Genomic DNA, 144179 nt, shown 5'->3' with positions numbered 1-144179 from the left:
TATGTGCATGTGTGTGTGCATGTGTGTGCATGTGTGTGTGTATGTATTTAATTCTATTGGAATGGTTGTTTTGCCTGCGTGCATGTCTGTGCACCTTGTAAATGTCTGATGCTCATGGAGGCTAGTCTTCTAGGGTGTTCGATTCTTTGTGATTAGAGTCACAGGTGGTTGTGAGCCACAATGTGGTTGCTAGAAATTGATCCCAACTCTCTGCAATAGCAACAAGTGTTCCTAACCACTGAGCAATCTCTCCAGCCTCTGGCACATATTTTTTACATTTGAAATTGTGGGAGAAAGTTCATAGAAGAAAAACAAGTAACATTGAACCACAAAAGATAAGAATATCTTATTAAAATACATAGATACAAGTTTAACAAGGTAAGATGGTATTTCCTCTCCACATGGCAAGCCCTTGACGTGGCTGCTAGGAAGTTGGAAATGGAAGTGAGTATCCTCTTGTTGCAAGAGCGTAGCTATGCAGATTCCTGAGAGTGTGAGTCAGAAGGACAAAGCTGACCACACCTGTCCTCTCAGTGCCACGCCCACCTGTAGGAATCCATCCTGCCAGTTTGTTCACTGGTGATTTGAAAATGTTACAAGTCAACCAACCAGAACCCCCAGAGCTCCCAGAGACTAAACCAGCAACCAGAGAATACTCATGAGGAACCCATGGCTCCAGCTGCGTACATGGCAAAGGGTGGCCTTATCAATGACAGGCGAGGTCCTTGTCCCTGTGTAGGTTCAGTGCTCCAGTGTAGGGGAATGTAGGGGCGGGGAGGTGGGAGGGAGTGGCTGGGTGAGCGGGGCATGGGAGAGGGGCATTTTAGAGGGAAACTTAAATGTACGTAAAGAAAATATCCAAGAAAAAGTGTTACAAGTATCAAGGCTCCTGAAATATTAGTTATGCAGGGCATATTTTAAATGACCACTAAGACAGGTGAGAGTGATGTGCCCTGTGTCTATTAGGAGGAATGGAGAGTTTAGTTGCTGATATGGAAATCACTGCAGATATTCTTAACTGTTGATATTGGCAACATGTAACAGTTCCTAGCAGTGCACAAGGTAATTCTTCTCTGTATGTTTCCATGGACACCTGGGAGGAGCACTAACCCCACCTGTCCTCTCCTCCGTCTTCCTCCTAACTTCTTAGCTTGGCTATTTCCAGGCAGAAATTCCACAGATTACTTTCACTGGGAAATGTAATGTGTTTCAGATACAGAAAGAGTTCTTACCATATATAACCTTGGTTTTAAATTCACCATGTAAATATCTTGAGTTTTTATTAAGAAAAACAAATTGATTTATATAATTATTAATAACTAAATTTTTAAACTATGACAGAAAAACAGTCAAAAAACAAATAAAACAATATTATTTACATGTGCAAAAAGAATAGGTTATAAGGGACTTAACGCAGCATAAAGGAAAGAATTCCAATGAAGGGTAATGAGAATATTGAACAAACCAGTTAAAACAGCATATTCCAGGTCCTCCATGTCCACTTCATCAGCATAGGGCTGTGAGATGCTCAGCAGGTAATCAGACATGTTGCCAAGTCCAACGCCCTGAGTTCAAGCCCCAAACACACATGATGGGAAGAAAGTGCTCTGGTTACTAAAGTGTACCTAAGAATGTGTATGCACACACACACAGAGACACACACAGAGACATACACAGACACACACACAGACACACACACGAGGCAGACACACAGACACAAAGAGACACACAGAGAGACAGACACAGAGACAGACACAGAGACACACAGAGATGCACACAAGACAGACACAGACACACATACACACAAGTACATAAAAGATATCAGTCCAGACAGTTATCTCCTTTCTGGTTTCTGAAATGGGGGACTTGAAACCTGGGGATGTTAAGGAAACTCTCCAGCTACAGGATGAGGGGTTGGAACCTTGGAGATAAATGACAGGCACAGCCTGAAATGAATACCAGGTATCGTGAGACCATGGGAATGGCACAGCCCAGGGGCATTAGAGCCAGGACCTAGAACTCCTTGATGCCACATTTCTACCCATAAAACCCAATATTGCCTTAGAGTGAATCTTTCTTAACTTAAAATACAAAATATTCTAAGGAATGCATATGACAGCAGATATTTTCTCAAACAGTTTTCCTTTTCTCCTCTAAAAAATATTTTAAAGACTGCTTTAGAGTCATCTGCAGACAGCTCAAGATTATGGAAATCCGTAGTTATAAAACAGGAAGAAACTCCTCTATTTATAAATAATTCATGTTGGGACTCCGCTGCGTTATAATCTGCCCTGGTATATTTTGAGTGGAATCTGAGTTATAAGTGATATCTAGTCTCTTGATGTAAAACAATAATGGCCGTTGACTCTGAGGATCCCACAGTGAGTAAAGCTTTTTTATATACATTGTCTCCCTCCGTGGAGGAAAAGCAAAAACAGCTGGTGTGGGCCAGGAGGATGCTTTTAGAAGGAGCTGACGTCCGTCCTCAGCCAGATGACACTGACGCTGTGGCATTCGTCCAGGGTCCCACTCATTTGTCACCCCGTCTCCTACACTGCGAACCCCACACACTGTCTGGCGACCACAGGTTCTGCAGCCTCGCTGCCAAGCGAGTTTTGGACTTCTCGGGAGACAGATTGAGCTTAAAAGTGCCCACACTTACTGAAGCTACAACATTTGGGAGGGAATTTAAACACGTCGAGTCTTTGGGTTAATGAGAAAGTGGGAATAATAAACTCCCACATTGTCTAAGTGGAGGAGGAGATGATTCTCTGCATTCCTTGACTATTCCTTTGCCCTGTCTGAGCCGCATCATTCCTTCTCTTCCCTCAGCTGGATCATCTATTTCCCAAATGGAAAATCTCTCAAGGACTCCTTAAAGCATACAGACTCATCATCATCAGAGCAAGGTTCGTAAGACTGTTCATGTCCTGCTCTAGCCCCGCACTCACGTCTGCTCTCTTGGCTACCTTGAAATGTCAGATACGCCCATGGCTACAAGGCACAGATCCCACTTTAAACAGCCCGTACTTTCGAAGGAGAACTGAACTTCAGTACCCAGGCCGTTTTCAGGATCTATACTTGGGCTGCTTCCTCTGCCCCCACTGATACAAATCTTCTCAAAGCACCTGTTCGATTTTACAGTTCAGGACTGTCACTCTCGGGAAACACGGAGTCACCCTTTGAAATGTGGGCATCTGGAAAGCAGCCCCCCACCTATCAATGCATCCTTAACATGTCCTTATATGTTACCACAGATCACTAGAGTAGATGTAAAAAGAAAAATACAGAATGATTCAGTATAACAGTTGTTGCAGAAACATGAAGAAGGGTAAAACAATAAAGATGGAGAAGTTATGATTATTGGGAGCTGTATTAGTTACTTCTGTGTCTCTGTGATCACAATACCAAACCCAAACGAGAAGCTTTATAAAAAAGTGATTTCCACAGTGCTTCTCAAGTAGCCATGGCAGCTTGGACCTGTGCGACTGAGCAAAACATAATGGTGGCAGGTGTGGAAAGCGAGAGAGGTCGTCCACCTCACAGAGGACAGGAGGCAGAAAGATATAGGACATGTGTGAGCGCTAAAATTATCTCTACCAGTCACCTACTTCCTCCAGGTAGGAGCTCATATTAACAAGGATTTTCTAGAGAAACAGAATGTATAGAGTACATGGATAGATGGATAGAAAGATACATACATACATACATACATACATATACACATAAATACACAGTTAGATACAAAGATGCATACATAGATAGATTCATAGATGATAGGTAGGTAGATAGATAGATAGATAGATAGATAGATACATACATACATACATACATACATACATACATACATAGATGATTTGTAGATACAAAGATATATAGAGGATGTAGATTAGATAGAGATTTATTAGAATGGCTTACAGGTGAGGGTCTTAAAGCCCATGACCACAGTGACACACTATGCCAACAAGGTCACACCTCCTAATAATGCCACTCCTGGGCTGAGCATATATAAACGTTCACATGCACTTACTTCTGCTTCTCCAATAGATGCTCCACCTACTTCCTGCACTGATCCTGGAGTTGGCCATTTTCCCTGAAGCTCCTCTTGTTGGCAACAAGACCAGGAGCTGGCTATGCTCAACGGTGCTCAGACACTAATTCTCCTATGCCTGCTGACAGAGCACAGAAGTCTGTAGTTCCCGTCCGGGTAAGATAGTTCTCTCTTTGGCTTGTGGGTTGAGAAGAGTTCATTGTTTTTGACTCTTTAAGAATGCTGTTTTCTGCCTCGCACACTCCTTAGGGTCCTGAGCTTTCAAATATCCCTGCTGAGAGTCCAGGATGTCTCACAAACCCCTCCTTCCTCCATGACAACTCATTTCTCTAGTGCCCTGAACCTTAGAAAAGTCCTACCTACTCCTCAAACTGAGTCTTTTTGGACAGTAAAGGCTGAGGAAGGACAAGTGACTCAGATTGCCTAGGTCCTCTCTCCAAGCCCTAGCTGGAATGATTAACAGTAGAAATTAAAAGTTAGATCCGGGCTGCTCTGAGACGGCCTGAAGCAGTGCCCAGCTGTTCCTTTCTGACGGGGAATTTCAGCCCTTTGTCCAGCTTCCTTTCAAAGCCTCTAAATGCTTCAGGGGAGCTAGCCGCCTGGGATCGCACAATGCTGTTGTTTGCTCCCAGGCATTGTTGACCTTCAAGTTCAGTGGCCTGGGTGGATTTCCATTGCCTCTGCTCAGGGTTACTGTTATGGCCTTTATTTTAGCGAGGTTATTTTATAGGAAGCTTAGAGAAAGCTTGGAAACACTGTGTTTTACATCTAGGATGAGAGACATTTGTTCTGCTAGAATCCCATCCATCATGGCTAAAACCAGAAATCCCAACAAGATGATCTTGAGGTCTACTCTCAGCACCTTATCAATCTGACTTCAGTTGCTTCAGCGTCTATTTCATTCTTAATGTGATTTGTTAGAACAAAACAATAACTGCTTCTTAATGGTCTACGCTGGTCTTTCCAACTGCCTGCACTCAGTACTTCAAGAGGGCCTTTGGTCAGAGTCAGATACAGAGGAATTTCAAGATGGGCTTGATGTTTCTTTTCATCTATTACAGTGCCCTCCCCTAAAATTAGAAATGAAAGTGGTTCATTTTTCACACAACAACCCTCTTGGCACAGTAACCCTAAGGGTTCAATGGTGACTTGAATACTTTGGCGATAACCAACACCTCTCTAATTAGAATTAAGACATAATTACCAAGAGGAAAATTATTCCCAGTACTGAAAAACCTAGCCAAGTACTAGTGAAGTCAGGAAGTTTGTTTGTTGGTTTTTTTTTTTTTTTTTTTTTTTTTGTTTTTTTGTTTTTTTGTAGATGGATCCATTGGAACTGTGATCTTCAAATCTGTATTTTCATTTGTTATGGTTTTCCGTATATTCATCTATTGCAAAGAGAAGTGAGGGCTACAGTTACCAGTGGGTACAAGGAAAAATATTTACAGTGTAGGTAAGGATGATGCTGGTTTGGGAAAGGGGTGGTTTGTTGCTGCTGTTGCTGTTCTGGCGGCAAGTACATCTGTGTCCAGCACACAATACTGTAAAGAGGAACAAAGGCATTGTAAGATTTTTCCTGTGTGACTCACTTCCTTTGTCTGGTGTGGCAGGGGCACTTTTCAGATGATACTGAAGCTTCAGGCCCCTCCTTTTTTTCCGGGGTATTCAGCTAAGTTCCTAATCAACGATCTTCGAAGGACACACAAACTGATCTCATCACAGTCCCTTGCTATCAGTGCTATAGCTTAGCTGGCACAAGCCTTTCAAACGACAACATAACTAGCCAAGTCGGCGTCTCCCAAGGCACTAAGGTACTAAGGTTGGTGGAATGTTTGCTCACTGGTGGGAGACTTTCTCATTGCAGTACGTGGGCACTGTGGACCTTGCACTGACTGCATTGGCAGACACCTACCAAGAATATCTAAGCTTCACCAGTGTTTAAGCTCCCGTGCCATTCAAATGCAGGGGGCAGGGTGTCTTGGCAGTTAACGGCCTGCTGTGCTGGTGTGACCACCTGGGCTCTGATTCCCAAGACACACACAAAAGCCTGGCACAGCTGCTTGTGCCTATAGGTCCAGCACTGAGTGACAGGGGATGTGGGTAGACAGGAGGTAGGACAATCTTGGGAGCTAACTGGTCAGCCTAGCAAAAAAAAAAAAAAAAAAAAGCCACCTTGCTATGGAATAATGTGTTAAATGTGTTAAGTGATAGAACAGGGACACCAGTGACCTTTCTCTGGCCACAATTATACTCAGGGATGTGAGCACATACATGCATACAACGCACATACACACATACCCAGCACACAGAGAGACACATACACACATAAACACAAATACAGTTGAGCATGGCACGTGACTGAACAGGGCTCTGTCCTAACTGAAAGTATAAACAGATGGGTACCAGAGAGGAGGCAGGCACTGGTCTTCTTTAAACTCCTCAGCGTCCGTAACGGAATATGCAAGAACGTTTACTATTAGTGCTGAGCACTGCTTCACCACGATGAGGATCGGACCTAAGCTCCCTGCACCCTGATCCTTGCTCCTTCTCTTTGTCTGAAGCTCTGTGATCATGGGTACTGGATGCTAGCCTCTCTCCATCGCTGTTCCCCCTCCCTCTGAAACGAGACACAAGGACTGCTGCCTGATTTCAGCTCATCCCACCTCCCATTGGCCATAGCTGCAGAATAGTCAGGCTGGGTTCAACAACATAAACCAAGGGTTACTTGGTCTGTGCTCTTCCTGCCCGCTTAAAAAGTCACACTCAGCCTCCCCTTTTAAGAGATTGTGCCATGGATCCAGGAAGAAGGAATGAGGGATACAGAGTGCCGCTGTGAAGGAGAAGTCTCTAAATTCGTTGGTTTATCTGGCCGGTCTCCTATTTATTTCTACCTCACATTCTTCAGCTGTTCAAGCCGCCTTTCTTTTGGCCAATATTGACATTAGTCAATAACCATTACGGAAAGAGCCTGGGAGAGCGTGGCTGTCTCCGGGTTCAGATAAAAACACACAGGAGAGGGGTGAGGGAAAATAAGGTTTCAGAGGGTGAAGACATCCAGAAATGATTACCTTTACAAATGAACATTGTTATTCAAGGTTTGGGAGAGTTGGAGGTGGGGACAGAGGCAGGAAGTTTTGTTACAAAGTATCGAATTGTTTTCTGTTGCGGTAGTGAATAAACTGCAGAACATTTCACATTAAGAAAGCCAGAAGGAAGGTTTGAAAGATAAGCACGGAGGAGCCGGAGATTCAGCTTGACCTGAGCCTTACACCGGGCAGGGATGGGGTCGTATTTTCAACATGAGCTTTTTATGAGCTTTAACATGAGTCTTAATGTAGCTATAGGAGTGTGGAACGAGGTAGATTTTGAAAACTGTGAAAGTAAAAGGCCCTTCCTAAGTTCGCCTGCTCTTCCTGACACAGGAGAAACTTACGGGGACCGGTACTTCCTCCCTTCATCCACAGCTGAGTTTGAACTTGGGTAAAATTACATTGAAGAACTCCCTCTCGGGGTTAGAGGGAGCCAGTGAAGCTCAAGAACCCAATAAGCATGGACTGTACCAACAGACCCCGAGAGACCCTCCCTGCCTGCAGGGTGCTGAGTCTGCCCAGTTCTTCCTGTTCAGCCCTCAGCTCCCCAATTTCTTCAGGTGATCTCCCTATGACTACTAATCTCACCAGCAGCTTCCAGTTGTCTCTATCACACAGCAACAGTTTCTGGAACACCCCCCCCCCGTCCCTTCGAATTTCATGAGTTACTGACGTTTTCAACATGGAAGCCCCTCAGTTCAAAGTCTGGACACAGGAGCCGGGCTGCCTTGTTTGGAAGCCCTCTGCGTTCGCCTCCTCGCTGCAAAACAAATGTCTGTTAAACAGATGTCAGACCCTTGACACTAACCTCAGCGCGATGACCTGTCTCTCCGGGAGAAAGCTATTTCACACCTTTACACACTCACCTGCTATTCCCTCAGTAAATACAGAAAGAGAGCAGCTTGGTCTCATCGAAGAAGAACCAGGCAGTCTGGGCTGCTGGTGCAGAATCAGAGATTCTTGCCTGTGGGGCATTGTATGCTGCCACCTGGTGGACAGACCAAGAGTTGCATCTGTTGCCTGAGGCCGTGAGGTGTCACCAAGGTTGACACAATCTTACCTTCTCGGGACTTAAAGCCCAGTGTGTCGGTCAGCGCTTTAGAATCACTGACAACTCCGTGGAGAGCTGGATCCCTAATCAGGAGACTGCACGGGTGGGGTGAGGAGCCCCGTAGTGTTCACACGGATGTCTACAACCCACTGCCCGCTCTGCGTTCTTCCCACAGTCTTTACTCAGTGAAAATCCCCAGAAGTAGATTATTCACAACCTTTACACTGAAATCCATTCTGAGGACCATGGTGAAATACTGTGGGCTCTCGACCCGTCCCACTCTGGCGCAAAGAACCACACACGTTTGTGAGCACCATGCCCAGGCTGTATGTGACTTGTCCCCTCAGATGCACAGGGAAACACACACGTGCACACTGTGCCACACTTGTGCCCTATACCTACACTTGTGCCCTGTACCCACACTTGTGCCCTACCCATACTTGTGCCCTACCCACACTTGTGCCCTGTACCCACGTGACACTACTGTCTTCCTGTCATTCTCCCAGCAGCCATTTTGAGAATCAGAGCAGCTGCCACAAATATCTCTCTGTTTGTGTTCCAATAATCCTGGTTTTACTCAATAACAGTCTCAAAGTGCAGAATCAGTCGGGTGCTTGTGATTTTCCCGGGCATCACTATAACTGCTCCATTTTTGTTATTGTATGTGCATTTCACCAGTCTTAATATAAGACTACACCTTCCCACAGATTTATCCACAAGGAAGGAACCTACAAGACCCAGTCCTGCCCAGAAAGAGCACACCTACATGTGCCTGCAGGGGTAAATGCTGGGCTGGTTATAATCCATTACTGTGCTTATGATCCACATTTTAAAGAGCAGTAAAATAAAACAGAAAATACAGGTGTGCATGACTTTTTAAAACTGAGTTTCCTTTACATTAGAAGAAATTAAATTATTGGTATCGTGAAATACTTTAAAATTTTAAGCAGATGAAAGGCACAACAAAGCTGGGGAACCAGCAATCTCCTCCCATTGCATCATGGGAAAATACTAAACTTATTTTTACATTTTTCCACTGGTCCCCCTAGTTATCAGCTTTTTGTCAGAATGTTAAGTTCTAAAATGAGGACCATATTTTTGATATATTCTATTTCAGAGCTTGGCTCTCAAACTGAAGATAAATTTATATGAAATCCCAGAATATGATATGGCATAATTTCATAAATAACACTTAGAAAAGATAACACTTCATGGTTCCAAAGTACTCACCCTCAAATAGACTCTCACCACACATGGGATCCATGAAGCTAGTTGCACTGGGGACAGGAGGTGCCCGTTATCAAAGGTGACAGAGCCTACGCTGTGAGACCCGGGACTCACTTCTGAGAGTTCTGCATAGCAGTGACTAGCATGTGTGTCATAATTACCCTGCCATCTCTGACGACACTAAGAGAAGCTTAGGAGAGGGCCAAGATGCCCAGATGATAAACAGAACTCTTCTAGTTTGCTGTGGAAGCGCATACTTCTGAGTCTCTCGGGACTCTGGGCTGTGACCCTCATTCTCTGTGCTATTCATGTGGTGGGTGTCAATGAAAAGGTGATAATGCAAACATGTCTTTATGTATATCTTCCCAAATTCCAGTTAACACACACACACATACACACACACACACACATACATAAACACACACATACACACACATACATTAACACACACATACACACACATACACACACACACATACACACACACACATACATAAACACACACATACACACACATAAACACACACATACACACATACACACACAAACACACACATACACACATAAACATGCACATACACACACATACACATACACATACACACACATAAACACACACATACACACACATACACACACATACACACACACACACACCCTGTAAATGCTTTCTTGAGACTCTAGGGATAATTTATCTGTGCCCTAATTACAACCAACAAACTCTCCAATACTAAACTCCAGGCAGTAAATATATTCTTAGGTGAAATGAATTATTGAAAACCTTGAGTCTGTTCGAAGAGAACCATGTTACCACTGGCTTGCACTGCCTCGTACGCTCCAAAGTCTTGAGGTGTAGCAAAGGCTTAAGTAACAGAATCTATTGAGGGGGAGTATTTTAGGATGAAATCTTCAAGAACAACTTTAATACCTATGCTTTAAATATTGTTAGACAGTCTATCCTGCCTAGTCTAGTCTGGAAGTGGCTATGCATGAGTTTCTTTGTATAATTTAGCCATTGCAGAATGCTACTTTAAAAACACTTAGTTTGTAAACTAACCTGTCAGATAGATAGATAATACATACATAGATGATAGATAGATGATTGATAGATAGATGATTGATAGATAATACATACATAGATGATAGATAGATGATTGATAGATAATAGATAAATAGATGGTTGATAGATAATACAGACATTGATGATAGATGGTTGATAGATAATACAGACATTGATGATAGATAGATAGATAGATAGATAGATAGATAGATAGATAGATGATAGATAGATAGACAGATAGATAGACAGATATCATTTCTGGATATAAGCAAAAGTTTAGTCAAATTTAACGTGATGATCTATCAAGTCTTCCAAATAAACGTGATGATCTATCAAGTCTTCCAAATAAACGTGTCAGTTGTGCCTTGGGATGTGAGGCAGGTTTGTGAACGAAGGGAAGATGCAGTAAATTGTTCTGGAAGTATTTTTGCAGAATTGATAAGGGTCTATGAAATCTACCTATGAGTTTGTGGCATGCCACTGTGGTGGGGGGGGGTGAGGTGCATGAGGGAGAGATGGGGCGGGGGAGGGTGAGGTGCGTGAGGGAGAGATGGGGCACATTCCCCATGTAATAGTGGGGGATAGGGAATATAATAGTGCAATTTAAAAAATATTTTTAAAAATTCCCAGTGTGGGTGGTGGTTTTCTACCTGCCTTAAGCCATTTATGTTCCTAAATGAAAGAGGGTATGAGGGTACATGGCGGGACTATGACAGGCTCAAACTTCCTCCTCGTTATCAATGCGTTAAAAATAGTCACTTGGAAAGCTCAGAGTGTACTGAGTAGAGTTGTAACGTGTGTTTGTGAGTATCATCGTGTTGACAGAACCTAGTCGCCCCTGGAGACAAAGCTCTACGCATGTCTGAGAAGTGTATCCACCAGGTTGACTGACAAAGGGAGAGCCATTCCATGTACTTGTGGCACTGTTCTCTGGACTCAAGTGGTCTGAACCCTGATATTCATCCCTCTCCACCTCCAGACGGCAGTACAGTCGGTCCTGGTGGAATGCCTTCTCTGCCATGAGACATAGTCGCCCAACTGTGACCCGACATAGACTTCCCTTGTCTACACCGTTCTTCCCAGGACCATTCTTGTGGCAATGAGAAAAGCAACCGAGGCACATGTGTGCAGAAAATAATAGTGATCCCGATGTGACCCCCTGAGGAAGTCACTGCCCTCCATCCCTGTTTCTGCTGCGCCACTCACAATAGCCAAGATGCAGAACCAGCCTAGATGTCCCTTCATCCATGGTTGGAAAGGCAAACTGTGGTGCACAAATACTCTGGAATGCTAGTCAACATCAAGGGGAAAAAATGAAATTAAGTCATGTGCAAGAAAATGGATGGAAAGGAGATAACACCCAACAAAATATGCCGCCAAGTTCAGGAGTTTTCTTCTGTAAGTGAAATCTAAATTTGAGTATATTTCCGTGTTCATATGAATATGTATCTAGGACATGAAAGTAGAAAATGGGTATGAGACAGGGGAGAGCTTTGGAGGGAGAGGAGGAACAGGAAAAGGAATGGAATACATATATTCATATATACCATATATATACATATGTATGTATGTGTATGTATGTATGTATGTATGTATGTATGTATACCATGAAAGCAGAAACAGGATTCTTAGAGGGGAGGGTTGGTGGCCATCAAGTGGTGGGGAAAGAACAGAGCTGAGGAGAAGACATAAATATGAAAACAAATCTAATGACATAAAGTAGAAAATTTTACAACAAAATCCACTTTTTGTGTGCTATAAACAAAGAACAGTGGGGAGACCACCTTGCTCCCCAGCAGCCCAGCCTTCCAGACAGCGTCTCACTCTCCCAGACACAGAACACTGCTGCCCTTGTAGCCCGAGTTTCTGCGGAGTCTTCTCACCCTTTCTGTTCCTGGTGTTTCTGTTTCGGGTCAATAACATGGGCACAGCTCAGCCACTCAGCCTCCTGCATCCTGCCTGAGTGTGGCTGGTAAGATTCAAGGCTCAAATGCCAAGGCAGCTTGAGACCCTTAGCTAGATCCCGTGAGCCTCGGTCTCCTCAGCCGTGACCGTTGTGAGGAGGCATGCAAGCATGAAGAATCCAGACTTGTAACTTTATCTGGATCCCCATCCATACCTTCAGGTTTCCTGCTCCTGAGGTCACTTCCTAGCTGAAGAGGAAGCAGAGGTGAAAGCCAAGGAGTACGGTCCTTGAGCTTCTGAACTCCTGGGAAGAACTGTACAACACCAAAGAAACAGCCAGGACTGAACAGAAGTGAAGGAACCTGCTGAGGAAGAGATGGCAGAGGACAAGTGACCCCCAATGCCCCTGCTTGGATCCCATTCACCTCTAGCGAACCGAAACTCCAACAGTCACAGAAACAAATATTTCATTACATATTTTTTCCCAGTTAGAAAGGGGGATAGATAAAAGATTTGACAACCCATTCTTCCTAAAACAGGAAAGAAAGAGTCTACTTTTCCTGAGTCAAAAGGAAAGAGATACAGGCAATCAACACTGCCTTCCATTGTGTGGAAGCTTTTCTTTAGGAGATCGGGACAAATGTTTACTGACTCCAGATAACGCAGCAAAATATTCCAAAGAAATAACTCCATCCAAATTCATCTTGGTCAGCCAATGACCTTATTAGGGTTACTCACAGGGTCAAGTGTGACTGTGTCCACAAAGCCCACCCCTGTCTGAGGAACAACTCAGGATCCAGGGTCTTGTCCAGCATGTGGACAGCTCTATACTCTCTTCTTCCTTGGGGTAGAGATTGTGCATGAGTCTTGCAATCTTCTTGTGAGTTATGTGAGCTTTGCCTCTTTCCCTCTGGGAAATGCTTCAATCTAGAGAAAAAGGATGCACAACACCCTTGCCCTTTTCCACAGAGGGTGGTTTATAATGGCTGGTTCTCACACGGAGACTTTTTTCTTATACCCCAGGAAGCCCCAGAATCTCACCTGGAATTTCTGTTTAAATGGTGGCACGGATTGGCCAAAAAGAGGTCTCCTAGCTCTCGGGTTTGGTTTCACATAAGTCAGTAAGTTGTGGTTTGTGTAGCTCACCTCAGAGTGACAGCCTGAGGTGGCCCTAACTTCCTTCTAGTAATCTGCGAGCACAGGAAGCCACAGACAATTCACCATCCTCTACAGGTGTATTACGAGCCAGCAAAAGTGACGCCCTAGGTCACAGGTTCTACTGTCTAAGAGCCCATTTAGCTGGCTGGCCCCACCCACAGCCAGAGCCGTGCTTCGCTCAGGTACTACTTACTGTCTGTCACTCATTCTAAAGACAAGGCTAAAAGGAACAGTGGGCAAGTGTAGCCTGAAGCTCTCTGCAGAAGCCACTATTGCTAACAGATACACAGAGATTCAAAGAATGGCTGAACTTGGTGTTTTCCCATAGTTAACTCACCTTGAACACATCAGATGCCCAAGATGTACAAAGACCCCAGCATCTGGCACTCTTTATTGCTGAAACACTGAAGGCACACTGAAATTCCTTGCCTAGCTATATGCACGAATATTTAATGCCACAGAACAACAGAATCTAATGCTGCAAGCCAAATGATCACGTTTATCAGAATCATAGATACCAAACAGAAGGACTTCTTACAGTAAACTTGATTCATTCTTGTCAGACGCCATGTCCCTAATTTTACGACATATTTTGGGAAAACATCTAAGAATACGCCAAATGTCTCTCCATTCCAGCTCCTGAATATTTGTAATCGAAGCTCTCAGAAGCTTAGCTCGGCGGCATCTCTGCTTTCAGGTCCAAAGTGCTGAGTCACTGTCTGTGGAGGCTCCTGATAGTTCAGGGTCTTCCTCCTTTCTGACCTGACTCTCAGTTCCCTGGGCCCCTCCTGTCACAGAAGCCAAGGCCCAAAGAGGGTCCAGTCACTCAGGCTTCAACCTTGTTGCACCACAGCTACAGATCCAAAGGGAGAAGTGGGTGCATCTGTCTTCCCAGCCCCACAGAGGAGAGCCAAATCCCCTCCTGGAAAGCATCTTTAAAACTCAAAGCAAGGGAGCACATGCTAGCACAGCCGGCACAAAGCTCCCTGTAATGAGGCCAAGCTCTCTTAATGTCTGGATCACAAATAACTGTTTTCTGATAGCAATGGTTTTGTTAACTCAATCTTGTTTGGACTTCTCAGAACACTGATGACATCACCACTCCAGGACAAAGGGCAGGTTGCTGGCCAGCATCCTCCCTTGTGTGGGGGTAGGGGTGCTGCTAACCTGTCTCTCGGAGCAGCGCCAGTGAGCTTGCCACCTTGTTTGCTGACACTTCTCCGTGGCAACTGTGGTGACATAATATCTTATTTTGCAGCTGACGGAGAACCCATCTTTTCACAGACAGCCAAACCAAAAAAAAAAAAAAAAAAAAGAATGCTTTTTGTGTGACTCGTGTTTGTGGGCCCATGAAAAAGTAGAGCGCAATTCTGGTAAAGAACAACACAGAACTAGTTCAATGTCTGGAATACATCCCACTATACAAATTCAGTTCAAGGGTGAGCTTCCCTGCCCTCTTAACTTCTGTATGAAAACCAGAGACATGAGTCAAAGCAAGAGGGTCAAGGTCTAGCCATGGTGCTCTGACATAACTGGAAAAAAGATAAATTTCTAGGCTTCAATCTCTACATAAAACCTTTGTTTTCTTTTCTATATTTCCATTCTCTTTCTAGCTCCTAAAATATCAAAATGTTAGGTTTCTTTCTTGCACTTTCTTCCTCTTTCTGACCCCTGAAACTCAAACTCTCTACAGGATCTCACCCAAGCCATCATTGCAAACACGGCCTCACACGGCCTCACACGGCCTCACACGGCCTCACAAGCTGCTCTCTCCGTGGTTCTCCCACAACCCCTAAGGTCACCTCATCTCCTCCTGGGGAATTCTCTTTTTAGGATTCCCAAAGCAGCCTCATCTTACTGCGTGGGAGGCAAAACGCCAGCTCCCGTGACTTAGCGACGTAGCTTTTCTGGATGTGAGTACCATTAAACAGTTATATTTCATCTCTCTAGTAACAATGACAGTGTTTGGGTAATTTGAAAGTGGATATTTGAACAATATAAAATAATAGAAATATAAACTCTGAAAGGTGGGTTTTGCAGAGCTAGGCCAGTGGTGCCGTCCCGGTGCAGGACGGGAGGTTGGACAGAGACCACAGTGAGCTGATGACTACAGCCTCTGGCTGACAGTGGCGCTCTCACGCATCGCCCTTGCTGACTCTCCTTTAGGGAAACTTCGAAAAGAAGCCTTCCACTTGTGTCCTGAAGACAGGCCACACTACCTACTCCGGTTGCACATCTCTGATGTGTCCACCACTTGCAGGCCATCTGGCTGGAGTGACCTAGGCGTATCTGAGTCAGTGCCAAGGCTGGATTGCCCGACCTTGGGGAGACACAAGGCATGGGTTAGGAATGTGACACAGCAATCCCACAGGATCACATAGGCTGATCGATTTTTGCCTTTTGTTTTTCATCTTGCTGTGGATCTGAGGTAAAAATGAGCACACAGTTTTATTTGAATAGGAAACTGATCAGATTTACATTCTACATAAAAACAAAAACAACACAAAACAAAAACACCAAACTCAGTCTAGCATGTGAGCAACAGGTAATAAGGAGCCAGTGGTGACCCACAGCTTTGTTCCTTTGCCATAATGGCCCCACTACTCAGCCATCGGCGATCCAGAGCCCGGTCCGTCCCTGAGAATGACAGCAGCTCAGTGGAGAGAGTGAGGAGGTTTCTTGGTACTGATGACATGGTTTTCGGTGAATAAACAAACAGAAGATGACATCATTAACTAATCTAATTAGGCCATTCTGCTTAGGATGTCACAGTAGTGACAACCCTCTAAAATACGCTGGTGTGGCACATGCTGCTGCAGCTGGGCTTTGGGTCCCATGCATCTCAGTGTGCCACAGAAAGAGCACAGTCTTGTGCCTGTGACCTTGGCGTTAACTTGGGCAGGTAGTGATTTTCCCTGCAGTGACCTGAAAATGCCGGTCTCCTGTGACTATGGCTGAACAGCCTGGTGGGAACCCAACAAAAATATACCTAGGCTCCTGGAAGGCATTGTCCCCTCTGCCAGCATCCTGCTATGGGAACCTGGCTCTCCTTGTGCCCATTGGTATTTTTATTTGTGTTTAGCAGTCTGCAGAGCGGTGGCAGTTTAAGTATCCTCTCAGAAGAATGTTTGAAGTCCTGGCTCTCTGTTGTCTGAGTCATCCTCGCTAGGTCAGGTTTGCTGGTTACTGCTGCTGGCCCTGCCTGGACTCTTGACCCAGGAGATGCCATTCAGCATGGCTGTCCCAGGACACCACCAGGATCAGCGTGGAGCTTGCTCAGGAAAGCAGGACCATTTCTCTATGTTAGCAAAATAATGGCTTCCAGCTAAAGTGCCATTGCCTTTGGGTGTGTTGGGAAGTGTGCCAAGTGGCTACCCATGGTGATTCCCACTCTCTGCCTATAGGAACGAGGGGAACCAAGCTCACAGAAGTTCCTCCCATACATCTGGTTCTTATTTCTGCACAGCAAATCCTTAAGATAAACCCAGCCTGGAGCAGGGAACACGCAAAACTCCCTTGTGTGCTGCTCTTCTCCCCTTGCTGGGAGCTCCCTGAGTTGGCTGAGACCATGGAGCACAGAGTTGGGGGGTCTGTACGTGCATCTCAGAATCCCCAAACTTTTCTGATCTCTCTCTCTCTCTGAAACATAGTGAATACAGTGGTGACACTGATCACAAAGTGCTGTTGGTGACCTCACAGGGGAGTGTGGTGTCTACACACAGTAGTGCTACGGGTGTTACATTCGAGTGTTTCCACTGAAGGCCCAAGAAGGGTTACCTCAATATCAACTATGAATAAGTCTGTGAGGGAGCACTATGTCCGGAGAAAGGTGACTTTGATGAAAGGCAGCTTAGGTGGTGAGCCTGGGCTTCAGTCACATAAGGCATTGCTACAGAAATCCCCAAACTGAGACACGGGGAGACAGCAGGCCTGTTGTCTAGAACCTAAAGGTAGCAGGGAGGGCATTGTTCTCATAAAGGGTAGAGAGGCATGTACCCCACTGAAGCCCACGTCTGTTCCTGGTACTCTGGAGAGGCTCTTCACTCTTCTAGAGCTTTCTGTGTCTTGATGCTGGGTCACTGCTCAGAGTTCTTTCAGAGGTCTGCTTGCCTACAGCTAACTTCTCTCCCAGAAGCTATGAGACGTGGGTCTACTTCATCCCTATCTCCAAATGTCTGTCTGTCTTTCTGCATGTATGTGTATGTATGCATACATGTGTGTACATTAAATCAGCAGTCACAAAGACAAAGTCAATCCTTCACCACAGAGAGAAGAGGCAGGATACTGCCAATGGAAAACAATGTGAAGAGGACCACCCAAAAGTCAGTACTCCGGAGTATGGTTTACTGGTTTGCTGGAGCTCTTTCTTTGTTAGGGTGCTCTGGGGTTCAGTTTACTTGTTTCTACCAATGACACAGACACACAGTGGTTGTCTTAGTTACTTTTCTACTACTGTGAACAAACACCATGACCTAGGTCTCTTGGCCATTTATGAAAGGAAGAGTTTAATCTGGTTTACAGTTCCAGCAGGCTAGAACCTATGAAAACGGAGTGGATGTAAAGCCATAGCAGCAAAAGCAGCTGAGAGAACTCACATTCTGAACCACAAGCAGGAGGCAGAGAACACACTGGGAAACACCACCAGACTCTTCAAACCTCGGAGCCGCACCCAGCCACACTGGTAATCCTTCCCAGGCAACCCCACTAACTGGACCGGGTTTTCACATGTGAGCCAACGGGGGCAGGGGGGATTCTCATCCAAAGCTCCACATAGATAAGAAGACTGTCACCATCACAATTGACAAGCTGATATTTACTTGGACCACACCCAGAGTATCTTTCCTTTGCGGTGTGTCGTATGTTTTCCTCAGTTAAACCTAGACTTTGCTTTGAGGAAGAAGATGAGTCTTCTGGCACTCCAGTCCTGGCCCATCACACTGAAGCTCCACCCACTCAATTGGCTTTCCATTGCTTATCTTATGTTGGTCATCTATACCTACCGAGTTTCTCCACCATTCATTTCCTCTGACTTCTGTACAGCTGGGTTAACCTCTCCAACCCCAAGACCTCAGCTTCTAAATGTAAGGGTAAGGGATCAGGTTCGTGAAAGAGCAACTTCCTACCTAACATAGGGTTTACTCCCCAGGACACAGATAAACAGAAATGTAGAATGTAACTCCTTTAATTTTTTGTGGAAGGTGGTGGTTGTCAGGGAGCTTTCTTGAACGAAAATTCTCGTTCCTGAGGCCAGAGGGTTACTCACTCACGAGATCCTCATCAGAATTCCAGGAAGAGAGTTGATATTGTCACAATGTGATGAAGACCTGGATACCAGCTCAGAGCTACTAATAGCCCAAGGTCACTCTGCTGGCTCCAGAATCCCACATGTAGCTGCCGTGTTACCTGCTTCTGCTCAGCACAGGCCGACTCTCGGATCTACTCTCTGCACAGACTTCTCAAAGGCATCTTGGGTCCCTTCTAGAGGCATTCTATATCCTTACTGCCTTTTCTTCCCTACCCCAGATATTTGTCCATTGGAGTTAGATTGCACAACACGAGCCTTACACATCACTACCTTAAACACACACGTAGGATGACAGGTGCTGGGACACGGTCTTCTCCAGTCCCCAAGGAGTATGTGGTCACTGACTCCTCATCCCTGCTTCTGCTTTCATGAAGACAGACGTACAAACGTAACATGAGGTTACAGTGCTGTCCAATCCACTCAACAAGAATTTATATAATGCCAGTATAAGTCATAACTGAGGAGGGGTCGTGGAAATGTAAGCAGGAAGCTAAAATTCCCTGAAAGAGCCATTGAGATTGCTGAGTTGCAACAGGGAAACATTAGGTCTCAAATCATACTTCAGGTCCAAAACACAGGAAGATCTCAGTGAAGGGAGTAATTAGAACGCAGTGTGTGGAGCAAGGGGGTCAGAAATGACCACTGCCTGTCCCAGGCATTCCTGATCCTATCTTTGTCAACACAGGCAGGGCCAAAAATATCCCAACACTCATGTGGGCTTTTCTTTTCTTCCAGAAATGAGAGCACTACACAGGTGGGAAGACTTGTGAATGGAGAAGAGATCTCACACTGAGAGAGTGGAACGCACCCTGAACTCTGAAGAGGAGGTGGTGCATCAGAGGGAATGGGGTAAGTATTTTGGATCATCCCTTGAGGTCTCAGGGGTGGGCATCCTGCATGGTAAGATGAGAGCTATTTTATGGCATTGGGGAGCTTTCTGGTTTTTCACTATCACAGAAATTACTGTGGTAAACATCACAGCATATGCTTCTTTCCAGTTATGGAGAGATTCATTTCAAAGGGTGGTTAACCAGGGAGATTATGAACACCGGAACTTCCCATCCTCACAACATCCGAGGAGACGAACTTGACTAAAATCTACACATCTACACGTCACCTCCACCTCTCCAGTCAGGCATTTGATGGCAACTGACACTAGCAATTGCCCCTGCCGTGATCTCATTTACACTAATTAACACAGTCAGGTAAAGCAGAGACAAGTTGTACTGTTCAGTGAGTCCCAGTCTGGCAGCTGTCAGGACGGAGGCTGGCTCTCTGTGCTTGGCAGGGGATGCATTGTCTGCAAAGGTGTTTCCCTGACTCCTTCTGATAAACAATGTAACACGACCATGGCATTAAATTTCTCTGTTGAAAAAGACTTAAACTGAGTCAACATTGGGGTTTTCCATACTGAAGAGATGGAATAATAAATTTAATTTATTAATAAATTTAATAAATCCACATAGAGGGAAATGAGGACACCTTGGGTAACAGGGTATTCCATGTATCACGTGCTCTCCTTTTGGCAGAAGGACAGTCAGAGAAAGCGGACACTGAGAACACAGCAGTGCTGTCTAACATGGCACCTCTCCATCCGTGTAGAACAGCACATGTTAGGTGTAGCAGGACTTCCCTCACTGTCTGCCCTCCAGCACCGGTTAGAGTTTACCTTTTAACTTATGTAGATAGCAGGAGGTCACTCGTGAGAGTTCCAGTGTGTTCAGTGTCCCTACAACAATGCAGGGGGGGGGGCGGGAAGAGGCAGCGGCTCTGTTGTTAGACAGTATTGATGAGGTTATTTATGACATGTTCTTAAAAACAACACATGCCAAATACAAATGTTAGTCCATGTGAGTCACTGGAAACATGAACACTAGTCCATGAGTCTTTATAGACATGTGCCTGGAATTTTGCTGGGGCTTCCTGATCTAGGCTGCTTCAGCTTGCAGGCCATCCTTCATCCCAGTAGAATTTCACTGTGAATAAATGAGTCCATTCCGTTAGTTTTACAGGTTTTATAATACTGGGTAACCCATATTTGATGTTGTTTCTCAATAGCAAAATCAATGTAAATGGCAAAATTTTTATACTAGACAGTCACCACAGTCACCTGTGCAGAAGCCATATGTTTCCTATGTGACACGTGACGTGTGTGCTATAAAGTTCCAAAAACTCTGGGGAAATATACAGAATGAGTTTCCAGGCACAGAAAACTATAAGCTTTGCCTTCTCTCTTGTTTGTGGGTCCCAGCTCTAAGTCTTCTAAGATGTGTGTGTGTGTGTGTGTTGGAGTTTCCAGAGAAGCAAGGAAAGTAGAAAGAGATTTTGAGGGAAGAGGATGATCTCTAGAGAGAAGAACAGAAGCTATTTCTGTAATGAAAGGGAAATGGGGAAATGGGGGGGAGGGCACATTAACTCTAGAGTTCAACCACAACTCCCCCAGGAGCCATAGACTGTCTAATACAAAACCCAGTGCCAGACACAGGAAATGGCCCACACAATGTGTTGGCGAGGGTTTTCCAGGAGACTCCCTAAACAACACTGACTATTGCTGTTGTCCTTAGTTGCCTCCTAGAATTGGAGGTAAGACTCCAGGCTGAGAACAACACACTTTGTATTGAGCGCCTGGAGACATGGAGCTGTAACTTACCTGCAAGCCTCCTTCTAGGGGACCAGCTTTTACACTGTCAGAAGATGCCACAGAAGTTTCCAAGAGATTGAGGCTATCAATAACCCTACCCAGATGTGACAGCTATGAACCACAGTGGCCAGCATGGGAGAATATCCCAGAATAGTGTCTTAGTGGCATTTATATCTTAGGAACAACCAACAACCATCTAGTTAGATTTACAGGCAGTTCAACAGGAGGTAATTTGTGTCTGGAACTATAAACCTGGTCAACTACCAGTTGCTGGAGGGTCCATAGGCTCTAACGGAGAAATTAGTATATCCATTTTCACACAGTTATACTTTCTAACTATATCAGAGATAGCTATTCCTGGTTGTCAATTTTACTACATCTGAAATGAACTACAGTCCAGAAATGGAGAGCACATCTGTGACCCAGATCTTGAGGCTGGAAGACATAGGCTTCTGATTCAGACCTTGAGATGTAGTGTCCATGTCCAGGCAGGGCAGTACATGCCTTTAATCCAAGGAGATTTAGGCAAGCAGATCTCTGAGTTCAAGGCCAGCCTGGGACAAAGCATGGTCCAAATCCAGGCATGGTGGACACACCTTTAATCTGGGTCACACCTTCTGCTGGAGACCTACATGAGGAACAGAAGAAGGAGGACTCGCTCTTCTTCACCAGCTTGCACTGACTTGCCAGCATATCTGTTGGGACCTACTTCTCCAGGATTCCAGCTTCTACCACAGACCAGCTGAAACAAGTAGTCCCGTGGGACTGAGCAACTACTAGATTCTTAGAGTTCCCATTCATAGCTACCCATTGCAGGGTAAATTCCCTTAATATAGAGAGATATTCCCTAAGTCCTGTGACTCTAGGAAACCCTGACTAATAAAATATCCTAAATATTTACCTTTCTACCCATAGATAAGTGTATGTAGTTTTCTTTTTGCAACAGATCTAGACTATTACTAAGACTGATAAATAGGACAGTAAAACAGTACTAATTAAAGAAGATGGTGTGAATTTGAGAGGGGGAGGGGATGGAAATGGTCAAATAATGTAAATACAGAACTTGTGTATGAAAAATAAAATAATTATATTTAATTAGTAATTTAAATGATTAATTCTAAATTTTAATAATATCAATTAGTAACATACTACATGTATTTTAAGCTTAAGTAATTACAATTAAATTAAAACATGAGTGCATCTATAATCCTAGCACTTCTAGGGTGCTGTGGCAGTCAGATACAGGAGGATTCCCCCTGACTTGGGCCAGCTCATTTGGAATTTGCAGAGCAACAGAGACAAGAGGGACCCAGTGTCAGTAACATAGAAGAAAACCAACACCCAAAGTGCTCTTTTCTGACTTCCACAAGGACACTGTGGCATTTGTATGCAACATGTAGAGAGATTTGTGCTCTCTCCCTCTCTCCTCCCTCCCTTCTTCTCTTTTCTTCTCTCTCTTTCTCCTCCCCTCTCTCTCCTTCCCTCCCTCCACTGCCTCTCCTCTCTCTCTCTCTCTCTCTCTCTCTCTCTCTCTCTCTCTCTCTCATACACACACACACACACACACACACACACACAAACAAACACACACACACAAACATATACTCTGAAGGAAGAAAGGGAGGGAGACGTTTTCTCTGGATGTGTTACCTTTTAAATTCTCCTTTGTCTGCCTCCCATAGGCTTTTTTTCCCCTTTGCTTTACTATATATATGGTAAATGGCCTTGAGTTGGTTACAGCTGTTCTCCATTTAATGACAAAAAGGGTCACATCTGATATTTTATTGTAGGCATTTTTTCTTATTGTCAGTTTTGTACAACACATAGACCAACCCTTTCTCATGATTTGATTACAGCATGAAAGAGCTGCCCAATAAACATAAATCACTTGCATGGCTTTGGGCACTTTTTATCCTTTAAATGCATTAGAATATTTATTTTGCTTTTTGCTACAAAAGAGTTTCAAAATCACTATTTTCAGGATAATGGCGTTTTTATCCCAGCAGTGCCCGTATAATGACCTGTCTGTCCTGCAGCTTGAGGCAAAGCCTATACTACATGCTGGAGTGGGTGTGTTCAGAGTCCTCTCCAGCCTGTGGAGGACCTTGGCTTTTCTGTCTGGTTGTATGAGAACCACTCAGACAGCTCTGGGGACTAACCTACTCTACACCGTGCTACAATGTTTCCACAGCCGACAGGCAGTTTTATAATCGACACATCTTTGTCTTCCTCATTCCTCTTCTTCTATAGCGTATGTTTAAACTCCATACAGTTGCCCAAGAAGTGTTTTGACTCCTACCTCCTATGCTTAAAAAGAAAAACAGATGACGCGTTTTTCGGCTTCTTAGTCTTGTCTGGCGTCATGCGGCTTGTTGTGGTTGGAGAGATAGAAAGATTTGATCCTAGCCATCTAGTAACTCAGCCGAGTGAGATGAACAGTGATCAGTTGATTCTGTGGGCTATGTTCTTATGGTGTCCCTGTGCCCTCTGGTTTCCCGGATCCTTCCTCCCCCTACTTGGCAGGACTCTCCAGCTCTGCCTAGTGTCTGGCTGTGGGATTCTGTATCGGCTCCCAGCAGTTGCCATGTGGAGTCTCTGTAGTAACGATTATGAAACGCTCCTGTCCCAGAGCACTGTGCAGGCAGGACGAACTGCAGGCTGAAGGTTCTGTGGATGGGTTGATGTTCCAATCCCTCCTCTTGAGAGAGGCCTTGCTTGGTTACAGAAGATGGACTCGTAGAGTAGGCTCATAGATCTCACGAAGGCTGGAGGGATCCGACCCAGGTCCTCTGCACACGTGTTATGTCTGAGTGGCATGGTGCTCTTGTGGGAATCCTAACAGCGGGAGCAGGGCTTTGTGGAACCCTGTTCCTCCTGCTAAACCGGGATGTTCCTAGTCCTGTTGCAGTTTGTTATGCTGTTTAGTTGATGTCCCTGGGAGGCCTGGTCGTTTCTGAGGGAAGACAGAGGTGCAGAAGAGGTGGATCTGGGGGAGAGGTGGGTCTGTGGAGTGGTGGATCTGGGGGAGAGGTGGGTCTGTGGAGAGGTGGATCTGGGGGAGAGGTGGGTCTGTGGAGAGGTGGATCTGGGGGAGAGGTGGGTCTGTGGAGAGGTGGATCTGTGGAGAGGTGGGTCTGTGGAGAGGTGGGTCTGTGGAGTGGTGGGTCTGTGGAGTGGTGGATCTGGGGGAGAGGTGGGTCTGTGGAGAGGTGGATCTGGGGGAGAGGTGGGTCTGTGGAGAGGTGGGTCTGTGGAGAGGTGGGTCTGGGGAGAGGTGGGTCTGTGGAGTGGTGGATCTGGGGGAGAGGTGGGTCTGTGGAGAGGTGGGTCTGTGGAGAGGTGGATCTGTGGAGAGGTGGGTCTGTGGAGAGGTGGATCTGGGGGAGAGGTGGGTCTGTGGAGAGGTGGATCTGTGGAGAGGTGGGTCTGTGGAGAGGTGGGTCTGTGGATAGGTGGGTCTGTGGAGAGGTGGGTCTGTGGAGAGGTGGGTGTGTGGAGAGGTGGATCTGGGGGAGAGGTGGGTCTGTGGAGAGGTGGGTCTGGGGGAGAGGTGGGTCTGTGGAGAGGTGGGTCTGTGGAGAGGTGGATCTGGGGGAGAGGTGGGTCTGTGGAGAGGTGAGTCTGTGGAGAGGTGGATCTGGGGGAGAGGTGGATCTGGGGGAGAGGTGGGTCTGGGGGAGAGGTGGGTCTGTGGAGAGGTGGGTCTGTGGAGAGGTGGGTCTGTGGAGAGGTGGGTCTGTGGAGAGGTGGGTCTGTGGAGAGGTGGATCTGGGGGAGAGGTGGGTCTGGGGAGTGGTGGGTCTTTGGAGAGGTGGGTCTGTGGAGTAGTGGGTCTGTGGAGAGGTGGGTCTGTGGAGAGGTGGGTGTGTGGAGAGGTGGGTGTGTGGAGAGGTGGATCTGTGGAGAGGTGGGTCTGGGGGAGAGGTGGGTCTGTGGAGAGGTGGGTCTGTGGAGAGGTGGGTCTGGGGAGAGGTGGGTCTGTGGAGAGGTGGGTCTGGGGGAGAGGTGGGTCTGTGGAGAGGTGGGTCTGGGGGAGAGGTGGGTCTGTAGAGAGGTGGGTCTGTGGAGAGGTGGATCTGGGGGAGAGGTGGATCTGGGGGAGAGGTGGGTCTGTGAAGAGGTGGGTCTGGGGGAGAGGTGGGTCTGTGGAGAGGTGAGTCTGTGGAGAGGTAGATCTGGGGGAGAGGTGGATCTGGGGGAGAGGTGGGTCTGGGGGAGAGGTGGGTCTGTGGAGAGGTGGATCTGTGGAGAGGTGGGTCTGGGGAGAGGTGGGTCTGTGGAGAGGTGGGTCTGTGGAGTGGTGGGTGTGGGGGAGAGGTGGGTCTGTGGAGAGGTGGGTCTGGGGGAGAGGTGGGTCTGGGGAGAGGTGGGTCTGTGGAGAGGTGGATCTGTGGAGAGGTGGGTCTGTGGAGAGGTGGGTCTGTGGAGAGGTGGATCTGGGGGAGAGGTGGGTCTGTGGAGAGGTGGGTCTGTGGAGAGGTGGGTCTGTGGAGAGGTGGGTCTGTGGAGAGGTGGGTCTGTGGAGAGGTGGATCTGGGGGAGAGGTGGGTCTGTGGAGAGGTGGATCTGTGGAGAGGTGGGTCTGTGGAGAGGTGGGTCTGTGGATAGGTGGGTCTGTGGAGAGGTGGGTCTGTGGAGAGGTGGGTGTGTGGAGAGGTGGATCTGGGGGAGAGGTGGGTCTGTGGAGAGGTGGGTCTGAGGGAGAGGTGGGTCTGTGGAGAGGTGAGTCTGTGGAGAGGTGGATCTGGGGGAGCGGTGGATCTGGGGGAGAGGTGGGTCTGGGGGAGAGGTGGGTCTGTGGAGAGGTGGATCTGTGGAGAGGTGGGTCTGTGGAAAGGTGGGTCTGTGGAGAGGTGGGTCTGGGGAGAGGTGGGTCTGTGGAGAGGTGGGTCTGTGGAGAGGTGGGTTTGTGTAGAGGTGGGTCTGTGGAGTGGTGGATCTGGGGAGAGGTGGGTCTGGGGGAGAGGTGGATCTGGGGAAGAGGTGGATCTGGAGGAGTGGTGGGTCTGTGGAGAGGTGGATCTGGGGGAGAGGTGGGTCTGGGGAGTGGTGGGTCTTTGGAGAGGTGGGTCTGGGGAGTGGTGGGTCTGGGGAGAGGTGGGTCTGTGGAGAGGTGGGTCTGGGGGAGAGGTGGGTCTGGGGAGAGGTGGGTCTGTGGAGAGGTGGGTCTGGGGGAGAGGTGGGTCTGTGGAGAGGTGGGTCTGTGGAGAGGTGGGTCTGTGGAGAGGTGGGTCTGTGGGGAGGTGGATCTGTGGAGAGGTGGGTATGGAGAGGTGGGTCTGGGGGAGAGGTGGATCTGGGGGAGAGGTGGATCTGGGGAGAGGTGGGTCTCGGGGAGAGGTGGATCTGGGGAAGAGGTGGATCTGGGGGAGTGGTGGGTCTGTGGAGAGGTGGATCTGGGGGAGAGGTGGGTCTGGGGAGTGGTGGGTCTTTGGAGAGGTGGGTCTGGGGAGTGGTGGGTCTGGGGAGAGTTGGGTCTGGGGAGTGGTGGGTCTGTGGAGTAGTGGGTCTGTGGAGAGGTGGGTCTGTGGAGAGGTGGGTGTGTGGAGAGGTGGGTCTGTGGAGAGGTGGGTGTGTGGAGAGGTGGGTCTGTGGAGAGGTGGGTCTGTGGAGTAGTGGGTCTGTGGAGAGGTGGGTCTGGGGGAGAGGTGGGTCTGTGGAGAGGTGGGTCTGTGGAGAGGTGGGTCTGTGGAGAGGTGGGTGTGTGGAGAGGTGGGTGTGTGGAGAGGTGGATCTGTGGAGAGGTGGGTCTGGGGGAGAGGTGGGTCTGTGGAGAGGTGGGTCTGTGGAGAGGTGGGTCTGGGGAGAGGTGGGTCTGTGGAGAGGTGGATCTGGGGGATGAAAGGGAAGAGACAGGAGGAGAGGAGAGAAGGGAATTCAGAAAGTAATATATGAGAACAACATAAACATAAAAAAACAGGTCAACATAAAACATATTCAGGAAGACTTGATGATAATTTTTATAGTCAATATATTGCATACACTAAACACACATCAGCTGGAATATTCAGGAGATTCAGTGATATTATAATCAGTAATTTGCATTTTCAGCAAGACCTTGGCCAAATGAGCGATTGGCTTTGTATCAGACACTTGCTACTGCAGCCGGTACACCGGCATGGCATTGTTGCATTGCTAGAAGAAACTTGCTCTAATACACAGACACCACAAGCAAACCCTCGGTTTTCCTGACCTCAGTGAGCCAATTCGCATGCATTTATACCCTAGGGTCTAACGTCATTTCAGGCCCTAAAGTTTGCCTCCCTCAGTGTAAGAATCCCAGCTGACAAGGACTAACTCAGCATGGCCCAGGTCTGTAAGGCTTCACTAGGAGAGAGAACACAGGAAGCCTTGCACTGGGATATAGCTGAGTTTTCCCCAAGGCTCCTTAATAGTTAGCGGGATGTGGATCACACTTCAGAAGCCCAGAGGATGCTTCACATGCCAATTAACACGTAGACTACGCCTTTTAGATGGAATAGGCAATATTTAGCATTTGTTTTAGGAATGGCTGTTGGACTGGAAATACCACTGAGATTGTGTATGGTCAAGGGTTAGTCATGGTAATGAAAGGTCTTTTCTCATTAAACTGTAGAAGCTTCTGGAATGTGTCTTCTTGACCCATGGGCCACTATCCTCTGAGTTCAGATCCTTACTCTGTTGTTCTTAGCTGCTCTGTTCCTCATGAGATACTTAGCAGAATTCTTTTTTAAAAGAAACTATTTTATTTACTTACATTCCAGTCGTTTTTCCCCCCTCTCAGAGTTACTCATCCCATTCCTCCTCCCCCTTGTGCCCATAAGAGGGTGCTCCCTTCCCATCATGCCTCCCCCTTCCCTGGGGCCTCAAGTCTCAAGGATTAAGAACATCTTCTCCCACTAAGGCCAGACCAGGCAGTCCTCTGCTGTATATGTGTGTATGTGTAGGGGGAGGGATTTGGACCAGCCTGTAGAAGCTCCCCCGGGTCTGGGTTAGTTGAAACTGCTGGTCTTCCTACAGTCTCTCTCCCCTTTAGCTTCTTCAATCCTTCCCTTAATTCTACCATGGGATCCCCAACTACAGTCCAGTGGCTGAGAGTCGGCATTTGCTTCTGTCTCAGTCAGCTGATGGCAGGGCCTCTCAGAGGGCAGCCATGCCAGGCTCCTGTCTGTAAGCAGATCATAGCATCAGTGACAGTGTCAGGCCTTGGCGTCCCCCATGAGATGGATCCCAAGGTGGGCCGGTCATTGGACCTTAGCATAAATTTTAACTCTGCTCACCAGATGTCATGAGCACCAACTCAGTGTGGAGGGGCAGGCAGACTCCTGCCCCAGGGCACCATGGGAGGTACTCCTTTTCACTGTTTGTGTGCTTCTGCACACCCTTCCTAGCTGTGGCAGTAGCTCTGCACACATCACGTGTGGAACTCAGTGCACCACGTCATTTGAAGCATCAATCAAATGTGTGTGCGTTCCTTCTATAAGACGGCTTAATAAGCTCAACTCTGTAATTATATTATTTTATAGGAGATAGAACTGAGGACTGGGGAGCTATGCAACAAGCCCACACAGAGACATCCGGTGTCAAAGCTGGGCTTGTCCCTTTCCAAGTCCAGGGTCTTAAGACACTGGGCAGCAATATACTCTTTCACAAAAAGTAAGTTTGCTTTTTTTTTCCTCCTGACAGAAAAATTTTCATAGATGGATATGGTTAGCTTTTACAAGTGCAAATAAAAAAAAACTTTAAAGTAGTACACTGTAATAGTAATCCAAAGATATTTGTGAAAGTTGAATAAGCAGAAATGGACTATTTATATACTCAAATGCCTTTAAAAAAAAGGTAATGTACGCCAAATAGATTATGAGGCAGAAAATTACAAGGAACACACAGTCTAACCACAGAGAGAAGTGATGGGTCATCCCACAAACATAAACAAACAAAACCAGCCATACATTCTTCAGGCTAAGAGATAAGATTTGGAAATGTGGGGGATATATTACAAATACTGAAAGAGTGAGTGTTTCACTTAGTTTTCTTTCTTTCACTAAAATACATTGAGAAAAACTAATTTATATACAGCAAACACTAGATTCTCAGTTAAATAATGAGGCTGACCCTTACATCAGCAAACACTGTTCAGCTGATTGATCCCATGATTCAGTAGCTGAGTCACAAGGCCACGCGTCAGACCTGACATTTGCAAGGACCTGCTCATTTCAACCTAGAGGCTCTCAAACTGCTCCATTTTTAAGGGAACATTAATTATCTGATTTATAATTGATGTAAAAAGCCAAAGATGTTAAGAACAATTACTAACTCTATATGGAAACATCTTTGTAAATCCTCGAGGTCCCCAAACTATTAGCTGGAAGAGAAATGATGCTCTTCCATAAAACCACTCAACCAATTGTCTATTTCCACTTGAAACTCAATCATGTGACTCACTGCATCCACTCTTAGCAACAGCACCTCTCCAGCAGGAAGGACACAGGCGACCGTAGCAAACACAGCCAGTGTTAGCAAAATGACCCTGTTTTTCTGAGTCTGATTTCAGAATCAGTAAGGACTGAACAAAACTTTACAGAAAAGATAGAGTCATAGTAGTGAAAGCCTACTTGTCTGATCATGCCAACTGTATGTTCAGACATGACACTATGCTACATATTTTAGCCCTTGAATAATATGACACAGTTTGTAAAAATTCAAAGACCTGAATTATTCCTTCAATTCAATTCCTTCAATTCAGCTTTCTTGAAAGACATGCCCTGTATTCATGGTGGCTCTTAGGTATCGTTTCCTTCACCAGCAAGTAGAACCATTAAAGAAACTAAGCCAGCTATTAAGACTATCAAGACCCGTGGCAGTTCATCTTGACGGCCAACTGATAGGCTGTAGAAACATCTGGATTTCACACTGCTGGGCGGGTTTGTGAGAGGTTAGTGACTGGAGGGAGACACTTTTCTTTCCCTCAGAGCAGAACCTTCCAAGCATAGAACGTCATTTCTTTAAGCTGTTATTTAAACATAATTCATGTATTCCTCAGCGTTCTCTAGAGTAACGGAACTTACAGAATGAATCTCTCAGTATTTATAGAAAAGAGGTTTATTTATTCGACTGACTTTGAGGCTAATCCAAAATTGGCTGCTTATGGATGGAAGGTTCAAGAATCTAGTAGTTATTCAGTTCACAAGGCTGGATTTTGTCAAGAGTCCGAACAGCACCATTTCTCTCTGGAAGGCAGTGATGGGGGTAAGCATCGGTGGTTTTCAAGATAAAAATTTAGTTTTGCAAGGGCTAAAATGTTGCTTACTTTCTGTAATATTTTCTTTCTGAACTCTATTCTGGGGCCAGAAATTGCTTGTGTGCATGTGTGTGCATGTGCGTGTATGTTAGACCCTTTGCTGATCAGCAGAGGCTTGTGAACTCCTTGTGACCCAGAGAAAGTCAGGCTTGCAGAAACATCACTCACTCTGAAAAGAGGCTCAAAACTTTATTGCTAAAAGAAAAAAGAGACCCTTTCTTATTGTTGCTCTTAGTTCTTCTTCTTTCTCTGGATCATAGATCACATGGTTGTACATGCACTTTTACATTCCAGAAGTTCATAGCAAGTCTCAAGCAGCGCTTCAAGTCAGAAATAGTTACAGCAGAAGTGTTTACAAGTGTTTCCGTTAGGACTGGCACCTAACTAAGTACGTGTAATCTACCTTTTGGTCCACAAGTTCATTATAAGTTCAAAGCAATACTTTTTATTAGTCAATACAGTTTTGTCAAAAGGCAAATCATCAGCTTTGTGTCATATTAGTTTTGAAGTTTTGTATAGGTATAGCAGCCAATATTTTATTTTCTGCCTTTGCACTTACAGTCAATTGTTCAGTCCCAGTTTATCTTCAGTTATCAGATAATGGTTTCAGTTAGCCTGATCATAAATCTGTTCCAAGCCTGCTTTCTTATCCTAGTGCAGTTAGCCTGTGACACATGAAGGTTGACAGAACACTAATTCTAGCTTATATACTACAGAGGTCTCAAAATTACTTGCATGAATTGAGGCATTATATAGAATCATTATAATTCCTAGTAATGATTCCATGTCTAGGGAGGATCTTCAGACTTCCGATTTAACTAATCAAGGAAATATCTCCCAAGCTTGCCCAGAGGCTAGCAATGTCTACCTAATCCCTCACAGGGTTCCCTAGAAGTGTGTCTTATAGATGATTCTAGATCCTAAGAAATTGACAATACTAACCATCACAAGAGGCCAATCCAACTTTACAGGGTGTTGCTGTAAAAGCAAAAACAAACAAAACCCCACAGTTGTGATATTTAAAACCAGAGACAGAACACCCTTAGTCAGGCAGGGAGCAACCAAACCAACCACCATGAAGACGAACCAACAGATGTATTTCACTTGGGTTCTTCAACACTCAGCAATTGACTAGGTAAAGTCACTCTGAGCCAGCCTTCCTAGACTTAGTGTACCAGGATTCTCCAAAGGAACAGAATGGACAAAAGGAATCCATGTATTGTAAAGGGATTTATTGGACCGAGGTACAGGAAGTGTTTCAGGTAGTCCAACAATGGCCAGCTCATACTGGAGACTGTACCTGCCATTTAGTCCATGAAGCTGGATGTCTCTGCCGTTCTAATCTGGCACCGGAGACCCTGAGGATTCCTGGACTGCTGGTTTTCAACCAAATGAGAATCCTGTGCAAGTGTGTTCTAACACAGGTGAAGGACAGATGAACCTAATAGCAAGAGCAAGAGAAAAGCCGTCTCTGTCTTCTGTGACCACAAGGTGCCATCTACATTTAAGGTGTCTCCTATCTTTAAAATCCGCTAAGAAGAGTGCCCAGCAACTTGTGTTTTAGTTGATTCCGATGCACTCAAACTGACAACCAAGATTAGCCATAACAAATGCACATAGACCAGGTGGAAAGGAATGGTGTGAATGGAATACAAGGAGCTGACTCAAATGCTGACAGAGGGTAATAAGGCACCTTAGGTGCATTTAGTGGAGTGCTGTGCCTCAGTGAAGAACCATGAGGTACTTCTGTGGCCTGCAAATATTTTCACAACCTAATTAAGAAAATAAAGGAAACATAGCAAGCTTGAGTATTGTTACCCCGAATAGTGGCTTTATGAGTCCCTTACCATGGGTACTCTGAGTAATATTACCTTTGAGTAGGAAAATTAGAAAACTTTTAATTCATATACATTTAAACTGTAATTTGCAAAACTTCAACTATACTTGTGCTTTGGGATATGTCTCTCTGAACACAAAGTTGTACAGACTTAAATCATTAAAGCTCTTTTGGTAATATGAAACCCAAAGGATCCAGGAGGAACTGGGACTAAGGTTTGCCTGCAGGTATACAGAGACAAGGACAATGGCTCACTCCTAGTCTTGGTACTTGGGAGGTTAGAGTAACAATACTGTAAATCCAGCCATCCTGGACACCGACTCACACAAAGACAGAAAGTGCAATGACATTATTAAATCTGATTAAAAGAATTATGATGGTTTTAAAATAAAAAGATCATGAATAATGTTGCTATTACATTAAATATTTATTAATTTTATTTAAGTTACAGTAATCACAAATATTTCTTCAATTGCTTCAAAAAGAAGTTTAATTACTTAAATAGTTTATACCCATCACTTCAGGTCCCACATCCCTCCACTCAGTGCTGCCATGGAAGTAGTTCTGCACAGATCTAATACACACATGACTGTGACTTCAACATAATCACAAAAGACACAGCACCTAGTCCCTAATGACAGTGACAGCATGTTTACTGAATGGACAGCTACTCAACAGATCATCAAAGGAGACAAGTTCTGTGAACACTGTTAAAGCTGGAGTACAAATTCATACAAAAAAAACTTCCCATGAAATTTCAAAATAAATTAAATCTTTGCTACCTTAAAATTGTAAGGATTTTTTTTAAAAATAAAATTAACATCTCAAGTGTTCGGTGTTCAGATGAGTCTCAACTTCCTCCACATTATCAAAACACATTTGACAAACCTTAAAAACTTTTTATTAAAACATTTCATGCTTATAGGGGGCATTTGAGCCCTTAAGTAAAAAGACTTATTTTTATAAGTCTAACTGTAACAATTCTGATTTTATTTTATTGTAATGATGCTTTTATTAGCTAAAAAATTTAGTTTTTAACTCTGCAAAATTCTCTTTAGAAAGTCAATAGTGGTGATGATTCTAAAAGGTTCCAAATACGCTTTCTTAATATCTGAGTCAAAAATTTTAGCTTCAATCTGGATACCACACAAGCACTTCTACAAGCTGTCACTGTATGTCAGTTATAAGTCGCATTAGGAAAAGGGTGGCTTTTGTGGCTTTGGCCCATTCAGCTTCTTACTTGAAAATCATTGCCTTCTGGTAAGTAATCCTTTTGATATATTAGGAGACAAAATGAAGGTAACTGGCTGTTTCATCATTACTGCCTGATGTTGTCTGACACAGATAATGCTCTCCCCAGCCAGCAAGCTCTAAAGCAAATACCGGCTTTCCTCCTGCAATTCACACTTGTCTACTGAATCGGTCACCCAACGTTCTTGCAGGATTTTAAACTTTTTCTTAAGCGTTCTTCTGAACATTTTAAAGTCACTAACTCGTCTCTGATCTTCCCCGATGATTACGTGAGACACCCCTTCAGATAAGCAGGAAACCACCTTGGCGCCATGAAACCGAAGCTCGAGTGCGGTAACACCTAATCTTGTGGCTTCAATTTTGGAACTCAAGTCATTGATAACAGCGTACAAGTCCAAATAAACGGTGTAATGCCGAAACATACTGAGAGGAGAGCGATCCCAGGAATAACGGCATTCTAAGTCAGCAATCACAGGGGACATTTCATCAGGAGACTGCGGCTCACTGGGTTTAATTCCTAAAAACACTTCTTTCAGTTGATCCAAATCTGTGTCAACAAAATAGCTGTCACCATAACAGTCATATTCACGGGCAAAATGCTGCTTTGTGGATGGGCACATGTGAATCATAAAGCGAGGTTGCCATGGCACACATGTTTTTGTTTTAAAACACTCTAAAAGCCACTCGGGCTTGACAACATCATGTCTATCTGAAGAAATAATGTTTCTCACTCTAATGTTCTGAGATCCTGCAATCACACAGTATGTATCCGGACCTGGATTCTGGACTATATAACCACCAAACTCTGCAATCCTGTTCTCAAGGTCAGACTTTGGATAACCTTCTAACCCACTCATAACACAAAACTCAACATCTTCAAATACATTAGAAACTCTGTTTATGTTAGAAAGGTTAGGCGCTTTTAGGTGTTCAATGATTCCGATGGCTTTCTGCTTCTTGGAGACAGGTTTTCGCCTTTTTTCTCTAGGCTCGTCATCGTCACCTACGTGAAGGTGTTTTGTGGCAAGCTTCCCAGATGCTTTCCCTCTCAGCTGCTCCAAGTCATCCAGCGTCATACATTCATGCCACTCCTTGTCGTCTCTGATCTTCTCGATGCGTGGGAAGCGCAAGGTAGAGCCGGTCTTGTACATGTCGCTGGGGACAATCTCTGCGGCCTTGACCTGAACGATGACCGAGTTCTGAGGCTCGATGTACACTTCCGGCTTCTCTGTGCCACACAAAATGCTACTTGGTGGAGATTTTTTGTGAAAAGGCTTCCAGTGTTTTGCCAGTTTCAAGCCCAGGTCATAGAGTTCTTTCATGGTGTAACCTGACCCAACGCGGCACAGAGTGTGGAATACAGATGGCCTGTCACCAGGAAGTGGCGTCTCTGCCACTGCACACAAAAAGTGAGACATCATGCCACCTCGTGAACCTTTACCCCAGTAGCCCCCCACAATTAAGAGGTCTAATTCATCCATTAGTCCATCAACATACTCTGGTTTAATCTTTAGCCACCCTTCCCCTCTTTTGTCTGGCTTGTAAATGGACTGAGGGTGTTTAATCATGATCCCCTCTTCTCTCTTGTCTATGGCGTCATTTAATGCATCCACCACTTCCTTCTTTGTGTGAGCCTGCGTCTTCTGCACTATTTCTATTCGACCTGGAATGGGCGTGAAAGTGCTACTGAGGATGTCGTACCTCTTCTTGAGAGTCTCGCGCCCCAGCTTCTTGTTATTAACCATCAACACGTCAAAGACACAGTAACATGTCTGTAGGTCAGAATCTTCGACCATCCTTTTGATATCAAACTTGACCCCCTTCTGCATGAAAGTCTGTGTCGCTGGGTTGTAGGCCATCATCTCGCCGTCAAGGATGCACACCTGCACATCTGTCCTGAAGGCACTGTGAACAAATGGGGTAAGGGAGCCTTCCTGTGGAGATTCACCGAACTGATCGGTGTAGTTGTAGCCATTTCTGGAGAAGTACCGGTACTGCGTGCCGTCTTTGTGCATCTGCATGCGCTCGCCGTCAAGCTTAGTTTCGATGTAGAAACTCTGCTGCTTCATGTCCCTCTCCACACGCTCCACGTTCGCAACAGCAGCGAGCATTGGCTTGAAGGCAGAAAACAAAGTGATAGAGATGTCGCTAAGCCCTACGGAGGGGTCATGGAGTTGCCTGCAGACCTTTTCCAGATCTGTGGTGACGTTGTGCAGCTCGACCGCATCGCTGTGGAAAATGGAAAATATAGTTTGCTGACTGACACCGAGCTTCAGGTCTTTAATAATCATGCGAATGAGCCACTTTTGCTCGAGTGCTGAACACTGGGTTATTAACTGAAGAAGGCTCTTTTTCACTAAGTCTTTTCTTTTGCTGGAGTTATTGCTGGCCACTAAGTCTAAGAGTTCATTGACCTGCTGTATGGTTAAGCTTCCTTTCTGCAAGCACCTTGGCTTCAAAACGAAGTATGCGATTACAGCAAAGTCCCCAGCATCCGTGCGAGCTCCGCTGGGGGTTCGGTAATTCAGGAGCTTCTGGGCATCCTTGCCTCCTCTTGGTAAATTGAGCAATTCGATGTAAAGCTTAGCGAGCATGGTTTCTTTGATCCCATAAGCCATCCTCTCTCGTTCTAACTGAGGGAGAATAAGTCTCATTGCTGGGTAGAAAGAGTCCTTAACATCCTTCTTGTTCTTGTGAAGGGCATTGTGAAAATTTCTCCAAGAGTCTAAGAACTCTTTGAAGCACCTGATTTTTTCTGCACGGTCTTTACCTTTCTGTATTCGTTCTAACGTGGAACATAGGTCTGCAAAGGGGACATGGGCCGCAACAGTTGGTGAAGTTTGTGAGGAAGCCATAGAAACGACAACAAGTCCTCCGGTTTTAACTGATAAAGCAAAAAGAGAGACTTTCAGTGGTGGTTGCAATTTATAAATATTTAAAACAATGAGCTTATAGAGGTGATTTAGATCACAGATTAAGTTTATGCAATAACAACAGGCCAATGCAATAAACAGACACGCACATAGCTGCTTTTCCTTTCATCCTGACCAACACTTCCTATCACGTCTCAGCTTCTTTTCCAATGACTGAATATCAATTCATCTTCAACGCTAACATTCACTAGTATTCTAGCAGTCACAGAATGTTTAGCACGGAATACAAAAGTATTATTCTTAGTAATGAAAGTCAAATCAGATGTGGCAAATTTTATTTCTAGGTTTCCAACTAAAGTCTGTTTATGTTTATTGGATAATTATACCACACCTAGGACAAACTAACTGCCATCAATGATTTTAATGGATCAGTTGCTCACTGTGCTGGAATCCAATTTCTTGGGCATTCTGAATCACAGCTGACAAAATCAACAGCAGCTATCCTCCTTCTCCAGCCCAACACAGTGTATGTGTACATTCGCCTTCATCTCTTCACTGACTACAACCAACCCTCCTCTGCCATTCAGAACTTGACTGGAAGTCTTCTCCCAGAACAGCCTCATTTTTTACCCATTTTATCAGTTACACAACTATCAGTTTATTATTTTTTGTTCATAGCTTTCTGCCTGCTATTTCCCAAATATTCAGAGACGACATAAGAGCCAGGCAGTATGCTATGCTTTAGGACAGCATATATATGATAAAGAGCAAAGGGCAAAAGGAGAGCAAACTATAGTGATTTACCAAAAATAAAACCAAAATCCCAACCCTACTAATCACCACCATTTTACCAAAGGCTTCAGGAAATCAAAGAAACGGATGGGATCTAGAATGTTCCCTAACATGGGTTACCACAAGCATGAAATTTGTTTCAAGTTTTAAATATCCCATATGTTCTGCAGAAATTTATGTCAGTAAAGTTACTTCAATGTGGCTTAAACTATATAACAGTCAAACAAGTGTTCTAAAAAGGATTTAAAGTAAAATGCATGTTCCAGGAAAAACAACCAAAGCTTCCTATGTGACTTCAGTGGGAATTATGAACTCCCTCGAGCTCCCCTCGAGCTCTACTTCCCTGCCGCACAAAGGAAAGTCTCACATCAAGTGGCAATTCGTGTTTTAAGTGGTGCATATAGTTCACATTTGTTAAAGTGTGAATATAAAACAAATGTCACTTCCCAGCCTTATTTTTGACAGAGGAAACACAACTCGCTCAGCAGGTCAGATCGAGAGACGCCCACCTGGGGCTGTATCTTCTGACTTTTGTAACTGCGATGTTGGTTAACTGCTTCCCTTGGACCTGGTTTGCATAACTGACTATGCCAGCCACCTGGTTCCTTCGAGAGGGAACACCGTGGTACATAATACTACAGTTGTAATTTCTGTACAATGCATGTAACATGAAGTATATTGAGGAATACTTTCTGAATGTTACAATATAGGTACACTTTCATAGGTATATCTGTAGAATACATATAGTCTCGAACTTCTCAACAAACTGGAGCAAATAATCCAAGTTGTGTTTATAATAGTGTATAATATAAACACTGAAAACGAAGAACTCAAATTGCTATAAAACACACAGATTTTGTTCAATGCAACTGCAGGAGTTAACTATTTGAATTTCTGCTGTTTTACCTGCTCTCTGGTTTTATTTTACTTCTGCACTCGGAAGTTTTGATATAATGCTTTCCATTCGCAATAAAACAATTATACTTGGCAGGCTTCAGGTACTTAAATTCAAACGCACTCTTAAACATCTTAACTCCTGGTAAAGTCGATTGTCACGGGCTTTTGAAGGTGCTCAACCGGGTAAGCCTGGATACCTGTTGCATTAGGGTTTTGCTTACCTAAGTAAATCCCAATACTGGCGAACGTAGCAGGAGGCTGGGGGAGTGTGCACGCCCCGGGTAGCTAGGCGGCAGGGGCTGGGGGAGTGTGCGGTTGAGGCTTCACTTTCAGAATGGATACAACTAATTATCAGAACAAGCTTTCCTCACCCGGTGGCTGTTACTTGAAACGAGTACGCAGATACCGGCTGCACCACGAGAAGCTCCCGGGTGGTGATGCCAGGACCAGCGGCGCGGGAAGGACGCCGCCTCAGGAGGACCAGGAACCTCCCTCCCTCCTCCAGCCCGGCCACACCGCTTGCCCCGCAACGTCCCCAGAGGTCGCCCAGCTTCACTCCGACCGGAAGACGCCCCAACTAGAAGCCGAAACCGCATTTCCGCCAGCTGCTTGCCGCGCAGGCGCAGTGGAGTCAGAAGAGGCTTTTAAAGGCGCAGGCGAGGCAGGGGCGGGGCAGGGGGCGGGCCGGCGCGGCGGCTCAGAGCGCCTGCGCAGCACCCCTCCAGTCTGCCTATAGCTAAGGACGTTCTGTCCCATGCCGCTAGATGTCACCTTTGAGCTGAACTTGAGAAACTTGGAGCCTGGGGAGCTGCCCGGACTTGATTGGTTTGTAGAGCCTTCCAGGACAGAAGACCCATCCTCCTAAAAAGTCTAGGGCTCCAGAAAAAAGACGTTTGCAAAATTATCTCAGGTCCTGTGTTCTTCGTAGCGTTTTCACTGTGCAGAGATAACACATAACTCATGGTAATACATAGTTTGTGGCACAGAAACACACTGACATGGACTTCAGGCTTCTCAGATGTGCTTGGTGATTTGGAATAAAGCTAGCCCATCTTACTGTCACTCAATAACTATACTAGATACTCAAAATACAAATATAAATATATGCCCCACATCCCAGAAGCTCTTACTTTCCACTGGAAATGGTGGCCATGACCTGCCCTAGTCCACCAATAAGAATTCAGAACCATGGGCGGAGTGTAGGGAAAAATTTCTTTGAGGTAAAACTTTGCAGTACTGGTGAGGCGCTAGCTAATGTTAAGTGCTTTCGGGGGTTGTCTAATGTGTTTACACCGCATTTCACAAGGCTAGTTTAAAGTGGAGCCAGATCCTACGGCTCCTTTGTGGCCAGTTATTTTCCTTGTAGTTTCCCTAAATCTCTCGATTGTTACCTGTGACGTTGCAAAGCCACACGTTACTGTACAGGAGCATCAACAACAAACGGCTCGTGCAGCTGCAGTACATCTGTGCCTTAGTCAGCTGCTTCAGAGCTCCAACGTTAGGCACAGGAGGGACTTTGCATTACTTATATGAGAACCTCGAATTATGAGCCGAGAAAAGCTGATGGAAAACCAAATATGTTTTGTTTTATCCTCCTTGAGCGGGGGGGAATAAAAAGGGAAGACATAACTACCAGAAAGTAAGGCATGGTCGAGGAGAAAGTTTGGTGCGGATACAAGAAAGAACATAGCCAAGAGCAGGCACATGTGGGAGAGTTCAGGTTGAACGCGACCGTGAGCTGGCCCTCCGGACTGTAAAGAGTCAGGTGTGCATGTATGTGCCTTAGCAAGTTTACTTCGCGGGAGGTGAGAGAGGAGGGGTGGGGGGGTGAGAGGCAGAGAGACACAGAGACAGAGAGAGAAGAAAAAGAGACAGGAGAAGGGGAAAAAGAAAGGACAGAGGAGAGAAGGGGGGAAGAGGGAAGGAGAGAAAAGATAGGAAAGAGAAAGAAAAGACAAGACAAGACTCCTTGCTCTCCGAAGTGTGCTCAGACAGCAGCTGACTGGAAACGCGGAGGCGTATCTTACTGCGACCGGCCACCGTAGCGCGAGGGCGGAGCCAACTTTCTGCGCATGCCCAGAGGGGTGGACAGGTTGGCTTCGCGCTCCGGGGAGGAAGCCGGAGAACAGGTTATGTGGGGGCTGACGGGGGCATTTGCCAGGGACACCGCGCGCGAGCCGGAAGTGCAGGCTGCGCCAGCCGCGACACAGGAGCTCCGGGCTAGGCTGCGGCGACGGCGACCCCTTTGCTGGAGGAGGACGATGAGGAGCGGCGGGGGCGTCGCGGGGCCTCGCTGCTGCGCGGAGCCGGGTTCCGAGCCCGCGGCCGACTGCGCAGCCCGCCCGCGAGCCTGAGTGAGTGCGGCGGGGACGGGGACGCGGGCGTCTGGAGGCGGGCGGCCTCTCCGACCTCCTCACCCAGCAGCTCGGATCCGGGAGCCCGTGTCTCCCTCAGTCTCTCCCCTGCCTGGAACAGTCAGTGGGTCAGCAAACCCCGGGGTTGGGTCGGAGGGACGGGCGCGTTTGTAACAGGTGCAGACCTGCTAACCGCGCAGCTGCGAGCGACGGGGCACACTTGGAAGTCACTGGACCCGGAGTAGACTTTTACCACGGGTGTGAAGCGAGAATGCATCAGGGAGTGTGCTTGACTGAGCTGTCAACCTCAAATAAATCTAAAGCTCTTTTGCACTTGTTTACTGGGCAGCAGGAACCAAGTGGCCCACTGGCTTTAAGTTTGATTACTTGGGTTTTGCTTGTTTTGCTTTTGTCGGTCTGCCCTGTCTTCTGGCATGAATTAGTTCTTATGGGTGTGTGTGCTTAGACATGTTCTTTTCTAAAGCACTGCTTCATCTCACTGAGATTTAATGATTGTCCGTAGCATTATGTCACAACTGTGCTACCTAAGCTCTCACCCAGTTGAGCTGTGATTGAGTTGGATTTGTTCAGTGTGTACCTTTGGCCTCGAGGTCCATTGAAAGTGTACAATGGAGTAACAGAAGGTCACTGCCATCGAGGAATTCCCAGCCTCTGAAAGCGGGCTCATCACCCCCTTAGAAAATACTACCACATAAGTCGTCCCAGACTACAGGATGGAACTGGTGACACTGGGGACAAAGTCCAGGGAAAGCTTGCTCAAGATCTGTAGCCAGAGCTGGGTCTCAACAGAAAAATGAAGCTTCACCCTTAGAAACTTTACTTCATGCAGTAATATGTGACAGTCACGGCTGTGGTTTAACCAGGAACTGCAGTGCTTACTGAGGCCTACTTTGCTGTGATAATAAAATGCTTGGATTTTGTCTCCTAAGTGGCAGCATTTTATCACCACGTCTTAGCCACCATTTCAACTAAGTGCTTCATCCTGCTTTTGTGTATTAGGACATAGATATTCAGGAAGAGTAGGCGAGCTGAAGTCAAGCAGACTTCTGTGTGTACAGCTACAGGTAGCACTTGGCCTGCTGCCTTTACAGGAACATTGGAGGCTCTCCCAGACCAACAGGACAGAAACTCAGGCACTGGGCTGTCAGTCTTTGCTTCTCTGGTTCATTCATCCTCCAGAGTTACAGTGTCTTTCTAATAATAATAAAAAGGTTTTCCTGAGGTCCCTAAACCATCCCACATTAGAGTAGATCTGTAGCAAGCCCCAGTTCTTGTAATTAAGATGTTTGCGGAGTGGCAGGCTTCCTAATACCTTATTACAGCGCATGTCACTTAGTCTCACAAGGTCCTCTAACCTTTGCTTGTCAGCAAGGGCAACCTCCATTCAGAGTGAGCCTGGGTCAAGGACTTGTGTGAGATCTAATGTAAGAAAATAAATACCAACTTATGGTAATATCTAAAAACCTGTCCTGTTTACAATAGCCTATTGTTCTACAGTCTACCATGAGCATTTACGTTTTTATGGTTGAGTTTCTTTTTGATGTTTACCATTTTCTTACTTACAGATCTTTATGATCTCAGAACAAATTGTCATTGACCTCCCTGGTGACAGTCAGCTGTCATCCAAGTTTTTGTCTACGATGACTGCATTTTCTAAGCCTTTGTGGTTTCAAGAGGGAAAGCAGAGATGATACTAACTTCCACCTGGTAGGTTGGAAGTATTCCCTTCACAGGCTCCCAAGCTGTCTGGACCCTCCAGCCCTGCAGCATCTTCACAGGCTGATCCTGTTCATCTGTCCCCTAGGACTATTAAGACAAGTATTGATGGCATGTGGGTAACCATCAGGGAGATGGATGTCTTGTTCTGTGGTGTCTCCAGCACACCAAGAGGGAGCAGCTATTGGAGCAGCTATTGGCGTTTGCATGGCAGCTGTGCAGCTGGTAAAGCAAAGGCACTCTGTGTTCTGTGAAATGTGGTTGGAGTCTGAATGCCCGTGGAATAATTAATGAGCATCTTGAGGTTGTCCCTATGATGTTATAAACAGTGACCTATGCTCTCTGTTTTTAGTCCTCAGGTAGCTAAGCTTCTAATTCACAGGGAGTTCTCAGAGCTCTCTTGCTGTTGGTAGAATCAGTTAAAAATAAACTGTATCTTTTCTGTAACTGTACCAAATGTAAACTGTACCTTTTCCACTTTAAAATGCATTAAGTAGAGTAAATTTATTTGTGGGGTAGTTTTGAACTTAGCTCAGTTGGTCAGAGTGTGGAACTAATAAAATATAAACGTGAGCATGATAAAGAAATAGATCTGTTGAGTTTCCTCTCCTTGATACCACACTGACAGTTAAAATACATACACACCTCTGTCTGAGCTCCGTTACTCATGAATTGTTACTCTTTAGGGTAAAATGTTACTGGATAAAGAACCCACAGAACTTAACTGTTCCAATCTCCTCTCTGCTGGCCTGGCCAAGTATGTATTTAGATTATTCTGCATCCTTTGTGTTTCTATGAATAATTGTGCTAAGTGGTTAAAAATAAGTGGTACAGACAGCTGCTTACTGGAGAGTAAAGAGCCCTAGCCCTGCAGCTGGCTTGGACCTGTTTTAAAGTATTTGCTAAAGTTTTCCTTGATTTATTTTGTGATGGACAGGCAGTGATAGTTTGTGTTTTGCTATATTATGTGTGATTGTGACCTTTGATTTCTTTACTCTGCTCTGTAATTGCATGAATTTTCCTTAGGCAGGTGCAGTCATAAGTGTGTGTCTGCTTCAGGTGTGCTCAGCAGATCATGAGCCATGAAACAGAAAATCTGGGGCACATTGATCATGTTCAGCTTGCAAGTGTTAAGCAGCAGGATTCAGAGTGGCGTCATATGGCATTGTTCTGGGTCTTTATAAGATGTGTTGGAATCTAATAATCACTGCTTAGCTACAAAGCTGGGACGCTACCTGTGGCAATAGTATTTTTATTGGGGGTGTTTTGGTTGTCTAGCTTCCAAGTAAGAGACAGAGAAACCTGGCACTTTATTTACAAGCTGTAAGGCTAGAGTGGATAGGTTCTGAGCTTTTTAAACTTAATTCCAGCCATAGGCCTCTTGTTACTTGCTGTTGAAGTCTCACCCAGCTTGCTGTATTCCACGTGTGTCCTCAGGATGAGCCTCTCTTGGCCACATGCTCAGGGTCCATCCTGCCTAATGGCAACCTCTTCTTCCCTCTGACTTCTCTCTCCTCCCTCATGATCTCTCTCTGAGACCTCTCACTGGATTCTAAGTCCTGCCTGTTTGTCCTCTCTGGACGGTCATAGAGTTCAGCCTTTTATTAGGCAGTCAGGGATTATTGGGGAGCATTCTTTACGGCACATTGGTTAACACTTGCCCCAAGAATGGGTTGCAGTGTAGCTTCTGAGTACACATCTAAAGAATAGGCGTAACTTAGATATTGAACTCTGTGTTTTGAAGCACCAGCTTATGAGATAGTTAAATGTTCTGCTTCTTATTTTACGTGTACATGTGTGTCTATGTGAGATTATGTTTACTTTATGTATACAGGAGCCTGTGGAGACCAGAAGAGGAGTTGGATCCCCTAGGACTAGAGTTTGGAGCAGTATAACTGCAGAGCCATCTCTCCAGCTCCCAAATATATTTTCTTAGAAATAAAACCATTTGTATCTTTGAAGAGCAAACATGAGAAAGGTGATTCGGGTGATGAGTCAGATGAGCATTGCCAGTGTGTTTAGTGTACTAAGTGAGCTTTCCTTGAACCTCACTGGAGCACCTTAAGTACAAGCAGAAGTGTCAGGGCAGGGGTAGCAGCCCTGATAGCAGGGGTAGAAGCTAATGTGTCATAGAAGTCATGCTGAACTATAGCTTTCAAAGCCCACCCCTAGTAGGCCTACATCCGCCAGCCAAGCCCCAGGTCCAGAAGGTTCCACAGTCTCCTAAAATAGTGCCACCATCTGGGGAGTAAGTGCTGAAGCCAGTGAGGCTGTGGGAACATTGCACAGACAGGAAGTATCCAGAGCACTGGAGATGCTGAAGAGAGGCAAGTGGATTAAAGGTACTCACCAAGTGAGTACTGTAATTATTATGTGCATCCTGATCACAATTCTGATGCAGTGTAAGACATAGTTGACACTCCATGTTCATTCTCAGGGACAGTTCTCTTACAAGAAAACAAGCCTGTCTGCCCTGGCTTTGCATCATATACTCGCACATTTTGTTTCCCGGGAAATGCTCACTAACAGCAGTGCTGTGCCCAGGGATGCTCTATCTATAAAGCAGGAGCTATCTGTAATTGCTATTTTCTCATCCACATACAAGTCAAGCTTATTGTAGCAAGAAGTGTACTTTTTGATTGTGTCCTTATGGTTGGTGGCATTGATACTGTAATGCATAAATTCTAGTACATCATACTTTTTTGATCACAGTTAATGATTCAAGCAAAACACTTAGTGAGGAGGAACATGTGTTTAGCTTGGGTAGTTTGAGCTGTCAGTGAGGCGTCAGGTACTGGAGACCAGAGAGATGGAAAGAGCAGACATGCTAATGAGGACTAATTCATTCTGGAGTGTGCTGCAGTCTTGAGAATGAAACCACGTAGGGAAAAAGTGCTTGCTTCTGTTCTTGTAAACAATACCGAGAAAATTAGTGTTAAAAGGCAGAGAACTCTTGTGGCTTGCAGTTATAGAAGTTTGTTTGTTTTGTGCCTGCACAGGGCAATATACTGTGGAAGGGCCTAACTAATAAAGAAGACTGCATCCTCATAATGTCTGAACTTCCTTGTAACAGGCCCACTTTGTGAAGCCCCATGCCATCCCTAAGGATATTGGGGACAGCCACATCCAGACTGTACTAGCAGTATGTGAGCAGGCATTGGACAGAGCCTGCACAGTGAGAGAAAAAGTCTGAGGATGGTGGACATTGGAGCTGTTGACAGTGGTTGCCACCTTAATCAACTGGATATGGCCAGTGATGCTTGTTCTCCTGTCTTAAGAGCTCACTCAGACTCCCAGGCGTTTCATGGAGTTAGTCTGCCCCTCTCTGATTCCCAGGGAAATAAGCCTGAAGGTTAAACAAGCCCTAGTGATGCTTTTCAGAGACACACGATGCTTTCAGGCCGTATCTGACAACATGGCAAGGACAGCATTGAGAAAGATGAAACCAGGTATTCCCTTAGACAGGCTGACATCGCACAGCAATGATATACAAGAATGGCATGGAAGAGGTTAATGCTCAGTGTTGTGTTCTTCACAGTCAGGTCTAATGCTTCCTATCACACAACCCCAATGATGGTAAAAATCTCAACCGTGAATAAACCTTCACTTCTGAATGTTGAGGTGTTAACATATAGTTCATTCCAGCATGCAAAATAACTTGACCAATGATGACTCTTTTCTGGTGACACCTCATACATGTTTTGCCATGTGGCATACATACTTTGAGAAACAGTTGCTAACCTCAGTCATCCTGCATGACCAAGTCTTGGGTTAGCTGGGTGTTTCAGACTCAGCAGACCTAAATACTACAAGGTATGAGCCAAGGTCTGCATTATTCAGTGGTATTGGCTAGAAAGCCATGTTGGCACCAAGTGTTTCTTTCCCATTGGGAGCTCAGGTATAGTGGAAAGATGACACCAGAAAGGGAGTAAGTCCCACACAGTGTGGATGTTCCCTGTCTTGTTAACGGACCCAGTGCCCAGCAGAGGACCAGCTATTCCATTGTGGCAATCAAGGCATCCTGCTCAGAGAAGCCCTCACTTCAATTTGGCTTATCTGTAAGCCTTCACTGTCCTCATAACCAGGAAAGACCTCGAAATAGGATGCTTTTCACATCCAGACACAGTGCTACAAAGAAGCTCAGCTAATAGCCTGTTCTTCTCTGGTTTCCTGGGAAATAAGCCTGAGGGTGAACACAAACAAGGATCTCTGGTTAACCCTGTGTCCGATTGACAAACTAGAAACAGAGCGCTGGTCTAATGCTGACCATAGCTCTATGCAGTGGACGCAGCCCTGGCAGCATTCACGTCCATCGCCAGAACGCCTGGGCTGTGTGTGTGGCTAGTGCATCTCAAAGGGAGCTCGGAGTAAGTGGTTAATGACAGTGTCACTGAATTTAGAAGACTATAAGCTCTTCCTGAAATTACTTACACGAGAGTACCTTTGAGTTGGAGTAAGGCAGAGATTACATCAGGCTGGGTCCTGTGCATGTTCATTCCATTAATCTGTCTAAAAAAATTGAAGTTTGATTGGTCTTCTTCAAAATGGGCACTGTGATGTATATGTAAATTGCATTATCCTCTAAGTGACTTCTGAGGAAGGTTTGTGGAAGGAAGTTTATTAATTACTATTTATCAGTTATGCAGTCAGGCAGATGGCCTGAGTACCCACTGCTCGGGGTAGGCCTCAGTTTTAGCAAGCTGATGATCTTAAAACATTACTGGATTATTGATAGGGATTTTAGTTTTAGGGCATAGGCATGAGGGACACAATGCTTAGACAAGAGAAGGGCACAGGGCTGTAGTAGCTGAGGATTGTAGCTGTAGAGTAGCTTAAATAGATGTAAATATGAGTTTAAATTACGTAATGTACTTGTTCTGTGTATGTTGGGCTTTCTATTTCCCCTTAGAAGTTTCTCTTTTCTTTAATAAGAACTTTGATTTGAAAAGTAAGTCATCTTAATTCAATTGCAAGTATACTTTTTATAGTCATGTGTTTTTAGATTTTTATTGTTTTATATGTACTGAGTAAATTTTAATATTGACAGTTAGCTTGAACCAAACCAGGAAACTGTAGAGCCAAAAATATTCATTATAGGGCAAATGGAATTATCACATCTATGACATTATAAGTGCTTTTATTCATTTTATTGCTGACCAGTCTTACTTAGGAATTATTTTAAATCTCATTTTATTGAAGTGAGTGTTCAGACAAGAGCTAGGTGACAATTCTGGAGGCACTTAGTAAAACTAAGTGGGACAGTAGGGTTTCAGTTTGCTTTTCCTACTAAGGTAGAGTGGAATTAGATGACAGATGGGGAGCTTATTCAACAGAGGCTTGAGGGTAGTGGGTGGCAGTGTGCTTTGCCTACTGGGTCACCTAAATGAGCTTCGAGTCTTTCATTGTTAGCCACTTATCAATGACACCTCTGTCAGATGAGTAGGTGGGCTATTTTATTTAATAAAATAACAAAGATTTTGACTTTTAAAACAAATCTTAATGCTATCTTATCAAATTTTGCAGTACTCTAATATGCATGTTTGTGTCATTCTAAACCTTTTAAATCAATTTTTGGGTCATAGTTAAATTTGTCACCATCATTTCCTGTTACTTTACAGAGCTGGAGATCAAACCCCAGGCTTACATGTCCTAGTAGGTGGCTTATCACTGACCTAGATTTGCTTTCTCCACATTTTTATATTTCATATAAAGCTAAAGCCTAAGCTCACATGACCATGTGTCTTCAGACTTGACTGCTGCATGTGAACTGTTGACAGGAGAGAGAACATAAAATAACCAAGGCATGCCGTGCACTGGTCTGTACCCTGTGGTTCTGCTTTGGCCAGCCAGATTTAGAAACCTGCTGTGCTTGGGGTTTTTTTGTTTGTTTGTTTTTTTTTAAGTTTTATTTTTATTTGACCTCCAATGCTTTTTTTCCTGTAATAAAGCTTGCAACAACTGGATGGCAGTGTTTATTTATGGGAATCAAATAAAAAAAGGATTATGCTGTTGTTTCATGTTCAAAATGATTCATTTGAATAAAGTTCACCCGTGAAGACTGAGGGCAAGAGGAATTCAGTTGCCTAGCATGCCTACCTGGGTTTAGTTTAAAACTGAACATAATGGTAGGAGCCTGTAATCCCACACCAGAGATGTAGAGTCAGGAGGATCAGAAGTTCAAGATCATTCTTGACAATATGAAGCAATGTAAAAGCTCATCTATGAAATAATAGACTCTTTCGACCAATCTATAAGATAATTTTTGGCACCCCTTCCCTTCCCCCTCTCTCCACGTGCTCATGGCCGGCCTCTACTCCTCTATTCCTCTCTTCTCTTTCTCTCTGCCTCCACTACCCTCTTAACTCCCCCATGACTTGAATAAACTCTGTTCTGCACTAAAAAAAAAAAAATATATATTTTTAGCAGTCATTAAATACTCTTGGTAGCTTATTAGTACATTTTAAAGCATTTAAAGAAACTTAGAAACTGCCTCAGTTTTTTTTTTTTTTTTCCATTTTTGATGATATCCTTAAACTTTATTTCTGAGATACAGTCTAAGTGGCTACTACTGGCCTCAAACTGAAGTTCCTCCTCATCTAGTTCCAGTTCGAGCTGGTAAACTTCGAAACAAAACTACCTCCTAGCAGAGTGCCTTCTGGTGGGATGTCGTTTTATGGGAGTTACTTGTTTCGGGGCTGTGTGTTACTGTTGTGTCTAGCATGTCCTCGTGTTACTGTTGTGTCTAGCATGTCCTCGTGTTACTGTTTTGTCTGGCATGTCCTCGTGTTACTGTTGTGTCTGGCATGTCCTCCTGTTACTGTTGTGTCTGGCATGTCCTCGTGTTACTGTTGTGTCTGGCATGTCCTCGTGTTACTGTTGTGTCTGGCATGTCCTCGTGTTACTGTTGTGTCTAGCATGTCCTCCTGTGTCTTTGATCCCTGGTTCTCAGGACCTGTGCATTCATAACAATTTGACCTTGTTGGTACCAGTTCTTTTGCTAACCATGACTGACCTCACTGAGGAGCATAGAAGCGTGTTATGTGCTGCATTGAATTTCTCACAGCATTTGTAATCAGATTTGTTTTCATTTTGATATCAAAGATTAAGTTTTTTTTTTCTGAAAATAATACAATATTAGAGTTTATTGCCTTGGATTGGTTTTGGTAAGTTAAAACCTTGCCAGTCTCCTACGTACAGTTTACCCAGGACAAGTATGTGTGGATTAACCATCCATATTCTTGTGATCCTGTTTCTTTGGCCCCTGGCTGTTACTTTTGAAGGTGTATCAGAGTGTATGTAGATTTTTTAAGAAAGGGGTTTGAAAGAACCGAGGGTCGGAGGGGCTCCAAGAAGAATGCTGCCTCCTGACTTGTTGTAGAGCTAGGATGGCAGGCAGAGAGCCAAGCCTCCATCTCCTCATGTGTAAAGCTGGGAATGACACTTAAGCCCTGTTTGTTGTTTTGTTTTGTCAAATCACTGAGAATGCATGAGTGATATCTGGACGCAGATAGGCACCATTTCACAGTGGATGGGTGTGATGACCGTGGTTCGTGACGGCAGTTGGGGAGATGTAGAATGGGACTAATGGAGTTGTGACAACCCAGAGCGATGAAGCCCCTGGGTACCGAGTGCATTTCAGGACGGATCTTACCTTTGGAGTAGAGGTGCTTGCTGAATCACTGGTTCTCTCTGTCTTCTAGGATACTTACGAGGAGCTACCATGGAAAAGTCCTGGGTGCTGTGGAGCTTCATTGAAAGATGGCTACTGGCCTTGGCGTCCTGGTCTTGGGCTCTCTGCCGCATCTCTCTCTTACCTTTGATAGTGACCTTTCATCTGTATGGAGGCATTATCTTACTTTTGTTAATATTCATATCAATTGCAGGTATCTTATATAAATTCCAGGATGTCTTGCTCTACTTCCCAGAACAGCCATCTTCTTCCCGCCTTTATGTTCCCATGCCCACGGGTATTCCCCATGAAAATATTTTCATCAGAACCAAAGATGGAGTGCGCCTGAATCTGATCTTGGTGAGATACACTGGAGACAATTCCCCCTATTGCCCCACCATAATTTATTTTCATGGAAATGCAGGCAACATAGGCCACAGGTTACCAAACGCACTGCTTATGCTGGTGAACCTCAAAGTGAATCTCGTGCTGGTTGACTACCGGGGGTATGGAAAAAGTGAAGGAGAAGCCAGTGAAGAAGGACTGTATTTGGATTCTGAAGCTGTGCTAGACTATGTGATGACTAGACCTGACCTCGATAAAACAAAGGTTTTCCTTTTTGGCCGCTCCCTGGGAGGAGCAGTGGCCATTCACTTGGCTTCTGAGAATTCTCACAGGATTTCAGCCATCATGGTGGAGAACACGTTCCTAAGCATACCACACATGGCCAGCACTCTATTTTCATTCTTCCCAATGCGTTACCTTCCTTTATGGTGCTATAAAAACAAGTTTCTGTCCTACAGAAAGATTTCCCAGTGCAGGATGCCTTCTCTCTTCATCTCTGGCCTGTCTGACCAGTTGATTCCGCCCGTGATGATGAAACAGCTCTACGAGCTCTCGCCATCCCGGACTAAGAGATTAGCCATTTTCCCAGATGGGACGCACAATGACACATGGCAGTGCCAAGGCTACTTCACTGCACTGGAACAGTTTATCAAGGAAGTGATCAAGAGTCATTCTCCCGAAGACATGACAAAAACGGCATCCAATGTCACCATCATCTGATGCCAGCGGCTTGATGGGAGTCTTGGGTTTCAGTGTGGAGAATGGTGATGGTTTTTCTGGGTGTGTGTTCATACCGGTCTGCCTGCGGTGACTCTGAGCTTTGGAAGGCCCCAGCACTCCATTCTGATGATCCTGTAGCTTTCCAAAATTTCAAACTGGGCTTCTTAAGAGTGCTTGACATTCCCATCAGAACTCCAGCCTGGTGAAATACCCTGACCTTTAGTTTAACATGATGGTTTGATAGATGTCATCCACAAGTTTCTTAGTGGTTAAGTGGTAAAATCTAAGTTGTACTCAGATGGAGATGGGAACAAGAAACCTTCAGGTGTCTGTCACACCTGTAGTGAATGTTGGGACAATCACGGTAAGCAAGCAAGTGCTGCTGTGTTTTCACCTTAAATATTAAGATGAAGTGCATGGTGGTGTTTTATTCTTGACTTATGCAATGCGACATTTTTAATGTAAATAACACTAGTCACATGCCAATGTATATGGTTTCCTGGGTTATATCTATTTTTATGTAAACTCTATTTTGTTTCGGTGAGGAATGAGTGTGAGGCCTGTGAGCAGATTCCATGTTCTGCTGCTACTGAGATCCGGCTTTTTCCTAATAATAAACAGGACCTTTTTCCAATATAGATGTACTGTGTTTTTGTTAGGAGCTGTCTGGATCGTGGCTAGTAGGATAGGAAGTTAGCATTTTACTGCAGCTTTCTTTGTATATTGAACGTTTTAATGTTTGTGATTTTAGTTGCAAACAAAATTTTAGCCTCTGTCAGTTTGTGAATCTTCAGCTAAACAATAACATCCACAGCAAGGGCTAGAAATAGCCGATGGTTGAGTGAGGATAACTCAACACGTGTGCATACAGCCTTATGCAATGCTTTCATCTGAGTGAAGTCCCAGTACCTAGGATGTGCCTGACCTGACAGGCAAGCATCATTTACTGAACTCTTTGCAAGTAAATTTCAAAATGAAAGAAAAACAAAAAAGCAAATAACCAAGTATGGCTTAATATTCCAGTTCTGGAAAATGGGCTATATAAAGGGGCAGTGTAAGGGAAATGTGTCCGTTGTTACTGGTGGGATTGAAGGATTTCAGAGCCTTCCCCCAGCCTGTTACACATGGAGCAACGAAGGAGCTGTAGGTGGGAAGTACTTACAAAGTGAGCCCTTTGAAGCCTGGAAACGTCTGGTAACACTCCAGTCAGGGTGGAGCCTGCCCGGTCCTTTCCCACAGTCTTCACCAGCTCCAGCCCATGACTGCAGATAGCTTAGCCGTATTTATTGACCTTCCACAAGCAGCTAGAGCACAGTAATAATGAGTCAGTAGTCTTGACCTTAATGTAAAACTGTCCATATCCGTAGGGCTAGAAATACTTTTGCCAGGTAGCTTTCTTAGCCTTCATTTTATGCCAATGCTTGGAAAACAATAATGTATAGCAAGTATAATTTCTACAGAATGATGCTTTTCTATAAATTATTAATTGTAAAGAGTCTTGTTTTTTAAAGAGTTGATAACTCGTCGTGGAGGGTGTATTTTGTATGTGTAAATTCACCACAATTAAAGGCTGCTTTTCATCTTGTCAATCTTTGCTGTAGAATGGCGATCCTGAATGCCAGTCTTCCGAAAGGGCCATATGTAGCTACAGCCAGAATGTGGACCTGAGCGGTCGGGGCATACCTGTTAGTTTTTACATTTACAGAGTGCTGTATTGAGTCTGTTTTTACTAGTTCACCAGTTTGCTGTTTGTTCATCCACTGAAATGGGACAGCTGTTCCTTCCTGGCTGTCTTCTCTCCTGCTTTCTATCTCGCGTTTGCTTCTGGGACTTAAGGGGTGGAAGAAGAGCACTCAAGTGTACCACCCTGCTCTCCTAGGGAGAACGCCTCACCTCAGCAGAGACAGAACTGTGTTTAGGGATGTAGAACAGCTCTCATTACCAGCTATGTGTTTGCTATGGTTGCTTTAGATGAGTAGGGATAGAAAACAAAGTCATACTTTCAGGGGCCATGACGTACCCTGGCATCATCTCTGAAGACTCTGATTTGGTCTCTGAAACATGGCAACTGCAGGAGTCACTCCTTTGCTTCTCACTCATCATTGGAGGGAGTGGTCACGGTCTGCCAATTTCTGGTTCACTGAGAAATGGATAAATAATCTTAAGTTATGCAGCTACTCTGAATTTAGAAACACTAAAATTATCCTAAACAGGACAAGATAAACTTACTTAGAAAAAACATCTTAAATCCCATACTTTAAAGAATAATAGTGAGATTTAGGAGAAACTTAATGAGAAAAAAAATCTTAAATTCTGTATTTTAAAGAATAATAGAGAGCAGGACTAAGGGTGGAAAGGATCCTGTGGAGAATATGGCATACTAAAAGAAGAAAGTGTTTGTTACAGAATAAAGGACACCAGCAGACTAGAAACCACTTGACAGCAGTTGGTGACTCCATTCTTAAATTACAGGTAGAAATGCTTAATTGATAAGGTGGATGAACAAAACAATTTTAGATCAAAGCCCTAAAACAAGGTTACCCTGTGCCTCATAACTGTCTTAAGGATGTGACTGTGGTGACACAACCATTAAATGTGGCTACAAAATGGGTCACTCAACAGCTTATGTTAGCTGGATACACTTACGGGTGAGCTGGAGACACTTAATGTTGAGGCAGATCATGGTTCTGGTGACATCACTGGAGCAATGCCATATGTGTCCCTGAGGTTCACACCTACTGATGCTTGCCCTTCTATTGGGTTTGGCTTGGGTTGGAGTAGACCTGGTAGAGGTGGTTAAAGCTATCTTGGATAATTTTCACATGAATTTCATATCAGATAACCTGCATATCAGATATTTACATTATGATTCATAACAAAAATTATATTTATGAAGTAGCAACAAATAATTTTATGGAGGGTTTTAACAGCATGAGGGAACTGTATTAAAGGGTCACAGCATTGGGAAGATTGAGAATCATTGATCTAGGCCATCATTGACATGCCTGAGCCCTCTGATCCCTCAAGCCTTTTTCCTATCGTGTTTGATAATTATATATTTTAAAGAGAACTGCAAAGAAAAATTAGTCATAAGTAACTCTTTTGGAATGTCTACTTAAACTTAGGTATTGTCATGTGACTCAGGTAAAGTTAGAATTGACACAGAACAGGGGTCTATTTTTAGCTTGCTAGAGTAGAAAATGCAAAACTGTATTCTCACTGCATATGCACCTTCCTTCCCCTCACTGGAAGTTCTGCTGCCCTTTGTGGCTGGCAGGTGATCATCCCATTCTAGTAAACATTTGCCAATGACACAGATATACCTCCATTTATATTTTGTATTTTTAAAAAGTAGATTAAAGATAGGACTGTATAACCCACACTTTTTGACAAAAAGTGCAATGTAAACATTTATCGGGTGTGTGTACAACATAATATCAACTTATATCCGTACAAGATGATCTAAAGTTCATCTTCAATATAGGAGCATTCACTATGAAGTCAATCCAGTTTCATAATCTGAGCCATAATTTTGTTATTGCCATATTTTCTTTGAAATAGTAATAAAATTTTATAGCTCAAATTCTAATTCCTCTTAACTATGCGCTAACTATGGCAAGAAAACATTTGTGGGATTTAGTGGTTGGTTTTTGGTTCTTTCTTTTTTTTTTTTTTTTTTTTTTTTTACATTTCTCTTAAGATATACTTTCTATTTTTCTGTACTGACATGCAATAAATTGATACATGAACAGCTTGATTAATGTCAGATAGTTTGTATTCAGTCTTTTTAGAAATTCTATTCATGTAAAGTCTATCTTAGGACGTTAAGTTATATAATAGTTCAATAAAACCATGAGTTTCACTGAAAGTAGTGAATCTTATTCTAATCGTGTGGATGAAAATGTTTGCATTCCCGTTTCCCATGAGTGTGGCAGTCCTTCACGCATTTGATTTAGGCTGATATCAAAAACATTTTCTACATATGAACTGTTGTTGAGTTCCTAAGCCCCAAACATCTCTTCCGTCACATTGATGTTGTTGGCTGTCTCCTTGTCTTCAGACTTCATAAAGTACTTTCTAAGAAATGTTTATGGCTGTTTTCCTCCCATTTGTGTTTTAGTTGGTGACTAGATGATTAAAACAGTCTCACACTTAGGCATTATGGGTCTGTAACTTGCTTTCCCTAAAAAGACGCTTGTATTTGAGTAGTGTCCACCCAAGATGGATGACTGGAAGTGCATGGCATGCCTTAATCCGTCTTAAGGAAGCATCAGGATGAATCACGTCTTGCCTTGAGAAAATATGATGGAAGCCTGCGCTCCTGTGCTGCCAAAGATACCCAGCCTGGACTCAGAATGTAGAAGACTTTGCATCACTGCTTTGAACACTTCATATTTAACTCTGCAACTCTTCCTTAACTTCCTGCAACATTCTAGAAAGTTAGGAAACGGATAGAGCTGGTTTACTGAGGGATAGGGATGGAGAAGATGGGGCTTGAAAGCTTAGAAACGAGGACTGAGTGTTAATGGGCTCTTGTCATCAAGCCTTCTTCGTAAGGTCTTACAGCAGGGGAGTAACTTGGCTTGGGGTACTCGCAGAAAGGTTTCCCCCCAGCACATCCCCCGTCACTCAGCCTCAATCTAGAATACCTTTGCTAATTACTCAGTGAGACACCTTGAAAAATGATAGCCATGTTGGAATAGATGCTGAAATTTGAATCTCAAATGTACTCACTAGATCACTCTAAGGAATCGCCCAGAGCTGGAATTTAGAAGTTAGTGACAAACTATTAAGTTACATGTGTGGCTTCTTGCAGAGGACCAGCCGCTCAACAACCCTCATGTTTTCCTGATTCTCTTATAATGACTGAAGTGGAAGAGTGACTGAGACGTTCTAAATGCTTCCTGATCACTTGAGAACCAACTTGTCGCATCCTCTCCACAGTTGTGCTGTACCAGGGCTGAAGTTATACCTGACATTTATTGACACCTTATGATCAATATTTCCATTCCGTCATTTTTAAAAAGATCTGTATTTCACATGTATGGGTGTATTACCTGCAAGCATGCCTGTCTATGGACCGTGTGTATAGTGCTCACTGAAGACAAAGGAGGGCATCCGATCCCTTGAAACTAGAGTTCTAGGTGTTTGTGAGCTGCCAAGTCGGTGCTGGCAATCAAATCTGGGTTTTCTGGATAAGCAACAAGTCTCCTTAATCATTTAGTATGTCTTCAGCTGCTGTTTTGCCATTCTTGTAACTGAAGGGTCTACAACTCAATCCTAACGTTGAAGGATACCGCTCCACCCTCTACCATGGGTATTCAGTGGCTGCATCTCAGATTAAAGGCCACCTTTCCTGTCGGCTCCTTTATAAAGTGTGAAAGAGTGTTTCAAGCCTCACTCAAACCTGGTGCTTGTCTCAGAGTAAGTGCCTCGGAGACCCTGACTCAGTTTTGTTGAAGCTCAGAGCATGGATTTTCTCTTTTTGAATGTCCATCACGTTCAACCTAATGTTGGATGTACTCCATTGTATACTTGTTTTCCATTTCCTCCTGCAACAGCTATTTTTCTCCTGACCTGACAGCTGATTTCTGCTTATGGCACCTAGTAGGTCCTCAGCTGCTACTAAGCCAACCCCCAACACCACAAGGAAGGAAGCACAAAGAAACAATTGGTATAAAAATTCATTTCATAGAGATTGGAACCTAGAGCAACAGCCAACAACAAGTCTGGAAGTGACACGCATACACACACATTTTACATAGAAATGTTGGAGATTCCCTCGTGTGATTAAATTTTCAGGAAATCCTGCTAGGTCTATCTTACAGATGAGAAAAAGACAAAAGCAGAATATGCCAAGGAAAAGCCAGAGCTTGTGAGATGGACACTGGTAGGCAGATGTTAATAAGGCTACAGAGGAAATCAGAAGGGAGGGCACACTGAAGGAAGGTTGTAGAGGGAAAAGCTGGTGGGCTGGAAAGCCCATGAGACATCAGTAAGCCTAGTAGGCAGTATTGATCGGGAGCAGGGCCACTAGAGGAAGATGAAAAGGTGATACATATACCAGTGCTAGTCATTGTGGCCCAACCTGGAGTTCTTTCTCTCTGTACTTGTGGTTCTTGTAACATTATCACCATCAATTTTAAAACGTGTAAATGTCACCTGCTGGCATTTTCCTGAGGTGAATTTGGGCATGGCATTATAAAAATGCACAAGAACAAGATACAGACTGGGGCAGCAAGGGTGGGGAAAAGGGTTTGTAATCTTGAGAGTCAGGACTGTCGAACCCTGCACATTGGTTGGGCTTTCCTGGGTGTACCAACACCTCATTTTTCAGTAGATGGTTTTAGAAAGGGGCTTTAGGAGGTAATTAGGACAAGGAGGAACTGGGTTTGATGTGCAGTGGAAAAGAGCTGGCTAGTCCTCTGCCTTCTGGAAGCTTAGAGGAGGGCTAGCTGTCTTCAAGCCCAGCAGTACCCTCAGTAGATGATCTTTCACCTTGACTTTGGACTTCCAGGCTTCCAGAATGGTGAGGAATGAAATACTTGCCTTACCCTCCTGGTCTGGAGTCCTGTTCCAGGAGCCCACCATGGTAAAGGTAATTCAGCATTGGAATTTTTACTGAGTAGACCTGTAGATCAGTGAAAACTGACTTTCCACTGAAGTCCCTCTCTATTTCAACTCTCACCAGGACTTAACATTTGGGTATCTTGTGAGTTAGTCACTAGCATCTTGAGTTTCAGACAAGAAGTGTATATCTGGTTCATAAAACATATTTTACAAGGTTTATAGATATGGAAACAATTTCCTTTTCTCAAGTAGGTAAGTAAGATTCCATAAACAGTGAATGAACAGACCCTCATATAGGAAGTGCGCCACTGCATGGATCAGTCATCAGAGGTGTGAATGTCTGCATCTTCCAGCACATTTGCCAGGGACAAAGGTCTTGCATTCAGTGGTCTTTGAGTCACCATCTTGTTTCAAAGCTCATGAATACCACAGTATACAGGTCAGAGCTAAGTATAAGAGTAAAAATCATAAAGGCCATAGCCCAGTGTAAACAGTAATTATGCTTATTAAAGCAGAGTCATTCAAACAAACATGGTTAGGAATAAAAATCACTAGTGCTGAATTCACATAACAATTTTACTAGAATACAAGATGGGTAGTGGCTTCTGTGCTTCATAGTTTCAAAGGAGAAGTCTCAGATTCTGATTTTCTATGCAAATTTACTCATGTAAATTTTGTATACAATCATGTTTTGTCTTTTAAGGGGAGTAAATAACATTCCCTCTGGTGGCATACTTTATTTCCCTTTCTAGAATAATTATTCTTGCTTATATCTTCAAACTTAAGAAAATAGGTCACTAGGTAGCTCACTGCCTTCTACCATGTGACTAAGACTGAAAAGTGAGGCCAGAAACCTACCATGTACTTCTGAGAACCAATCTTACCAGCTTCATTAAGAAGCAGATGTCTGCAAAGTACGTTCTACTGAGAAACAGAAACTAGCCAAAACAAGGAAGTAAGATGTTGGAATGTGAGGCTGAGCTGTCCTGTGGAGCTTCATGGATTTCTACTTCCTGCTTGAGCCTCAAATTGTCAGACTGTATGAGGAGCCCATAGGTCCTGTCTCACTTCCTTATTCTGTACACAACTTTTTACTATGTTCTTTCATATTTTTTAACTTTTATTAACTTATAGACAACTATATGTTTGTTTTTATCTCTTTGACAAAGTAGTGGAGAAGAGCTAAGGAGCAACAGCTTTCTTGGGCCCATGGTTTGAAAGTCTCAGTCTATGGTTGCTCACCTTCCAGCACTGGGAAACAGCTTTAACATGTCCTGGGACAAGAAAGATCCTCAAAACCTACTCCTCTACTAGACCTTGCCTCCCAATGACCAGTTCATCTTTGAGTTCAGTGACTTATGCGTTGATGAGGTTGACACCCTCATGATCCATCATTTTTTAACATACCAACAAACCTTCTACAGAGGACATTTTATGAGAGATACTGCAGACCACAACAAACAATGAAAAGTAGCTTCTCCTCAGTCATACCTCACCTGTCAACTTAGTGATCAGTCACCCACAAGCTGTACGTGTATACTAAATTCAGCCCCTAAAACCAAGAAATATAAATGCATTATTGCCATTGAATTTTCAGCTCCCTTTCAAATCTCTATTTCTGCATAATGTCTTTTATAGAAAAAGGATTTGTGATATATTTACATTGACAGGTGAGCCTTGGTTTTCCAGTTGGGTGGATAACGGCCCCAATGCAGTTTCCAACCCTGGCCATCTGTATCAGCCTGGTGAGAACAGCTGTGGCAGAAGTGGTTAAAAACTGACTTGGGAAGATTATCCTGGACTGATTGACCCCTGAACCCAGAGAACGCAGAGATAGCATACACAGGAGGGTGGGGTGAGATGGGGATGGGAACTAGTGACCACTCGATGATTTGATTAAAATCTTCAAATGGCACTTAGGCCTTCTGCAACACCAGGGATTATCAGACACGTAGCATCGAGTTTGGGGTTAGAGGCCAAACATTACAAATGCTGCCATCATAGGTGCCAGCACAGATGACCTGTACGGGTCTGTGTGCAGCAAAGTTCTAAAGTGAGGCAGTGACACAGGACACTTTCCCTGGGGTTACTACATCTTAGGACCCAGCATCTTCACCCTTTCACCGTGGGCCTGACACAGTAGACACTTGCAGAGTTTCAGTCACAGATTGGGACTCGTGAAGCATCCATTCGGTTTCCTGGACTAAGTAGGTACCTGGTTCTCAGTCTGTCTAGCGCACAGATAGCCACAGTGGGACTACCCAAGCCACTTGTGTAGTCCGATCTAATGAGACTTCATGTATGACATGTATATTCTACAAGTTTATTCATTTAGAAAAACAGCAGTCTGATACAGTGAGCAAAGGGATAAAATGGCCAAAATCATGGAAAGTCCTGCGTTCGTTTGGGGGTAAGGATTGCAGCTACTGGTTTATAAAGTTCCTGGGAACTCACAGAACTGGAAGGAGGAAAGCCTGCAGCCCCAGAGAAGAAGACTCATAGCATCACTCTGGACTGAGACAGGAAATTCTCCCTCTGAGCTGAGGTGGTGGTTACCTGTAACCCCAGCACTCGGGAGGCAGAGGCAGGTGGGTTGGATCTCTGAGTTTTAGGCCAGCCTACAGAGAGAGTTCCAGGACAGCCAGGAATGTGCAGAGAAACCCTGTCTTGCAAAAGAAAAGAAGAAAGCTGACCCACACAGAGGTTCTGTAATTGACATAGGAAGGGCCGGGGCAGAAGCAGGATGGGTGGCTGGGAAGCCTCTCTCTGGAGTCCTTGCTGCTGTGCACCCTTGTTTCTGAGATTCTCTTCCTAAGCTTACAAGGGAAGGCAGCAAGAGGCTAAACCATGGCAGCCTGAGGGTTAGACAAACGGTGACTAGGCTAAGTGCCCAATGGCCTGTGATGAAAGATAAACAGATGTTGAGGTACCAGCCCCCCAACCAGCCTTCCAGACCAGGAAAGACTAAAATGAATGAAGCAGTGCCTGAATGTCAGCAAGCCCAGCCACAGTCTGCTGACAAGGTGTGTCCATACCTGTGAAACAAATGCCATCCATGGGGAGGTTGTGCTTCAGCTCCTAGCACTTTGTGTGTGTCTGTGTGTGAGTGAGAGAGAGAGGGAGAGAGAGAGAGAGAGAGAGAGAGAGAGAGAGAGAGAGAGAGAGAGAGAGAGAGAGCATTTAAAGAGCCCCCAGTGTGGCCTTAAATCGATCTCTAGCACGTTCTTCTTGTTTTCCTGTCAAGAGGAGCAGAGATTTCGGGTTCACTGGGCTTTATGACACTCCATTTCTTCTTCCACTGGGGAGCTGTTAGCTTCCTTGTCCAGCAGCCAGATGCAGTTCAGTCTCAAGCACGGAGCTTATCTGACTTGCACATTAATTATCCTTTATTACAGCATTCAGTGTCCCCTTTTCCCTTCCTTAGAAGCCATGTGGCTCCAAGTAGACAGTTCTTAAGAGCGTAGTGAAGGGAAAGCACCTTCGATAAACTTGTCTGGAGTGAGCCAGTCTGAACCCCAAGCTGTCCCCAGCCGCTGAGTTAGAGGCCTCACATCTCCCACACACAGGACTGTATTGAGATAGAATAAAAAAGCTTACAAAAACTGAAAGTGAAATGCGGAAGGCAGATTGAGCAATCAATGGAAAGCCAGAGCCAGAGAACCTACTTCAGGGTAGCAAAAGATGCAGAAGAGAGAAAGTCAGGAGAGTGCTCCTGGGGGAGCCCAGCCCTGCCATGCTCTGAGGGCAGTCTCCTGAGACACAGATGACAGGAAATGACCCACCCCCGTGGTCACTTACTCCAAAGGCCTAGACCTTCAAAGTGCTCCTCTTGGAATGGATGAGTCTGCAAAGACCCTGCCACCACCGCGCCTCTGCTTTTGCCCTGAGAAAGGAGAAGAAATGAAAGTGGATGTTCCAATCACTCTGCAGAAGGAGGGTGCCTGGGTTGGGATCTGCAGGGATGGAAGGCTGCTGGCTGCTACCCTCCTGCTGGCCCTGTTGTCCAGCAGTTTCACGGCGATGTCCTTGTACCAGTTGGCTGCCCTGCAAGCAGACCTGATGAGCCTGCGCATGGAGCTACAGAGCTACAGAGGTTCAGCAACACCCGCCGCCCAGGGGGCTCCAGGGTTGTCCGCTGGAGTCAAAGTGAGTTCACCCCTCTCTGCCTGTGCAAGAGCCCCAGGTATGTCACTCAACTGCTGTCCAGTAATGGACTGGTTGTCTCTATTCCTAGCTCCTGACACCGGCAGCCGCTCGACCCCAGAACTCCAGCCGTCACAGGAACAGACGCTCTTTCCAGAGACCAGAGGAAACAGGTATGGCTGGGACACAGCGGTTAGGACCTGGGGCTGTGCTGTGCGCACCTGCCACCGCCCGGCCGCGGAGCACTTTGTGGGACTTTGTAGCAAATGCAATACGCTGCGTGGCGTGGCTTGTCACACACTGAGCAGGCTGTGTGGACAGGAGGACGTCTGAGGGAGGTGACAAAAGGACCAGGGTGCACTACCCCCTCACAGTGATGGTGTGGTGGAGGATTTAGCAGCAGAGCTCTTCCTGTCACCGCAGTCACGTGACCACCTGCACCTCAGTCAAGAAGCCATTCCCAGCGGGTTCCCCCCCCACCCCCCAGATATTCCATGTTCTAGCCAAGTTCAGATGTGGACAAACCCTGCATTATAGGGGTTTACCTTTTTTTTCACACACACACACACACACACACACACACACACACACACACAGAAATGGCAGACTATAATGCACTCTTTTCATCTGCAACATAATTCCCGTGTAAATGGTTCTGTTGTGGTTTCAGTGACTTCTGTCCATTCCCTAGTGTTTTGCAGAATTGGGAGTTACTAAAATGAACCTTTTCTCTTGCTTCATGAGGAAAAAAAGCAGCAGGACTTGTTTGTTAACAACACAATTTAACCCACTCTTGCTGTTGTCTGCTTTTTTATTCTTATAAAAACATCTTACCTGATAGCCTGGGTTAAAAATATCTTAAAAGCTACCTAAACAACAGAAATTCTTGTATTGCTAAATTACTTGCCAAAAGAGTATGGAAATATTCAGTTACCTCAGAACTAAACAAATTGCACAAATCAGAAATGTATGGTATGCCCTGTGAGCTACCTTCCATCTCTTTTTGCTGAAGTAATTACAGCATATATAGTGCGATGTGTTCCATAATGGCGCATATGCCCCAGTGCATATGTAATGACAGTGGAGGCCACAGTGGATGGAGTAATAAACTACAGAGCAGGCGATAGCGTCCTGTCGGCATGGCATGTGTAATAACATATGTACCGTACTCATGATCACAGTGCATGCAGTGCTGTAAGAAGTACCTCCTGCTCTATTCTGTTTCTTATTTTACTGTAAGTATCTCACCGATTGCTTAGTAATTCCCTGTCTGTTTATCTTTTAAATCATGATTTTTATTTTTACTGTGATTGATACGGGATACACGTTTTTTTTTGTGTGTGTGTGTACCTCTTGTTTCTTGAGGAATTATGAATTCCATAGAACCATAGTTTATTATTCAAGTTTCTTATTGTCAGCTCTTTGGGGTGACAGGTTTCTCCATGCTCATTAGCATTTCATCCTTACACGCTCACTGTGACACTTCTATAGCTTCACATAGCCTCTCAAGTTTGAGTGTGAACCCCATTCACTAATCATATTTTTCACATTTCTATTTTATTTTCAATTTTATATTTTATAAGTTTTGTCAATTGGTTGGTTATCTATTTTTTTTCTTTGCTTTTTACAACTTGACATTGATGTAAATACTTGCACTGAATCTTGTATTTTATTCAAACCTATTCTGAGGTGTTGTGTGTTCATTAAAGAGATTTTGTTTCCTCTGGTTTGAGTTAAAGCACTTTGCCCCTGGCTCCCTAAGTAGCATGCTACAGTTCCCTTTACTTGTCTCTTGTTCTGACTCAGTGTTTCTTTGCTCCTAACCTATTAATCCCTGTGTCCTTTGTTGTGGTAAATCCTCTTGCACTAGTATAAAGTCCTCCTTTCTCTTCAGGCTGTTGTCCATAACTCTTGTGCTGGTGAACTTGAGGCCTGGAGTCCTTTGTACACGACCGAATTTATGTGAGATAGTTTTATCATCGGCTTATTTCTCTACCCATCTGCTTTATATGGACAAAGTATAAGTAGTCTTACATTTTAGTGGGCATGAATATGTAGGCAGTGTGCCTCAGTGGTCTTAAGTCATGTCTGCTACACCTCCAGGCTTCTGAAGACTGGTTTCAGAAATAAGCCACAACTTTGCCATTCTAAAGAGGACACAGGTTCATTTTAAGAGCTTTAAGAGTAAAGAATAATAAAGAATTATGATGTATGTCTTCAATTCCAGCGCATGGGAGATAGAGGCAGGCAGAACTTTGTGAGTTCAATACCCAGCTGATCTATATGAAAAGTTCTGGGCCAACAGGGTTACATAGGAAGAAAAAGAGGAAAGGGGAGGGGGAGGGGGAAAGGGGGGAGAGAGAAATACTAGAGTTAAATATCCTGTAATAATATATTTTAAATAATTTTCCCATTTGCATATTTTATATATTTGTGATTTTATGCATCCTAATATTCCAGACTGATGCAACTGGAAGAGGAAAATTAATAATTTGTAAAATTTAAAGAAGGTACTGTCAATGAATGATATGCATATTTTGTTTTTTCCACATATGTTTCCCTAATACTCATAAACACAAGACGAGAAAGTTGCAGATATGAGTCTCAGGAAAGGAAATGTCTCCTGTTCCTGGACAATTAAAGTATGACTCTTGTTTTATATACTATCCTTTTGAATCAGGACATTTTATTTTGTTATCAATGACCACTGTGATTATCTACTAACCCACAAAAGTTATCTGAAACACAAGGGTTTTCTATTGTGGTTTACTAGAGTCTTATTTTTTTAGTTGAGAAATATTTATTCATTTTGTAAATTTTGTTACACATCTGGTTGTTCTGATTGTTTTCTTGGACTTGAAATAACCTTGCGGTGTTCCTTTTATTTTCAAAGTGTCCACAGAGGCTCTTACTTGGGAGATGTTCATATCTGCTGAGCCGTGGGTATCTCCATCCTACCTCATCTGACAACCGTAGAAGGGAAAGGCAGACCCACGCCAACCCTCCCAGTCCTCCGGGGACATATAATATTTTTACTTAGTTTTAAAACTTAGCATTTTGGCATACTTGTTTTTTAGTTATTTTGAATTATATTTTATTAAGATTAGTGCATTTTATAAGGTCATTTAATTACAGTATAACAAACAGAAATGTGGGGAAATCCAGGATTAAAGAATTGCCAAATAGCTTATCATAATCAGCAATTCACTCTTAATCCTTTAAATGTGTTTGGAAAGATTCTTAATAATAATATAAAAACTAAAGCAATATAATCTGAAAATATTACATAATCTAATTTCCTTAAAGCTGCCATCACATTGGCCTGTGCTTTGAGCCTTCACCAGCTATGATTTTATTCATTTCATAATCCAAATAAGAACATCTTTAGAGCCCAAGAAGGTGACATCTTTCAAACAGCTTACTGGCAAACACAATTAGTCTGTCATCCCCGCTACACTGGAGCCAAGGAAGGAGGATCACATGATAGGGTCAGTCCCTACCGAGGCAGCTTAGTGAGTCCTGCCTCAAATCAAAATAAACCGAGGGAAAAGGAGCCAGCTCAGAGGTCCAGCCTCCAATGCAAGGGACCCGAGGAGGCAGCTCGGCGGTCCAGCCTCCAATGCAAGGGACCCGAGGAGCCAGCTCAGAGGTCCAGCCTCCAATGCAAGGGACCCGAGGAGGCAGCTCGGCGGTCCAGCCTCCAATGCAAGGGACCCGAGGAGGCAGCTCGGCAGTCCAGCCTCCAATGCAAGGGACCCGAGGAGGCAGCTCGGCGGCCCACGACCAGGCTTCAGCATCTCCTCAGTTGTTAGCCAACAGGGAAAGTAGAAATAACTGTTTTAGGTTCTAAATAGACAAAACTCTTTAAAAGAAAAACACTGTATTGATTATTCTGTGGGTAGCATTTATCAAAGCTTCTGCAGCAGTAGCAGTGGCAAAGCAGAGGTGGAAGCAGGGACAGTGGTGGGACATAAGGTAGAGCAGAGGGGCCCAAAGACCACGAGAGCAAGAGCCAGGATCGTGTAAGATCCGCAGCTATGCAAGATTTACCTGCATTTTATCTCCAAATAATTAATGGACAACTTGGGTCACTCTGACTTGTTTTTATCCATTTTACACAGACTTCTCAGGTTGGGATTGGTTTTGAATTATACAGGGTTGCAAGGATAGTTCGGAGCCTTTGAGAATACCTCTCCCTTAACTACGCCGTGCCAGGCCACAAGAGGAAACCCAGGCTAATGTTCACCTAGGAACTCAACACCAGCTGCAGCATGGGAGTTTAGGTTCCATCCAGGATGCTATACTGCATTTAACAATCATAAAATTTAGAAATTAGACGGTAACACACAATCTTAATACCAGTATTGTACCACAAGTCCTTTCTTGGATGAAGAGAAATGTCAATACTATTTTTGAATGGCCTTTCTTGATCTCCATAATCCAATCCAAGAGAGGGAAAGCTGTGATGTCTTCCAAGTTGGAAACATTGGCTTAGCCTTTCCATCAGAGCTTGACCTGCAGGCCACACCATGTCTGTGAGGAATGCAGTGTAGAACTCTACTATTTAGGTGAACTTGAGCCTCCTACCAGGCATGGGTGGTCCCTTCCTAGAACAGCTGGCTGATGCTAGGTGGCCTTTGACCCAGTCTTCAGTTCGGTTTTTAGGCTCCCCTGAACCCTGCTGTGTGTGTGTGTGTGTGTGTGTGTGTGTGTGTGTGTGTGTGTGTGTATGTGTGTGTGTGTGTGTGTGTGTGTGTGTGGTGTTGCAAGAGCTGGCATCTGTTCAATTTCCAAAAATGTCTTTAAAATTAGAAATACTGATCTGATAACCAAATATCTGAACCCTGTTATGGTTGAGCTAGAAGCTTTGGGAAATAAGAGCCAGGAAGCCAAGCCAGTCAGTGTAGCCAAATGTAGCACTGGGTTTGTTTTTCCCAGTCATCCATTATGGTGAGAAGCACAGAGAAAACAAATGAATGACACTTTTAGGTTGGCATAATACTGTCAAAGAGTATGTTGAAAAAGTAGATAAGTCAACTCCTTGAGTATCAGAACTATCAGGATGCCTGGGGAAATCTTTCTAGCTCTCCTTGGAACATCAATATTTCTTCATAATTTTAGCTTTTGTACTTTTCAGACATGAGCATTTATTTTCAAAATAATTTTATAATTTTAAGCAATATACTGTTCTTATTAATAATTCCAGATGCTCAACATTTAGGTGAGTTTTAAGTCAAATCAGTGTGCCCTAGAATCGCCCGAGAAGAGAATCTTTTGAGGAATCACCTAAATCAGTTTGGCCTGTGGTCATCTCTCTGGGAGAGTGCCTTGGTTGTTCATTGATGTAGAAGACTCAGACCATTCTGAGTGTTACCATTCCACAGGTGGGAGGCTCTGAACTATGGGAGAATGAAGAAAGCCAACCAAAGCCAACAATGGAGGAAGTGTGCGGGATCCCTCTCTCCCTCTACTCTTGACTGTGTATTTATGTAATAGCTGCTCAGGACCCTACCTGGGTCCTACACATTTAAACAATGATGTGTTCTATGTAATTGTAAGCCTCCTCTGCATGGCCCTCTGTGAGAGCGTTTACACAGTACCATCCGTGAAATGGGAGAGCCAATGACATCTGTCTTTCTATTTGGTTGTTGTTTTTATAGGAGAGCTCCTCTGGACACAAGGTCATTGGAGTGGCAGTGTCCTTTGAAGGACTCACCTGTCTCTAAAGAGCTAGATTCTGTTCACCTGGGCAGTTTTTCATTAGGCAAACATGGTTTTTATTTGAAATTAAGAATTGATATATGTTACCTAGAAGAAGTAGAGATTTCATTATAGTAGTTTCATATAGTATATCATGCACTTTGACCCTATACATACCTACCCCTGCTTCCCTTTACCATCCTTATATATCATGTCACAGTTTCTTCTAAGACTGGCACATTCCATCCTGCAGGAAGTTACCTAAACAGGAAGGTAAACATTTAAAATAGCTTCAGGAAGTTCCAGAAACTGACTAGATTCAGTAGACTCCCTCCCTGCTAGAGTTCAAAATAAAAGCTGAGAGCCCTTCTCATATCAAAGGAAGCTATCCTGATTTGAATGTGCTTGGCACAGGAAATAGCACTATTAGGAGGTGTGGCCTTGTTGAATTGGGTGTGGCCTTGTTGTAGTAGCCATGGCCATGTGGTAGGCATGGCCTTGTAGTGGGTGTGGCCTTGTAGTAACTGTGGTCTTGTAGATGTGTCACTGTGGGGGTGGGCTTTTAGACTCTCCAAGCTGCCTAAGAAGCCAGTCTTCTGTTTACCTTCAGAACAAGATGTAGACACCTCAGCTACTCCAGTGCCATGCCTACCTGGACACTGCCATGCTTCACGCCATGATGATAATGGACTGAACCTCAGAACCAGTAAGCCAGCCCCAATTACATGTTGTCTTTTATAAGAGTTGCCTTAGTCATGGTGTCTCTTTATAGCAATGCAAATCCTGAGACAGAAGTTGGTACCAGGGATCGGGATATTGCTGTGGTAGACCTGACCATACTTTTGTTTAGAGAAATGTGGATTTGGGAACCTTGGAAAGCAGTGGTACGCTTTAAGTATACCACTTAAATGGTATTAAATGGCTTAATGGATCATTCTAGTAGGGAATATGGAAGACATTAGTGCTGAGTGATTTGAACTGTGCAGATCTGGCTCAGGTTGTTTCAATGGAGAAGAATTTTGGTATGTGGCCTAGTGACTGCTCTTGTAATATTTTGATGAAAAATGTGGCTGCTTTTTACCCTTGTCTGAAACGTCTACTCAAGGCTAAGGTGAATAGATTTAGATTAATTGCTTTGACAAAGAAAGGCTCAAAATACCCTGGTATAAATTCTGTTGTGTGGGTTACTAAAGTTTACTCTTATTAAGAGTGTTTGGATGAAAAGGAGCAAGCCAAGAAAGGAAAGATACAAAATGTATGGTTCAAGTATTAAAGGAGCACCAGGAAGCAGGATGAAACTGAAGCCAATGTTCAAGGAGATAAATAGATTAAGGGAGGAATGACCCCCCCTGCTGAGTGTATTGTGCTTTTGCCATTGAACAAGGGACTTGACTATTGTTTTCCTTTGGACTTTTAATCTGGAATGAGCTACAACCCCAAATTGAAGTACACTGCTGTGATAGTGCATCCTGAGTCTGGCTTTGATCTGGATATTGAGGGATAGTGGCCATGTAAAGCTTGGCACAGGCAAGGTGGTGCACACCTTTAATGCCAGAACTCAGGAAACAGGCATGCAGATCTCTTTACAGAGCAAGTTCCAGGACAGCCAAGCTTAGGCAGAGAAGGAGCTGGAAAACAGAAAGCTGGTGGTAATAGAACAAGGGGCCATGTTCCAGCCCCAGTAAGCAGCCAAAATCAGCACCTTTGCCCAAGTGGCTCTGGCGTTAGTGTCAAGAATAGAAGGGACGACTGGAACAACTGATACTGGTCAGCTGGAGCTGAGATCAGCGGTGATTAAGTAGAGACTGTATTCACTGAGGTGAAATCTGGGAAGTGTTTTCTGAGCATGCAAAGAAGCTGTGTTCCAGAGATAGCCAAGGTTGTACTTCACACTGCAACTGACCTTGGTAGTGTATAAGAATCACCTAGCTGGTACTGGTTTTAAAGGCATGAAGGGGTCATGGACAGCAGCCATGGTTTGGCACTGTGAGAGGCCAGGGAAGGCCATTGGTGAAGGTGCAGCTTCAGTTGCAGTTGATAGCTTAGGACTGAAGGGGTCATGCAAAGGACTTGAGGCTTGGCACCATGAAGGGAGCCTATGAAAGGCGATTAGTGAAGCCTAGTTGCAGCAGACAAGTCCAGCATATTGGAGACACCAGTACCATGGGATGATCACAGCAGCAGTGGAGTGGAGTCAACCAGAGCCTAGAGTGCTGCAGAGGGCAGAGCTGGAGAAGTGACCCAAGTCCTTTGGAGGAGCTCAGAAGTGTCAGTCCCAGATACTGGACTAAATGTATTTTGCATTATGCTATGTTTAGTTATGGTCCCCATAGACTCAGACGTTTGAACAAGGTCATGGAGGACAGGGAGTGGAATGGGGTGGTTTGCATATGCTTGGCACAGGGAGTGGCACTATTAGAAGGTGTGGCCTTGTTAGAGGAAGTGTGTCACTGTGGGAGTGGGATTTTAAACCTCCCTCCTAGATGCCTGGAAGCCAGTCTTCTCCTGTTTGCCTTCGGAATAAGATGTAGACACCCCAGCTCCTCCAGTGCCATCCTTGCCTGGACACTGCAATGCTTCTCACCATGATGATACTGGACTGATCGTCTGAACCTATAAGCCAGCCCCAATTACATGTTGTTCTTTGTAAGAGTTGTCCTGGTCATGGTGCCTCTTTAGAGCAATGCAAAGCCTAACTAAGACAGAAGCTGAGCTGCAAAGAAGATTCTCAGGGGAGAAAGGCCACAGGGAAGACTCCGAGACCAGAGTACCTGCCTGACAGAAGCAATAACCAGCCAAGCTGCCTGCAGGAGCTTCAGATCCACTGTGGCACGTGGAAAGGACATTTTCCAACCTGTTGAGCTGCCTGCAGGCTGAGCAGTGAGCTCCAAGTTCCCAGCTTTGTGAGCTGTCACCCATGCTGGGAGAAGGCTTTAGTAGGATTTTGTAGTCTCTGAGTCATTTCTGCTCTATAAGTAGCCCCAATAAAAACAACTCAGGATTCACCAAGTTGTCATAGGTCCTTAATCCTGGGTGACTAGATGTGTCTGTTGCATCTCCCCAGAAAAGTTCTTTTAACACAAAAGTATGTGAGCTTTTCTCAAAGAATTTCCTGTTTACTTTTGTGTTATGCGTGTTTGTGTGACTGTGTGTTATAATATGTGTGTGTGTTGTATGCATCATACCATATGTATAAATGTGGATTTCACATGTACATGTCTATTATATCTAGCAAATATACATATTTATTTTACCTCTTCTGTCACATTTCACTTAATTTGGCAATCCACCACCATCCATTTTTCTGGAAATGATGTAATTTGTTTTATGCCCGAGTAAAACTCTATCGTACATACATGCCACTCTTCACATGTTCATTACATGGACAACGTAGGCAGTGTTCCATAGCTTAGCTGTTATTAATAGCTGTGCAGCGAACATGAAAATGCAGATTTCTGTACCACATGCTGCACGAGGCTCCCGTGTGCATCGCCCCCGGAGTGATGACATATTTCATATTCGTCAAGGGGAAGCTCAGGATCATTTGGAGGAATGGAACAAAGTCAGCACAAAACTTAAAACAATAAATTAGCAATTCAGTGTCTATGTTTATACATAACATATAAAACAGCCAATTAGCAAACAAACAGGTTCCTTTTGCTTACTACAAAATACCTTAAAATTCAATATAATCTGGCTTCATAACACTACGAAATGTATATTGGGTAAGAGGCAGAACTATGATCTGATTGCGTTATCTGCCGGGTGTCCATTCCAGAAGCTGTCTGCTCTTCGTGACTGACCGTGTGCTGTGTTTCTGCTGCGTGATGTCGGTGTCCTTGGCAATCGCAACAATAACAGGACTAGTTAGTTATTTGGGGAACCAGCAGTTACTTTCAAACACAGACTTTTGCTGTTTCCCAGGCAGGGACAGACTGCTTCTGTACTTGCCCCCACCATGAACAGGAATAGTGAAGTTGGATTTGAGGATTGTGTGGATTTGGAAAAATGTTCCCGAGATCCCAGGTTACGGGAACTGGAAGGAAGCAGGAAGCAGAGAAGATGTTCTGAGCTGTGTAATGTCTACAGGCCTGGAGACCCACCCCAGCCTTGCAGACAGGGGTTCCGTGGGTGTTCATCTGCTGTACTGGCTTTTCCCGTCTGGCCCTTCTCTGTCCTTGACATGATTGCCAAAGTAATTGTCAGGGCACCCTGGGAAATCCTGTTGCTGGAGAAAAGCCCTGTGTGTGACCAGCCATAACCATCCACAATTACATGATGATTACTCTGTTAATATTGGACTTTGATCTGTTGCAATATATGTTACACTGAAAGCTATAGCTTCTCGATGGGGAGCACGCTTTCCATCTAAGTAACATTTAAGAGCCCCAGCTAGCACTGTGAAGACTGTTAGCCCCCCTCATACCAGTGTTCAGTGAGGGCAGCTGTGTTCACCCTTCAGGAATTTCACTTTATAAACGACTGGCCTCCCCGGGCCAGACTTTTTCTTTTTGATGCACTATGCGGTTTGTTATGAGTAAACGTTCTTGAGATCTAAAATGTGGCCATTCTTGGATCATCATGATTATGTGTCATCCTGTCGTGATCTCTGGAAGTACACTGTGAGAAATACCTTCCCGCGGCTCAGTCTTTGACGGGCTCTACTGCCAACTTAGCTGAGAAGGAAACCCCGTTAAACATTCTATGTAATTTCAGTGTGGGAGAAGGTGAGGCATTTTTAACCCAGTGCTGGGCACTACTAAGGAACTTCACAGTTGTTAGCCACAGCTGCTTCTTCCATTAGACTGTGGATCTCTAAAATGGCTGGACGTCTACACTATTGGGAAACACACTACAGTTGTGTGAGTTTGGTTCGCTGTGCAGCAAATCTTTTGTTGCGCTGCTGGAGATGCTTCGAAGTAAGATCCGTATAGAATGACTCTTATAATAAAAACTGGACAAAGTAGATTTCAAATTTCTTAAATGAAAAAAAAAAAAAAACACATTCAAAAGGCCCGGCACTGGCTTGAGGCAGGGCTACTGAGGAGCTGGCTGATTGGTGAGTATCCCTGAGATGCTGGTACTAAGCAGCCGGTTTGATAGCCCGTTTTCCTCTCTGAGGAGGCCTTCTTGCAACAAAAGTTTTCTCCTAAGGGTCGTATTTCTTCTAAGGGTTATGCTCCTCGTGATACATGCCAAAACATTTTCTTTCCAATAGGTAGGCCAGAGCCAAGTTTTAGTTGAGCCAAAATTAAATTAAGATATTTTTCCTGCCAGGTTGGTGGTGGGTTTGAACAGAGATGTTTGGACACAGATATTAGGGTTGCGGCAGTTCCTACCAAGCTTAAAGAAATGGTCAGAAAGTAACTCCAGGGGGAGTCCATGTGTCTGGCCTTTACCACCTTCAGTTAGTGTGGAGCACTCTACTAGTGACCGAGTATGTTCCCAGCTATCCAGCTGCAGTGTGGTAAGGCCAACAGAGCTGACACTGCACAGTGTCACTTTGTGGGTCCCCACAAAGGTATAGATTCTAAGATGACATCAGCATGGCTTCATGTAATCAACACACACACATACACACACACACACACACACACATACACATACACACACATGTACACACACATACATACACACACACACACACACACACACACACACACAGAAGGTGGATTCGTTGGGAAGAAGAGATTGACCTCATAGGAGAGGGCAGGAGAGGGTAATGAGTGAATTTGGTCAGAGTACATAATATATTGAAAAAAAAAAGACTTTATGACTGTCCTCACTTTGTACAGTGAATATATATTAATAAAAGCTTTATTATTAGTTTTTTTAAAGGCAGATGGGCAGGGGTGGGAGTCCCACTGTGTAGCCTTGGATGTCCTGGAATTCACTATGTAGACCAGTGTGCCCTCACATGCATAGAGGTCCCTTTGCCTCCTGAGTACTTTTAATTTTTATTTTTTAGTGCATGCTTAGATTTGTGATTTGCATTTGCAGAGGCACTTACTGCTTGCTGTGGTTCTCCTTACACATCTGTGGAAAGGCCCTGATTTGGTTTCGGGCCATTTTCTTTCTTCAACAATTGTTCTTTGCTCCCTGGACATGTGTTGTTTGACCCGATGACTCCAGAGGACCTTGTTGACTCTGTATTTAAACAGTTTGTTTGTTTTTGGGTGTTTGTTTTTCAGGTGTTTGTTTTTCTTCCATCCAAAATATTCTGCTGGAAAACAAACAAACAAACAAACACACTTGGCTTTGGCTCTAGAGTAAACTGGAATATCTCTTTAGAAGGTGTCTGTGCTGTCTAAAGCTAGCTCCCCGCCCCCCAGCACCTGATTTTAGAGTTCTTGTCAATATCAAGACAGAATACACATCAAACCTTAGGGTGGTGTTTACCACTTCTGTCTGTCAGTAAATTCTGACAGTTACTTTCATTTTCAGACATGGCAAAAACCATAGTTTGTTTTTGTAACAAGTCACTGTTTAATGTTAGATTTTTCTTAAATGAAAATTATTTGTAACTCTTCAAGCACATGGTATATGCAAAACCCAAAGAAACTGCCTGGGTCTCCACCAGCTCTTCAGTGTGTCTAATGGTTTCCAGTTCAGCGTTCCTAGGGGCTTCCTGAGTGCGTGAATAAATGGGCCTCTCATTCCTGTGCCTTCTACTGGGGTCCTTTCCTTCTGTTGGTTTATTCTGTCCAAGTTCAAGGTGATAGGTTTGTTTTATATTATTATATTTTATTTTGATATTTTAAAAAACAAACGAATGAATGAATGGATGGATGAATGAATGGATGGATGAATGAATGAATGAAAACTTAGCCACTAGGGTAAAGGTTAACAGCTGAGCTGTCATTTATACCTGCTGGGAGAGGAAAACTCAGTTTTCTCCCAAGAAGTGGCACTGGCCAGGGAGGTTTCGAGGTCAGGAGTATTAACCAACACTTAGAGGACAGCACAGCCTTTTCTGTGCTCTTTTATTTGGATACAGCTTGCTGAGGTTTTTCTTGCTTGTTTGTTTGTTGTTTTCTGGTCAGCGTTTTGTTTTGTTTTCTTGGTTTTGAAGGGTTTTTATTGTATTGGGGGTTTGTGCTTGTTGTTTTTTGGTTCGAATTGTTTTGTTTGTTTGATTGTTTTGTTTTTTTCCAATTGAGAAAGATTAACATTTGGTGGGTAGGGAGGGAGAGAGGATCCGTAAGGACTTAGGGGAGGGGAAGAATGTAACCAACATATATTTAAATGTATTAGTTATTTTATTTTAAATAATAAAATAAGAAAATCAAAATGAATAAATATGCTTTAGAAATATCTCAGTGAAGCTGAGACTGAATGATACAGATGGCCTCTCACTGCGTTTCCAAAGCACTGAAGCTTCACCTTGGGTGTGAAGAACTGTGCGTTTAAAGGGGCAATGTCACAAAGACGCTGTGAAGACACCCTTTACGCAGTGTGAAGCTGTCAGTGCTCCTAGGGACACGGGGCTACTATGTCCTCTCTTCTCCGTGGCCATCTTGCTTCTGCCGATAACTAAAGCACTGCGGTTTTTTATTTTTATTTTATTTATTTTCTTTACTTTTCAGTCATTCAAGACTGTCTGCAGCTGATTGCAGACAGCGGCACGCCGACAATACGGAAAGGTAATGACCGGCCATCCTCTGTGTCCACTTAGGACTCTTGTCAGTCTCCCGTCTCAGGTAGTGTCTGAACTGCTCCCAGCAGCCGCTCTCCCGGGTTCCTACAACACGAGACTTTCCAGACTGACTAGAGGACAGACACACGGACTAGTGTAAGAACACAGGGAACACATGGCCTCAGATTAGAGTTTAGATAATCAGGTCGAATCCAGTTTAGTTTTTATTGTTCGGGGAAGTGCTGGCTGTCTTCCTGTGTCTGCCTGTGCTCCTTGGCTGGAGATCTCAGGGGGTGGAAACAAGGCCGCCTCGTCCCAAAAGCTGTAATCTTATCGGTTTTTAATGTCCAGTGAGGACTTAGTGATGGATTATTCCCTCGTCCGAGCGGAACACTTTCAATTTGATTTTGCTTTCTTGAAGCTTTGCTAGTTTTAATTTTAGAAAGGGAATAAAAAAGTTTCTCTAGCAGTAGCCAGACACAAAAATATACTTTTCACCCCATTTCCCAAATAGCACCACCCACAATCTTGAGCCAGAGTCAGGGCAGAGCACAAGGGCTCAGTTGCTAAACCCCCAAACAGCTTTTGGCTCCTTGCAGGATTCCAGAGGCCTTCCAGAAAGACCTTTTCTCTCCCTGACTTAGTCCAGTTTCTCATAGATCCGTGCAACTGTGCCCCTGTCACATGCAGTGGCACCCTGAAAAGGAAGCATTGATGCATTGCAGTCCTTGACAAGATAAAATAATCGGGGAGCAAAATGTTCAAATAAGGAGTGGCCCGGCTGGTCTGCATATTGTATGTGCGGTTGTCCTTTCACGGGGCTCAGAGGAATGAGCAGTGTGTGGTTCTGTGTCACTCTCTCACGGCGCTGCCTACCCTCCCTCCTGCTTGAGATCGCTTCTTCCCCTCGGTTTTCCTCTCACTTCCTACAGCCCTCCTCCTTATTCATGGTCTGCTACATTTGGCATGCATGCACGTGCACACACACACACACACACACACACACACACACACACACACCAGAATCATGCTGTGTTTGGCTTTCTAGATTCTTGTCTCCATCAAGGCGGGGACCTCCAGTCCCATCCACTTTCCCGTGAGTGTAAATAATTCCCTTCATCTTACAGCTGGATAAAACCAAACTATGTCTACTCACCACCCTGCCCGCTTATCTGTATGATGTATTTATCCAGTTTACACACATGACTGGGTCACTAAGAATATTGGAGTGTCTGTGTTGAGGAAAATGGATGTAGGTTTTATTTCAGTTGAGTTTGATCACTCATGACCAATGGGGAGGAAAGAAAAGAAAACCTATGAATTGACAGGTAAGGACTGTACACAGACAGCTGAAGAGGGACAGAGCCAACCAGGGCACGGGCTTTCTGAGTCCTTGGCCTACAGCTGGGGTTTAGACCACACGTGATGACCAGGGATGGAGAAACAGCCTAGGATGGACACCAGCTGCAGGTTGGCCTTCGCAGTGAGTCTGAGGTTCTGCCTTGCATTTATACTTTTGGACATAATTTTAATGGTGCTAAATGCCAGACAAGTACCAGGCCATCTGAAAAGCTATGATTGCTTATAGCCTTTTGTTTCCCAAAGTCATCTTTGCAGCATTCAGACATTGGCAACTGATTTTCTCAGAACGGAACTCAAGCCAAGAAGAGCCGCCTAAGGACCAAAGACAACATTTAAAACGATGCTTGGGGAAGATTTGCTAGACACATTTGTTAGGAGGAAGAATGAGCCTAAATCCAAACAAAACACGTTGTTTTTGTGCCACGGGTGCAGGCCCGTGTGCCTTGCCTGTACCGGCTGGTTTTGGCCAGCCAGCTGCGGACAGGAACAGACGAGTAAGGACAGTGACTGTGACAAGCACTGGTATTCCAGGAGGAGTTGAGCAGACATACATGTGAGGAAAGTTAACATGTCATGAGCCACTGCCCCCTGCAAAGGGTATCAAGCCTTTTCCATGACATGTTTTCATCTTACTGCTTATCCCATCATCTGGAGCCTTGAACAATGTCTCCCAAGTTCTCCAGAGCACAAAGAGAGGGATGATTTGCATTTGATATGCAATATACCCACCCTCAGTGATGATCACATTCCGCTGATCCAAAACGCCTCAGAAGGAACCCAGGTTTATTCTTATCCCGAGGATGGGTGGTGTTGGTTCCGGAGCACAGACTCAGGTTGCCCCGAGAAATGCTCCAATGCAGAAAGCTCCATGACATTTTTATAGCAGCAGAACAAAAGACAGTCGTACGCCAAAGCATTTTTTCAGATGCTTTGCTGCAAGTATCAGGTAGGTGGTGGCAAAGAGGGGGAATTAGCTGTCGACATTCTTAGCCTTTGGGGTTGGTGCTAAGAATCATTTGCTCACACGTTCTAAAGGGGGTGCTGGGTGCCCACAAGGAAGGAGTTTAAACACAGACGGGGCGGGGCAGTGGATGACTAGAAGAAGGCTAACTGAAGTGTGGTTTGTTTATTGCTGTTGCTCTCTTACATGTGAAGGAAGTGTGTGTGATGGGCTCAAGGTGCTGCTGGTTTACATCCCCTCTTGGGCTGTGATCTTAAGCATCTCTCCAAATTTTACTGAATTTGGGGGTGTCTTTTGGGAGGATGTTTATTATAATTCTTGACTACTCTAAACTTCCTGTTTGAGCCATTTTTCTCTTTTCTGTTGAGATATGAAACTGTACTGTAGATGACAAGCCCTTACAAAAATGCTTGATTTGTAAATATTTCCCCTTATATTGAGGATTATCTGCATTTTATTTTATTTTATTTTATTTTAGAGATAGGGTCTACTCATGAAGGGTCAAGCTAACTCCTGAGTGCTGGGATTACAGCCATGGTATTGCCATGTTGTTCAGAAGTATTTAATCTGAGGAAATCAAATTTCTTTATTGATTCCCTCCTGTTTCTCCCACTTTGGTAACTACTGTTGACCAGCGTGTGTGCAGACTGAGCAGCACGGCCCACACCCATGCTCTCTCCCAATGTCATACTTACTGTTCAAGCCATTTGTACCTCTATGTAAGTCACTGGCTTATCTCCTTCACTCTCCTGTATTGTGTGGACAGTGTAGATACCTCGTTATTCTAGCGGCATTTGTGGGGGGGGGGACTGCATGTTCTTGGCACACCCGTGAAGACCCAGTTGGCTCAAGCAGCTCTGCTTTATCTCTGCACGCAATATTCTGTTTGTTTACAGGCCGGCATGTGTGACAGGACACAGCGGTACTTCACCAAGTGTAGCTTGGTAAACTTTCAAAGTTGGGAGGGTTAACTCTTCAACCCTGTGTGTCATCTCAAAGACTTTTGGAGCCTCGGGTATCCTTGACAATGATAAGTGACACTAAAATTCGTCTTTCCATTCAGAAAAAGAGAATGGAAAGGCATTTGTAGAGGAGCCATGCTGACTCCACATAGCATCAAGCACTATCGCCATATTAGTAATTCTAAGGTTATCAGTCCATAAACATGAGGTGTCTTCACGTGCACTTATGTCACCTGTGTTAATTTTCACATGTGTGTCTTTCAATACATTGAATACATTTATTCCTAGCCATTTTGTTTATTTGAATTCAGTCTTAGTTTAAGTAGCTATAATAAGTCCTCATAGACTGGATTGTTTAAACAATAAGTTGATTCCCTACAATATTGGAGGCTAGGGAAGTCCAAGGCCAATGTCGGGAGATCTGTTAAAAATACATTTGTATTTTGTGGTGGTTGTCTTTTCATTATGAGCTAGAACCATGGATCACAGAGCCAAGAGCACCTGACATCTTTTCTTTAGAAAATACCGGTACCAAGCTCGGCAGTGGTGGCACATGCCTTTAATTCCAGTGCTCAGGAGGCGGAGGCAGGTGGATTTCTGTGAGTTTGAGGCTAGCCAGTTCTACTGAGTGAGTTCTAGGATAGTCATTGCTACACAAAGAAACCCTGTCTCTAAAATCCTAAATAAATAAACATATGCAATTTGTATGTATGTATGTATGTATGTATGTATGTATGTATGTATGTATGCATGCATGTATGTATGTATGTATATGTCATAATACTTCCTGGAGGCTTTACTTCTGAAGAAAATCACTGGGACTTAGGACTTAGCATGTGGGTTCTGGGAAGACATAAGCTCGTTGCAAAACAAATGATACCAAAGATGGAACTGTCAGTTTTACATGTTTCCCTCTTGGCTGAAATAAAAATGACTTTGGGACGCTGACTCTTTGTGAAGCAACTTAGCTAAATCCATTTTGTTAGTTTTGCTGGGTTTAATATCTGTCCCGTGTATCACTGTTTTGTCCGTCGGTAAAGGGTTCCACTTTTCTTTTTTCAGTTGGATGACTTTCCTCCTGTTCACTTTGTCTCCTGGCTGCTGTAGCTAGAATTCCAGTGCATCACTGGGCAGTCTAATAAAAGTCCTGTCTTTGGTCATGCCAAGGACCTCTGTACTTACACTTACATGATTAATGTTTGATGCAGAGTTTCTTGTGCTTTCTGGCTTCGGGACCAGGGTGGTTCTGGTTTCACAGCATGAGTTAATAACTATTCTGGTTTCTACAAGAATTTGAGGAAGTTATTGGAAGTGTCTGTTTATATGTCACCATCCTGGTTCCCTTCAGTTGCATAAACATGTTTAATAGTTCCATGTCTGACATTTTTGGGGGATGGTTTCTGTTAAGGTTTTATTTTCTCTTGTGGATGATCCACTATTTGCTTATATTTTTGTTTGGCTTTTAGCCTTTTCTTGAAAATTAGACAGTTTTGAAATCATAATGTGGTGCTTCTAGAAATAAGGTACCCTACATATCCCAGATTCTTCTGTAGGTTGCTATGATATTGTTGGCATAGTTATTTGCTTGTTTAGTTGCTTTTCATCCATCTGTCATCCATTCAACCAATCATCTATCCATTCATCTTTCTATCCATCCATCATCCATCCATTCATCCATCCAACCATCCATCCATCTATCCATCATCCGTCCATCCACCATCCATCTGTCATCCATCCATCCTTTATCTATGTATTTATCTATGCATCTGTCTCTATACACACTGTCTCCATGAAGTCTGCTCTCCTGTCTCTGCAGTCAGCCTGGTAAGTGCTTCACTCTCTGTAGTCCTAACCTCCATAGTTAATAATTACAAACACAGAAGCCTGAAGTAAAAAGAAACTATCCCCCCACCCCGATCTTTAAAAGTTGGCTTTGTACTTGAGCATTCCTCTCATCCTAATCATTTGGCCTTAGCTGTCACAGAACCCAAAGGTCAGCTAGAGAGGTGTTGGATAATGAGCTTTTAATTGTCAACTTGAAACACCTAGAATCACCTGGGGACAGAGCGTCGGTGAGGTGTTGCCTACATTGGAAGAACAGCATGTCTGTGGGATATTAGCTTGACTGATATGGAGAGACACTGTTCCCTGTGGGCAGCACCATTTCCTAAACAAGGGCTTTTGAACTGAATAAGATTGAAGAAATTGAAGCATTCAGTCATGGAAGCAGAAACCATGCATGCATTACCCTCTTCTCTTGATGTGGATATAATGTGACTAGTTGTGTTATGTTCCTGCCATTATGACTTCCCTGAAGTGATGGGCCTGGAATAAGATAACACAAGCACTTGCTTCATCAAATTGCTTTTTGTGAAAGTGTTTTATCACAGCAGCAGAAATGTGTAAGCCCAACATCCTCTCAGGGCTTTGCTGAGTTTGGTCTGGACCTGGGAATGCTTGTTGCTCTCCAGACTCACTGTGTGTGGTAGCTTTCAGAGGTATATTTTCCCAAAGGCTTCAGCCTTGCCTCCTACTTCCAGGATGCTCAGTAAGTCAGCTGCTTGCCCAACCTCTGTTTCATGCTTCTGGTGACTAAGGTTGTGAGGTTCCTGGAGTTCTTTTGTTTGGTGCCAGCCTAAGGTGTTTCTTCTATCTGAATGGAGTATCCAGACACATCAGAATGTACAACTTGGTATGAGATATTTCAGTGGGTAGAGGCACTTGCAACCTGAGTTCAATCCCCACAACCCACAGTGGAAGGAGAGAACCAACTTCTACAAGTTGTCCTCTGATTTCTTATGTGTGTTCCCTGACACACATGTCATACATGTCTGAACACACACACGCATGCATGCACGCATGTATACACAAGCATGCACACACATTCATGTTCACATGCACACACAGGCACAGCCATACTGTTTTATCACCATGGTCAGTACAGTAATCTTCATGTAAGCCAATGGCTACCAGGACTTCCGGTCCCCATCTCCATGGCACCTGCCAAAATAAAGACTGGGGTATGGTTAAGTGGTTAAGAAGAAAGTGGTACAGTTCTTTACCACTGACACTGTGCAGCCTGCACTTCTTCGCTAGCTGGTCACGTTTTGGTTAAGGTTCATACACCTAAGAAGCTGAGTCTATCCATTTTGCCAGCTCTGTTATTGACTGGCTTCTAGACTTTTCTATCCAGCTGTTCTTTCTAGTATTTGCCCATCTTCCCTTCCTATCTTAGATAAGGTTGTTGGTCTTGACATCTGTCCGTCCAGTCCTATACCATGCCTTTTTGGACAGTAATGTGATTCTTCTTAATGGTGACATATATGCTGTTGAGATATCTAAAGTTCTGTTCCTTGACCTGCCCTCATGTTTGTGGAGCTGTTACAAATGAAGCAGCTGGTGGATTTAAGATTAGTGAATCATCACTTCCATTTGCCAACACATTGGATGCATAATCAACTCTGTAATGACTTACTATACACTTCATCTCTATTTCTGCTTCTACTATACACTTCTCTATTGAGTCATTTTTTTACATATTTCTGTCTCTATTTTGTAGGTGAATATATTCAGCCACCATGTGAATCTTGGCTTGCTTGAGTTTTGTTGTGCTGACTAGCAGAGTGGGCTGGTGAGACAATGCTCTTCTGTGTTTGCATCAATGTGCCCATCTCCTTTTAACACATTTCTAGATGTTTATTCTATTTTATGTACATGAGCATTTGCCTGAATGTATGTATGTATGCATGTATGTGCACCATATGTATACCTGGTGTCTGCAGATTTTGGAAGAGGGCATCAGATCCCTTGGAGCTGAAGTTACAGATGGCGGTGAGCTTCCATGTGGGTGCTGGGAACTTAACCCTGGTTCTGCACAAGAACAAGTTCTTCATAGCTGAGCCATCTCTCAAGCCCCAATGGGGCTAGTTCTTTGTAATTAAAGGGCACATGAATGGATTTGATTCTCAGTTTTACCATACCTTTACCGGAGGAGTTTAGCTGCACTGTAGGAACTCACCTCTATGTCTTGGTGTTCTCTGCCCTTCACACAGAACCAAGGCAAAAGACAGTTTTTTTTCCCCAGAAGTGGCTTTCCTTTCTCAGCTGACCTTATAAGGGCTTCTTTCCTTTTATTGACAATTTCCTTTGTTTTTTGAGATTATCATATACTTGCATTACTTCTGCCTTTCCTTTTCTTCCTCTAAACTCTCCCACATCCCCTCCTTGCTCCCTTTCAAGTTCATGGCCTCTTGGTGTGCCTAGTTTACTTTTAGAAATCAGCGTTTATTTTTCTTATCAGTCTCTGGATGGCCTGTGATGGTAGGGAGAATATCGGCTGTAGAAGACAGACACACTGCAGGCTGTGGGGCTCCTGCTTGGTTCCTTCTGCTGTGAATTCTAGGAACTGAACTCAGGTAGACAAGGGTCTCAGGGGATTGATTACTGGGATGAATGGATAGGCGATGTACAGCAAACGGTATTCCTTCAGTCACTAAGTTCATGGTGATTTGTTGTGGTGACAAAGGGAAGTTCACAGTGCTACCCCAAGTCAACTTTCCTGGTTGAAAGTCTTGCACAGAGACCGTAGGATGTTCCTCAGTCCTATCTCTTCTTTGACCTTTCAGGCTTCCAGTTTTATTAATGCTGGAAATAATTCACCTTCTAGTTGTAGTTTGATTTCTTTCTGAAGGCTTTTTTCCCTGTTTCCGTCCTTTGTCTGTCCATCTCTCTCTCTCCCTCCCTCCCTCCCTCCCTCCCTCCCTCCCTCCCTCCCTCCCTCTGTCCCTCCCTCCCTCTCTCCCTCCCACACTGGCCTCAAACTCCCAATCCTCCTGCCTCAGCCTCACTGTTGTTGGATTACAGGTACGGGAAAGCCCTGCACATTCTTTCAATCTTTGTTTTTTACAGAATCTCTTTCTTCTAAAACTTCTTTTGTATCAGTTAAATGAGTTTTTCTTTTTCTAATTTCCAGATTCCTTGAGCTAACAGCATTTTTTCCCCTGCATTTTCTGTAAAATTCGTTGGAGTGTGTATGTATGTGAAGGAATCTTTGCCTTCTGATGTAGTCTTTGGCCTTGACAGATTTGCCATTGGCAGGTTTCGAATTTCAAAATGACTTATTTATGCATGTCTGTATACGTTTGTTAGTTTGTGTGTGTGTGTAGGTAGACATACAATGTGTATGCCCCTATGTGTGTACATAGAGGTCAGGAAAGGATGCTGTCTTTCCATATTACTCTTCTGATTCCTTCAACACAGGGTCTCTGCCTCAGTTATCCCGAGTTCTCTCTTGGTCAGACTATAAGATGGCCAGCCCAGTGGCCCTTCTCCGGTGCTTTCCTCAGGGCTGGAATCGATAGTATTTGGGAGATGACTAGTTATCATCTGCGTACTGGGATCCAAAACCCAGCCCTTACAGTTGTGCATGAGATAGCTTTCACTGCCATTTCTCCAGCCCACATCTCCCCTTTTCCTTCCTCAGCCTTGGGGCCCTCGGTTAGCTCCACAACCTTTGCAGTTTCAAGGAGATCTTTAACTCCCAATAGACTCTGAAGACAGCATATGTCTACTTTAGGGCATGTGCTTGCACAATGCAAGTGAAATATCTTTACATATCTTTAAATATCTTTACATATAAAAACTGAAGTTTTTATTCCATTCGAGTTACTATATAGTGACATAATTATTTTCAGGCACTTTAATACATCAGTGACCTAAAACTGAGTTCACACACTTTACATGAAACAGCATTTGCTTTTAGCTGACAACAACCGTAAGGGTCAGGACTCTTGACACCAAATCCCCACGTGGTTAAGGGGAGTGAGGCCTGTCAGCTTAGAATGTCTCTCAACAGACAAAGCCCAAGAGGCAGCACTTTTGTTTGTCTGTCGTCTATTATCCTGAAATTCCAAGTGTGTTCTAAGTGGGCCATGATAGTTATACTTAACTTTACAACTCCCATAGCTGTTCACATGTCACTTGGTTTGCTTGCTTAAAGGACTTAGAATTAACTCAGATGTGCCAGGCTCTGATGGCATTTGAAAGCACAGTTGACTTTAATCAATTCCAGTATTGGAGGTTATAACCTGTGATTGTGTGTGCCTATGTATTGTATTATGTGTTATATGCACCCGTGTTGTGTGTACCTGTATGGTGTGCACCGTGTTGTATGGACCATTGTTGTGTGTATTGTTGTGTGCACCCATGTTCTGTGAACATGTATTGTGTGTACCCATGTTGTGTGCACCTGTATTGTGGGCACCTGTGTTGCATGTACTATGTTGTGTGCACCTGTATGGTGTGCACCATGTTGTATGGACCATTGTTGTGTGTATTTTTGTGTGCACCCATGTTGTGTGCACTGTGTTTATTGTGTGTACTGTATTGTGGGCACCTGTGTTGCATGTACCTGTGTTGTGTGTACCTGTATTGTGTGTACTGTATTGTGTGCACCTGTATTGCATGTACTGTGTTGTGTGCACCTGTGTTGCATGTACTGTGTTGTGTGCACCTGTATTGTGTGTACTGTATTGTGGGCACCTGTGTTGCATGTACTGTGTTGTGTGCACCTGTGTTGTGTGCACCTGTGTTGTGTGAACCTGTGTTGTGTGCACCTGTATTGTGTGCACCTGTGTTGTGTGAACCTGTGTTGTGTGCACCTGTATTGTGTGTACTGTATTGTGGGCACCTGTGTTGCATGTACTGTGTTGTGTGCACCTGTGTTGTGTGCACCTGTGTTGTGTGAACCTGTGTTGTGTGCACCTGTATTGTGTGTACTGTATTGTGGGCACCTGTGTTGCATGTACTGTGTTGTGTGCACCTGTGTTGTGTGCACCTGTGTTGTGTGCACCTGTATTGTGTGTACTGTATTGTGGGCACCTGTGTTGTGTGAACCTGTGTTGTGTGCACCTGTATTGTGTGTACTGTATTGTGAGCACCTGTGTTGCATGTACTATGTTGTGTGTACCTGTGTTGCATGTACTGTGTTGTGTGCACCTGTGTTGTGTGCACCTGTGTGTGTGTACCTGTGTTGTGTGCACCTGTGTTGTGTGAACCTGTGTTGTGTGCACCTGTGTTTATGTACACAGTAGAAGACGAACATGTAAAGTGAATGAAAACAAACATGCATAGCTTTGTCTTCTTGATAAGCTTTTTGACCAAAAAATAGCCAATAATTAATTTAAAGAGCCAATAATTAATTTAAATTAATATAGAACAAAATTTATTAAGTAAATACTTTGCCCCAGAATATTTTTAAAGCACGTTAGAAATCTATGTTTTACTTCACTTCAGGCATCTCCGCCCACTCTGTAATGGGTGGTGTTTCATGTTCCGGAATTTCAGTAGCATGTTCAGCCAAATGTTTTACAAAGATAGGCGGTTGCCTGTGGCTGATTACCAGAGCAGTCATCCGTGTGAGTTATGTTTTACTTAGGGTAGGGATTACTGATTCAGTGATTATTAGATGCATATCTGCTGTGGGAAAAATGCTGGGAAAACTATTGTGGGATAAAAAGTCCTGGGAAATGACAGGCAGACGAACACACTGGCCTAGCCACAGAGGAGTTAGAACCCCAAGGTGGAGGAAAATGTCCTCTATGTTCAAATTACCAACTCGGTTCTTAATAAACCACAAACATAATCACCTTTGACATAACCATTGTTTTTAACTTTTATAGCAACACTTTTTACTATTGTGGTTGTTTTTTGTTTTTTGTTTTTTTTTTTTTTGTTTTGTTTTGTTTTGTTTTTTTAAGACAAGATTTCTCTATGTAACCCTGACTGTCCTAGAACTTTCTATGATAGACCAGGCTGGCCTTAAACTCCCAGCTTGGGGTCTAGAGGTGCATACCATCATGACTTACTTGTAACAATCTTCACATTAATTCTTTCTCGGGTAGTTCAGTACTCAGCGATTTAACACACCTTGGGCAAATCATGTGACTTGCTGGAGACGTCTCACCAGGCTTATGTCGCACACGGGTAATAGTGAGGGCTTGTGTTTGATGTGACCTGCTTCTCTGAGCCTATTATCCTGATGAGCACTGAGGGAACCTTTATTTAGGAAAATTCTTGGGATTCCTACTTGAGAAGAATCATCCCTGTCTCACCTCAGGGCGCAGCACTCTCTGGAGCTCACACAATGGAAGTGAGCTCCAGGAGTAAGTGCCACAGAGAGAGAATGAGACCCACGATGTTTCTGGATCTGTGTGCCCATCTCCAGCACCGCCACCTCCCCCCACTTTCCCCAGGGTCTTCCCCCACCCCCATCCTTCTATGGCAATGCCTCCTTGTGGCGCCAGATTAATGATCCCCACTCAGCCTGACCTGAATTCACAGTGGTCTTGGTTTCACTGTTGGTGTTTTTAACTCCTTCAAATTCTCAGAAAACATGTGCTTCTTGTTTAGTGTTCTTCTGAAGAGCCTTATCTGAATCAGGAATACAAATTTGTATACTTCTAATAAATCCTGCATTGTAGAAAAAAAAATATGTGGAGCCTCTCCCCCACTCCCCTCAAGAAATTAAAAGCAGATCTGCCGTATGATTTAGCAATTCCACTCCTGGGTTTATAGATAAAGAAAACTAAATCAATACTCTAAAGAGACAGCTGGACTCCAGAGTTCCCTGCAGTACTGATCACAACAGCCAAGAAATCAATTTGATGTCCATCACCAGAGGAGTGGGCAGTAGTGACATGGGGCATGGAGCACTGGGCAGACCTGCGAGACAGACACAGAGATATAAATGTCACTACATATCCTTTGGACTCGTTTGATTAGTCTGGGAACCCGTACCCTCTTTTTGCTTATTGAGGTGACATTTTAAGACAGGCTTAGTATTTCCCATTGTACAGAGTGATCTGGCATGTTTAGACTTTCCACAGCGTTGCTTGCTATTCTGTGGTCACTGTGCCGTGGCCCCAATCTTCTGTCTGCTGTTTCCTTCCATTTAGTGTGCAGCTCCCCTCACTGTCTAGCCTTGAGGCTCAGCCCAGTGCCAGTGTTTGCACACTGCATCCGTTCACACTCGGTACCATGAACTCTTCCTATGAGATGCGTGTTTGTTCTCTCTGGGTGAGAGCTCTAAGAAGCACCTTGCTCCATGCTGGCCCCGTGGCCTGTTCCCTCGTCTGTTGCCCAGTCTGCCCTTTCCATCAACCCTGAGCACACTGTAGCCTTAGCACACAGGTTCTGAGCAGTTTCCAGCTGAGGGCACATCCAGTCGCTGTCTGCATCTCCTCGTCGTGTTCTGAGGCCAGTTTGGGAGTGTGCTTACTTTCTCCAGACACATTTTGCTAAGTTCTTCACCAAATCACTCAGGAGATGGAAGAAGATAATCTCCCAGTGTGCTGTGCAGAGAAAGATGTATTCTCTCTTCCAGAGCCTTCCCACAACCCAGCCATTATAAGGAAATAGCCGTGTGCAGAACAGGAAAAGAAAATGGAGGCAAGCCTGTGGGATGAGGTCTCTTAGGCACCTGCACCCAGGTCTCCCATTCTAAAACATCTACAGCAGATAGTCCAATGGAGAATAGTCCTCCTCCTCCAACTCCTCTCTCTTCTCCAACTCCTCTTCCCTTTCTTCATCCTCCAACTCCTCTCTCTCTTCTCCAACTCTTCTTCCCTCTCCTACTCCTCCAACTCCTCCTTCATTGAATATGCACTGTACTGTTTTAAATTTAGCGGGAGGGAAAGCTGCTGTTCTCAGTTGACTGTCTTCTGAGTAATTTTCTCTCTCTGCTGCAGGAACTTACACATTTGTTCCATGGCTTCTCAGCTTTAAAAGAGGAAACGCCTTGGAGGAGAAAGAGAACAAGATAGTGGTGAGGCAAACGGGCTATTTCTTCATCTACAGCCAGGTAGAGTCAGACTCGTCCACCCCCGCCCAACGCTTTCACTGTCCTTAACGTCTGGTGACATCCTGGCTTGTTTCTCAGGTTCTCTACACAGACCCCATCTTTGCCATGGGCCATGTCATCCAGAGGAAGAAAATACACGTCTTTGGGGATGAGCTGAGCCTGGTGACTCTGTTCCGATGCATCCAGAACATGCCAAAAACACTGCCCAACAATTCCTGCTACTCAGCTGGTATGTAGCTGTCTTAAGACCTGCTTGGCAAGATGGTGTAGACTATGCTGGGGAATCTGGTTCCCCCAAAAGTGCTGCTTTGTGATCCTAATGGAAAGACATTCTGCCATAGACTGTGCTGTTTATTTTATAATAATCAGTGTGAACTGAAAAGACTGATATCGTTGCTAACGGTCATGCCATTTTTACAAAAACTGAGATAGAGTTGGGGATGAAGAGGCAGCTCAGGAGTGGAGAGTATTGGCTGTCCCTCCAGAGGACATGGGCTTCATTTCCAGTATCCACATGGCAGCTCACTACTGCCTGTATGTCTGGTCCCAGGGGGCCTGACACGCTCTGCTGGCACATAAAAAAGACCAACACACATAAAAGTAATTAGATTAAATAAATGTGCTTTAAAAAATTATGAATGTGGGTAACAGAATTTGACATTGGAATAACCCTTATGTCTCTCCCGCTCATTCTCTGACTCATCCATAGGTGACTATGATGATCTTTGCCTGTTACACTCTTTAGCCACAGCCCACTTCCGCCGTATCCCTTCTTCACCCCTTCTGCTTTCCTGTTATTTCAGTGTTAGCCCTGCTGAGTTTAATTCGGGTTTCTTCGTGAGTGTGGGAGGAAGGTTGTTTGCTGGAGCCTGGGCAGGTTCTAGTGGTTACGCAGCTGGAGAGAGCGGCACTCCTCCCAGAAGCCACCAACTGTCAACGGTGCTTCATGGAGGGATGTGGCTTTATGAGCCATGAGGCAAAGCCGAGGGTCCCAGTCTTGTCTGGACCTGTGCAGGTGATCACTGCAGGATGTCCACAGGAGGGCCTGGTGTAAGGGACCTTAGCGCATAAGGACAGCAGCAGGTGCGATGTCTACCCGCTGGCTGTTGGATGCACACACCTGAGCGTCCTCCGGTCCATTCTCTGGCAGCCTCGCCATCCAGCAGCCATGATGCCTTACTCTTGCAGCCTCCTCATCTCTGGAGAATCTGAGTCACAGAAATGACAGGACATGACCTTGTGGCATGGCATTGCATGGCACTACACAACACAACACAGAGGTTCCTCATCTCCTCAGCCTCAAGCTGCAGCCTGGTCTGGCAATATGAACATGCTGTGGTTCATAGCTCCTGTTGGTCCCGAGTGCATATTGAGAAAGGCCGGGTTAAACACGGTAGACTCAGACACCTGACTAGTTCGCAGCTCAGAATATCAGCAGCAGCGTCAAGCGTGGGGACACAGCATGAGGGAAGGCATACTATTCATTCCAGCCTGTCCACACTGGAATTACTAACATTTCCCTCACTTCGTTTCAGACTAGCAGCACTGATTTTAGAAAAGCATGTTTCCCTTACATCTCTGACGGCTTTGACAAATCAGAACACAAATAACCTGTCCAGTCCTTGCTACAGTTATCACAGACAGTGGCGTGGAACACAGGGCTGCGAATTGCCTCTCCAGTATCTCAAAGGCCGGTTAGGTTATAGAGTAAACTAACTGGAGGCAGAGAGAACGGCTTCCACTGCAGGGGCCACACACACTGTACCTGCAGCCGCAGTGACCTCCGTGGCCAGGGGGAACTCTGTCATGTTGAAAGCCCCTAATTTTCATAAAGGCAGCTGCCCCTGTGCCCAGTGCTGACTGGCATTTTGATATTGTGAAATATTTATTCATGGCAAAGCCTCTCTGCTCTGTTGCTCACATTCAGTAAGGGATGTCATGGTGTCACAGCTGGTGTCCCTCAGACATTTCCGCTCACCAGACCTTCCCACAGCTCCCCGCCCCTGTGGATCCCCACAGACTCCCCGGGTACTATTCTTTTTAAAGAATAACTCCTCTGATGTTGAAGATACATCCCAGTATTCGGTAGGTCAGAGCCATACATGAGAGCCGGCTCCCAGAGATTTCAGGCTTGTTACTTTAATTTTGAATTTGTTTTACGACCCTACACAAATCCACCCAAACCCAAGTTGGTTAGCTTGAACCACAAAGCACGGTACCGAGGAACTACCACCTTCAAAGATGAATCATTGCTTTTGATAAGGTGAGCAGGCCTCTTGTAGTGAACACTTGTCACAGCTTAATGCTACAGCCTAGAAGAACAACAGTAGGCAATATCCCAGTGTTGGGAGTTTTAAGTAGAAGCCTATAGTACAAGCCGCAGTTCTCCATCCGTGGGTCACATGTCAGGTACCCTACATACTCTATCAGGAACTCACATTACAATTCACGGCAGTGGCAAAGTTACAGCTGTGATGAGCAACAGCAAACAATCCTATGGTTGGACGTCACCACGACACGAGGAACTGTGTGTATCCGAGGGTTTCAGCATCAGGAAGGTCAGAAACTACTACGAAGTGGCCCCACCCATTTCTGGAGCTTGCAGCGTTTGCCGAAGTCTTGGCCATGGCATCAGGCTTAGCATCCAGGGCAGCCATAAATCCATGGAGCACATATGCCATGACCATCTCTTAACTACATAGGTACCTAATCCCCTAACACTTTTCCAGCTTCAAGGCACAACTGCATGGCATGTCTGTGGAGCACTGCTTGTGTGTCTTGGTTATCTGATGTGTAGACTGTGGTTCCTGAACAGAATTTATACTTCAAAGTCACAGGATACCGCATTAAAAATTAGGCACAAACTAACATTTCAAGGAGTATATATATTACTTTGTATCTTTTGATCCGAAAGATAATACTGGTCATTTAAGGAAGCCCATAAGATAGAAGGCAGAGAGAAGAAACCCAAATGATAAAAGCAGAAACCTGGACTCAGAGAAAATCTGCTAAACAGTGTAGATTGTATTAAATAAGTGTTTTACTTTTTGGATATTTATTTTTGGCTTTTTTTTTTTTTTTTTTTTTTTTTTTTTTTTTTTGAGACAGGATTCCATTCTTTAGCCTGGGCTGAATTTTCATTTCATGTGTAGCCCAGGCTGGACTTGAACTTGTGCTATTGTGCCTAGCTTATTTTTTAAACTTTTAAAACTATTTAGAGTTTAGATGCATATTTTAAATCATGATCATGGACTGGTAAGATGACTCGCTGAGTGAAGGCGCTCACCTCGCAAGCTTGGTAATCTGAGTTTGATCACAGAACCTGTGTAGAGGAGTGAAGGAAAACCAACTCTACAAAGCTGTCCTCCAACCTTGTCTTAGTTAGGGTTTTACTACTGTGAACAGACACCATGACCAAGACAACTCTTATAAGGACAACATTTAATTGTAATGGCTCACAGGTTCAGAGGTTCAGTCCATTATCATCAAGGCAGGAGCATGACAGTGTCCAGGCAGCTATGGTGCAGGAGGAGCTGAGAGTTCTGCATCTTCATCTGAAGGATGGTAGAAGAGTGGATCCCACATAGTTAGGAGGAGGGTCTCATTGCCCACCCCTAGAGTGACATACATCCTCCAGCAAGGACACACTTACTCCAAGAAGGCTATACCTCCTACTAGTGCCACTCACGGGGCCAATGGGCTAAGCATTTTCAGATCACCACAGACTTCCACACATGTGCTGTGACCTGTGTCCATACATATCACTCACTCATACACACACACACACACACACACACACAGACACACACACACACACACACACACTCACACACAACTAATACAAATAAATCAACAAAAAGAGATTACCACAATGATGGGCTTCTCTATGTGACTATATGATGACTTCCCAAAGACCTAGCTCACTGTGACATTTGCCACTGGAATCCCGGTGGCATTCCAGACAGGCATGTGCTGGAATCTGTCAGTTCTCTTCTCGATGTACCCATTTAATTTTAAGGCTAACAGGATTATGAGCAGTTGTTGAGTGGTTCGAATGCTGTGTTGATGTGATACAGTAGCATCTTCTAACGAACGGCAGCTGTGGGAAACTCTTGTCACCCCCTCTCTCCCAGGCATCGCCAGGCTGGAAGAAGGGGACGAGATTCAGCTTGCAATACCTCGGGAGAACGCCCAGATTTCACGGAATGGAGACGACACCTTCTTTGGTGCCCTAAAACTGCTGTGACCCACTTGCTGGAGTGTGTGGCCCCTTCCCTCCTCTTCTCTGTACCTCTGAGGGAGAAATGGATGACTGGAGTTACCAAAGGAGGGGGGAAGTCACCACCGAAAGCAGGAAACATTACACACATCCACAACCAAAGTGTGTCATGTGAGTTATGAGAAATGGAGTCCACAGCCAGAACAACAGGACCAAGAAGGCTGTTTTCTCCAGTCCTATGCCAACACGCACCACACCCTTGCTTTTTGCCTTGGGAGAAACACGTTCAGAATGCAGGGAAATTTCCTTGTTTGGGGATTCACCATGAGAAGAGGGCCCACATCTACAGGTTACTGAAGCATTCACGCAAAGTCTCAGGATTTACCCTCCCTTCTCATGCTAAGTGCACACTCCTCTTTTCCAGGTAACACTACAGAAAGGCTCTTTGTTTGTTTTTAAATCTAGGACTCTTGAACTGGCTATAGACAAGAATACTTACAAACTTAAGTATAAAATAAACTTAATTAAAAACATTTAAGTGTTAAATAATTGGATTAAAAACTGTTGAAGTTTTCTTGGTTTGGGTCAAGCTGGCAATTGCTTTTGATATCGAAGTATTTTTGACAGAAGTAAAGAACTCACTCATTTTAGACCATAGGTGTATTTTATAATAACTTCAGGTCGCTTCATAAAATGGCGTTGTAGGTGTATCTGACTTGCACAGAGATCACTATTGTGAAGCTATAGTCACACTCATATAAGCTCTGCTTTGAGGTTATGCATGTAGCGGGGCAGAGATTTCCTCCATATCCACTGTGGGGCTGCTGCTTCTGTTTCAGATCAGGTGATCGATTCTGGAAGGGAACATCTGCCCTATTTGCTCCATAACAGTTGAGGTTCAAGCATCTGATGTTAAGCGGAGGCACCTTCTGAGTTAGGGTTTGACTGCTGTGAACAGACACCATGACGAAGGCAACTCTTATAAAGAACAACATTTAACTGGGGCAGGCTTACAGGTTCAGAGGTTCAGTTCATTATCATCAAGGCAGGAACATGGCAGCATCCAGGCAGGCATGGTGCAGGAGGAGCTGAGAGTTCTACATCCTCATCTGAAGGCTGCTAATGAAAGACTGACTTCCAGGCAATTAGGATGAAGGTCTTAAAACTCACACCTACAGTGACACACCTACTCCAACAGGGCCACACCTCTAAATAATGCTACTACCTTGGCAAAGCATAGTCAAACCATGTCAGGCACATAAGTGTGCCCTGTGAGGATCCTGTCTCAGAAGTGGCAGGAGGGGAAGAGCATTGCCTCAGAGGAGTGGTCTCCCTAGCATTGCCGCTATGGTTGATTGCCAAACAGAAGCAGTGTGCCTTCTGACCATCGCCAACACCGAGCGGTCAGCCGACTTCACTTCCTGTATTTCTCTATACAGCTTCAACTTTGAAGACTCAGGTGAGAAGCATTTCAGGTAAGATAACATGTGCTGGGGAGAAATGATAAAGTCTGGGTATTTATACATCTCTAAGGGGTCTTTCTGTGTCTACACATTATCATTACTGCTCAGAGAATAAAGTTCAACCAAAACACTGGATTTGAACTGGGTGCTTTAGTGAAACAACCCAGCCGCAGTGCATGTGAGATATAAAAAGACCCATTTTTGGTTTTCTCTGTAACCTGCACACTGATTTCCAGTTTCGAGAGCAGTTTACATTTCTGCTGCGGAAATACCTGAGTCCCCCTTTATCCACAGCCCACCAGCACTTGCTGTTACCAGTTGTTTTGCTGACAGACTAGTTTGTCTAGGGCAAAATGGGAGCTCGCTGTGGTTTTATTCGCATTTCTATGGCAGCAGGGATGTTGAATGTGTTTCATGTTTGTTTATTGGCTGAGCCAACTTTATCTTTTGAGAAGTGTTCATTTCATTAGCCCATTTATTTATTGGGCTGTTTGGTTTATTAGTACCTATGCATTTGTTTTGTTTGAATTCTTATATTGTATTTCCAAGTCTGGAGCCTTTAACTACTACGGATCTTGACGCAGAAGTTCTCATGTATTCTGGGTATCAAACTTCTGTCAGATATTTACTTAGCAGTTTCCTCTCCTGTTCTGGAGGCTGTTTATTCACTAGATACCTTGGTTTCATTGCCATTAAGAAATCTTTTAATTTCCCAAAATCCCACTTTTGACTGATGGGTCATTTTCTGAGCAACCCGAGTGGTGCTCAGAAAGCACTTGACTGTGCAGGTACTTTGAGGTGTTTCTTCACGTTTTCCTCTACCACATTGAATTTTACATCTCAACATAATAAAGGCTGTACTTAACAAATCTACAGTTAACATGATAAACGAAACAAAACAAAACAAAAAACTAAAAGCATTTCCACTAAAATCAGGATTAAAAGAGTATGCCTACTGGATCCACACCTACTCAATATTACACTTGAACTCCGAACCAGAACAGCAAGCAAGGAAAACGAAGCGTATTCAGGTAGAACAGGAAGAAGTCAGTCTCCCTATTTGTAGATGGTATAATTCTCCACAGAAACCATAAATATCTCACCAGAAACCCCTTGGGACTCATGCATTACTTCAGGAAATGAAATTAGTTTTTGAGACAAACACTCAGTAGGCTTCAGGTCGACCAGTGGCAAACACACTGAGAACAACAACAAATCAGAAAAATCAATTCTGTTGTCAACTGCCCAAAACACAAGAACAAACAAAGCCCAAGCCTATGCAGCTCTGCAAGAACACCCGTGAAACAGGGAAGTAACTGAGACAGGAGACGATTCTGAAGCGGATTGAATGAACCGGTGTTGGGAAATGCTTGTCCCACTCAAAGCGGCCTACAGATAAGATGCCATCCCCATTCAGACACCAAGGTTCTTTTAATTCTTTTTAGGGCTGAGCATTCTTTGGTCTTTTGCTCCCCCACCTTGGCCAGGTGTAGGCCTGTATGTTAATCACCACTCACTGCGGGTGCTTCTCTGATGAGGGCCTAAGGGGGCCTGAATCTATGGACATAAGGATAAGTCATTAGGAGCTGGTCTAGAAGGACATCCACTGAGTAGAATAACTGCTGTAGGTTCTCTCCTAGGGCCTCTGACTTTCCAGCCACGGTACATAGACGACGCCATTATTCACATAAATAAAACAAAGCAGAATTCATATGGGAACACGAAGACCCCAGAAAAACAAAACAAGCCAGAGGAAGATGAACCATGGTATGAGAAGGTATTTGATGGAACAGAGAGAGCACAACACAGCTCCACAGCTACAGTGCACAACACAGGTCCACAGCTACAGTGCACACACAACACAGGTCCACAGTTACAGTACACAACATAGGTCCACAGCTACAGTGCACAGCACAGGTCCACAGCTACAGTGCACAGCACAGGTCCACAGCTACAGTGTCTTCATTTCTTTTACAGAGGTTCAGGAAGTGTTCACTGGAGGAAAGATAGCCTCTTGGTCAGAACTGGATATCCACATGTAAAAGAATGAGTCAGATCTCTATTGCCCACTTTATACAGCAAGTCAATTAAATGGATCAAAGACCTTAATCTAAAAGCTGAAACCCTTAAAATCTGAAATGGCTTAAAGTAAATGATAATAATAATAATAATGATAATAATAAACATGAGAAGGATGTCAGAGGTGAAATTTTCCACGTGACCTGTCATCGTCAAAACACAGGAAGATGATGTATAAATCCACTCGCGTGGAGTGTATGTGTGCAGGTGGCACAAAGATAGAAGCAAACCTTTATAAACCCTGGAGTAGGGACCCTCTCTCTCTCCTATCCTTTCTGCTGCTCCTTCATGAAGGATTTGGTTTTGTTTGTTTGTTTGTTTGTTTAGAGTCAAAGGTGATGTTTTTGTTCTAATGCTAGTTCCTTATTAAATATTCTATAACAGGGTCACTCAGATTTCAGTCCCACTGAGGCTTATCACGGCTTGGAAAACTTAGTGAGTATGTACAAGTTATTGGAGCTGTATATGGAAATAAAAAAGACAGCATGCGACTCTGTATACCCATGGACACAGAAAAGAAATTAAACTATAATGCCAAAGAGAAAGAAATGGATTGTCTGGGTTTTATGTTAGCCAGACATCTGGAAGTAAAATTTACAGAAACGTGAAGTTGATGGTTTGGGTATGAGCTGATTCTTCCCAAGCCCCTGTGTCTGGGTACTTGGTCTTAATTGGTAGGGCTGTTTGGGGAATTTGGAGACCATTAAGGTAGAATTTCGTTACAGGAAGTGGGTCACTGACTCTGGCTTGAATATCTTCTGCTGAGACTTGAGGATCTGTAGCCACACAGTCTAGCCGCCGAAGACTCTTCCACATGTCAGTGAGGGACTGTACTCTCTCAAAAGTGAGTCTAAGAGTGTCCTTGCTCCCTCCCCTAAGCTGCTCCTGTCAAGAATTCAGCTATAGATGCCACAGAAGTAAGCAATAGAAAAAATAATATTGTCCTGAGGCACCTCAAGTAAGAAAGGGTTCGGGGAAGAAGGGAAAAGGGAGGAACTGAGGTAAAGTATCCTCATGGTCCCAAACAGATGTACAAATATTAACCTGAGGGCCCCACCTCAGATGTTTCAAGGACTTCACGTGTAGGTCAAAGGTTGCTCTGCATATAATGTAATCTAAGAGAAAGGATCCAGGGTTTTGGCATCATGAGACAGTACAAGTGGGATCTGTGTATCGGGCTGGATGGGAACAAGCACCCAGGTAAAAGGTCTTCTGGAACTAAAGACTTCATATTGGATCACCCTGTGAGTGTGAGCAGCCCTGGTTGACTGCGATGAACCCTTCCCCAGTCTTTTCTGCAGATAAGAGGAATCGCCTGAGTCTTCCTGTGAACTCTCCTTAGGGAGGGGATCTGTGTCGGCATCCAGCTCAGCAGTAGAGTGGGGGACACACTCAGTGTGAGCAGCACAGCAGAGAGGGTGGGAAGGCATTTCATCCACATTAGTTCCCATTTCCAATAACGGTATTGCACAATATGTTCACTGTGACTCCTGGAATTAGAGAGAAGTGGTTCGTGTTTCTGCCAAGTAGAAGCCGCAAACTTAAAAGGGCTTCCAGACCCTCTTCCAAATGTCACAGCAAAAACAAACAAAGCATTTCTAAAACAAACTACCATCAATCAAGGACTCTGCTTGGCCAGTCACTGAAGTCAAGGGTTGGAGTGGAGACCCTGCAGAAACCAATCTGTTCACGCAGCAGGGGGCCCTTATCTTCTGGTCGAAACTCAGACATGACTGGTGTCTTTGGGGTTTCATCTCAACACCTCCCAGATCCTGCTGTGTCTACATGTGCTCCTTACTAGTTACATGGTGTGTGTGTCTACACATGTGAGTGCGTATTCTTCATGTATGTGGGGGTGTGTGCACATGTTGAGTGTATTCAGTGAACTCAGACATCTCACCCTTAGGACAGGGCAAGTATTACTGAAAAACCTCCTTACTAATTATACAGCATGTTTGTGTGTGCGTGCACATGTGAGTGTGTGTTATATATGCATGCATGTTCATGTGCACATGTTGAGTGTACACAGTGGACTCACAGACATCTCATGCTGAGGACAGGGCGAGAGTTACTGAAAAACCTCAAATGTATAACTTGTCCTGATGATTGGAAAGACGTATGCTGACCCTGAGTTTCTTCTGAGGGGTATGCCAGCCAGAAACAGAGTTGAGACTAAGGCTAAAGCTGAGGTGAACAGGGTGAGAGGTCACATGGCAGGAGTGGGCGTTGCTGGGGATCAAACCCAGAGCCCTTCTCATGCTAAGGGAGTTCTGAACAGACACAGACACAGACAGGCTGAAATGGGAACATAGATGTGGGACATGGAATCATGTAACAAGTAGATGTCTGAGTTTTGCCTCCAACTTTTAGGGTCAGCTTCTCTGTTACGTTCTCCTTGTTCTGCCATTCTGCATCAAGAAGCAGCACTGGCTTTCTTTCATGGTACTAAACGTGGAGACTTCAACACAGTTTCTTCAAGTCCTCAGACCTGTCTAAGAGACAATCCAGTGACAGTGAAAAACTTTGAAATGCCCAGCGGCAGAGCAGAGAGCGCCCGGGAGCCAGTGTGTGAGGAGGAAGGAGGGCCTGGGACCACCGCTGCTGGCCACTGCTTCCGTGTTACTGTGGTGCAACACATGAGAAACAGGGCAGGTCAAGTGTATGCTGGGGACAGCTTCAGGGAACTTTCGTCCCTCACAGCAGGGAAGGCAGGGTGGCGGGATGTGTCCCTTTTTAGGGTACAAGCAAAGACCTTAACTGGAGTCCGGCTCTTGGTTTCAGAGTGTTTCACGTTTATCATAGCAGACCAGGCAACTCCCTACTGATGTTTGGTCTAGCAGGAGCACAGAACTGGTCTCAACCAGAATCATCAAAGGCTCTAGTGACTTCTGCCAATCCTGAAGGCTGCACGGCCTTCAAAGATGGCACCGGAAGCTCGGCATTTAGCATCCTGAACATGAGTTTGGTAACCACATTTCAGACTCAAATCATAGCTTCCTTTCCCTTGTCCCTGAGGGCTCATAGTTGTCTAATAATGAGAAGTTTCACTAGTCCCAATCTGAGAGTTCCCATAACACTAGCAACTCCCACTCAGCCAAGTATCCAACGTTCAAAGTCTCTTCTGGGTCTCAGGACAATGCCTGGGCTATGAGGCTTTGTAAACCAATCTTTTAGTATACGGTAGCCCTGAGCAGGTGGTATCTTTCCGAAAGGGTGGGATTGGAGGTAGAAAGGAAATATTGGACTAAACAAGACAAAGCAGGACAAATCCTGTTGGGCCTGGTTCTGTGACACATTATCACAATGTGACTCCTGACAGAGAGGCTTGAGGAGCCCGCTTCTGTAGGGCGCCTGCTTTGTGCAGCACGCTCCGATGCCTTGGCACCACATGGTGTCTGCGGCATTCTGTGCCAGACAGTCCACTTCTTAACATCCTCACATCCGCATTGCAACCTAGATTTCATGTGCAAAGCCCCATAAAATATGCTGCAAGGGACCCCTGAAATATACGCCCCCCCTGCAAGGGACCCCTGAAATATACGGGCCCCCCCGTGCTCCACACTGCCCCCCGTGCTCCACACTGCCCAACGTGCTCCACACTGCCCCGCTGTGCTCCACACTGCCTCCCCCTGTGCTCTACACAGCCCCCCCTATGCTCCACACTGCCCCCCTGTGCTCCACACTGCCCCCCTGTGCTCCACACTGCCCCCCTGTGCTCCACACTGCCCCCCGTACTCCACACTGCCCCCCCCGTGCACCACACTGGCCCCCCGTGCTCCACACTGCCCCCCGTGCTCCACACTACCCCCCGTGCTCCACACTAACTCCCCCGTGCTCCACACTGCCCCCCCGTGCTCCACACTGCCCCCCCGTGCTCCACACTGCCCCCCCGTGCTCCACACTGCCCCCCGTGCTCCACACTGCCCGCCCCATACTCCACACTGCCCCCCGTGCTCCACACTGCCCCCCGTGCTCCACACTGCCCCCCGTGCTCCACACTGCCCCCCCGTGATCCACACTGCCCCCCCATGCTCCACACTGCCCCCCATACTCCACACTGCCCCCCGTGCTACACACTGCCCCCCCGTGCTCCACACTGCCCCCTGTGCTCCACACTGCCCAACTCCGTGCTCCACACTGCCCCCCGTGCTCCACACTGCCCCCCCGTGCTCCACACTGCCCCCCCGTGCTCCACACTGCCCCCCGTGCTCCAAACTGCCCCCCTCGTGCTCCACACTGCCCCCCATACTCCACACTGCCCCCCCATGCTCCATACTGCCCCCCCATGCTCCTCACTGCCCCGCCTGTGCTCCACACTGCCCCCCTCCGTGCTCCACACTGCCCCCCGTGCTCCACACTGCCCCCCCGTGCTCCACACTGCCCCCCCGTGCTCCACACTGCCCCCCCGTGCTCCACACTGCCCCCCCGTGCTCCACACTGCCCCCCGTGCTCCACACTGCCCCCCCGTGCTCCACACTGCCCCCCCTGTGCTCCACACTGCCCCCCGTGCTCAACACTGCCCCCCGTGCTCCACACTGCCCCCCCGTGCTCCACACTGCCCCCCCGTGCTCCACACTGCCCCCCCTGTGCTCCACACTGCCCCCCCGTGCTCCACACTGCCCCCCCGTGCTCCACACTGCCCCCCGTGCTCCACACTGCCCTCCCCTTGCTCCACACTGCTCCCCCGTGCTCCACACTGCCCCCCCTGTGCTCTACACTGCCCCCCCTGTGCTCCACACTGCCCCCCCGTGCTCCACACTGCCCCCGTGCTCCACACTGCCCCCCCTATGCTCCACACTGCCCCCCCGTGCTCCACACTGCCCCCATGCTCCACACTGCCCCCCCTGTGCTTCACACTGCCCCCCCCGTGCTCCACACTGCCCCCCGTGCTCCACACTGCCCCCCGTGCTCCACACTGCCCCCCGTGCTTTACACTGCCCCCTGTGCTCCACACTGCCCCCCCGTGCTCCACACTGCCCCCCCGTGCTCCACAGTGCCCCCCTGTGCTCCACACTGCCCCCCCATGCTCCACACTGCCCCCCGTGCTCCACCCTGCCCCCCCGTACTCCACACTGCCCCCCTGTGCTCCACACTGCCCCCCCTGTGCTCCACACTGCCCCCCCGTGCTCCACACTGCCCCCCCTGTGCTCCACACTGCCCCCCCGTGCTTCACACTGCCCCCCCGTGCTCCACACTGCCCCCCCGTGCTCCACACTGCCCCCCGTGCTCCACACTGCCCCCCCGTGCTCCACACTGCCCCCCTGTGCTCCACACTGCCCCCCCGTGCTCCACACTGCCCCCCGTGCTCCACACTGCCCCCCCGTGCTCCACTCTGCCCCCCGTGCTCCACACTGCCCCCCGTGGTTTACACTGCCCCCCGTGGTCCACACTGCCCCCCGTGCTCCACACTGCCCCCCCGTGCTCCACACTGCCCCCCCTGTGCTCCACACTGCCGCCCCGTGCTTCACACTGCCCCCCCGATCTTCATACTGCCCCCCGTGGTCCACACTGCCCCCTGTGCTCCACACTGTCCCCCCGTGCTCCACACTGCCCCCCTGTGCTCCACACTGCCCCCCGTGCTCCACACTGCCCCCCATGCTCCACACTGTCCCCCCCCTTGCTTCACACTGCCCCCCCCGTGCTCCACACTGCCCCCCCCGTGCTCCACACTGCCCCCTGTGCTCCACACTGCCCCCCGTGCTCTACACTGCCCCCCCGTGCTCCACACTGCACCCCCCCTCCCCCCCCCCCCCGTGCTCCACACTGCCAGGCCTTACTGGCCTTTATTTTGATGCAGCACTCTGTGGTGTCAGCACACAGAAAATGCAAGCCGCAGCAGTCACCCCAAGATATGGCTGGTCCCTCAGATCGTGGCTGCACCGGCCTCTGAGTGCCTCCATATCTTCCGTTTAATGGTGCTGATGTCTTTGTCTGTGAAAGCTGTTTTATCTGCACCTGTTTCATCCACAGCATCCAGCCACTCTCTTTTCAAACTGTGCGTTTTCAAATCTTTTTCTGACCTTTCGTCCTGAATCTTGGTGTCAATTTGACTTAAAGCCCCAGGGAGTAATAATGCTGAAGCCTACATGCTATGTTGTGTCAAAACGTCCCCTGCAAAACAGTCAATTCAATAGAGTTCACACTCACTCAACTTTGAGGACACAGGGAAAACATAGCTTGGTTCTTTGCACAAATGTGACGTGCGTGGTCTAGAGTCCAGTCCCCAGTGGGGTTTGGCTCCCACCTGAAACCCCATGGGCACTGTCTTTGTGGTCCACCGTTCTTCAGGCTCTCTGGGATTCCAGCCTCCCGGCAGAGTTCCCCATTGAGTGGAGGCTACTGGATCCTGGGACATCCGCAGGCCTCAGTCCCCATCACTTCCACGTTCCTCCTGAAAATCATTTCCCAGGGTACTAAGATCTCTTGGTCAGGCTTAGTTTAGCAATAGCCCCACTTTCCTGATATTAATCTTCTGAATTAGTTACTTGTATAATTACGGCAGGATCTATGGCAGAGGCATTAAGAGAGGAATAGTTCATTTTGACTCCAGGTTGAGATTCCAGCCCATCTGGCTAAGGTGTTGCAGGAAGAGCCTGAGCAAGGTGACTGGTGCTCACATAGCACAGGCCTGGAAGCCTATAAACACCTCCCTAGTGATCTGCTCCTGTCAGCCATCTTGAACCTCCTAAAGTCCCCATAGCAATCATGGTAGTATTGTAAGCTGTGGACACTATTCAGAACCCGAGGCTAAAAGCACTTTATACTCTCCTCACAATGCTCATGCTTAAATAAGGACATCAAAAGAGAAGAAGAGAAGAGGGAGAAAGGAGAGAGAAATGGAAGACGAAAAGGCATCTTTAGAATTTAAAGAATGGAATAGGACTAAATGCAAAATTAGCAGAAGGCAGAACCTTAGGGTTTTTTCTTCTTTCCTTTTTAGACTATTTGTTGGAATATAATATAAATCCCATTACATCTTGATACATTTTAATTTTAAATGTAATTTTAGTATATAGACAGTGTTGCTTGAAATGTTATTTAGTTGCTTTAAAATATCCATAACTTGAGACTAGGGTACAGGACAGGTAGGGACAGAAAGGAAGATAGTAACAACACTTCTGTCTCTCTTTAGTTTTCCAGCTTGACAATGTTAGGCAGGGGTAGGGTGTTCTGTAGAGTGGGTGAGGTGCATCGGGCAAGTTTTCTTTTCTTTTGTGTGTGTGCGTGAATATGTGTGCACATGCATGCATGTGTGAATGTGTGTGTGTGTGTGTGTGTGTGTGTGTGTGTGTGTGTGTGTGTGGTTAGTGTAGCTGTGTCATACAGGTGCAGTACTTTCTCATCAGTAGTGCCTTCCTTTGCCCTGTTACTCACACATGCAACCACTAGAGGGAAGCACTCGAACACCTAATGAAATCGTCTGCTTTGTTAAATACAATTAAGCAAATGGTAAAAATTGTAAGGCTATAAAAAGGAACAATTGCTACCAGACCGACATTGTGAGTGCTCTTGTATATTCCACGGGCACTGAAAGTCTGAAGTGTCCCACATCTACTGTTCCTCTTCACTAGAAGTTCCATTGCACCAAACCACTCACATCACCAAGACCTTGCATAGCCTTAGCCCCCAGTGCAAAAGGGGTGCAGCTAAAGCTCCCAGAAACAGAAGGCACTCTTGGATGAAGAGCCTACAAGGCCAAGAGACTAAACATTGTGAGTTTTGACGTTTAACACTCTGCTGACCAGGGCCAAAGTGTCTTCGTCTATTACAGTCAGACAGAAAAATTCATTGTTCATTCCTATGTCTGATCAAACCTTTGTGACTATCAAAACTTTCAACATGCAGTCATTGCAGAGTATGAACATCCACCACCAACAGGCCGAGGACACTGTCAGATAGCATCTGACACCTATAGCAGTCCCCCCTTTTGTAGCTGCCCTGCCACCTGTGGTCCCCGCCAACGCGCGTGGCATATGCCTTGGTTTATGAACAACTTGGTTTATGACTTTGTTTGGTAATTAGCAGCATCTCCTAGAACCACGTCCTCAGTGGGTCAGGCCCTTAGGAATGGCTCAAATTAATGTTTGCAGCCCATGGTCAGATTGCACAACTTAACTAACTCTTTTGTGCTTCCTCTAAAGCTTGTAAGGCCTGTGGTGGGTGCTGTGAACTTGAAAGTCCTTCTTCCTTGACATTTCAACTTCTGATGTTCTAAAAGCTAGGGAGATCTCCTATCACAGTCTGACCAATGAACATGTGGGTCTCATGTCTCACCCTCCCACCCTCTCTAGCCCTTCCAGTACCCAGGATACCCAGGGGGTGCTACCTTCCTGCAATACCACACACCATGCTGTTTTCTCTGTGTGCAACCATCAAACACTTAACACCCCCCCTTTTTTTTTTTGCACCAAAATATTTCTGCCATGTATCGTGGGATCGATCCTTCCAGTTTCTATAGTCTTCTTGGAAGAAAACTATGCATTCACACATTTGTCATCTCCAGTGAGCAAATATTAAAGACTCTTTCATATGGAAAAGGCTGCCGTGAGCCTGGCCTGGAGGAACCAGGACAACCACAAACGTTGGACCCCATATTTCTTGAAATTGGTTCATCTTTGCCCCGCAGGAAAACAGTGGCTGCAGATGTGGGTATGTGGTTGGACATCAAAAGCCCTGTTTCCCAGAAGCTAAGGCTCCTGCCCACAGCTCCTTGTCAAGGCTCACGGAAGGGTTCGTTCTGACGTGGGGTGCCCATGGATTATTGTTTCTCTTCCTGAGCTTCTCCATACATCTGTTTGGAGATTTTTATTCCTCGTGCAGACACAGAAGCAATGTCCAGGATTATTAAAAGCTCACAGACTCAGGCAAATGCACTTACGATCTTTGTCCTATGAAATAAATTAAATACAATACAGACAGCTTCCCAGTAGAAGGGACTTTGAACTTCCCACTTTACACCCTGTACAGAAGAAAACCATCTGAGGAACTCTTACTTTGAGCAGTCAAGCATGTTTCTCCTACCACAGATATGAGCATATATGAGAAGCATTTCTCCATATGACCTTATTCACTTCTGGCATGGAATTTAACGCTTGATCGTGCTAAAAAATAAGGGTAGAATTACGTTATCAGAAGGTGGAGTAGGGCAGAGCTGGGTATGGGGAAAAGCTGCTGCATGCCGCTGAGCTGCCAAGTAGTGAGCGACAGGTAGACAAGAGCAATGGAGAGTGTGGTGTGCACGGTGGTGTGACCGTGGCGTGCTGTGCACACAGTAGAGTGGCTGTGGTGTGCATATAGTGTGAATGTGGTGTGCACACAGTGGAGTGGCTGTGGTATGCACATAGTGTGACTGTGGTGCACACAGTAGTGTGACTGTGGTGTGCAGAGTAGTGTAATGTGGTGTGCACAGTAGTGTAATGTGGTGTGCACAGTATAGTGATTATGGTGTACACAGTAGTGTGACAGTGGTGTAAACAGTGGAGTGATTGTGGTGTGCACAGTAGTGTAATGTGGTGTGCACAGTAGTGTAATGTGGTGTGCACAGTAGTGTAATGTGGTGTGCACAGTATAGTGATTATGGTGTACACAGTTGTGTGACAGTGGTGTAAACAGTGGAGTGATTGTGGTGTGCACATAGTGTGACTATGGTGTTCACAGTACTGTGACAGTGGTGTAAACAGTGGAGTGATTGTGGTGTGCACATAGTGTGACTATGGTGTGCACAGTACTGTGACTCTGGTGTACACAGTGGAGTGACTGTGGTATGCACAGTAGTGTAACGTGGTGTGCACAGTATAATGATTATGGTGTGCACAGTAGTGTGACTCTGGTGTACACAGTGGAGTGGCTGTGGTGTGCACATAGTGTGACTCTGGTGTACAAGTGGAGTGGCTGTGGTGTGCACCTGTACCCAGTGTGACTGTGGCTAATACTGCTCTATGAAGTATTTCTAAAAATTTACAAAAAGACTGAATATTTCACCACAAGAGGAAGATGAACATGTAGATAGGTTTGGGCAGACAGACTTGGACGTTCATAATGACTACATGTATCAAAACAACACAGGCTCTACATAAATGTGTATTAAGTTTATATTTTAAAAGACACTGAACAGGAAGTATTTTTACGTTGGACTGTAGTTAGGACAAGAGGAGATAAATATTTTCTTTGCTTTATGAATATTTATAACTGGGAGTGTAATCAGCATAAACCCTCTGCTCCCTAAGTTGCTTTTACCAGAGGTTTTATCACAGTGGCAGAGTTAGCTAAGGACGGAGGAGTGGAGGAGGAGAATGCTGGAGGTGGAGGGGATGAGTACCAGAATCTAGCTAGAAAGAAGCTACATGCTGAAGCGGGTTTGCAGCAATTCGTTATGTATCTTCTAAAGAACTAGGGGAGAGGAATTCAAAGCCTCCACATCAAAGAAATGGTGTTTGTGCACAGGAAGCTGTTGTTCACTGAGTGTGAGTGCTGAAGTTCCCTCTGTGCCCTCACACTGGCACTACTGTGTGTGAATTAAAGGTAGAAATAACCACTTGAGTTTCGTCCTTCGTAGCTCAGCCTTCCTTCTAACGATGCACAGGAGTCCTTCTCTAGGATGCGCACACAGTGGGCCATGTCACCTTCCGTGGGGCATCAGGAGATGTAGGTGCTTCAGAGATGTGCCCTCTGATGCCCAGCTTCGGTACCGGGAGGAGGAGGTTCAGGAGCTGTTGTCCAGTGTACACGGGTGAAGGAAGGAAGCCAGGGAAAGCAATCAGCCCTGATGTACCTCAGGGAACACGCACTGCAGAAGCCAGGCTGTGTGTGGATCTGGACAAAGCAGCACGTGGTGGTGGATGGGCGGGTGACAGAAAGAGGTTTTCAAGCAGATTGATGGACACAGGGCTTGGTATAGTTCCTGTGAGACTTTACCAGCTGCACAGGGTGAGCACAGTCTGACTGTGGGGTGGTACCTAATGCAGCATCCTCGGGCAGGCTCTGGGGCTCCAAATAAGATAGAGAAGAGGAGGGGGCAGAGAGATGAATCTCCGAAGGAAGCCGTTGCCTGACAACCTGAGTTCAGTCCTAGGAACCCACATGGTGGACGGAGAGCACAGATTCCACCAAGTTGCTTTATGACCTTTACATGTGTGCCTAGATAATCCCCCCTCCTAAAATAGTAGTAAAGGGAAAAGGATTTATAATCAAATCCTACAATTGGTTATAAAGCAAGCTATAGTAAAGAGATATATTTTAATGTACCTGTTTGTTTGCTTACTTATAAATAAATCAAGTCCTGGCTTTCCTGGACTCAATTTGTAGACCAGAACTCACAGAGATCCACCTGCCTCTGCCTCCTGAGTGCTAGGATTACAGGCAGGAACCACCACTCCCAGAAAGAAATAATTTTGTAATGCTTCCAATATGAGAACTAATCTATACATAGACACTGGAATATCTGTTTATCCTGATTTGGTCACATATTATATGTGTACATTAAATGTGTACACACACACACACACACACACACACACACACACACACACACAGAGAGAGAGAGAGAGAGAGAGAGAGAGAGAGAGAGAGAGAGAGAGAGAGAGAGAGAATCATTACATATGAATTGAAAAGAGTGACCTATAATATGCCTGGATAGTTTTCTAGCTATCCACCCACAACTGGCAATGCAAATCCTCTCCTTCTTCTGCCCTCGAGTGCTCATCCCAATGAGGAACAGATTCGCACAGTCTTACTTTCTGCCCTCTGAGCGTGACAGCACATTTTCTTTTCGCTGACTCTTGTCTACTGTGTTTTCTGCTGTGATATACACCATATTCAAAGGACCATCGTCTGCCATGACAAGAACCCAGGGCAGGAACTCAAACAGGAATCTGGAAGCAGGAACTTGAGCAGAGCTCATTTAGGGCTATTCGTACCTAAGAATCATGAGCAGTCTGCTTTGGTAAGCACCTCAGGAGCATCTGCCCAGGGAGGGCCCAGCCACAATGGGCCGAGTCCTCACACATCAGTAATGATACATGAACAATAATTGTATCACAGACTACCCACAGGCCAATTGAGGGAGACTGCCTTTCAGCTGACATTTCCTATTTCTAGGTGACTAGCTTGTGTCAAATTGGCAAAAAAAAAAAAAAAAAAAAAAAAAAAAAAAAAAATCAAATCCCCAAGTCTTACTGAAGATTTTAACTGTGGTACTCCATGCATGGTCAGAGTCTTCCCTTTACTTCCTAACAAACTGTCTTTATTCATGGGGGAGGGTGCAACTACTCTGCCTTCTTATTCAGTCATGAAGATACTTTGGGTGTAATAATCATGAATAGGGTTTAATAGTCCCTGAGCCTGAGCGGCAGCTGCATTGAATTCGCTCATGACTGAGACAGACCAGCCAGGTGGGTAGAAGGATTCACCCTGGCTGTGAACTGACAGACCAGGGCCATCTTAGGGATTCTTATTAACATGTAGACACGCATTAATGTGACTGTGTCATTCACACCGACCTTGGAGTCTCACCCCATGAGTTCTCAATGAGCGTAGCAGACCACGGTCATGCGAAAACACAGGTCTGTTCTGTTTTTCACATCCTGAGCTACAAAGAACTTTCTGTGAATCTTCGCCCACACACTCTGCCTTGACCCACAAGCCGTACGCTGGTAATTAGAGAGAATGTCTGTGTGTGTAGCATGGGTGGGGGTGGGCGGACTCCTGTTTTGTCTTCGTTGTCTACAATTAGATGCCGGCATCTCTGTTCTACAGTTTCTCCCCCCGCCCCCAGAAATCTTGCAGATCTCTCTTTAGTACTGCTCAGCTCTTCTGTGGAAACACTGGGGCCCGCTGGGGCTATGGCTAGTTTCCAGCTTAGTCCTCTCGTTACTTCCGTTGCCTGGTGCAGGCTTTGGCTCAGAAGAGCTGTGACTTCACGCCCCATAGTTAGGAAATGGCTAAATCCACAGCACACACATCTACAGCAATAAGGACGACTCTCCCCCACACTCCCGCTCTTGGATCTGAACATCACAGGACAAGGCTCTGGTAGAGTAATGGGAGCATCTGCTTGCTGGTTTCATCAGAGACTCTCAGTGTGCATGCCTCACATGTCACTCATCTGCAGAGTCCTGGGCACCCCTTAGTGCTCTGTAATACCCAGGGGAGCAGGGCACTGAAGGCAGCATCGGAAAACCAACCCCAGCAGACCCTGTTATAGTATGACCGAGGTGCACTTCCTCCTGGGGAACATAGCATCAGTCTTGGGAATGTACTAAAGAACTGAACCTGGGCAGGCAAAAAGTATTGCACGGGCTCTAAGGATGAGGATACAGAGGTAAGTCTTGCATAGGGTTGACTCTGTACTCCATGCTTTTCTTTGGGGTACGGGTGTGCCTTGTTTTATCCCCCCCACCCTGCAGAACTAGGAAAGAATCAATAAGGTAGGACCGTGAGGCATTAGTAGACCCTCAGACACTCATACACTTTCCAGATCTGCTTGTGGGTATCCATGGCTGAGCCCTGAGGTTGGCTGAGTGCAGATCTAACCCACAGAAGCTAAGGGCACCATATCTGAGGTGGGACCTAGGACACTCCTGAGAAAGTGAGGTTACAGATCCCACCAGAGGCCATGAGAACACAGATCGCCCCAGCCCTGTAGTCTGCACCCAGGAATGCTGACACACAGAAATGCTACTCTCAGGAAATAAAGATCTGTGTCAGTCAGGGACAGAACTATTTATGTATAATTCATAATTTTGTCTGACTTGTAGACTCAAGTACTTTCAACCATCTATATTCAAATATACTAAATGTATTCATGTATTTTATATTTTTTAAAGCAAGCATCTTTAAAGGGATGCAAAGTCGTGCTGATCCCTTTAACTTTTCAGTCCGTATGCCGAAGGGTGAGAAACGTAGGAAACTATGTCCATGTCCCTATGTGCCCACAGCTTGATTTATGGACGTTTAGCACTCTTCTCCTGGGAAACTCTTAGGCTCTGCCTTTCATTTCTGAGTTTAGCTGTGCTCCTCCAGCGTTCTACGTCAGCACATACAGCCTGTTACCTAACTGCCCAACGGGTTAGACAGCTTCTGAGACATGGCTGCATCTGCAGACCACGAGAATGTGTGCGGTACCTCACAATGGTGGTCCCACCCTTTGCGGCAACGTTATTGGTTTCTAATAGTTCAGAGTAGTGTTGCTACCACTACGGCTCCCAGCACACACACGCTGACATGAAGGAAGGAGAGCAGGAGAGACCGCTGTGCTCTCAGGCGGACTGTAGCCGCGTAGCTGTGGTGTAAAGCACTCGCACTCTGACAGGCAGCCTGTACAGAGTTTGCAGGCTGCACATCTAGGTGCTCCAAAGGGGGGCTGCACCAGTGTTTTGGAATTTTGGGCCACGGGATCGACCAGAGAGGGAGATCTTCGGTAAGCATTTGGGGGAACTGAGTGAATGTGTAAGATGGGGAGATAGCACTGATCTTGAACAGCATTCATTTCTCCAGCGTACACTATATTCTCTTGAGACTAAGCAGCTATGGTCCAGAGCAGCTGAGTCAAGCTGTTCGGAGAGCGGCCCATAACTCTCTGGACTCCAATGCAGAGCAGCCTTTATTTTATTTATTTTTATTTTTATTTTAGCTTCCCACCCAGGATTTCTCCTGAAATTGCACCACCATCCTTCATGATGAATGAAAGACAAATCTCTCTCTCTCTCTCACACACACACACACACACACACACACACACACACACACTTCACTGTCTACACAATGAGTGCCAACGGAATGACAGATCGCATCACACCATTAATAAATGGCAGTGTGAGAATAACATTAAAGCATTTCTGAGTTTTCAGAAGCTGGCAGCCAACTTCCCAAGCAAACCAGGGAGATGAGGAGACAGAGCAGAGAGGACGGAGGCAAGGAGGCCCTGATGGAAGCTGAGTGCTCAGAGTGAACGTCATCTGCCTCGAGTTTTGCTTTGTTGCTGTGCAGAAACTCCCTGTCTAAAAGCAGCACAGGGCTGAAAGTGATTCCTGGTTTGTAATTCCAGGCCACAGTTGCCAGTAGCAGGAAAGTGGCTGAGAATCAGCTGCAGTAGCCACACCCTGGTTTAATGTTTACACAGTAACAAACCCCGTGTTCCCTGACTGGGTGCAGATGAAAATTTGGTTTAACTTTGGCTGCTGGAGGGATTCCTTCATGATGTCTTTGTTTCACTATGGCAGAAAGGTTCAGCTTTGCTCTGAGACCCTTCTTCAGTTTACAGAAGCACCATTTGCTTGCTATGGCTGGAACAGACTCTCTCAGAGAAGGGTTGCTCCCAGTCAGTCCCTCTAGAAGCCTCTCAGATCCAGACAATTGCTCAGCAGTTGCATCTCCAGCCTCTCCACCCATCGCTGCAGGAACACAGGTGACTGGATCTGCACTGTTTAACCAAGTGTGCACTTCACCCTGGGACAGGAAGTAAAATACCACTCACCCCTGTGCTGACACTGCTGTCATTCGGACACTAGGCTTTGTAATGTCTTTTCTTTCATTATCCTCATATCTTCGACAATTTTTTAAATGTATTTTTATAATTAATTTAAATCTTGGTGATATATTGAAGTAGAAAAATTATCCCCCCCTTAAATAATACCCACAAGATTATTCAGAGTTTCACAATTAGTAAAATTTGGGGACCTGCATTTGTCCCTATATTGGCGTTACAAACAAACAAAAGCCAGAATAATACAAAGAGAGAGTAGAATTCTGTCTCCCAAAATCCTTAGTAGACTCAGATATTTTAGCAATTTATTTAAGAAGCACTATGATTGAAAAATCATTTGCTAAATATTCATTTTCAATTAGGCTTTTAAGTGGAATGTCTGGTGTTCACCCCAGTTGTAGTGAGTCAAATTACTTTGGCTAAATTGCTTTCAGCCTAATCAGATGCTATTTCTTAATACATAGAGCCTTCTGTAACTACTAGCAATTAATTGAAGCAGCCTTAAAGATCCTCTTCCATTAGAGAGCTTGTCTTCAGGGATCAGACATTTTTACAGTGTTTGTGAGAAAAAAAACAATACAGAACAGTTCCCCACTGTCAGCTGCCAGGGTATTCCCTCTGTTCTGTTGCTTGCTTAAGAAGACTCAGTGGGGTTGGGAATATGGCTCAGTGGTAGAGTCATTGACTATCATGAGAGAGAGAGAGAGACAGACAGAGAGAGAGAGAGAGAGAGAGAGAGAGAGAGAGAGAGAGAGAGAGAGAGAGGGAGGGAGGGAGGGAGGGAGGGAGGGAGAGCTGCTCAGAGCAAACACCTTTGAGGATAACAGATTACTGACCTTAAATCTCATCTCGCTTCCAGTATTAGGGACTTGTGTGAAAACCCCTTCTTCTCAGGAGAGAACAAGGCTCAAGGAAAGAGTGCTTACTTATTTAAGCCCACTGTGAACAATAACACCCTTTGAGAATGATGCCTTGTGTAATTTTAATATTACAGGAAATATTTCCTTTGTTAATCAAAAATCCAAAGCTTCATGAGACCATATTCCCATCATTAAAAAGTTTATGTAATTTCCAAGCAGTTTAATTGATTATGGAGAAAGATTAAGACCATGAGAAAATGGGGCTTCAGTCCCATCCAACGTGTTAGTGTTGAGCATAAAAGGCTGTACTGTACAGTGGTTGCCACTAGGTGGGGGCAGCGCAGCAGCTGCTTCTAAGAATAGAAAGCTTTTCTCAGGGACGGAGAGGAACCAGTCTGTGAGCAGCCTCACAGAAAGAGGAATTGATTGTAATTGCACGGACCTGTTTCCTCCCAGGCACCCGTCCTGCACAGGGAAACCCCACTGCCCGGCACCATCCCTTCTTCACTCTCTTGCATCCGTCCTCTCTAAGGGGCTGCAGCAGATGACAGCCACACTGCCGTGCTGAGGGCAGAGCAGAAGACATGGGGAGAGTGTGGGTGAGCAAGGGCAGAATTGCAACAGCTCGGTGCTGTATCTCAAAGACGGGAGTCCTGATCCATTTTGATATTGTGTGTCTATTGCCAAGAAGGGGAAGGACAAACAAAGCTGGAAGGCACTAGGACCTGACATTCTTGATGAGAACTGTGGGAATACAAACTGACCTAACCTTGCTCTGTATGGCTAATCCCTCTCCCCCTCCCTTTCACTCTCTCTCCTAATCCCCCTCCCCTTCCCCTCTCCTTCCCCTCCTCTTTCCCCTCTCCCTTCCTTTCTCCTTCCCCTCCTCTTTCTTCCCCCTCCCCTTCCTTTCCCCTTCCTCTCTTTCTTCCATTCCTCCTTCCCTTTCCTTCCTCCTCCCCTCCCCTTTCATTCCCCTTCCTTCCACTCCCTTCTTCCCTTCCCCTTCCCCTCTCCCTTTCCTTCTTCTTCCCCTCTTCCTTCCCCTCTCCCTTCTCCTTCCTCTCCCCCTTCCCTTCCTCCTCCCCTTCCCCTTTCCTTTCTCCCTCCCCTCCCCTTTCATTCCCCTTTCTTCCCCTCCCTCCTTCCCTTCCCCTTCCCCTCTCTCATTCCCTCTTCTTCCCCTCTTCCTTCCCCTTCTCTCCCCCTCACTTTCTCCTCTCCCTTTCCCTCCTCTCCCCCTCCCCTTCCCCTCTGTGTGTGTGTGTGTGTGTGTGTGTGTGTGTGTGCGCGCACGAGTGCACATATGTACACATATATGTGTGCAAGTGCTCAGGAGTACCCAGCAGGTCCCCTGCTGTCACAGATGGTTGTGAGCTGCCCGACCCGGTGCTGGGACCCAAACTCTCCACCAGAGCAGCGAGGGCTCTTCACTGCTGAGTCTTCTCTATAGCTTTGTCTACTTGATGTGACAGAGACAACAAGGTCCCCAGAAGACTTATAGTGTGCAGCTAGTGGCAGGCCAAAAGCTGTGCTCACCATTAGTGGTTCTGGTTTCCAGAATTCTGAAACTCATGATATCCGACTATGGACTTAATAAAACAATTGTTATTCTCAAAATTTTACATATTAAACATGGTGAACATTCACAACTCCTTTAAAGAAAATCACCTTTTCCCATCAGGTGCATACATGCGAGCAAAACACCCAAACATATGAAATTAAAATAAATTAATCTTAAGACACAGAGTAGTTGAGCAGATTGGGAAATTCAGGATTTAACTGTGGAAGGCAAACTTGAAGACTTGACTTTCTGGGCTACTCTGGACCCTGGACAAGCTGCTTGCTTGGATTTCATGGTCTAGACAGTAATGAACAATATCTTTTATTGACCACAGCACCCAGGGTACTTTTTGGGTCTTCTAAAAGAAGACACAGCCAAGTTCTTACTCTAGTCCCCTGCAATGTAATCTTATCTGGAAGCATCCAAGTCACCCAGAATTCCCAAGGATGAGTCTCAGTCCCACCGAACAGATGATGAGAGCCTTGATCTCGGCCTCACTCCGGGAGGATGCAGTCCATACTGTTTTAGAGCAGCCCCGCAGACTGATCTGCCTGCATGGGTGCCTGTAGGCCAGAAGTCAACCTCCTATGTTGCACCTTGGGAATATCATAATCTGGTGTTTCTGAGACTGATTATCTTCATTAGTCTGGGACCTGTTATTTTGACAAGGCTAGAAGGCCAGGGATCTCGGGGGATCCATTCACCCCCTTTTCCACAGCACCGGGGTTAAATGTGCATCTAGACCACTCTAGCCTTTGACTTGGGTTCTGGCATTCAAGCGCAGGATCTCAACCTGTGAAGCAAATCCTTCACTGAGTCAACCTCAGCCCTTAACATGGTCTAGTTCTTTCAATTTCTCCACTCGGTCACTGGTAGCCCTTTGATGTGCTTCCGTTGGGGAATTTTTTTCCCCAAATCTTTGAACACTTCTTTATTTACATAAACACACACACACACACACACACACACACACACACACACACACGCATGCGCTCTTTTATATATAATGATTTACTTATATAGTATAGCATAGAAAAGGGGAGACTTGACTATAATTGCCCTTGTGTTCCGGAATGTCCCTTTTCTCCTCTTACACTTGAATGTTGGCTGCGCTGAGTTGTGTGTCTGCCTTGTCTGGATCCCCACAGCTCTCAAGATTTGGAGAAGCCGATGTGGTGGTTGGTATGCATGTCTTCATACTCCGTGTCTAAATATGGACTATTTATGGGAGTTCATATTTAATTCATTTCCTGACTAATACAGTATTTGTGTTTGAACTTCAACTGATGGCTGGGACCATCTACTTGGCTGTCAGCCTGTTTCCTTCTGTGTGCATTTGTAGATCCCGGAGCTCTACTGCGCTATTCTTTAAGGTGAACCTCACAGCTGGAGCATGCAACTGGCTCTGTGCGAGAGAAGTTGAAAATACGGATTGACTATAGTCACTGATCTCAGCTCTGTCATATGTTGCTGTTGTATGACACACTATGTGGTGCTTACGTGGCAGTTGCACACGTGTTCTTTGTTCTTGCTGGAGGTGCACATGGTGTTTTAAAGGCTATGGACGATTAAGATTTAAGTGAGTTCCAATCCCTGATGGCCACAAATACTTTCCTTTAAAATCTTTCTATCCATGGCTCTGAAGGAACAGCAACAAAAAGCAAAAGAGCTTGGCATGCTCAGACAGCTACTGTGGTTTGTTAAAGCTTGTGTGGGAAAATAATTAATAAGGCTTTTAGTAAGGAAATTTAAATGTATCTGACATTTCAAAAAGTCAGTTACAGAGACAAGCAGTATCCACATGTCAATAGTCGGTTTTCTCTATATAAATATGGAAATCTAATAAAATTATAATCAAACTACCAAGAGAATGTATTTGGGTTCCAGTTAGATAAATGGTTTTAAAATCTGTATGAGATTCGAGCCTTGGGGACTAGCAAAGGGATGCTCTTGAAATCTATTTAGCAGGTGTCAGCAAGTACAACAAGGCCGCTGGAGCCCATTCCATAGGGGGTTGCCACAAAGACAGATAACTAGGTTTGCTTAACCAAAAGTAAATCAAGTAGCAGTAACGACAAAAAGGCCGGAAGCAGAGCTCAGGGCCCACGGGGTGACATAGCAAACACGAAGGGCATTTAGCTCTCCACTACGGGGTCGGCTTCTCTAACAGTGTTGGGCCACTGCCTTTCCATAGAACAGGGACACCAAGGCCTAGGCAGGAAGAAACTCTTAGCCTTCAGTCATGAGTCTCTTATGCATGGGCAAGAAGAGGGTGACGGGCTGGAGAGTTGGCTCAGTGGTTAAAACACTGACTGCTCTTCCAGAGGTCCTGAATTTAAATCCCAGCAAGGTGGCTCACCACCATCTGTAATGAGATCTGATGCTCTACTCTGGTGTGTCTGACAGCTACAGTGTACTCATATATAATAAATAAGTATTTTTTTAAAGAAGAGGGTGACACTTGCCATGGGGAATTTTTATTATATACTATAAAATTCTACATTTGGCAAACAAAGAGTAGTAACCCCAGTCTTGGAACATTGAGGGATATCCCCCCCATTGAATAGAGGAAAGATAACCATGTGTATGTTTTAGAAAAACATTGACCTGATATAAATATTTGTTGGGGAAGATTAAGTGTTGAAGACAGAGAGTCTGAGTCAGAGAAGGAAAAGCTCAGGTGTCCTAGGAGACGAGAGTAGCCTCCATCATGGAAGGGCTCATACTCTTCCATGTACACCAGGTGTCAGCGGGGTGACGGTGAAGTTTAAGGTTCAAACCTCACTAGAGGCTCCCAAGAGGCCACTCCTCGTCCTGAAGACAATGTGACGGGACCACACTGCCTCTGCAGCTGCCAGCCATCCGCCAGCTGGGACACTAATTAAATGGCTGGTCCAGGAGTCTTTGAAAGTGAGGACAAACTTGGGTTTAAAGTCCACTCAAACTGTGGAATGTAAAATGCGTCTGGGCAGCGTGGGGAGGGGACTCAGAGCAGAGAAACCTGAAGGCGAAACTGGCCATTCTTAAAGTTGTTTATTTAAGGTTTTGGGGTGGAGGGTATTGAGACAGGGTCTCTCTGTGTAGACCTGACTGTCCTGGAACTCACAGAGATCCACCTGCCTCTACCTCTGCTGGGATTAAAGGTGTGCGCCACCTTGCCTGGCTGGCTAGTCAAGTATTTTAAAAGCAGCGTTTGCTCTGCTTTTATTTTTCATTCCTGATTCATGTTGGTTTCAGGGTTCTTCTTATTTGGTCTATGAGGACCCTAAACTTTCTGTAGGATTAGGCAGTTTTCCCAGAGTCGCATAGCTCCAAAGTGAAAACTCTGTAATTTTTATTTTTTTGCAGATGTACTTATATGTATTTTATGTGTAGCTCATTTGCATGTATGCAAATGAACCATGTACATGCCTCGTACTCACAGAGCTGGAGTTCTGGACAGCTGTGAGCTCCCATGCTGACGCTGAGGACCGAGCTGGAGTCCTCAGCGAGAGAAGTCACTGCTCTTAGTAACACTTTCTCCAGCCCCCACATTCTGTAATTTTACTGAGGAGTTGGAACTCTGAAGATGATCTACTCCTCACAGCATAGATCACCCCAAATGTACCCCAGCAACTAGTTGAAACAAAGAAGCGATATTTTTTACCTTTAGCAAACATCAGTTTGTATCTGTATATATACTTAATTCACTTGTACGATTTAGCCAATGATATTGAAGTGAACCTTGGATCTGAAGATAGGGAAGTGCAATTCTTTTCGGGCAATTTCTCTGATACCCCTAGTAACCAGGCTTTGAATACAATAGTCATTAGAGAACGATTTAGGAGAGGCTGTTGAGGTATCTGATTCCTAAGGATCATTTATAAAATGGGCTTTTCCAGCTACTAAGTAAGAATAAACTAAACATAGAGCAATAAGATCCACCCAGCGCGGGGTCTACATCACACACACGCCCTCAGATCTAATGGGTCTAGACCTTAACATTCATGCATCACATTTTGAATGAAGTCTGAGGCAAGGAAGGCATTGGAGCCAAGGGTAACCTGCAGCAGGGGCGTGAGTTTCTCGCCAACATTAAACACAACAGGTTTACATCATTAAAAAAAGGAAGAACTACAGGCTTCTGGTACATTCTCAGAGCAAATTGATGTTATCTTTCTCTAAAGGTCTGTGAAAATCCGAGTTCTGTTTAAAGTCAGTAAGTTAGGTACCAAGAGGGGGTGGAGTGTTTGCCTAGAACAGCAACAGGAGCTCACAGGAAGTTTTGACCAATCAAAACATGAGAACAGACAGCATTCCAAAGTGAGACAGGAAACACTGAACATTTTGATGTTTCTGTTTGCCCTTTTCCTCCTCCGTACTCCCTCTCCCACCCTCCTCCTGGGGAGAGTTTCTCTGTTGTAGCCTAGAGTCACCAGGAACTTGGAACTTGGAGATCTTCCTTTTCCACCTGCCCACTGTTGCTGGAATCACAGGCATGCACCACCATGCCCGGCTAACACAAGCCGAAGTGATAAAACAGCTCTGAATAGCATTAGCATGTGACACTGTCATTCCGTTCCCACGGGGTTAATAATAGCTGTCACCCACTTGGTTCTGTGTGAACCCAGAAGTCACTGTGGACTGCAGAAACAGGGAAGGGCATGAAGACCAAGCTCATCCTTTCACGTGCAGGCGTTCAGCCACAGCTGATGAAGGACAGGCTGAGGTCACAGGGAATCTGCTGCTCTGCATTTGTCTTGGCAGGCGCTGGGACTGGTTGCCCAGGGAAGTTCTGCGGGTCTCTCTTGATAGATTTTGGCATGGTTCTGCCAGGCAGTGACATGACACTCACTGTCTTTGTTCCTCCCCAGTGCTGACACTTTATCCTTTGGGGGACATAATTCCTTAAAAGCCCAGGTTTCCTGCCAAATTTCAAGGACTAGTGTTCTGTGACATTGTGCTTTGGACATTGTTAGGCTGAGGGCGGAACTCAGAGTCTTTGTTGAATAGGACTTTCTGTGCAGCAGTCAGAAAGACGTGAGGGATGAACTTAACCTTCTTACTAGACAGTCCAAGGAGGTCACTCAGCCGAGCGATGCTCCCACATTCAGAGCAGCGAAGACAAACCTTCACAGGTCCACGGTGTCAAAGAAGACAAATGGGGGGAAGTAACTGACATGTTTTGAAATTCAATGTAGAGGAAATAGCATAGGGGAAAAAAAAATGTCCTGTCGTTAGGACACGGTAATTGAAAAATCACCGAGTTGAAGTGTGTGCAGCAGAAAGACTGGGGGATGAATGTGGCACCCTCACCATCAATATGGTATCGACAGGGAAGCAAGGGACACAGCCCTTGGGTGGAAAAACATGTAGGGCATACTGACACATGCTGTTTACTTCGTTACAGCGTGCTCGCTGAGATATGGCATCGGCTTTCATTTAAGATATGTTTTCATGTGTGTGCATGTATATCTGTGGGAACGTGCCGTTCATGGTGCATGCGTGGAGGTTAGAGGGTGTCTCGTGGGAGTCTGTTCTCTCTCATGTAAGTCTCAGGGATTTTACTCAGGGGCGTCCCGGGAATTGAACTCCTGTCGGGACTAGTGGCAACAACATTCATCCACTGAGCCAAGTGGTGGGTACAGCCTTACATATCTAAAAGCATCGAGTCCTTACCCTTCAATAGTCACCCGAGACCACGTAAGTCTCTGCCAGAGCGCAGCACCTCCTGATGCAGCGCTGTCTCGGAGGTGCCAGGCTCCGGTCCTGCAGGTCCGCCCTTGCTTGTGAGTGAGCCGTGGCCCAGGAGCCATCCCTGTGGGACCAGTTGCCTCCCTCAACACTGGTGCTATGTTCTGCCTCCGATGAAACTCAAGAGTCACCTAGAAGGGACTGCCCACCCAGGAAAGATGGTGGCCCCAAGTTAGTGTTCAAGGAGGCTGAGCAATAAGATGCAGGTGGCGGGAGTACCACACTCTCTCCTCAGCCATCTGAAGGGCACGCATAGCCTAGGGCTCCCTGCAGCTCTCTCCTGCCTGTGTTTGAAGAGGATGCTGTCAGTCATCTGAGCTGTCATCACAACTCACACACCAAGGGTGACCATGAAATATTTCACTCTAGAAACTTCTGATACATAAGAAAGCCATGACCCAGGCTTGGGAGGAACATGTCTCTATTGGTTGTGAGTTACGAGAATATATGATTTCATTCGAATATCACAATCAACATGGTTACTGTGCTCATTTGCTTGGCGGAATATCCCCATGCAAATTTTTGTTTGGGGGCTCTGGGTAGGTATAGAGCCACAAAGCTGCACCTTGCAGTATCCATTACACACCTTGGGACCTTGTCCTTCCGGGGCCCCGTGGGATTGTGAAACCTCTCTCACAGCCTAGGATGTGCTGGCAAGGCACAAAGCAGAGGGAAAGCTTTCCCCCAAAGATGTCGGTATTAAATAGGTGGGTTCGGGTGCAGCTGAGAATTAACACACGTAGGTAAAGCACCAGGGACGAAACAGATCTAAGTGCTTAGGATCGGATTGCGCCATCAGAGACTTCAGCTTGTCAGAGTCTGAGGCAGGAGGATGTACAGAGATTTAGAAAGGATGGTCAGGGAAAACTTCACAGAAAGCTTGGCTTCTGGGTGCAGAGTGTGGGACAGAGGGGAGCTATGCATGAGGCTAACAGGACAGAGAAGGGACAGAGAGAGTACAGTGATGGTGTGGGGGATGTCTATGTGTTTCAGGGAGTGGGGAAGACTCTGAACCTGAGTGTAAAGATTGAGGAGGATTAGGACCCCAGGGGTCTGCAAGAATCAAGATTTTGCCCTGAGTGAGGACTGTTGTTTACAGTTTAGGACAAGATTTGTTCTAAGAGGTTCACACTGGCTGTTGTACAGAGAATACATTATAGAGGATCAGGAGGATCAGGGGATATTTAAATAGATATTTAAAACAAGTGAGGCGGCTTTGCCAAGAAAATACCACAGTAAGGACCACCTGCCTCCCTGCTGTGTGGGGTGGGGGGCAGGTGGGGGAGGGAAGAATGAAGGCTCAATGCTGGAGTCACCTTGGCCAGAGGTTGGAAGAACCGTGGGGTAAAATCATGGAGGTGGGACTTGGGCATCTGGTTTTGAAGATGGGTTTCTGAGGCTGATTTGATTCCAGAGGGTTGCAGGCCTCATCTAAGTGTTCACAGAATACGTTAAAATTTAAACGACAAAATAACATGTCAAGATAAAGAAGAGATAATTTCACTGTTGTAAACTTTGGGGAACTATATCTAAATATTCAACATGCACACACACACACACACACACACACACACACATGCATACACATACATACACACACACACAGGCAAGCGTGCACAAACACACAAACCTACATATTTTTAAAGCTGAAAATCTTTATTATGTTTCAGAGTTTAGTTTTTCTACAAAGATGACATAGAAGTAGAATGTTTCCTTCACTACTTCAAAAATGTCTAAAGTGTGTAGAAGACACCGGGGTGTCTGACGTCTCGCTCTGGCAGGGCAGTGAGACGCGGGATATGAAGGAAGGACACTGAACACAGACGGCCCTGGAGAAGGAGCTCTCCTGCCGGGGAAGGTGCCTCACAGTTTCCAGTCCTGGCAGGAATGCCTCTTCCCTTCTCATGATGCCAGCAGCTCCATCTTTGAAACACTTAATTTTTCACACTGCCTGTTTTATATGCTGGATTTGTTACATATGGAAAAGTTTATACTGTGCTCTTGCTCCTTAGCAGTCAATGGGTTTTAGACTCAGACATTGGGAATTTTGAGACAAATATGGCTTTTCCTCTTTTCTGCTATATGGGATCATCCTGTGGTTTCTTTGTGTATGTGTGTGAGAGTGTGTGTGTTTGTGTGAGTGTATGTGTGTGTGGGGGGTCTGGATCTGCCTGTCTAGCTCTCAAATTTTCAAGTAGAACCTGCTGTTGTTTCTGACACTTTACTGGAGAGTCTCATGTCTCCCCATCTAACTCTCATTTCTCAACCTGTTTCAGTCCTAACTCTTTCTGGTTTTCTCTCTCACACAGCCCAAGTTGCCAGCGAGTCGTGTACTGAACACAAGGAAAGGGTCCTCCTTGTACAATCTGCACAGGGCATCAGCGTGTTAGGTCCCTAACAGCAGACAGTATGTGCTTTCTTCTTAAGCAGTGGTAACTTTAAATTCTTCTTTTGTCAGACGAGGCCACCTTCCTAGTTCTAGATGGTTGTAGGGTTTGGAGAGAGAAGAGACTGTTGACGGAACATTCCTGAGTTTAGTTTTTTTGAAGTTTACCTTTTTTTTGTGTGTGTTTCAAATTGTTTTATTTCCATCTTTAATACTAGTCCAAAAGACTGATACCCATGAGCATAGTTTAAATGTAACAAAGAAAAGAGTTAAACTATATACATTAAGGAAAAAGGAAAGGAAAAAATTTTCTATACCAACCTTTTCCTATTAATGCGGTTTCTGATTTGAAGAACTAGACACATTTTTTTTCTCAATTTAGTTTAGGGCGAAGTGATAGAACTTTTATGATCAATTTCATAAACTGTCTTTAAGGAGAAAACGGATTGTTAAGTGGGTGTCACCATATTAACCAGTGAACTGGCTGCCTGGTTGCCTTGTCTCCTTGAAGTCTGTCTATCATTAGAACTAACAAGACCAAGTCCATGAGGCCCGCAGGGAACTCAATGGCTGTAACTTCCAAGGGGAGGGCACATACCACACATCACAATGATGAGTTAATGCTCTTACCCTCTGAATCCATGTAAAAAAAACTTATTACTCTCATTCAAACTAACTGAAGCCAAACAGTTAAAAAGTCAGAATGAAGAATAAAACTATTTTCTTTTCACATAGAGGAGGGACACTCCTTCAGCTCCGTTTAAAGTGAGTTCTGTGCTGAGTCCCTGCTCCTTCAGAACAGTAAACTGAAAGTCAGGTATTGCTAGCCAAGCTCCAGTGGTCCCTTTCCCACTTCAAAGATGTGTCACACAAAAAGGCTATTGGTTTGGCTTGAAGCCCTCTGAGGAAGTAGTGTGAAGGTGAAGGCGGGCTGGCATTCAAGGTCCACCCTCTACGAGCCATCCTGTGCCTGGTGTCCCCAGGGGCAATTCACCATCTTTGCTGTCTCCGAGAGCACCAGAGGCTCCCACACATATAGAGTGGAGCAGAGATTGTTATGTGGTCCCACTGGGAGGAAGAGGCACCACACTTTGCCGACCAAAACCTACTGAGCATTCCAAGTCCAGAGGATCAAAGATCAACTGGCCAGAAGAGCAGCTTTGGAAATACATATCTATTAAAGGGGTGTGGAAAAACCAGGGCAGTCGTAGGTTGAGATATAACACCTCTGACATAAGGGCAACAGTGACTTGGGCAAAAGCATGTAAGTGAACAGCTGATAAGGCCATTGTTACTGCTACCAAATCCTGGTATCTATGCTTGGGCAGACATTAGGCAGTGGGAACTGAAAAACTGAGGGTTGGAGGGCATTGTAGACAACACAAGTTTACCTTGATATTAGTTCTCCTCAGTAAGGAGGAACTTACTGAGAAACTAAAACCAACCCGAAAGGTTGAAAGAGCTGAGTTCTCACAGAAGTCCTGTGATAACATGGTCTTTAAAGGATTCTTTGACCGTTGCCCCCACCATGCAAGGTGCGGCATGAAAAACAGCTCCCAGGACAGCTGTCCCTCAGCAAACCCGTGATCTGTGTCATCTGAGTTCCGCCTGTCAGTCACTCCACAGGCAGCCTGCAGCCCACTGTGGAAGAGGATACACAACAACACTGTGTTGGAAATACTACAAAATGATGAGGCCACTGGGAACAGCAGAGATCCAGGGTCACAGGCCTGGCGAGACTGCGCTGCAAGTAGCCAGGGCACAGAGAGGGCTAGGCCTAGTGCGCAGTAGGTGTGGCCCTCTGGTTGGTCCAGGGGAGCAGGAACTCTGCCGTAGAGACTCGGGTGCACCCGGAAGGCCCTTGCGTGCAGACCAAATGCCCAAGCCATTTGCCACCTAGACCAGCAGAGATCCAGGGATGCAGGCCAGGTACACGGGAGAGACGGGAACCAATCACTGACAACAAGACCAGATATAATCACAGACAACAAGATGGCAAGTGGAAAGCAAAAGAACTTACCCAATGGAAACCAAGACAACCTGGCAAAATCAGAACCCAGCTCTCCCATCACAGCAAGCAGCAGAATGCCAAACACTCCAGAAAAAGAAGACTCAGACTTGAAATCATACATCTAGATAATAATGGAGATCTTTGAGAAGAGTGTGAATAACTCACTTAAACAAGAACGGGAGAAAAAGCATAAAGAAATAGAAGCTTTTAAAGAGGAAACAAAAAATACTCAAAGAAATCAAAGAACTAAAGGAAAACAGAACCAAAAAGATAAATTCCTTGAAGAAGGAATTTAAAATGAAAATAGAAACAATAAAGAAAACACTAAAAGAGACAACCCTGAAGGTAGAAAACCTAAAAAAAAAAAAAAAAAAAAAAAATCAGGAGTCACAGATGCAAGCATCTCCAACAGACTACAAAAGATGGAAGAGAGAATCTCAGGGGCCGAAGACAACATTGAAAACATAGACAAAACAGTCAGAGAAATGTAAAAGCCAAAAAGCTCCTAACACAAAATGTCCAGGAGATCCAGGACACAATGAGAAGACCAAACCTAAGGATAATAGGAATAGAAGAGGGCAAAGAATATCAACTAAGAGGCAGAATAAATATCTTCAACAAAATTGTAGAAGAAAATTTCCCTACCCTTAAGAATGAGATGACCATGAGCATAAAAGAAGCCTACAGAACTCCAAATAGAGTGGACCAGAAAAGATAAGGAAGGACACTTTTTACTCATTACAGGGAAAATTTTTCAGGAGGAACTCTCAATCCTTAACATATATGCTCCAAATACAAGAGCACCCATATTCATAAAAGAAACCCTACTAAAGCTCAAAAAATACATTGCACCTCACACAATAATGGTGGGAGACCTCAACACCCCACTCTCATCAATGGACAGATCATGGAAACAGAAACTGAACAAGGATACAGTGAAACTAGCAGAGGTTATGAATCAATTGGAATTAATAGACATCTACAGAACATCTCATCCTAAAACAAAAGAATACACCTTCCTCTCAGCACCTCACAGCACATTCTCGAAAATTGACCACATAATTGGACACAGAACGAACCTCAATTGATATAAGAAGATTGAAATACTCCCATGCATCCTATCAGATCACCATGGTCTAAGGCTGGTCTTTAATAACAACAAAGACAACAAAAAGCCCATATACACATGGAAACTAAACAATTCTCTGTTAAATAATAGCATGGTCAAAGAAGAAATAAAGAAAGAAATTAAGGATTTTCTAGAATTTAATGAAAATGAAAACACAACATACCCAAATCTATGGGATGCAATGAAAGCAGTACTGAGAGGAAAACTCATAGTTCTGAGTGTTTCCAAAAAGAAACTGGAGAGAGCATACACCAGCAACTTGACAGCACAGTTGAAATCTCTAGAACAAAAGGAAGCAGATACACCCAAGAGGAGTAGATGGCAAGAAATAATCAAACTCAGAGCAGAAATTGACCAAATAGAAACAAAAAGAACTGTACAAAGAATCAACAAAATGAAGAGATGGTTCTTTGAGAAAACTAACAAGATTGATAAACCCTTAGCCAGACTAACTAGAGGGCAAAGAGAGAGTATCCAAATTAATAAAATCAGGAAGGAAAGTGGAGAAATAACAACTGAAACTGAGGAAATTTTAAAAAATCCTAAGGTCCTACTACAAAAGCCTTTACTTAACAAAGATGGAAAATCTGGAGGAAATGAATGAATTCCTAGACAGATATCAGATACTAAAGTTAAACCAGAACCAGATAAACCATCTAAATAATCCTATAACACCTAAAGAAATAGAAGCAGTCATCAAAATCCTTCCAACCAAAAAAAGCCCAGATCTAGATGGGTTCAGTGCCGAATTCTATTTGATACTGACAACCAAATACCAATACTCTCCAAACTATTCCAAAAAATAGAGTCAGATGGAACACTATCTAACTCATTTTTCGAGGCCACAATCATCCTCGTTCCTAAACCACACACAGACCCTACAAGAGAAGAGAACTTCAGACCAATCTCACTTATGAACATTGATGCCAAAACACTCAACAAAATCCTTGCAAACCGAATCCAAGAACACATCAAAATGATCATTCACCATGATCAAGTAGGCTTCATTCCTGGGATGCAGGGATGGTTAAATATATGGAAATCCACCAACATAATTCACCATAAAAACAAACTCAAAGAAAAAAATCACATGGTCATCTCACTAGATGCTGAGAAAGCATTTGACAAAACTCAACACTCCTTGATGTTAAAAGTCATGGAAAGAACAGGAATCCAAGGCCCATACGTATACATAATAAAAGCAATATACAGCAAACCAATAGCCAACATCAAACTTAATGGTGAGAAACTTGAAGCAATCCCACTCAAATCAGGGACTAGACAAGGCTGCCCATTCTCTCTCTACCTATTCAACACAGTACTGGAAGTCCTGGCCGGAGCAATTAGACAGCAAAAGGAAATCAAAGGGATACAAATTGGAAAGGAAGAAGTAAAAACATCACTGTTTGCAGATGACATGATAGTGTACTTAAGTTACCCCAAAAATTCCACCAAAGAACTACATCTGATAAACAAGTTCAGGAAAGTGGCTGGATATAAAATTAACTCAAACAAATCAGTAGCCTTCCTCTACTCAAAGGACAAACACGTGGAGAAAGAAATTAGGGAAAAGATACCCTTCACAATAGTCACAAAAAATATGAAATGCCTTGGTGTGACTCTAACTAAGCAAGTGAAGGACCTGTATGACAAGAACTTTAAACTTTTAAAGAAGGAAATCGAGGAAGATCTCAGAAAATGGAAAGATCTCCCATGCTCATGGATCGGAAAGATCAACACTGTAAAAATGACCATCTTACCAAAAGCAATCTACAGATTCAATGCAATGCTCATCAAAATTCCAACCCAGTTCTTCATAGAGTTGGAAAGAGCAATGTGCAATTTCATCTGGAATAACAAAAGACCTAGAATAGTAAAATCTATCCTCAACAACAAGAAAACATCTGCGGGAATCACCATCCCTGACCTCAAGCTATATTACAAGGCAATTGTGTTAAAAACAGCATGGTACTGCTACAGAGATAGGCACATGGATCAATGGAATAGAATAGAAGATCCAGAAATGAGCCCTCACATATATAGTCACTTGATTTTTGACAAAGGAGCTGTAAGCATTCAATGGAAAAAGGACAGCCTCTTCAGCAAATGGTGTTGGTCCAACTGGCACTCAGCATGCAGAAGAATGAAAATAGACCGTTTCTTATCTCCTTGTACAAAGCTCAAGTGCAAGTGGATCAAAGATCTCCACATTAAACCAGGTACACTGAAACTATTAGAAGAGACAGTAGGGAAAACCTTAGAACACATAGACACAGGAGCAAATTTCCTGAACAGAACACCAATGGCTTGTGCTCTAAGGTCAAATATTGACAAATGGGACTTAATGAGATTGCAAAGTTTCTGTAAGGCTAAAGACACTGTCAAGAAAACAAAACAGCAGCCAACAGATTTGGAAAAGATCTTTACCAACCCCAATGTGATAGAGGCCTAATACCCAAGGTATATAAAAACTCAAGAAGTTAGACACCAGAGAATCAAACAATCTCATTTAAAAAATTGGATACAGCTCTAAACAAAAAGTTCTCAATTGAGGAATATTGCACGCTCTCTCTCTCTCTCTCTCTCTCTCTCTCTCTCTCTATATATATATATATATATATATATATTTAATATATATATATATATATATATTAAACCAGGGTTAATTGTATTTTTCACCCAATAGCACACAGGTCATCCAAGGCTGAGGAAAGCTGGGGTCAAGCAGCATGAATTCCAGACAGGATCAAAGCCAGAGATGATTCAGGAGTCACAGACAGGTGGGAAGACACACTGGGGAGAGGAGTGAGCCTCTGACCATATGCTGATAACTATGTCAGGCTGTCAGCTGCGTGTAAGCATGTCTCACACCTGCCACCCTCAGTACAGGGGGCTACACCAGTTGCTCGGTCTGACAGGTGGACATGACAGGCTGACAGGGAAAAGGTGCAGGGTCTCCAAGGACAGGACCGTGCGGTGGTAACTCATGTCGGACTCTCTTCTCTATGAGGTCCCGTGACACAGCAGGATGAAGAAAGAGAATACGAGAGTACGAGACCTATTTTTCACTTTGCTCCTGTGCCCATCCTATCACAGCGTTCACAGAAAGCAGATGGCATGTGTGTACCAGTGCACACCTCAGGATACATGAATGTACATCGTTGCAAACCCATGCCCTGACCAGCCATGTTTTACTTGGGGGCTGGCTGCATTGTGGTGTCACCTTCAAACCAGTGTCTGGGCTTGATCCCTGCAGACAATGCCTGATGTTCCACAGTCTCTCAATCTGTTCCTGCCTCAGTTTCTCCCTGCAGCACATAGAACTCAGGCTAGTTATTGCTACAAAGCAGTGTGCCACTGTAAGGATAAAATTCATTTAATTTGGGGGAAAACCTCTTAACCAGAAGCAAGGGTGCTTGTTACATTTCCAGAAGCCATTAACCCCACAGACTAAATGTCTATCACCACAAAAACATGGAATCATTACGACTTTTATCCGTCCTGGTTGTCGACGTGTGATGAACTGGTTTAGAGGCAAAGATCAAACTCTCAACTAATAGACTGAACAATCTTGTTGCCAGGAAAAGAACAATAACTTGAAAAGATTGAAAACTCAAGTTATTTTGTGTATTGTGAGGGGAGTGTCAAACAAATTTTCTGTTTTAGAAAGCCACAGTTCAAAGACATTTAAGGAACAGACACCTTGTGCCAATATCCCCGTATTTGGCTCGTTTCCCCCAAAGCAACAGTTTCTGTAAGTGGTAGGCTATTATTTATAGGTAAGGACATGCGCATGCTTCAGGCATGAAGAGTGGATTTATACAGCTCAGTACACTCAGGAGGTTGCTGCCTGGGAGAGCTTGGGTGCTCAGATGCAGAGAGCTCATACCAGCAAGGGTGAAGCACAAGCTTATCCTGAACAAAGGAGTCTCATCTTCAGCACCTCAGGAAACTGAAACAGTGTTTGCAGTAGAGGAAACTGGAAATGGGCCTGTTGACTGGACAACTTTTAAGTAGATTTGGGGCAAAGGCATCGAGTGAACCTACTTGGCATGTGTAAAATGGATGAACTCTAAGCACAGATCAAAAGACTCCATGGGAAAATGTGCTATAAATGCTATAAATTTGTTTTTGAAGTATTTCTGTATAAAGTAAAGATGAACTCCATGTTGGTAATGTTCACACCAAGTGTTAACTATATTGTAGTTATTGATTCTGAATAAGTGAACTCTAGAGTTGGCTCTTTTTATCTTATGTACCCATAACTCTCTTTATTTCCCATCAGCCCTCAGTTAATTACCCATCTAGGATCCCATCTGTGGGCGTACTCATCATTCCCTTCATGGTGGAGAGCACCAAGTACCTGTGGACAGGATTGTATGTCCACCAGATTTGTACCTGCTCAGTTGTCTTCCCAGTTTGTACTGAGTTGTTTCCTTACCACTGCATTTATAAAAGATTTTCAGTGGTTCACATTTAATTTGTTTATTGAATTTAGAGTTTGATTGAAATTTGCAAAGATCATGTTTTTCACAAACAATGATTTACATTCAAATCAAGTCCAGTTGATTTATTTCTTATGTGTTCTGTTATTGTTTCTATATTTAAGAATTATTTGTGTAGAACGATCACAAAAATGTTCTCAGTGTATTTAAAATAGTCTGTTATTCATTTTCAGTTACAGTTTTGTGTGAGATGTGAAGTTCATTGATGCTGAGAGAGGTCTGCTCTTTTTCCAGCATTGCTGGCTGCAAAGGTGACACATCAAACATCAATCAAGAAAATGTCCCCCACACCATCTAATGGGGGCATTCTCTCAGCTAAGTCTTCTTCTTCAAGATGACCCTAGCTGTCAAGTTGAGAAAACCGAGCCACCACAGAGGGTACAGACCAAGCTGCTGTCGTTGATAAAGAGATTAGTGATAGTAAACAGAAATGAGGTGCTTTGCCACAGGGCAGTAAGAATGAGGGCAGAGCATCGTGAAGAATCCTGGGTGTAACTTCAAACTCTATGAAGGAAGAATAGCTGCAAACACGGCGTGTAACTAGAGCACTAAGGAAAGAATTTCTTGCTCTAATTGAGCAAATAAAGGCTATGTCCTCTCAGGTTCAGCCACAATGACACTCAAAGACTGTGACAGCTATGGTGTGTGGTAAAATAAGAACTGGCCACTATTTAAGCTGACCCCATAACCTGGTTTTGTCTGTGTGATACAGATGTTTGCAGATGTGCAGAGTACAAAAGTAATGAAGAGCTTCCCTTAGAGTAGAGCTGAGAAGATTGGACAAAAGCTAGCAGAGCCAGGTTCCTCGTGTGAAGACACTAAGAAACCTGTGCATGGAGTTGTGAAGGTTCGGTCTAAAGCATTGGCAAGCCCAGGGGACTGGGCATCCCAAGAGGTTGGATATCCACTGCACACGAAAGCCCCAAGCACCAAGTGGGTGTCAAAGATTCAGGGGAAAGATGGCTTGATCCCAATGGAGTTCAGATGTGTCCATCATCAGTCCCAGGTTTGGTGGTTGCCCTGGAGGGTCTCAGTTTTGTTTTGGTTCTGGTTATCTCCCATTCCTTCATTTTGGGATGGACCCACTGGTTTTGCATCACTGAGTGTTGGAAAGGTGCAACATTCTGACTTTAAGCGCCTCGAGTCTCAATACTGACTGAAATTAGAACGTTACACAATGTGTTGAAATCTTTAAAACTATAGAAACTTACAAATTTTTACTGAATATATTTCATGTTATTCAGTGGCCATAATCTTATAAGGGAGAATGAGAGGTCTATGCAGGTTTGGAGATGTGATATTTTTCATAGGAAATATGTGGTCCTTAGGCATGCTGGGGCAGTTATGGAAGCTTTATGGCATAGGCCCTGACTGAGCACAGAACACAGGTAGTAGACATGGGGTTTACATGCTAAACTGCTTCCTGTTCTGCCTCTGTTTGCCAACTACATCTGCAGTGTGGCTAACTGTCCTCATCTTCAACTTCTACTCTGAGCCACGCTTGTCACCTTGCCTTCCTCCCTTAAGGCCCAGAGGTGAGGAAAGTTACTGTGAGAGCCTGTTATGGCTGTGTGGGTGGAGTCTGAGCTCACAGTTGCTCTGCTGCCTTTGAGGATTAGGTGCTCACACCACATACTGTGACGAGAGTCTTCTGTATGTGACTCACTGTGAAGCACAACCCTGGGACCTGGGAACATACATGCTGGGCTGAGACTCTGCCTCTGGATCTGTTCTGAAGCTCGGTTCTCTGGGACATGGGGCATATCTCTTGGGCTGAGTTGCTCAGGGCATAAATAGAAGTGGCCTTTCATTCTACTCAACTGACTTGTTTCTATAGCAATTACTTAAGAGGATAAATTCTCTTCCTGTGAACTGTAGTGGTTAGTAATGTGAGTCATAAAATTGGAAGTAAGAGGCATGCAATTTTATTTCTCTTGCCACCACAGCTTCCTCTGAAATGTTCTCACAGTAAACTCCACTCTCTAATTTGCTAAGTGCTGTAGGAAGGCATTTTAGTAAGCCATGACCTGTTAGCTAACTAAAGAACCATTTTAATCTTAAAACTCTGAAACATTTGAATAATGTATTAAGACTGGTAATACGGCTAGCTCCGATTTTAGCCACCACGGTAGTATATCTGTGAGTTTTATTATTCTTGTTGTGGGCTGTCCTGTTCTTTGTAGGGCACTGAATATATTCTGACCTATATTGTCATCTGCCAACATGGCAATCTTCTACCCACAGGCATGGGAACTCAAAATGTTCCACTTATCACCAGCTGGTCTTGGGGCAGAGAGTGAAAGAGTTGTTCCCATTGAGAACACCAAGTTAACAATAGTACCAAGCAGACCCTGACGATTCTGCAGTGTGTGTGACTAAAATTTAGGAACAAGTTTCTTTAAACTAAGGATTAAAACCATATCATAAAAACTCTTTAATCCAGCACAGCACATGTGAACACTGGGAAGCTCTGCAGTGACCAGCACACTGGAATACAGACTTCATCACCAACCTGACTGGATGCAGGGACAACCAGGTGACCCAGCTCTGGGTGTATCTGTGGAGTTTTCCATATAAGTTTACCAAAAATAGAATACCCTGAGAATGGATGGCATCATCCTTTAGGCTGGCCCAGAGTGCATGAAGGGATAGGAGGGTTGGAAATCCAGACAAGGATTTGTACCCATTCTTCTCTGCTTCCTGATTAGAACATCACCAGCTGCTTCACGATCTCACCGCCGTCCCTTCCCTGACACAATGGGCTGAATCTCTCAAACCATGAGTCGAGATCAGAACTTCTTTTCTTGAGTTGCTTTTGTCAGGCATTTTACCTCAGCAACAGGCAAAGCTGACTAATGAGACTTATGAAGTTTGTGATGTTCCTCATGTCCTTGAAGTATGGATAACTCTAAGATGTCTAGTACATCCAAGTGCTGCGGGATACACAATCTCAGCAGTCCATAGACCCTTCCCTAAGAAGAATGAAGGCATTGCTAAAGAAATCTAAGAAGAAAGATTAAGATTTCTACAACTCGATGAAAATGAAAACACAGCTCTGGGGCAGGATGAAAGCAATCAAAAATAAGAAGGTCGTAGCTTTAAGTGTCACATTTAAAAACCAGAAAGACCAAGAGTGAGTGACTTAACAGTGTAATGTACAGCCCTGAAATAACGAAGCCCCAAATCACTAGATAGACAGAAGGAATGTAGATTGAGGAAAATTTAAAACAAAGTATCAAGAGTCGGTGAAATTAGCTGGCCCTTTATAAAACCTCAGGATGCAGACTGAGGAATCTTTAGCTTAACTACTGGAGAGAGAGGTGGGGGGCGATGGGGAACTACGACTGATAAAATCTAGTACAAACAGAAACAAACAAAACACCACAGCAAATTGCAACGAAATTCAGTGCTTCATTAGAACATATATTAAAAATTATATTCCAACAAGGTAGATGATTTAAAAGAAATAGATTAAATCCTAGGGACATGTGTCCTGCCAAAATTGAATGAAAAATATATAAACAACGTAAATGAACAATAAATAGAATTGAAGTAGTAATAATGAGTCTCCCTACTAAGCAGAGCCCAGGGCAGATGTATTCAGTGCTGAACTTGATGAGATTTTCACAAAACTAACCCCATAGACCTATAGATACCCAAATTGTCTCAAAACAACGAAAGTGAAGGAATGATGACAAACTGATTACCCAAGTATGTGTACCGATTAAAACCAAACACACAAAGAGACAAGAATGGCCAGCCCAACTGGTGGACATCAATACACATATTCTTCATAAAATTCTAGCAAATTCAATTCAGAATATGCAAACAACAACAACAATAAAACCAACATTCAACACACCAAAGAGATTTCATTCTAGGGATGCAAGGATGGTTCAACATAAGCAAATCAATAAATGTAGTATAGCACATAGGGACTCAAAGACAGAAGCCATGTGACCATTTAAACAGCTGAAGACAAACCTGAATATGTCTTTATGCAGAAAGGCAGGTACAGGATAGAATGAGGTCTGTCATTGGATGAGAAGAAAGGGTGGGCGGGAACAAAGTTTTAGAAAGAGGAGAAGCAGCTGGGAGCAACATGGCGGCAGATGTAAAGATTCTTCTCTGTGCATAGATACAGGTTATGAATATTTTTAAGTGGGCGTGTATAAGATTTTGTGCTGTCTAGATGGGAAAATTACATCTTATCAGTTGGATCGAAGGTTATTATGTGGTGTGTTTGTTCTTATGGTGACTTAATTGAGCTCAAGAGAAGGTGTCACAGAACTGGGATGTGAACCTGACACGATAACAACCCAGCAAAGGGATTGTGAGTGAAAGCGGCATGGTGAGTTCCATGCCACACTGGAACGACTTGAATAACGCAACACAAACCCTTCTGTGGCTTCAGGGTGAGAGCACTACAGAAAACAGGAAGAATATAGCTCAGATAATAATAATTATATTTAACAATAGAGGGTAAAATACAAATGCTCAATAAACAGGGAAAATGTCTAACATCAGCAGGAGTGGTGGTTTCAGTGGGATATCCCCCATATTGTCAAGTATTTGAATACTGGGTCCCAGTTGGTGGCCCTACTTGAGTGGCCTAGGAGGAATGGCCTCACTGGGGCGAGGGTGTCCCTAGCGGTGGACTCACACCATTTAGATGTTTCTCTTTCTGCTCCCAGTTTGTGATTGAAGATTGTGCTCCTAGCTGCCTTAACTGTCTGCTATCATGTTTCTCTTCTCTGATATCATAGATTTTTGCCCTCTGGGACTGCAACCCCAAACAAACTCCTCCTTCCATAAGTTGCCTTGGTCACAGTGTTTTATAACAGCAGTGGAAGAGTCACCAGGGTAAGATGTGCTGGACAACTGTAAACTACGGCCCCACCATGATGCTTTTTGCTGCCTTGTTCACCTCAGCAGAGAGTTGGAGTCAGCCTAGCTGCCCATCAACAAACAGACGGATGATGGAGATTTGGTGTGTATGTAGAAAATGGAACATGTTCGTCTCCAGAAAATGAGGTTAAAAATCTGCAGGGAAACAGATGAATTTCCAATGTATAGTATTAAATTAGGTCACATGCTCTCAGAAAGAAAATAAAAAAGTTATTTTTAATATGCTGAATTTAGCCAGTAGTATATGTAGTTGTGAAAACAAATAAATACATGTGAAGTGAATAATAAAGGATAAATACAAAGGATGAAGAAGGACTGAAGACAGTTATGAAAGGAAATAAAACTAATTGGCTTTAGTTCTAATTTTCTCATAGATCTTACGCATGTGAGGGAACAGTATGAAAAGGTCTTTAAAAATCCCAACAGCACATGCGACAGATGCCCACCAAGGAAACAAACCCCAGAACTGTTATTATCCTAAGCATTACAGCATAGATTATAAAAAAACAAAACAAAACAAAACAAAAACCCCAACCAGCCAACCAGCCAAAGTCAGGTTGTGTAGTTGTGTGCATATGTCAAATTTACTTCTTTGCTTTTTTTTTTTTTTTTTTTTTTTTTTTGGTCTTTATTTTTAGGACAAAATGCTTGCTGAACTCAATGGGCTATTACAAGGCAGCTATTTGTAGAATTATAAAAATACTACCACCATTTTGTTTGGAATCATATGTCTTCATATCTGGTGCTGGAGCCTCCTGCAACTCGTCCATGAAATGACTCTGGTTTCCGAGCTCTGTGTCCCTCTAATGTGCCTCCATGGGCCTATAGTCACCGAGACATCTTATTTATTTTGGTTTTATTTTGTTGATTTTCTTCTAGAAAGCTGCTGACTGAAAATCTAATTTGACCGTTGCTCACTCCATTGTGTGCTACATGAGATTACACCCAGTATCTTTAGGTTTAAAACAGAGAAAACACTGTTCACTTGAGATCACAACCCATAACAGCTCTCATTCACATGAGAGCTGGCTGCAGGTTGGGAGTGTAATCCAAAGAGAATTACATCACCTGTTCAAGATGGCTTTTAATTCAGAAGTACAACTATTTAAACTATATAATTTATATACAATATCGTACACATACCTTAGCACCTTATTAAACATTGTGATTGCTTCAGTGAGAATGTCTCCCATAGGCTGAGGAATTTGAATACTCTCTTTGGCAGGTGCCACTGTTTGGGAGATGGTGTAGCTTTTGTGGAGATTAGTGATTCCTCCTTCAAGTTCCCGCTTTGAGTTCCTGCTTTGGCTTCTCTCGATGATGGGCTGTAATCTGTAAACTAAATAAATTCTTTCTTTGCCTGAGTTGTTTTGGGTCATAATGTTAACCACAGCAACAGGAAAAAAAAAGCTGGGATAAGAGATTTGTGTGAAAAATCTTCTTCAAATTCTGAGGATATGACTGGGGTCCATGTTCCTAGCAAGCCCCTAGGAGATGGGTCCTTTGGCCACATACACTTGGAGTAGGCAAATTCTCCTGCAGAAGGTTTCTCCAGCGGTTGCTTGATATCACACACAGTTTCACAGACTCTTGGTCACCAACATAGCCTGTGTACTGAAGTGGCTGAGATCTATACCCTTGCTTGAGAAACATCCCCTTCTCCTAGTTTCTCCTGATGACTTAGAAATGGGGTAGATCATGGAAGCCGAGACAATTGCAATATGTAAGGATTATCCAAGAGGCTACAACTCTCCAGAACTTTCCCAATTATGCCAGTAGACAGTACTGTGGGTCCTGTGGATTCTTTAGGCCATGATGCCATTGGCGTGCAGAGAGGATTGTCATCTTGTGCAGTGTTGGGGCAGCTGTAACCTGAGAGATCACAGATGATCTCAGGACTGAGTCTTTGGAAGAAAGCTTCCCATTGGCAGATAAGGAAGAACGCTTCCCATTGGTGAATAAAAGAACGCTTCCCATTGGTGGATAAGAAAGCTTCCCATTGGCAGACAAGGAAGAATGCTTCCCATTGGTTGATAATGCCAATACTTACAAGGGAAGAGAGTTAAAGACTTCCCCTTGACTGAGTTGTCTTAGTGTGAAGGCACATGTCCCCCTTCTGACTCTGAAGCCAGAGAAACCAAGTCTGTGACATTTACAGCATGTCCTGACAATAGCTCTGACCCTGGAGGTTGCTTTGTGAGCCAGAGAATCCAGATCACACATCCGTACAGGCTTTAATCACTAATGTGGCAATAAAAATGTAAACAGAAACCACAGAGAATAGAAGAAAAAAGCATAGAATTACCTACCGTGGTTCTTTAGCCTCAGACTTGAGGTCCACAGAAGGGATGCTACCATCTTGGAAGAGTTTTCTTTGTCAAAAAATAAAAAAATAAAACCCTTTTTAGTATATGGATCACTGCCAAATGACAGAGCATTCAAGCCATTGTGTAATGTCTAAGTCAGCATCACACGAACACTATGAGGTGATGATGTCCCGTTTCCACATGTGTCAGCTGGAAACAAGGAGATGACTCCATGAGGTCACTCTTCTGGCAGCTCCAACGCAGCTGTATCCAGCAACCATTGTTTTCCACACAATAATGCTGGGCTTCAGAAGTAGGTTTTTACTCCAGCCTTGCCAATCTGAATTTCATCCACATCTGAGAAAATGTTTGTTACACATTCACCTCTAAGGTTACGGCAGATTTTCCAGGACCTATGTTCAGAAGGTGATTTCAGTCTTGTTTGGTGGTTTAGTCACTGGACCTGGGAAAGAAGAATGTCAGAAGTTTCTTGGGATCATCCTCATTTTCCTGTAACAGCTGCATCTCCATATGTTCAGTGAATCTGGGTTGAATTGTTCTCAGATGAAAGCCGAGTGCTAAAAACAGTGTAATTGGGAGCTAGAGTTAATTACTAAGATGAAAATTTTTAGAAGCAAATGCCGGATAAAAATGTGTTCTTGAGAGAGAGAGAGAGAGAGAGAGAGAGAGAGAGAGAGAGAGGGATTTGCGTTTATTGTGAGTTAGCTGTAATTCACAGACTTGCTATCAGTGCTGAGAAATCATTTCTGGGTAATAATGTAAGTTTGCTTTATAAATATGATCATAGTAAATTATTTTTGAGAGCTAAATGATCTACATTAATGTATTGTGTTAACACAAGCCATAATAAATTAGTAAAGTATTCAAATTCTCAAACAATATCAACACTTCATGGGAGAATTTTATGCAGTACGTGCGTGCTATGTAGTGTACTTCTTTTTTATTCTACTGTTGGGACAATGATGTGAAGATTGATAACTAAGCCCCTTTCATTTCAAAGATCAGGAAGTCCATAGCAAGATGTAGTCCAAGACCACACTGGACTTCAGCATCAGTGAGTCCTGGAATAAGGCCATCCCATGGTTCTAACCTAATAAATTACCAGTGGCTGCCCTGGGGTTTAATGGCCTGCTCTCTGCTGCCTTATGAGGCTATGTTTCTTATACAATCCATGCCCAGCTACCCAAGGACCCACCACTGGCAGGGGGCTAGGCCCTCCTCCAACAATCATCAGTCAGAAAACATGCTCCAGGAAGAAGCCCAGATGGAGGCGTTCCTCACAGAAGCCCGCTCTTCCCAAGTGTGTCATGTCGACATTAGCTGTGCCTGCATTTTCCACACTGCTTACATGTTCAGTCATATGGGTAGTAATAAAACAGGCTTTCTGCTTCTCCTGCAGCCCCATCAGATCGCTGGGTAGAAAGCTGTGGCTGCAAGGACCTCAAACCGTTCCTCCCAGGGCTAGACAGCAGCACAGCTGGGGTGAACTCTGTCCCTCTCCACTTGTCCCTCTCCACTTAGGGACAGGCATGGCTACCTAGACTGAGTAGAGAGGACACAGGTTAAAAAGCAGCCAGCCGCTACCTGATTGAATTCAAGGCTCACTCCATGAGGTGGAGAAAACAAAATACTGTTGTTCTGCTAATGGAACACAACAATAAAATGATTCCTAAACACCGTCTGCTACATCCATAGAGCAGTGTCTTGCTCAGCCATCACCAGAGAAGCTTCTTTTGCGGGAGACAGCAACAAGGGCAGAGACCCACAACTGGACAATGCGCAGAAAGTAAGAGATTGGAACAGCCGGTCCTAAATGTGACATCTCCATCAACTCCTTCTCCCTAGGGCTCAGGAAGCCCAGAAGCAGAGTAGACAGAAAGATTTTAAGAGACAGTGGGGATGGAAAACACCAAGGAAACTGGGCCTTCCAGATGGAACGGGGCTGACAGATACAAACTCACACAGAGCCTGCACAGGTGCATCCCAGATGGGGTCCCAATACTGAGAGATAAGAGTGGATATGGTCCCCTTGGCACACCGAAAGGCTATCTCCATGTGACAATGCCTTGTGAAAAAAAAAAAGCTTTCTCCAAGGGAGTCTCTCTGGGTATGCAAACCATACTTAAGAGCAGGTGTCATGTGTTGGGGTAGAGAGGAGCACCCTCATGTGAGTAGCCTGTGCAGCCACTTGAGGCCATGCTGATGTCTCAGCCCATGCTGCTGCCGTGGGCCATGTTCATGACAATGGCCCATTATACCACCAAAGATCACGTAGAGGTCCCTTGTCTGGGCTGCTGCCTGGGCCATTTGATGCCCAAGGGTTGAACAGAGCTGTCTCTGCTCCTCAACAGCTGCTGCACTTGTGGGAACTACCCCTGTCCTGTGATGGCCAGACTGCTGGAGAGATGGCCCAGTCCATTGCCTGGGCAAAGCTGTGAACAGGTGAGCTGACCTACTCAGCTACCACACAGGTTCAGATCCAGGGCTTTAAGTTGTCATACCCAACATCTACCCCATCTATGAACTGCTGGAGCATGTGAAGGGGCGGGTCCTACAGATGAAAAGATGCAGGATCTCCATGACACAGAGCAGCAACAGGACAGCCAGCATTGATAAAGTGGGAGAAGCCAGAGGCCTCGAACCAGACTAATGACTCATTGCAAAGGACATTTTCAGGTAAAGATGTGTGGACAAAAGGGTGTGCTGTGTGACACCCAACAGCTTCCACAATGAGATTATGTATATATGTGTATATATGCATATGTGTGTATGATGCACATCTACATGTGTATATATATATATATGTATGTGTATAGCTTGTGTGTATGTTTGCTCACATTTATGGAGGACGCTATAAGGGCAGAGGGCAGATATGAAGGGATGAAGAGCTGAGTGGTATTGGGATGCAGGATGTGAAGTTCACAAAGAATCAGTAAAATTGTTTTAAAAGAAGAACAGGTTCCATGACCAGAGCCTCACTGGCACCTAGCAGGTGACTCAGAGAACACAAGACAGTGACACCACAGGTGCCATTGCTCCCAATGCTGTCACTCCTACCATTGTTACCTCTATCTGTGACCAGAGCCAACCCACCAATCAAAACCTAGAATGTCACATGAAGTAATGGAGTTGTTACTATTGAGTATGGAGCTGTTAGCTCAGTGACAGAAACTGCTTTAATCAATGGGTGGGAGATTCTTGAGAGAAACTTATTCTGCAAAGAAAGCAGGCGTGTTCCCTCCATCATGTTGTAGTTGGGATGCAAGAGTCACACGTGAAACCCCACAAGCCTCCATTGGTTTGTGCTGCATTAGGAATGCAGAAGAACACGGAGATTTGTTGTGAAGAATGTTAATGTCTACTGGACAGTGGTTGGAACATGTAGGGTTCTGCACATGTATATGACTGGGGAACAGAAGCAGGGCATTCCCCCCCACCCTTCCTCTCAACCCAGAGATGCTGATTTCCTGCGTTTTTAATGACACACTATATTTATCTACCTTCTCTTAGGTTAGCTGTTCTAAAAACACAAAAACAGAACTTAAGGTATCTTTAAAGTTTGGAAAGAGATTTTTATTTAGATTGCCAGAGATTAGTGTTTTGCAGGGTATTTGATCACACTGTGAACTCTGAAATTGTGTTATTTATTTTTTAAAAAAGCTGTTTCTCACTGTGGTGTGGCTCAGCCCTTAGCACACAGCTTTCATCTCAATGGCTAGAAGCTTGGAGAGGAGTTTGAGCTAGAACAGCTGAAGTGAACCAGCCAGCCAGGGTTCAGAAAAGTCTAAAGAATGGGCTCATTCAGAATGAAGTCTCAGAGGATTAAAACATTCTAGACCTAGATATAATTGTACAGAGGCGAGAAGTTTGCAGGACTAGTCCTAGGTTAGCAGACAGAGGCAGCAAACCTTGGAGAGGACAATTATACAGGAGAATAAAAGTTAATTTTACACTGTCTTAGTCAGGGTTTGACTGCTGTGAACAGATACTGTGACCAAGACAAGTCTTATAAGGACAACATTTAATTGGGGCTGGCAACAGGTTCAGAGGTCCAGCCCACTATAATCAAGGCAGGAGCATGAGAGCATCCAGATAGCCATGGGGCAGGCAGAGTTGAGAGTTCTAAATCTTCATCTGAAAGGCACTAGTGGAAGACTGGCCTCCAGGGAGATAGGATGAGGGTCTTAAAGACCACACCCACAGTGACACACCTACTCCAATGGAGCCACACATTCTAATAGAGCCACTTCCTGGACTAAACATATATAAACCATAACATATACTAATAGAGCAATGATAAATGGCTGGTTTTCTTGACTTGTCTATCTGTCTATCTGTCTAGAATGGAATCTAGGGCCTTTGAGCACCACTGATTTCCATTTCTGGTCTTGGCTACTTCTCTTACCCTTGATGTTTGAGACATGACTCCCTTTGCAGCCCAGGCTGGCCTTCAAGTTAGCCTCCTGTGGCTCTTCTTGGGTGCTAGGATTTTAGGTATGCACTGTCATACTTGAATATGACATTAAAATCTTAGTGGGATAGACGGTGATCTAATTGTATCTTTGATTTGTTGTACTAAACCACATTTTCTCCTAGTGACTGAAAGTCTTAAATGAGCTGCTGCTTTAGCCTGAACTGGTATCACGTGTAAGTGGTACCTTCTCAGTGGAAGGGATTGTTGGTACAATATAAATGGCCAAGAGTCTGAGTATTTCCAAACATGGAGGAAGATTGTCTAGCTGGGAATCATTTGTTTGTAATTTGAGAAAAGTTGGAGCCATAAAAACGAACGTGCATTAGGGCCACAAGGAAATCACGGCCGAATAAGCATTGCCACCACTTTAACAACGGCATTTTACAGAGGCCTGTGCTTCCCACCCAGATAGAGCTGCCTGCCCCATGGCTCCTCCCGGAACGTCAGTACCCGCTCACATTTCTGGATCTATATGTTCATACATAAACACGGTAGAATGCCGGGCACGGGCATTATTACAAAATGACATAGCTTTTAACGATGTAGCTAGGCTGAATCCCAACCCACTGAGTGATGGGCGTTTTCCCTTCATCCGTGTGCACACACATGCGCACTGGTTTACAGGAGCCAGGGCGACAGGAGTCTGCCAGGGGATGCAGTAGCCCCCATTTCTGCCTCCCTCAGTGTTCAGGTGTGATTTTTCTGTCTGAATCTTTCTGCCTAGAGGTGGCAGAGAAGGAGTGGGAGCTCAGCTGGCAGATCCAGCCTTCAGGACAGAGGCCTCGCTCCCTGCCAGGTTTCCTCAGATTCCCATCCCCCAGCCCTGCCATCTTTCTTTCTTATGCTTTGGGGAAAAACAAGGCAACCCCTCCAATGTCTCTAATCTTCTCCAGTATCTGGAGAGACTGGCCACCGCTAGATATCCACTGAAGCCCGGGACTGGGCTGAAGAGTTCCTGAGAGAATTACAAATCCAGATGCTGCCTGGGAAGAACGAGAAAGCGCCATTACTAAAACCGCATCTCACTATTTCAAAGCTGTGTCTTGGACCCAAAGGAAAAATATTTAAGTCTATCAAACTTAAAAACACTAAAGGCAAGAGTGAGGGACAGACTTGTCTAGGACACGCAGGGCATCCGTGTGTTTGGAAGCCAAGGAGGCGGACGAGCAGCGATGTAGCAGCGATGTAGCAGCGATGTAGCAGCGATGTAGCAGCGATGTAGCAGCGATGTAGCCGGCTTAAACTAAACCGTGTTGTTCGTCAGTGTTACTTCTGGAAAAGAGAGGTACTGACTACCAAGTCCCATCCAAGACTCTACAGCAGGTCACAGAAGCAGGTCCGCACCCAAGAAAGGAGGGTGCAGGTAGCAGTGCCCCCACGTTCACGCAGTCCCTGTGAATTCATTCCTCTGGAAACACAGCGTTGACGTGGGATGGCTCAAATTCATCAAAGGAAGCTTAAAATATTCCCAGTTCGCTTCAGAATTTGGGTACGTGGAAGGCAGGTGCGGCTGCTATCATCTTTTAAATTAAGATAATTTTCAGAAAAGCACTAGTGTTTTCCTTCTGTCGCCCCATGGTGTGCACTGTCACCTGTGGTCTGTAAGCAGGTTCTCTTTCAGTCTCACCGTGCTCAGTTTATATACTTGGAAGGTGCGAGCAGAGTTTACACAGACATTATTTTGGAGGGAGTTACTAAGACTGTCTAGGGAAGTTTTACGTTGGGCAGAAGGAAAAGCCGGACACTTGGTGAGACTGTAGGGAGGGGTTTGCTTTGCTCTTTTAGTTCTGAGGATTTTTTTTTTTTTTTTTTTTTTTTGGTTATTTTAATTTTTGCACTGTCAGTCCCAGGCATTAATGTCAAACAGGTGCATGTTGATAGCATAATTTGAAAAGAGGAAAATGAGGAAGAAGGAGGAGGGGTGAGGAGGAGGAGGACAGGGAGGAGAAGGGGGGAAGAAGTGGAGGAGGAAGGGGACAAGGACAAGGAGGAGGGGAGGGGTCAGAAGGAGGAGGACAGGGAGGATGAGGAAGAGGAAAGGAATAGGAAGGGGAGAAGGAAGTAGGAGCTGCAGGCAGGCAGTGTGGGTGCTTGAACAGGGACCTGGGCAGGAAACCTCACAGGCAGGAGGCCTGGGCAGGACAGAGCTGGTAAGACAGGCAGGGAAGGGGAAGCTCAGTTGCCTAGAAGCTCCTGTTTTACCTCAGGGATGAGCAAGTGTGAGCAGGGAGGGAGGGTGGGAGAGACAGAGAGAGCTCCCAGTTGGTTCCCTGTGGATTTTTCACTCTACCTGCTTCTCCTAGTCTTTATCTTCCTCTTCCTCATGGTCGCCTCCACTTTCCTATAAAGCCTGCTGTGTGCCAGTCTCTGGGTAGAGTGAACAAGTGTCTGTTTCCTGCCTCTAGGGCAGCAATGGCGTATCAAAGAAACAGCGAAATGGTGGTTTTAATCAACAAGATTATTGGAACTACTTACAGGGGTGTAGGAGACAGGGTTCCCCCATCTCAGGAGGGAACACATTGGCATGCAACCACACAGCAAGGGCTCCATTTATGTTTGTTTCACTGAACGAAACCAACAAGGTCTGTTCTGATTTTCATCAGTT

The 144179-nt window shown here is 44.8% G+C and overlaps 3 protein-coding genes across 6 annotated transcripts; 2 read left to right on the top strand and 1 right to left on the bottom strand.

Moving 5' to 3' along the window:
• Positions 1 to 33089: 33089 nt before the first annotated feature.
• Positions 33090 to 38959, bottom strand: LIG4 (DNA ligase 4). Of its 2 annotated transcripts, none has more exons than XM_080928908.1 (2): positions 38639 to 38959; positions 33090 to 36739 (listed from the first exon to the last, which is right to left on the bottom strand). In XM_080928908.1, the coding sequence occupies exon 2, from the start codon at positions 36708 to 36710 to the stop codon at positions 33975 to 33977; it is 2736 nt and encodes a 911-aa protein (XP_080785034.1). In that variant the 5' UTR covers positions 36711 to 36739; positions 38639 to 38959; the 3' UTR covers positions 33090 to 33974. The 2 variants fall into 2 exon arrangements, with proteins under 2 accessions (XP_080785034.1, XP_080785035.1); XM_080928909.1 differs by having other exon boundaries at positions 38789 to 38959.
• A 1572-nt stretch (positions 38960 to 40531) lies between these two features.
• ABHD13 (abhydrolase domain containing 13) lies at positions 40532 to 53546 on the top strand. The gene is made up of 2 exons (XM_080928800.1): positions 40532 to 40771; positions 50209 to 53546. The coding sequence occupies exon 2, from the start codon at positions 50229 to 50231 to the stop codon at positions 51240 to 51242; it is 1014 nt and encodes a 337-aa protein (XP_080784926.1). The 5' UTR covers positions 40532 to 40771; positions 50209 to 50228; the 3' UTR covers positions 51243 to 53546.
• Positions 53547 to 61646: 8100 nt separating this feature from the next.
• TNFSF13B (TNF superfamily member 13b) lies at positions 61647 to 93089 on the top strand (the record flags this gene model as incomplete). Of its 3 annotated transcripts, XM_080928419.1 has the most annotated exons (7): positions 61647 to 61958; positions 62047 to 62128; positions 68266 to 68361; positions 75242 to 75298; positions 88323 to 88435; positions 88514 to 88664; positions 92569 to 93089. In XM_080928419.1, 7 exons carry the CDS (start codon positions 61647 to 61649, stop codon positions 92679 to 92681), a joined length of 924 nt encoding a protein of 307 aa, XP_080784545.1. In that variant the 3' UTR covers positions 92682 to 93089. The 3 variants fall into 3 exon arrangements, with proteins under 3 accessions (XP_080784545.1, XP_080784547.1, XP_080784546.1); XM_080928421.1 differs by lacking the exon at positions 68266 to 68361; XM_080928420.1 differs by lacking the exon at positions 75242 to 75298.
• Positions 93090 to 144179: the final 51090 nt, after the last annotated feature.

The sequence above is a fragment of the Micromys minutus genome (assembly GCF_963924665.1).
Source record: "Micromys minutus genome assembly, chromosome: 14".
In the NCBI taxonomy this organism is placed as follows: Eukaryota; Metazoa; Chordata; class Mammalia; order Rodentia; family Muridae; genus Micromys; species Micromys minutus.
Note: the sequence above shows the minus strand (reverse complement) of the source record. Positions and strands in the feature narration are given on the sequence as shown.

Bases quoted from the DNA above. Each gene is read 5' to 3' on its own strand.
- ABHD13 (XM_080928800.1), top strand. From the start codon at position 50,229: ATGGAAAAGTCCTGGGTGCTGTGGAGCTTCATTGAAAGATGGCTACTG.
- LIG4 (XM_080928908.1), bottom strand. From the start codon at position 36,710: ATGGCTTCCTCACAAACTTCACCAACTGTTGCGGCCCATGTCCCCTTT.